This window comes from Macrosteles quadrilineatus, unplaced genomic scaffold, assembly GCF_028750875.1.
Source record: "Macrosteles quadrilineatus isolate MER2022 unplaced genomic scaffold, UCM_ALF_1.0 Scaffold_16__1_contigs__length_3527350, whole genome shotgun sequence".
NCBI lineage: Eukaryota > Metazoa > Arthropoda > Insecta > Hemiptera > Cicadellidae > Macrosteles > Macrosteles quadrilineatus.
In genome coordinates, this window is record NW_026542609.1 from 1,911,799 (window position 1) to 2,055,977 (window position 144,179).

The following is a 144,179-nucleotide window of genomic DNA, read 5'->3' on the forward strand; positions in this document are numbered from 1 at the left end:
GGTTGATAACACGTATAGTACCTTTGGAAAACATTATATGAAAGATTGGTTCAGCTAAAAGTGGTGTAAGTCATGTAGGAGGTTTTGTTTGCTCAAGATATAGCCTAGTCGAAATTGCAAATCATCTTCCTCTAGGACTTTCCGAAGCAGGCATAATAGTATTGATATGATATAGTAACTGGGTAGAGAATATCAATAAACATTCCACATCTGCAAATGCATGTTTAGTAATTCAAATATTTAACACTTTTAAGACAATTGACGATTATGCACTGTCACACTTCTTAGGTCGTGTAAGGAATAATTGCATTTAATTTATATTTAGACCTGTTTTACGAATGCTTTGGTTTTCACAATAAACCTTTATTTTTCAATATCATACAGCTATTCACTGAAACATATATGTTTTTTTTAAGTCAGAATATTCAATACTAAAAACAGGATTACTGTATACACAAATCAGATCAAACGTTAAAATACATTTTTTATAGTAACCAAAACAAAATGCATGGCAAGAAATAGTTTATTGATCAATATGAAGCAACTGTTTCATGAAGAATTGTCTCTAGCTTAATTTATTTGGTTTCAACTAACAGCTGTAGGAATGTTTTCATTTATTGCCTTCTCTGCACAAATGTAAACAATCTGCACAAATGTAAACAAAATAAATGTTGAATATTTAAGGTTTTCAGAATTTTTCACCGAAACAAATATTATACTTAAACATAATATATAAGGTACCAAATAGAAACTCTCCTGGTTATTTTGGTGGTGGAACCACACTGATCGGTAAAAGAATCACAGAGAAATTGGTGAACATACATAGAAAAAAAAAAACATCGCCACAAACAAATTGAGAACCTCCTCCTTTTGTTGGTAGTGGGGAAGTCGGTTAATAAAATGAATTGATGGGATATTGCTATAAAAAAACAACTTGAGCTTCAGTAATTATTTTTTTTAAGGAAAACCTGAAAATGTTAAAAATAAGTTTTTGCTACAGTACAATAAAGTGTAAGAGAGTTACCTATAAATTATTAAGGAGAAACATTTTGGATTGGTCCATTGGGTAAGTGTACATTGAGGTGAAAAAAACAAGACAATCATTCTTACAAAACATTGTAATTAAATTAACCCTGGTTTATAATATAACGTAACGTACAATATTCATCATCCTGGATGGGCTTTAATTCAAATTCATAAATTAAGAAGAAAACATGTTATTTAGGAAAACCAATGCCAAACCTGTGTTAAACTCTTTTGCAGGTTTAGCTTTTTTCAGATTCACAAAGAAAAAAATACTATACATATATCTTCTCGATGTTTAAATCTAATAGGAAAATCAGTTCTTATTCTAGCGATAACTACATCTATTTCATCTAGGTAACTATGTCCATTTATTTAAAGTATACGGCGTCAAATTTAAGTTCACAAAAAATAACTTCACTTTTTATAATCACAAGTGTAAAATGGATATCCATAAAATTCAGCTCACTATGGTTTAAAATGATATCACATTCATTTGTTCTAACTTAATATAGGCCTAAACAATTAATTCGTTGAAAGCATCCATGTTTTGCGTTTACTGACAATCGTGTCAGCAGCTTTGATATCCGAACTTGGATGAGGTTTTAATGTCTGGAATGAAAGTTACTTCTCAAGATTTTTTGAAGTAGCCGAGCAATACCTCTAACAACCCTCTAGTAGGTTCTTGTTAAATGTCCGCCGGACTTTCGGCAGATCCTCATACCACGTAAAACACCCAGTAGCCCAAATTGAACATGAGAAACGAGACGGGAAACACTACTCGGGAGTATTTATCGATGATGTTAACATCCTTAATCTTAGGCATGGAGGCCTTGATGACCGACGCTCCCCGTTTGAATGCGTGTAGGAGCCGGGGACGAGTGTTGGGGCGATGGCGGAGTCTCAAGCCGGGGCGTGCGGTGGGGAATGTGTAGCCAGACCTGGACATGCGGAAACTCGGGGGAAACTTAGCGGGGTCATCTAACACCATGCCAGACGATGTGGAGAACCTGAAAATGTGAAGAACAAATAAAAACCTACTTGAGACAAGAAGATATAACAATGTGTGATATTTAGAAATAATCTTAAAGGTAGGTTACATTTATCACCACATGAATCTAGTAGTATATTTCATCACCACATGTATTTCATTCACTTAAGTGAAACTGTTCGCCCCGATGTCAAATCATACAGTTGTTATCAGCAATCACAGAGGGAATACTGGCTATGATTATGATTGTACTCAGAAAGTATGTACAAGTTTTGGTATCTGACAGAATGACATAAAACATGTGAGCATGACTAAAAATGTGCACTTTTTTGTTTTCACCTAAACCACTCAAAATACAAAGACTTTTCCCAACCAAGATCACATAACAAGATCTAATTTGCCCCTTGTATTAGATATTTTTTTCAACATTAGCTATGGAATTACCTTGCACTATTGTGGCGATTACGAATCGACGGTATTGGTGACAATCGGATGTCTTGTAGTTCTATTATTTCGTCTCCTGTACTACCTCCAGCGTAGCCATCACTGACTGTACTGCCTACTGCTTTGGTACCTAGTGTAGAAGAAAGTATTTGCATGTGAATTCATTGTTTTATATGAAAAACAATTCTAGTGAGAATATTTTAATGATTGTGGTACATTGTTTGTGTTGAGAAACAGTCCATGCATGACTTAGTAGTGAAATTGAATACAATAATACCAACTATGATTAAAAAATAAGTTTAAGGGTGAATAGTTTTAATCACTTCTGTAAGAAAAAAAGTTATACAGGTTAGGTATCAAGAAGGACACCCATTTCTTAGTTTTGTCATCAGGGATAAATCTTTGAGTAAATGTCTATACTACAGAATGGATGATTGAAGCTATCCTCTATTAGGACACATTGTAGCCAATGTTGAAGATAAGAAAAATACCCCCCTGGTGCAGCAAACCTGCATACTAAGCAAATTCCCATTTACGTGGTTGGATTTTTGTAAAACATTACAATATTAAAATTAATTGTCAGATTTATTTTCTATTTAAATAACATAAATTTTAATAATTACTTACGTTTGCTGCTATAAGGAAGGTAATAAAGTGTATTTTATACCAAAATGTTTATAGCTTAGTATAGAAAATTTTGCCAAACTTGATCAAATTATATCTTTTAACAAGCAAACTACGAGAGTTTATCTATGCTCCATAAGCATCACATGAAAATTTTAAATAAAAATTTTTTTAGAAGTTTTTCTTTAACTATTTGGCGTACAACAACGATTTAAAAACTAGATTATTTGTTTTTAAGCTTTTACAGAATTGTGTGGAAAGAAATACCAAAATAATATGTTTTCAAGGTTAAAAATGAAATAAACAAATTTTACCCTATAAAACACCCTATAAAACCATGTTCCCATGGTCTGATCATGCTAGTTCGCAAAATATTTTGAATAAACTTTGATTCCCAATTTGTCCCAAATTGCATCAAAATCGGATAATTTTTACTCGAGTTACCTGGGATAGACGGTTTTCTTGTCGTCTCCTCGGCTTCTTTCGTTTTCTTGGACTTCTTCTTCGCCCGAGCGCCCCAGTAAGTATAATTGACAGCTGCGTACTCGAGCAGAGCAGCAAACACAAACACAAAGCACATGACCAAGTAGATGTCAATTGCCTTGACGTAGGATATTCTGGGCAGTGAGCTTCGCACTCCCGTGCTTATAGTTGTCATGGTCAACACTGTGGTTATTCCTGAAACAAAAGAAAATAGGAAATTAAACAAGGGAAATATAATATCAAACTGAGGGAGGAATAGAAAAAAGTGAAGGGAGACATAATGTCAAAACAAAGGAGAAATCCTGTTAAATTAAGGGATAAATAAACACAAACCAAGGAAGAGATTAAAACTATCTCAGGGAGAGATCATATAAATCCAAGGGAGATATTTAAACAAGCCCAGAGAGACATAAAAATGAACTAAGATGAATCTGAATATTTACAGGAGAGGCTTTCTCTTCAGGACGAGGTTTCCACCACAGAACACATCATGGTGGGGGCTAAAACAAACCTAAGGAGAGATATGTTAAACTAAGGTACAGTTTAAAATAAACAAACCAGGAGAGAAATATTAAAAGTGTGCTTTTAAACAGCAACTTGTATACTTCATGCAAATGCAAAACACCAAAGAATTTAAGTTTAAGTTTTGTTGGAAGCTGGAACAACTAGGCCTAATTGAAAGTAAGCATAGAGCATTAACATGTTATTAATTTTATTCTTGGGAAATACATATTTTTGAAAAAAATACTTCAAGTGCAGGGTTCTATGTATTTTGACAAATCTTCCTTTGGTCTCTGAGTCAATGATTTACATACCTAGATATTGTAAAAATCGCTTTCCCACTTTGGTTGTGGGTCGCCAAGTAATTATCAAGAGTATTCAACACAAACCTACCCAGAGCCACTCGAGCGCTCGTGGCTTCATGGTTGATCCAGAAAGAAACCCAACTGAGCATCACGATCAATATGGAAGGCAGGTAAGTTTGGAACACGAAGTAGCCGATGTTCCTCTTGAGCTTGAAGCTGAGACTGAGTCGCTGGTAGGCGCCGGTGGCCAGCTTCTCAATGCGGTCGTTGGTGCCGTAGCCGATGATTGTAAACTGTGGTAGTTCCGCTTCCTCGACCCCTCTGACAGGAGTGGTTCTCCAATACATCACGACGTCTGTCACTGTGTACCCGTCTGTGAAGAATGGGAAATGTTATTGAGTTTCTGTTTGTTGTTTGTCAAGGTTGAAAGCAAAGACCACTGGAATTGGAGCGGGAATTCACAAAAGTTGACAGGGCCATGGGAAAATTTTTAAGTTGGGTTGGCAAGCAAGTTTTGTTCCAGGGGTTAGAGGAAAGCATAGTGAGTTTTAAATTTAGTCTTCATCAAGTAGAGTATGGAAATGTACCAAATTCAACCCACCTACTATTATGGTGACAGGGATGGATCAGAAATTTACGATATTAGTAAATTGTGATTTCTGTGTGTATCTATTTGTGAGGGGCAAATGCACAAACTACTAATCCAACTGGGCTGGAATCCTACAAATAGGAAGGCGGGGAGGATTAGGAAAACTAGAATTGTACATTGTTAATATACAGTGGTTTCTGTGTATCTGTTTGTCTAGTGGAAGCAAAAACTACTGAACTTAAGACAGTGACAACACACATTTGAGTTTGTATTTCACCCTTAATGAGTAAAGAACGTTGAGCTACTTGGGGATCTTTGTAAATTACTAAGATCAGCTGTTTATTAAGAGACGGAGCTACATTAATTACAAACGATTGAAAAGCTACCAGTGGCATTTTGTCAGGATGAAACCAATGACCGTCTGAAAACTGTTACAACTAAAATCTCTACTACTCACAACTCTCTATCTCCACAGTGCAGTTCTGAGAGTCCAGGGGGTAGTAGTGCAGGTCCATCATACAAGCCAGAGTAGTAGTGAACCGCATTCCATAGGTGATGCTGCCGTCTCCGTTGAGTCGGACTAATTTGTTACGTTCCGTTACGTCATGCAAGAAACTGTAAGTGAAGCTTGAATTATTGTCTGTATGATAAAAAATGTCTCCTGACCCTCCCTCTATACATGGGGACTGGCCAATGGTTTAAGGCCCGAGATATCCCAGGTAGATGGAGGGTGTGAATGATTATTAATGCAGAGAATATTGAGGGAAGGGTAAAAGACATATTGTTTAAGCGTGTTCAAAAGTTTGAGTATGTTGGTTGAATGCTAACAGTTTTATGTGGAACTTGTATTTTTTTGGGATGTGTTGTATGAGACTGTTTTAGCTCTTTTCAAAATAACAAAATAATAATGTTACTCTTTTCAAATTCATAGTGCCAAATGCCACTTAGAGTGAGTATATTAGTTTACAAAGGTTATTCAGTCATCCCTTTCCTATGAGCCAACAATAATGACAAAAGCTATGCTCTTTTTGCTTATGCTTCAAAAAATTGTTGGTTGTAAATAGTAAAAATTTATGAACAGCCAATAATATTTTTCAGGCTGGTTCTATCAAAAGTATATTGTAATATAATAAGTTATTGAATTAAATTGGTATTTTTTTTGCATCCATAGATTACCACAGATAAAACATAGACTTAGCATCATTTTGGGCCAGTGTTGGAAACGATTTTCTGGTATGTGTCTTCAGATCTGAAGAATAGGTTTTGATGCATTTTATTTTTTTCCTAGTTACTTCAACGAAATAAAATAGGATCTTTTGAAAAAGAAACAACAAAAAAATAGTGCTTGTCCTCTTTCTGATATTATTATCATACTTAATGTAAAAAAAATAAAATACAGGAAACCTTCAATAGCTCGACTCTCGATAGTTCGACACTCCTTGTAGTTCGACACGGGCTGAGCTATTTTGTCAAGTGATATTTAATGGTTACTAAGTAAGCTGACTTGAACATTAATTTTTCATTTATTGTTGACTAAAGACTAATGAACAGTGAAATTGTTAAGCTTTATTTTAGTATTTAATAAATTTGGGTGATTTCTATTTAGGACTAAATTAGAGTTTTTACTTTCCTGTATATTAAACTCCATTTACTCCCTATAGTTCGACACCCCTTAAGTCCACAAATTATCAAACTATAGAGGTTCTACTGTACATTTAGTTATCATCAGCCCACACAAACTTACCAATGAAAGAAACAAAATTTAACTTTAGATTTTGCAATAGGCTGCCAAGAATACTTTTGCAATATCAAAAATACATGGTACATCTTTTGTTTCTAAACGAAGAACAAAATACCCCCGCCGCAGCAAACCAAATTTCCATTCGCCTGAATTGATCTACAATCAAATCCATTTAAATAACATTAATACTTTAATACTTTCTTATCAAATGGCGACCATGCAAAGTAGGTAGGTATATTTTAAGCCAAGTGGTTAAACACTAGGTTTGCTGCTGCAGGGTGGGTTATAAAGTGTGTTTTTTAGTAAAATATTAAAAGCTTAGTATAAAATAAATAAATTTGCCAAGTTTGATCAAAATATATCCATAAACAAGCAAAAACTACAACTTTTTACAAAATTCTCCATAAGAATAACATGGGAATTTTAAATTTACAATTTTTTTGAATTTTCTCAGTAACCAATAACCGCACAAAAACACTTCAGTATACTAAAGTATTTGTATTTTTAAGCTCTTTAAAATGGTCTAGAGAGAAATTGGGAAATTTGGTGTTTTGATAGTCAGAAATGAGAAAACCCAATTGTTACCCATTCAAACCACCTGTAAAACCCCGTTCCCATCGTCCGATCATGCTGGTTCACAAACTCATTCAGGTTTATCCCACCTTCTACCTTCAAACCAAATCTCATCAAAATAGAACAAAAATTACTCAAGTTATCGCGTTTACAGACACACACACACATATACTGTAAACATTAAATGTTTGAATTGTGAGAGGAAGGTACATCTCAGCAAAGTTTGTCGGAGAAAGAAACAAAGCATGCGACAAGCTTATAACGTTTCGACAGGTAATGAGTATGAAGAGGAAGGTGAGTGTCAAAATCCACCTTTTATGTCAATGATATATTTTGCTCATTTTTTATAATTTATTTTTCTATATTGTTTTGGTGAAGTGGTAGAACATTATAGCTATGGTAGATGTGTAATACTATAGAATACTGTAAATTTAAAGAGGCAAATTTTATCAAATTGTGTCCTCCCTCATTGCAAACGCATAGCTTGAGTATAACTGCAATAAGCATTTTATACTTACCATGTATATGCCAACCCTGTACGAAAGACGGGTACTCTGCTAGTATATATATATATATATATATACAAATTTGAAAAGTGTTTTTGGCCTCTGGGGACATCAAAATAAAAAAGTAAATCCGTCCCGTCCCGGGCTTAAGTTTTACCATGAGACCTACGGTAATAGCTACTTCCCTTATAGGGAATTTCGCTAATTGTGTCAAAAACATAATTGTATAATTCCTTTACCTATTTTTGTCATTGGCAAAGAATGTGTCGGGGACCCAGATCTTCTCAGCAAAGTCCCCAGATAGAGTGAGAACTTCATCATTGTTGCTAAACGCAAGTCTTTCATCCTTCCAGTATTGGTTGAGGTACATTGTGATTGTATAGTCCTGTAAAATACATCAGTGAATATTAAAACATCTTTACTAGTGTGACACATTTTATTTCATTCACGGATTATAAAAACTATAGCCTGTACAATCGAAGCTGTCTCCTGACCCTTAGTGTACAAGGAATTGGCTCGGGCCTTAATTCAGAACAGAACTCTGCAAAACAACAGTATAGAGATTAAATAAATATAAGAGGTAAAAAATAAACTATATACTCTTTACTCTGTTTGTTTCTTAATCAAATTCGCTCTTGTTAATCAGAGTTTGGGTTTATTGCCCAGGCCAGTCCCAGGTAGCCGAAGGGTCAAGGGACGGTTTCGATCTTACAGACTATAATCGGTTGGTGTAACAGGTTGGATTTCGTATAAGGTTATAACCATTTTGAAATAACTTCCCGCGAATAAAGTAAACCATTTTCAAGAAGTGGATTTTCTTTATTATTTAGCTTATTTTTGTGAGCTAAATTACCTTCAGAACGTAAGCAGTCGTAAGCAATATCTCTGTAATACTCATTGAACAGATATTACTCTATAATATTCCTGTATAATTGGGCATTGTTTACAGTACCATTATAACAAGAAGACCATTGATGAGACTACTCACCATGTTGACTTCACTAATTGAATCAAAACTGGCGATGGTAAGGTCCATTCCCACGTAAAGAGGTTCCCCTATAACAAATACAACCACAAAAACATTACAAAATCGCATAGTTTGCGTTTTTCTGTACAGGCCGTCTATGGACCGTTCTAAAGCCGGCTCCAGACATGCGCCATTCGCAAAGCACCGAACAGCAACTCGCCGAATCGTGAGTAGTGTGGATAGGTGTTTGCCTATACTCTATTTGGCAAGCAGCAAGTGCTCGTGCTCGTGTTTTCCCGTTCATTGTCGATATTTTTGAACACATCAAATTGAACGAATATTTTTGCTATTCCCAAAAAGAACAGTTGCTCGGAAAACAACACATGTGTGTCGACGGGTAGACGTCTACTCGTTAATCGGCGAATAGCAAGTCAACTAGATACTTAAATACATACTTTAAATACTTTTTAATGAAATGGCGACCATACAAAGTAGGTATTTTAAGCCAAGTATGAATGGAGATGAGTGTAGGATGAGTGGCGCGATCTTGTTACAGTAGTAACTAAGGCCGACATATTCCTTAGACACAGCTGTTAATTAATAGCCCATACAGCTAATGGAAACTAAGGGACCTACGGTTTATAGTGGAATCCGAACCACATTTTGCCTTGGTATATACGAATTGGTCTAATTATTATCAGGATAGCACTGCGGATAGTTGTACACCGAACAACACATATTTCGTGCTTTGTGAATGGCGCATGTTTGGAGCCGGCTTAGGCTATCGGCGAAACGATTGATATCAGACACCATCGATACTATACTACTATCGATCACAAAACTATCGATTAAATAAATCAGCTTAACAAAAAACCAAACTCAATTGTAGCAATCGATAATGATGGAGTTGGATATCCAAGTTTTGCTTCCTATAGTCAACTCAAATAGAATAGGCGGTTGACCAGCTGGACTATTTTAAAACAATTATCTTCTTCCGCCTGTTCTAATTGAGCTGAGTATAAGCACAGACGATAGACCATTATTGGTTTTATAGTCTGTGGTATAACAAGATGGAGAGAGTACATTAACTTAAGATTGTATCTGCCTTTTTCGTACATTTCAAACTAATGTTCAAGTCGATAATCGATTTTGGATGGCTATAGAGGCTATTGTCCTTGACTAAATAGTAAATACTATCATGATACTATTGTCGGTACTTTCCTGTTAAAGGGAACATTCATTATAATCGATGATTTTTTCGATATATCGATATTTTTGTTTACCGATCCATTACATATTGACAACTGATATTGTTTAGGCTAAAATAGTCTATTATATGGATTAGCTAACCTAACATAACCAACCAAACTTGCTGTACTATTTAAAAATTCCTTTTGATAACAGAAAAGGCAAGTTAAACATGGAATATGTTACACAGCAAGTTTGGTTAGTTATGTTAGGTTATTTTTTTTAGAACAGTTTCATTTCATTATTGTTTGTTGATACTGAACAATATTTATCGTAGTTGTCAGCTGATACGTTTCAATTTGTTAATATCGATATATCGAGAAAAAAAATCATCGATAATAATGAATGTTCCCTTTAACAGGAAAGTACCCTATTGTCCAACAAATATCATTTTCCCGTTGGTCTGGCTAAACATTAAAATCAAAATCATATGACTGTCAAACAAAAACATCGTACATGTAAAGTAAATAAAGCATACAGTTAGTAGTAGTATTAGTATTCTAGGGTATACTAATTTGCTTTCTAGAGTAATTTGCATTATGGACGAAGGAAAGTTAGATTTGAAGGAAATGTCAGTTTTTGACAAGAAAGAATATTCCGGCGAAGATCTTGATCGGCTTGATGGTCTACTCAAAGCAAGAAAACCAAGATCCAGCAACGTATCTGAGGATTCCGTTAGGCTTTCGCAAGGTGATGTCTTCCCGGACCGAGGAACGCTGTCGACGGCAGTTTTGGGGAAAAAGAAAGTTCGCTGGGCAGATCTAGAAGATTGCCTAAGGAAGATGAGCTTTGTCAGCATCCGACAACCTACCTGGACCAAAACAGACTCTGGATTCGAAGGTAGCCCCATGGACTGCAATATAGCAGTTGAATAAGCCATTATAAATGTCACATTAAACCATGTTTCTAGTCAATGATAAACAACAAAGATTAAAAGATTATGTTTCCCAAATTATCTCGATGAAATAAATTTTCTGTTGAATATCCTTGAATTTGTTGATCATTTGAATGACGAACATGGTTTAGTTCAGTGGTAAATTATTAGTTGCGTCGTTGCGTGGCACAATTTGCGGTATAAAATTGTTCATAGGCCTACAAAGTTATACACTCATGGGTTGGTATTTTCTAATACTTAATATCCCTATATCCACAACTTCGTATGTCTGTAAACATTGCATAACAAAAAAGATTTCCAAGAGGTTAATCAAAGGCTGATAAAAAAGTATTTTTTCATCGAAACACAGAGTGACAGTAGTCAATTTTTTAAGAGCGAGATTAGTCTATTAACATTATTGAAATGAAATTGTACCAATGCATTGAATGAATGACGCACATGTCTCCACTTTTGGCGTCACACTTCTCAACTAGAACGTAGGCCTACATTTAGTTTCGAACAATTAAGCCCTGCCCGATCCAGACGCCCCTAAATAAATAATTGAATCTTTTAGAAACAACGTTCAAACTAGGCTGTGCATATTTAATTTCATATTCAGAGGAAGTTCCATATCTTGGCATGAAGCCCAATAGGTCTAGTCGTTTCCGTTTTCTTTCCGATTCTGTTCTTAATCTGCAGCAGAGTATTTTTAATTTAACTGAAACACTATGGATAGAGGCTAGAGCATTTTGCAAGATGGTTGTTATTAACTTCATGATTTTAATTATTAATGTATACTAATAATGCATCTGGAGAGAATGTGGTAACGACTGGTATACGTTTTTTAATCGTGGATACGTTTTTTCCAATAATAATTTAAACAAATATTTGAGTGCTAAGTTCATAAATTGCAAAAAAATAAAAAAAACATGCACACGGCTCATTAATTCCTTTGGTTTTACTGCAACAATTAAAATTCATAATCTTAACTTCTTAAATTATGTATTGATGATGTTTTGTTATCTCGATTTATCCATTATAAATCTAGTTAAATACTGATGTTTAAATTACTTATTTTACTATTGTTAAAGTTGAGGAGCATTTAATGCATGTTATTTATAGTTATTCATTTAAGGCAATTGTTTCAAGTTTTTATTAAAGCAAGGTAACTTTTTAGGCTTATTTATATAAAACTTGTCTTTGAAAGGTAGAGTATAAGTAGAAACATAGACAAACAGAATAAATATTTATTCTATTTGTCTATGGTGGAAACAACAGTGAAAGCAGATTATAACTGGAAATAAGGAAAGCCGTGGATGACTGACCAAGGTTAAAGTAGATTATTATCAAAAACCAATGCTCTCTATGAGCTGCAGACAAGCAAAATTTTCCTGTCTTTTGCAGCAAGTTAATACCTAATACAATTTTGTAAGATTTTGTGATTTTTTAAATAAAGATGATTAGGCCTAATAAGAACTGAACTTAATTCAACTGGTGTAGCACTGGCACGACAAATCCACTACAAAATCTTGACGGTGTAATTTTGTTAGGTTGGTACCAACTAGGAGAATCAGCTCATTGGCTTGTGGCTTTATTTATTTACAATCACACAACCCCCTAGTTCAAATCCCCCCCCCCCTTCGGGCTCAAGGCAGTAGTGTCGTGGGTTCGGATCCTGGTCACTGCCACACACTTTTATCACTACAGTTCACCTTTGTACTGTACCGGCTCACCCCTTGCTTTGCTGAATACATTCCACGCACAGATCTGTGGTCTATGTGGGCAAATGCAAGGTTAAAAGAGGCCGCCAACCTCTTTTCTATAAAAAAATATACACAATGCAATCAATGAATACAAATGGGGTTGTATTCATTGAATGTATAATAATTTATTTATAATCATTGATTATTTATTTTTTTCTATCGTTTAGGTGGAGTAGTAGAAAATTATGTCTATGGTAGACGTGTTAAAATATATCATATACCGTAAATTTAAAGAATCTAATTTTATCAAACGGTGTCCTCCCCCATTGCAAACGCAAAGCTTGAGTATAACTGCAATAAGCATTTTATACTTATATGCCAACCCCGTACGAAGGATGGGTACTCTGCTAGTATAGAAAATGGATGATTTTTATTACAAAATTTATTCAAAATAATATTAACAGTTCTTCTTGAAGACATAAAAGATTGTTGTGCTAGAAACAGGAGATGGCGATGAGATTGCATTTATCTGGAAAGACAAGACGTTGAAAGTAATTGAATGTTTTAGTCCTAAACACTCTCTTGTGTGAACAATTCACATTAAACTTTCAGCCGAGGCAGAACCCTAATTGGGTGGAATGGATCGCTTTGTAAGCGTTTGAATTTAATATGAAATGAAACCTGTTTGACGCTGAATATATTTGTAATTGGAGGAGTTTAGTGTTTTAGTTGTATTGTTTACCGTTATAACAGAGCGGCAGCTTAGTTTTTATTCAACCCCAGAAAATAATCAATACTAATGGGATATCCAAAATAGGTTGAAATGAAAAGGATAAGAATTAATCAGAAATCATGGGTAAAAAGAGGCCACAAACCTTGACAAGTCTTAAAAAATTTGTATGTAGGCTAATAAACAAAAAGTGGCTAGTCGGCCAAAGAAGTATTAAATTAAATGCGTGCCAGTAAAGGGAGGATGATAAACGACCACGAATTTTAGAACAGATAATGGTAAGGATCATAAAACATACATTACTGACCCAAATTAAGGAACGCGGCAGCGTTCCGCCCCGCCAAGTCCCCCAGCGGTACACAGCTGCTGCAGTTATATACTATGAACCATATCTGGTTTGGATTTCGACAGTTCCATTTAAATATCAATACAAACACATTTTACTTTCGAGCCAATGGCGTAATTTGTTTATTAGTAGATTCTGTTCTAGTATCATAGCAGCATTTTTACAAGGCCGCGGTGAGACACAATTGGCAACGTCGCACTCCCGGCCTATAGAAACAGCTGTTGCACTAATTCATAATAAGGTGTCTGCGCAATGTTTGCACGTTTGTTATACTGTTCATGGTTTTTACCATGGCAACTACTGCATTTATTTAATAAATTTAGTTAATTATGCACCGACATTAAAAGGAAGTCGTACTGACCAAAGTAACATTGTTACTTCAATCGAGTATAAAGATAACATCTATAATAATTCTTTGACGACTTGACAAATATATTTACCTCCGAAGTTTGGCCTGAGTCTTATGTCGTATCCGTCCAGAAGGCGGGAAATTGTCTGGGTTACGTTGGCTAACCGGTCCAGGGTGCTCTTGGTCGTTCTGAAAAAAATTATCCTTTGTATAATGAATTATAAATAACAAATAATAAGAACTACATTTCCCCTCTAAGAAGTACTGAATTCAATACTCCATCTGTTCATCTGTTCTGAAAATGATGTTTTATGGTTTCATACCACGAATGTGACTCCAACGCTGGTCTCTTTTGTTTGAAATTTGATCTGTAAAATAGGAACAAGTATAGTGTCTATACTGTTAGTCCTCAAATTTCATATCCAAACAATTAGTTTTACATTATAGGCCTACGCAATACGCATATCTGAGCTGTGTATTAGATTGATCATTTAAAAAATTCGTTACTTAAATTTAAATGTATTTCATTTTTATTATAATTACATGCTAACGAATTTCAAACATACTGAACAGTCTTCAATATTTAAGGCGTTAACTCAAACAGTGAAAAAGATCAATCTAATCGTCCCTGTTGAAAATGGCAAGTACGAATTACTCTACATTTTCATAATGTCATTTTTCCACACTGTGCATTCAATTCAATCAATTTTCCTAGTTATGAATAAAGAGACGATGTATAACGGAGGCTGGTGTTAGGATATTCCTGTAGTGATGAGGCAGCGTTTAGTGAATTGCTGCTTGAGTTAAGAGGACCATCACTGCTCATTCAACTTGTCCTCATCCTGTACACCACACCCTCGTGTACACCATGTACAACTTTACACCTTCAACTGCTCATATCGTTATAGGCCTACACACCACCTCGTGTACAAATTTACACCTTCAACTGCTCATATCGTTATAGGCCTACACACCACCTCGTGTACAAATTTACACCTTCAACTGCTCATATCGTTATAGGCCTACACACCACCTCGTGTACAAATTTATACCTTCAACTGCTCATATCGTTATAGGCCTACACACCACCTCGTGTACAAATTTATACCTTCAACTGCTCATATCGTTATAGGCCTACACACCACCTCGTGTACAAATTTATACCTTCAACTGCTCATATCGTTATAGGCCTACACACCACCTCGTGTACAAATTTACACCTTCAACTGCTCATATCGTTATAGGCCTACACACCACCTCGTGTACAAATTTATACCTTCAACTGCTCATATCGTTATAGGCCTACACACCACCTCGTGTACAAATTTATACCTTCAACTGCTCATATCGTTATAGGCCTACACACCACCTCGTGTACAAATTTATACCTTCAACTGCTCATATCGTTATAGGCCTACACACCACCTCGTGTACAAATTTATACCTTCAACTGCTCATATCGTTATAGGCCTACACACCACCTCGTGTACAAATTTATACCTTCAACTGCTCATATCGTTATAGGCCTACACACCCCCTCGTGTACAACTTTATACCTTCAACTGCTCACATCGTTATACACCCCCTCATGTACAACTTTATACCTTCAAATGCTCACATCGTTATAGGCCTACACACCACCTCGTGTACAAATTTATACCTTCAACTGCTCACATCGTTATAGGCCTACACACCCCTTCGTGTACAACTTTATACATTCAACTGCTCACATCGTTATACACCCCCTCATGTACAACTTTATAGCTTCAACTGCTCACATCATTACACTACACGCTCGTGTATAACAAGAACAACTTTACACTTTCACCTGCACACATCGTTATAGGCCTACACACCCCCTCGTGTACAACTTTATACCTTCAACCGCTCACATCGTTATACACTATACTCTCGAGTACACCATGTACAACTTTACACCTTCAACCGATAACATATTTATACAGTACAACACACTATCGTGTACAACATGTACAACTTAACATTTTCAACTGATCACACCGTTATACACTAAACTCTTGTGTACACCATGTGCATCTTTACACCTTTCGACTGCTAACATTGTCATACACTAGAATGCTGTGTACAAAATATACAACTTTACACCTTCAACTGATAACATTGTTATACACTAGAATGCTGTGTACAAAACATACAACTTTATTGCTTCGACTGATAACATCGTTATACACTATACTCTCGTGTACACCATGTACAACTTTACACCTTTGACTGCTAACATCGTCATACACTAGAATGTTGTGTACAAAACATACAACTTTACACCTTCGACTGATAACATCTTTATACACTATACACTCGTGTACACCATGTACAACTTTACACATTCGACTGCTAACATCGTCATACACTAGAATGTTGTGTTTAAAACATACAACTTTATACCTTCGACTGATAACATCGTTATACACTATACTCTCGTGTACACCATGTACAACTTTACACCTTTGACTGATAACATCGTTATACACTATACTCTCGTGTACACCATGTACAACTTTACACCTTTGACTGATAACATCGTTATACACTATACTCTCGTGTACACCATGTACAACTTTACACCTTTGACCGCTAACATCGTCATACACTAGAATGTTGTGTACAAAACATACAACTTTACACCTTCGACTGATAACATCGTTATACACTATACTCTCGTGTACACCATGTACAACCTTACACCTTTGACTGATAACATCGTTATACACTATACTCTCGTGTACACCATGTACAACTTTACTCCTTCGACTGATAACACCGTTTTACCCTACACTCTCGTGTACACCATGTACAACTTCACACCTTCGGGATAATTAATGTAATTATATTCCGGACGTACAACGCTCTGATTACTGATTATAGAGTGAGTGATTCGACTGAAAAGCCGCTGATTGCCAAAGAGCCTTGTTAGAGAAACTTCGTCACAACTCGTAATGTGTTGAGGTATAGACATTTTGTAAAGCTACAACAGCTATCCTGCTTTATCTGTAAATGTAAAATTTTGTATGGCTATTTGTAAGCGATACTCCTTAAAAAAAAATTAATCAGGAAGTATCCATTGTAAACGTTAAGACTGGAGAAACTCAATTAATAGTATACTTCGTACCTAGCACCGAAAATGAGGTTTTGCTGGCTCTAGATCATAAGTTCGAGACATTATACGTAATTGAGAAAATGTGTACTCTAATAGTCAACACAAATAAAACTTTAAGGTTACAGTATGTGAAGAATTAAAGAAATAATAATAAATAGTTGCTAGGCAGCGCAATAAAACAAGTCTATTAATATTGCAATGCACTGCTTTTGTATTTTGTACAGGGGTGGCAAATAAGTATAAAGTGCGTATTGCAGTTATACCATATAATAGTCAAAGGTTATACTAAAGCTTTGATTTTGTAATGGGAATGAAGTAAACAATTTGGTAAAATTTATTTTGTTTCTTTAAATTTACGGTATGCTATAATATAACACATCTATCATAGCGGTAATGTTCTACCACTGCACCTAAATCATAGAAAAAATAAATTATCAAATATTCGCACAATATCACTAATTACTCATTAAAAACATAAACATATCTGTAAACAATCCTACTTTGGCAGTTCTCATTGAGTATCACAGCTTTTTGTTGCTGCTTAGTTCAAATTAGATGTTGTCATCAATGCAAAATACCCCCACCGCAGCAAACACGCAGACTAAGCGAATTTCCATTTTCCTTGCTGGATTTCCACTAAAATATTCCCTGAAAATTGTCAGATTTATTTCCTATTTAGGTTTGCTGCTACAGGGAAGGAAGAAGCCCTAAAGGATTTTTGAGATAAGAATAGGTCTATATGTTAATCGGGAATGTGAGCTATCATTATATCAAATTTCAGTCCAATCCGTCCAGTGGTTATTGCGTGATTGAACTTCAAGCAAGCAAACAAACAAACACACAAACTTTCAAATTTGTAATATTACTATGATTATGTTTTAAGTAAATGGTGAGTGAAGTAAGTGATAAGTCGGTGGCTCAGTCGGTAGCGTCACGGACTTCGGACCCAATGCAGTGATGTCGTGGGTTCGGATCCTGGTCACTGCTACAAGCATTTTTATCAGTTCACCTTTGTACTGTACCGGCTCACCCCTTGCTTTGCTGGATACATTTCACGTACAGATCTGTAGTCCATGTGGGCAAATGCAATGTGAAAAGAGACCGCCAACCTCAAAAAAAGAAAACGCAAACAGCTGATTTTTTTTGCTCTAACAAGTAAAAACCTGCTCGGTCTCCAAATGACGATGACAGCTGGCATGGATAGCATTACGTAGCTGTCAGCCTCAAAATGTTAACGTTTGTAAAACAGCTAAAAACATCATGGTGTGGCGAAAATCAAATTTATGTTCTTTAACTACGAACACTTTATGGTGCAAATTTTAAACTAAATCACAGCTGAATATGCGTTTAGTATAGATTGTAGTGGATTATCTGGATAGCTTTGTTTACTGAACAACAGCACCTGTTTCTTTTTAGCAAGGATAATTTATTCAAGGTCAAAATGATCAAATACGGTCAGTTTTGAGCTACCAAAAAGCTACCGACTCTCAGGATCGAACCGGGGACCTTCCGTTAAGGCGATCACTGCCTCTCAGGTAAGCTACCCAGCTAATATCAGTTAGTTATGGTAAGGAAGTTGGGTATATTGATTTAAAATTCCAGCTGCCACTGATTAAAATAAAATTGGTCTTTAAAATAAAATATCGTGACTTAAGAACCAGTTAATCTTCCAATACAGCTGACTTTTTTGTAGTCTTGAGCCAGTTATGAAACATTATGTGTAACAAATCACTATATATTTCACCAAACATTACTAACCGAGGTGGTTATGGATTAGGTGGTGTGACCGTGAGGCTAATACGTTGGCAAACAGCCAGGGATTAAATATCTGGAGTATACATCTGAAACACCCTTGCCTCGATTCCAGTGCGAGGTTTGGTTAACTCTTTTTACGTGTATATTGTATAAAGCGAGCACTCAACTAACTGTTTTTAGTCATAGTTTAGCACTATCAAACCAATTGTTTTGACTACAAATACAATTTGACACAAAAATAATACTTTAAGGACAGATAGTACTATTTTCCCATTGGCTAACGTAATTGGAATTTTGGGAGGACTAATTAAGTAAAACCTTTTCATGACGTAAAGATTTTGAACACTATTGCAAAATGTTGGAGTTTCGGTGTCAACTTTACTCTATCCAACTAAATGACTATTGATGTAATCAACTAAGTTATACTCTATGACGACACAAAAGAAGCTCTTGAAACAACTTATACATTTTGGTTAAGTTTACAAGTTTACAGAGGTAGCTCGTACATTTTAATCAATGCATTTACAGAAATATACTTGTAAGGTGGACTATTCCGCATAATTAGGCAAAAAATATGAAAATGATCGAAGTTGTGGGTTTAGGATGAAATGTTTATCTAGCTTAGGGGCGGATTTGAATCTTCTTTTGTGCTGTTGCCAATATTGTCGAGGGTACAATGTTAGGTTCCCATCTCGACAGAGGGTTTGCAAATTGTACAATACTGCTAAAACGCAATTCAATATATACAACACTTCAACATATTTAGAGAATTTCCCATGTTTAGACACATGTTTAGAGAATAAGCTCTTAACCATAGGTCTCATGGTAAGACCTAGACCCGGGACCGATTTACTTTTTCGTTTTGAGGTCCCCGGAGCCCAAAAACATCCTCCATTTAAATTCATATATATATATATATATATATATACTGTATACAGGGTATCTGGTCATCAGTGTTACAAAATGTTTATGGTGTAAGTAAACGTAGGTTTACACGTTTGTACCAAATTTCATCAAAATCGGATGATTTTTGCTCGAGTTATCGCGCTAACGGACACATATATAAATATATATATAGGTATATATATATATGAATTTGAACGGATGGTGTTTTTGGTCTCTAGGGACCTCAAAACGAAAAAGTAAATCGGTCCCGGGTCCAGGTCTTACCATGAGTACTACGGTAATAGTTTACTTTCCTATAGGGGAAATTCGCTAAAATGTAAAAATACTCCATGTTTTGGAGTCTTCAAACAACTAAAGCGTACATAAGCAGATCTAAAACTAAATAGTGAAGCGTATGGTTGAAAAGCTTATAAAATGGCACAGTTTTTAACATATTTTGCTACCTTCTTGTATACAGGGTGTAGAATAATGTAATAGACTAATGTTTTTTTTTAATTTTATCATTGAGCTTAATTTTAATCATTGGAACTATTTACAATGGAGTTTTTAGTATTGATCATTAATAATTTTACGTTATTCTTATTCTAAATTTAATGTAGAACACGAAAATTACATAATCTACTCAAATCCATTAGCCCCCAGAGGCCACAAACACCGCCCTTTCAAATGCATATGTATATAAGCAATATAGTGTAATATATTTTCATGGTACTGTAAATAATATTTGTAAAAACAAAAACTATGCTAAGTTTTTTTATTTTCTCCCCTCATACATTTAGCCTACCCCAGTAGGCCATGGCGAAAGGAGGCATATATCCGAGAAAGTAAGCCTATTGTTTTCGTCAAAATTTTTCAGTTTGAGTTTTAAGTGGATATATTCCTTTTGAGTCCCCCTGAAAAAAGTGGTTTTTGAAGTGATGTCTTTCCGTGTGTGTGTCTGTCTCTCTGTATGTATGTATGGATGTGTACAGAGCTACAGTCCACACTTTTTTCCAATTGTGATGTAATGTTGTATGTAGTTAATCCATAGTATCTCAGGTGTCGTTTCAATTTCTTTTTAAATTTTGGTGATTTCTCCTATAAACACATAAAATTACGGAAAAGTCAATCTTTCTCAAAAAGGCCCGAACGATTTTGTTTAAAATTTAGTATGTTATAGCCCTTAAATTCCGATTATGCTCGGTGTTACTTCTATTAATACAAAAATTACGATAAAAATGTTATTACAACTTATGCTATTTTCCTGTTAAAACCCACTTAAATCAACGGGAAAATGGAATTTTGAAAGAAAGCCGGGTTTCATCACAATTAGTATGCTATGGTCTTTATAAATTTAAATAGAATAGTGCAATCCCTCATTTATGTTAATATTTAGGTTCAAAAGTAATTTTTTGTGATTTTCCTTACTAAATATCTAAGTTACTCCCACGAATGATACCGGTAGTTACAAACTAATAGGAGAAAGTATGTGTCAGATTGCTGATACCGTTTATTTATAATTTTTATTGATGTATGAAATGAAATTGCTCAAAGTCGACAAAACTTTGCCTGTATTAATGGAAAGTATAAAATCGTAAAACAATAGCACCGCCAGTTTTCCACGTCTGGGCTTATCTGTCTATAGGAACTTGTAAGTGCTCTGGGGGAAGTGCATGCTGTTTGGGGGATTAAAGCGCCGCCACTAGCACTTTACTATTGATTGGCTGAAATGACAGCTCTCTAGCTTCCGCTTGGTTAAAGTGCTTATTACTTCTCCGCCTTTACTGGGTTATAATTTATTTTTAACTGTATTTCACTTTTACTTTTAGAGTTAGACATCATGTTTTGAAATATTTTGAACCCTTCACTATGTGGGGTTTCCCCTAACAAACCTATTATATAGTTTTTTTCAAGGCCAGCATGGAACTTTTTTGGGAAACATACTAGGTATCATGAACTTAAAAGTGTATACACCGTTTCCCAAAAAGAATGGATACAATCTACAGAATGTATCTATATACGCGTTACCAAGGACCAAGGGTCGTAGAAAAATAGGTAGTTTTAAAGCTGGTGTTTTAAGTTTTTTTAGTACCATTCAAGAGTAATCAGCTGTTTCATTGTTGTTAGTGTACAGTAAGAGATCAATATTTTAATCTTAAGTTAAAATAAATAATGGGAAGTTGGATCAGTGACAACTCTCGGTGCCATGATAGAAAACGAGAACTGTATTGTGAACAAGAACTATTACATGCTGTTACCTAACAATACAAAGAGTTAAGTACAATAGGCAATGCACAGAGTACAAGACAGTGATACATAGATGACATCACACGTATGCAAAACAACATTGGTAAAAAGGTAGCCTAATATATTTTGTTGTCCTACAGTTAGCCCGTTTGAATTTTCAAAACATAAAGCTGCAACATGGAAGTGCAGTTGAAATCGCAGTGTATTGAATGGTTTACAGAGACGAGATTACAGATCTACAAAAACCAAACTACAGGTGCTGTTTTTGTCTGGGGTCTGTGAAAGATCAAGTTTATCTATCGCTCGCCGATCTCAAACAAAGATGAACTTTGGAAAATATCTAATGAAATGCGCCACAATGTGTGGTCAGAGCTGGAACACCAACTTTACTTTCGTCGAGCAAATAATGGAGGACATGTAGATTTTAGTAGATGAAACCATAGTAGCAAAAGACTTAAAAATATAAGGAAAAATTGCATATCAAAATTAAATGTTTATCTTGAAATAGTTATTTGTGTAACTAATGGGCAAAGTGGCACAAGGCAGTTTGCACTCGCGTTACATATTTTTCCTACAAGTTTGTAGGAAATAGTAGACTAATTTTGGTACTTACGTACTATACGGAGGCCACTTATTTTACAGCGCGCTGCGGCGGTTAGGTTAGGTTGGGTTATCATAAGTTTTTATGACTCATCTCGTATAGTTCGATTCATAACGAAACTAAGAAAGTTCTACAAACATATTTATGATAACCCAACTTAACCCAACCGCCGCAGCGCGCTGTAAAATAAGTGGCCTCCGTATAATACGTAAGTACCCTATTGTTTCCTTAAAATTATTAGTATACTAATAATTAGTCTTTCAAACTCTGTACAACACGTTTTTAGGTTAGGTTAAATACAAACATTGAACGTACATTGAAACATTGGGAAACACTACACCAGCTGATCGTACACGTAATATCTTTAAGTGGTGCCAACGGATATTTATAGGCATGCATTGTGGATGCGATACTCCCTGGTGTGGATTAACGTTAGCACGGGTGAGTACTACGACTATCCGCAGTACTATCCTGATAATTAGACCAATTCGTAATTACCAAGGCAAAAATGTGGTTCGGATTCCACTATAAACTGTAGGTCCCTTAGTTGCCATTAGCTGTATGGGCTATTAATTAACAGCTGTGTCTAAGGAATGTCGGCCTTAGTCACTAACAAGACTACAAGATCGCGCCACCCATCCTACACTCATCTCCACTCATACTTTGCTTAAAATACCTACTTTGTATGGTCACCATTTCATAGAACAGTATTATTTTCAAGCGTACACGTATTACGTGCCAAATAAAAACACGCTGTTTTGTATTGTTTGGTTGAAATACTGGTGTGCGGAAAAAAAACTGTGTTGCAAAAGTAAAGAGTGTGCGGCAAAAGTAAGTAGATGCAGCAGTTAGCAACTTTCTGTGCTATAATCAGTGCAAGGAAGGCCACATTGTCAGGTGACTAGGAAAAAATAATTTGTTTATGCCAGTTTACCTTTGATCCATTCTTTTTGGGACACCAGGTATACCAAAGTACATTTTGTTGGTTTTTTAGTATTGCGTTCAGGATTTATATACTTTCCAGTTGACAATTTTTCAGTAATATTTTAAAGCAGTAAAGTAATATTGAAAAATAATGAATATTTATTTTGTTAAAAGGACATTTCAACATTAAGGAAGATACTTAGATAAATAAGTTTTACTTTTAAAAGGTATCCGTTCCAACAAAAAGAACGTTATAAACTATATAGTTTTCCATTGGAACTTTTACAAAAATAAGATTTATCATATGAGTTTGAACTATTTTTGATAGATTTTGTAATTTTAAAATTTATTTACTTATTAGCAGGTTGAGTGGAATTTAACACAGCTTGTTTACACCATCAAGATGTTGTACAACTTTTGAATTAATTTGGTTGTACTTATCACTAATGCGATGGCAGACATTGAGTGTTTGAGAAAATGACCATGCTTCACCAGGAACACAACCATCCGTGCTGGATGAATATCTTCGAAGGTTGAAATTGATTCTGAAAACCAGTCTTGTTGGTAACAAATAATCGTAATATGTGTTCAAATGTGATCGAAATGTGCCAGAGAATAATGGTTTAATCGTGAGACCATTGTCTGCAATTATTTCACATATCCTTATAAATTAATTCAACATTGAATAAACGCTGCATTTCATAGCGATGTCCGCGCCACAGGATAAAAGGTGCTATTAAGTGTTGGTATTTGTCTGCTAAGTTCAAACGTAACCTTAGTGGGATGCCCGTTATTGTGAGTAAATTTGTACATTTATTCTATGATTGAATTTTCATTGTTTGCCTTTTAAACCCCTATTTTACATTTTCATTGTGTAGAAATGAAATAAGTATGCATTGATAAAAAATAAAGTATTTTTCACGGGTTACATATTTTAACTCACGAATTTTAAAATTGCCAAATTAAACAGTTTTTCCATTAAACGAAACATAAAATGTGTTAAAACACGGGTTACCAGTGCTGAAAATAAAACATGCGAAACGAAATACAGCAACCCCGAATTTAAGGTAGATTCTTTCTCATTTTATGGAAAACACGGGAGAACTTATTTTAGAAGATATTTTAATGGGAAGAGTACTTTCATCTTCTTGTATTATGTTTTCTGTCCTCAAAGTACTTTTCCATCGTGTACTACAGTAATTTTCTTTCTAAGTCCGGACTCTCACTTATTGTTTGTTTAATTTGATTTTTGCCTGTTTTGTATTCAGTGGTTTAAGTTTTTAATTTTTTTTTAAATCTTCAAATAATATTTTTAACTTACTAAATAGATGAAATTGTTGACTTTACAGCAAAACATTTGTGTAAACAATTTCTGAACAATATTATGAGGTATGTAAAATTATTATAGTCAGAAAATCGTTGGTCACAACATCGTCTGCTACAACATTAATGCAAATTAAGCAGCAGTTAGTAAAATATGGCAAAATGTGAGGATAACATATGATCGACGACATTGTCTGCAGTAGGACGCTATTGTGCTATTGTGCCCCACAATGGGCATCATTTATGCTGTCGGGATCTTATCCTCGGGTTGGCCTAAATCGCTACATCACCCAATCACCGATTTCCGCCATCAAAATCACCCTTCAATGGACAACACTAGGGGTTGGAGAAAACTAGTCTTAGCGAATTTCCCATATAGGGAATAAGGTATTATCGTAGGTCTCATGGTACGACCTGGACCCGGGACCAATTAACTGTTTCGTCTTTATGTCCCCAGAGGTCATGAACATCATCCATTCACATTCATACATATATGTCCGTTTAACACAACAACTCGAGCAAAAATGGTCCGATTTCGATGAAATTTGGTACGAACGTGTAAACCTACAATTATTCGAACGAGTGTGAACCAGAATGACCGGACCATGGAAACGAGGTTTTATGGGGGATCTATGGGGTAAAAATTGGGGTTTCTCGTTTTTTACCCTCAAAACTTCCCAAATTTCACAATTTTCCAACTAGACGATTTTGAAGAATTTAGAAAAACTAATTATTTAGTGTATTGAAGTGTTTTGTATGGTTACTGGTAATTTTAAAATGCCCATGTTATTTTTATGAAGAATAAGTAAACTGTTGTAGTTTGCAGTGTTGGGAAGTAGCGCGCTACAAGTAGCGCCGCTACAGTAGCGCACTACTTTTTTTGTAGCGTTAGCTGTAGCTACGCTACTTTTAAGATTTTGTAGCTTTAGCTGTAGCTAGCTACATTTTTAAAGTAGTTGTAGCGGAATTTTAGCTACTTTTCTCGCTACATTAACATTGTTTGAGGTAGTGATTTTTATCATAACCTCAACCTTACGTGAAACCTTTCAAACTGAGATTTTCAAAAAAATTAGGCTGGCTTCATACAGCTGGTTGCAGCCGTTTCATTCCCTATACAAACAACGTTGTGTGAACATGGAGGCCATTAAATGAGTGTTATCCACATATTTGCCTCTCATTTCCTTAATTTACTACTCTATGATTACTGTCAGATAAAATAAAATCGCTAGATGCAGACGACTTTTAAACGTTACCGGTGACTAAAGAAGCTATTGAATGCTTGCAAGTGATCGTCAGGGAAATTAGTAATCAATTTAGTTTCTTTATTATATCAATAGTGTTTCAACTTGGGTTTTAATGGAAACCAACACTAACACTAAACCTTAAAATAATGAGAAATCTGGTCTATCAACCTTTGCTTCAGCTGTTGATTGTGGTTCATCACCACAAGCCCTTCCTTGGTTAGATTACAAAGATTTTTCAGAGGTTTACTAAATTAACAAAGAGGAAGTTTCCTGATGTGATTTAAGATATGCCTGGACTAATTGATAATTGTAACGAAAAAATCTCCATATAACGTGAAACTTACATTGAACAAGTAGCATAGTTTGCTCCTGCTAACAGCTCTTGTATAGGACTATTCCTAGGCTATGCTATGGTTTAAGACAAATACCAAGTTCCAAGTTCAGTTATTAGGAATATATCTGTTTAGTCCTTGCAAGAACAAGCCTACCATAGCCAACTTGTTACATAGCCAAGTAGGCCTACATGTTATTTTTACTTTACAAATTTCAACATGTTTAAATTAAAAGCCGATTTCAGGATAAGTTGCTGAATGCTGTTTTCTATACCAACTAGGTTGAAGCACAATTTTCCCTATGCATAATGACAATAAAGGACGATTTCTTGACATTGAAAAGTGTTATTCATAGAACAAGTAACTTATCACTATGGTTAAAAGTTATAGCAATGTCGTTTTTAACATTAAAAGTAAAGAAAGGCAATAAACTCCAATTTCAGTAGGCTAGGCTCTGTAACAAACAAGTATTTTTAAATAATCGTTTTACAGTTTTATTGGTCTTAATTTTTTATATAAGACATCTATAAATCTTACTAATATTATAAATGTGAAAGTTTGTGTGTGTGTTTGTTTGTTTGTTTGTTTGTGTGTTTGAAGGTCAATCACGCATAAACCACTGGATGGATTGGGCTGAAATTTGGCATGATGGTAGCTCACATTCTTGATTAACATATAGGCATATTCTTATCTCAAAAAATCCCTCCGGGCTCCGCCCAGTGGCTCTGTAGTTCCCCATGTTAACCTTATGAGTTTTCTTATTTAAAGGGAATTAAAGAATTTAGTCAGCTGTTTCAACTAAAAAAGTGGGTGTTATAATATACAAAAGAATTAAAAAGTTATAAGATTTACCAACAGGGTGCAGCACTATATTTTTTTCCATTTATGTGAACAGCTAATTTGAACTAAGCAGCAACAAACAACTGTGATACGCAATGCGAACTGTCAAAGTAGGATTGTTTACAGTTATGTTTATATTTTTAAGTCATGACTAATTTGTGATTTTTTGCAAATTTTTAATAATTTATTTTTCTTAATTGGTTAGGTAAGAGGTAGAACATTATGGCCATGGTAGATGTGTAATACCATAGTATACCGTCAATTTAAAGAACCAAATTTTATCAAACTTTTTCCTCCCCCAATGCAAACGCAAAGCTTGAGTATAACTGCAATAAGCAATTTAAACTTATATGCCAACCCCGTACGAAGGACGGGTACTCTGCTAGTGAATCTATATTAAAGAAATAAAATGAGCTTTTAAAATATAGTTTGGTTGTATGTCCTTTGAACTTAATGAAATTTACATATAAGATGCTTAAAAATAATGCAATATTTAAACTAGTTTGCTTGTTTATGGATATATTTTGATCAAAATTGGCAAATCTATTTATTTTATGGTTGACAAAGTTATTAATGAACACACTTTATTAATTTACTATAAACACACTTTATTACCCTCCATGTAGCTGCAATAAACCTAGATACTCGTTAAACCTAATGTTATTGAAATAGATTTAATTGAAAATCTAATCGAGCAAATGGAAATTCCCTTTGTGTGCAGGTTTGCTTTGGGTTGTATTTCCCATACAATTTAAATAAAAAAAGGTCGTATTGTTGAACGTAACCGTTCATATTACATTCTATGGTCTGAATGGAAAACTAAGAAACTTAGTCCACCAATCAACATTGTCTATTCAATTAAAATCGTTTGAGATTTAGATTGTCCTAACAAAAGGTTAATTCACATTTATGTAAATCAGATTTTTAATTTTTATGTTATCTAAATATAAGGTTCTTTGTACGGTTGAAGGAAAAAATTTGTCTTCCTATAGATTATTTACGATTCACTTTACTTTTAACTTGCCCTGTTAATCAACATGCCTGAAAGGATAACAACATAGCCCTTCTCCATCCGATAACAGTCTAAAACGTTTTGTAACGTTTACTGGATATTTCATATTGTAACTTATTCCGAAATTACAAGAAATTATGATAAGAATCCCGGAAGAATCAGCATAAGCATAGATGGGTAAGGAACTACAACACCTTTCCTAAACCAAATTAAGTTAAGGATAAGATGCAGGCAAATATATTAATATTATCTAAACAGATATCATTATTGAATTTAGACGATAAAATTAAATTCAAGAGATTGCTTTAGTGTTAAACTTACTCGGGAGAGGCAGAAGTGTGTGTGAGGGTGACTACAAGGAACTCCAGAAGGGTGAGGACAGCAGCGGGCCGCATACTGAGGTACCTGACACTGGGAGGTTCACATGGCGGCGTCACAGCCATCCGTGCTGTCCGCAACCATCATCTGTCCTGTAACAGGTACAACAAACTGTTACTTTACATCACCACGTTGTGTATATGTAGTAGCCGCACATTGAGGTACCTGACACTGGGAGGTTCACATGGCGGCGTCACAGCCATCCGTGCTGTCCGCAACCATCATCTGTCCTGTAACAGGTACAACAAACTGTTACTTTCCATCACCATGTTGTGTATATGTAGTAGCCGCACATTGAGGTACCTGACACTGGGAGGTTCACATGGCGGCGTCACAGCCATCCGTGCTGTCCGCAACCATCATCTGTCCTGTAACAGGTACAACAAACTGTTACTTTCCATCACCATGTTGTGTATATGTAGTAGCCGCATATTGAAGTACCTGACACTGGGTGGTTCACATGGCGGCGTCACAGCCATCCGTGCTGTCCGCAACCATCATCTGTCCTGTAACAGGTACAACAAACTGTTACTTTACACCACCATGTTGTGCATATGTAGTCACCGCATACTGAGGTACCTGACACTGGGAGGTTCACATGGCGGCATCACAGCCATCCGTGCTGTCCGCAACCATCATCTGTCCTGTAACAGGTACAACAAACTGTTACTTTACATCACCATGTTGTGCATATGTAGTCACCGCATACTGAGGTACCTGACACTGGGAGGTTCACATGGCGGCGTCACAGCCATCCGTGTTGTCCGCAACCATCATCTGTCCTGTAACAGGTACAACAAACTGTTACTTTACATCACCACGTTGTGTATATGTAGTAGCCGCATACTGAGGTACCTGACACTGGGCGGTTCACATGGCGGCGTCACAGCCATCCGTGCTGTCCGCAACCATCATCTGTCCTGTAACAGGTACAACAAACTGTTACTTTACATCACCACGTTGTGTATATGTAGTAGCCGCATACTGAGGTACCTGACACTGGGAGGTTCACATGGCGGCGTCACAGCCATCCGTGCTGTCCGCAACCATCATCTGTCCTGTAACAGGTACAACAAACTGTTACTTTACATCACCACGTTGTGTATATGTAGTAGCCGCATACTGAGGACTGAGGTACCTGACACTGGGCGGTTCACATGGCGGCGTCACAGCCATCCGTGCTGTCCGCAACCATCATCTGTCCTGTAACAGGTACAACAAACTGTTACTTTACATGACCACGATGTGTATATGTAGTAGCCGCATACTGAGGTACCTGACACTGGGCGGTTCACATGGCGGCGTCACAGCCATCCGTGCTGTCCGCAACCATCATCTGTCCTGTAACAGGTACAACAAACTGTTACTTTACATCACCACGTTGTGTATATGTAGTAGCCGCATACTGAGGTACCTGACACTGGGAGGTTCACATGGCGGCGTCACAGCCATCCGTGCTGTCCGCAACCATCATCTGTCCTGTAACAGGTACAACAAACTGTTACTTTACATCACCATGTTGTGTATATGTAGTAGCGGCATACTGAGGTACCTGACACTGGGCGGTTCACATGGCGGCGTCACAGCCATCCGTGCTGTCCGCAACCATCATCTGTCCTGTAACAGGTACAACAAACTGTTACTTTACATCACCACGTTGTGTATATGTAGTAGCCGCATACTGAGGTACCTGACACTGGGCGGTTCACATGGCGGCGTCACAGCCATCCGTGCTGTCCGCAACCATCATCTGTCCTGTAACAGGTACAACAAACTGTTACTTTACATCACCACGTTGTGTATATGTAGTAGCCGCATACTGAGGTACCTGACACTGGGAGGTTCACATGGCGGCGTCACAGCCATCCGTGCTGTCCGCAACCATCATCTGTCCTGTAACAGGTACAACAAACTGTTACTTTACATCACCACGTTGTGTATATGTAGTAGCCGCATACTGAGGACTGAGGTACCTGACACTGGGCGGTTCACATGGCGGCGTCACAGCCATCCGTGCTGTCCGCAACCATCATCTGTCCTGTAACAGGTACAACAAACTGTTACTTTACATCACCAAGTTGTGCATATGTAGTAGCCGCATACTGAGGTACCTGACACTGGGAGGTTCACATGGCGGCTTCACAGCCATCCGTGCTGTCCGCAACCATCATCTGTCCTGTAACAGGCACAACAAACTGTTACTTTCCATGACCATGTTGTGCATATGTAGTCACCGCATACTGAGGTACCTGACACTGGGAGGTTCACATGGCGGCGTCACAGCCATCCGTGCTGTCCGCAACCATCATCTGTCCTGTAACAGGTACAACAAACTGTTACTTTACATCACCATGTTGTGCATATGTAGTCACCGCATACTGAGGTACCTGACACTGGGAGGTTCACATGGCGGCATCACAGCCATCCGTGCTGTCCGCAACCATCATCTGTCCTGTAACAGGTACAACAAACTGTTACTTTACATGACCATGTTGTGCATATGTAGTCACCGCATACTGAGGTACCTGACACTGGGAGGTTCACATGGCGGCGTCACAGCCATCCCTGCTGTCCGCAACCATCATCTGTCCTGTAACAGGTACAACAAACTGTTACTTTACATCACCACGTTGTGTATATGTAGTAGCCGCATACTGAGGACTGAGGTACCTGACACTGGGCGGTTCACATGGCGGCGTCACAGCCATCCGTGCTGTCCGCAACCATCATCTGTCCTGTAACAGGTACAACAAACTGTTACTTTACATCACCATGTTGTGCATATGTAGTCACCGCATACTGAGGTACCTGACACTGGGAGGTTCACATGGCGGCGTCACAGCCATCCGTGCTGTCCGCAACCATCATCTGTCCTGTAACAGGTACAACAAACTGATACTTTACATCACCATGTTGTGTATATGTAGTAGCGGCATACTGAGGTACCTGACACTGGGCGGTTCACATGGCGGCGTCACAGCCATCCGTGCTGTCCGCAACCATCATCTGTCCTGTAACAGGTACAACAAACTGTTACTTTACATCACCACGTTGTGTATATGTAGTAGCCGCATACTGAGGTACCTGACACTGGGCGGTTCACATGGCGGCGTCACAGCCATCCGTGCTGTCCGCAACCATCATCTGTCCTGTAACAGGTACAACAAACTGTTACTTTACATCACCACGTTGTGTATATGTAGTAGCCGCATACTGAGGTACCTGACACTGGGAGGTTCACATGGCGGCGTCACAGCCATCCGTGCTGTCCGCAACCATCATCTGTCCTGTAACAGGTACAACAAACTGTTACTTTACATCACCACGTTGTGTATATGTAGTAGCCGCATACTGAGGACTGAGGTACCTGACACTGGGCGGTTCACATGGCGGCGTCACAGCCATCCGTGCTGTCCGCAACCATCATCTGTCCTGTAACAGGTACAACAAACTGTTACTTTACATGACCACGATGTGTATATGTAGTAGCCGCATACTGAGGTACCTGACACTGGGCGGTTCACATGGCGGCGTCACAGCCATCCGTGCTGTCCGCAACCATCATCTGTCCTGTAACAGGTACAACAAACTGTTACTTTACATCACCACGTTGTGTATATGTAGTAGCCGCATACTGAGGTACCTGACACTGGGAGGTTCACATGGCGGCGTCACAGCCATCCGTGCTGTCCGCAACCATCATCTGTCCTGTAACAGGTACAACAAACTGTTACTTTACATCACCATGTTGTGTATATGTAGTAGCGGCATACTGAGGTACCTGACACTGGGCGGTTCACATGGCGGCGTCACAGCCATCCGTGCTGTCCGCAACCATCATCTGTCCTGTAACAGGTACAACAAACTGTTACTTTACATCACCACGTTGTGTATATGTAGTAGCCGCATACTGAGGTACCTGACACTGGGCGGTTCACATGGCGGCGTCACAGCCATCCGTGCTGTCCGCAACCATCATCTGTCCTGTAACAGGTACAACAAACTGTTACTTTACATCACCACGTTGTGTATATGTAGTAGCCGCATACTGAGGTACCTGACACTGGGAGGTTCACATGGCGGCGTCACAGCCATCCGTGCTGTCCGCAACCATCATCTGTCCTGTAACAGGTACAACAAACTGTTACTTTACATCACCACGTTGTGTATATGTAGTAGCCGCATACTGAGGACTGAGGTACCTGACACTGGGCGGTTCACATGGCGGCGTCACAGCCATCCGTGCTGTCCGCAACCATCATCTGTCCTGTAACAGGTACAACAAACTGTTACTTTACATCACCAAGTTGTGCATATGTAGTAGCCGCATACTGAGGTACCTGACACTGGGAGGTTCACATGGCGGCTTCACAGCCATCCGTGCTGTCCGCAACCATCATCTGTCCTGTAACAGGCACAACAAACTGTTACTTTCCATGACCATGTTGTGCATATGTAGTCACCGCATACTGAGGTACCTGACACTGGGAGGTTCACATGGCGGCATCACAGCCATCCGTGCTGTCCGCAACCATCATCTGTCCTGTAACAGGTACAACAAACTGTTACTTTACATGACCATGTTGTGCATATGTAGTCACCGCATACTGAGGTACCTGACACTGGGAGGTTCACATGGCGGCGTCACAGCCATCCGTGCTGTCCGCAACCATCATCTGTCCTGTAACAGGTACAACAAACTGTTACTTTACATCACCACGTTGTGTATATGTAGTAGCCGCATACTGAGGACTGAGGTACCTGACACTGGGCGGTTCACATGGCGGCGTCACAGCCATCCGTGCTGTCCGCAACCATCATCTGTCCTGTAACAGGTACAACAAACTGTTACTTTACATCACCATGTTGTGCATATGTAGTCACCGCATACTGAGGTACCTGACACTGGGAGGTTCACATGGCGGCTTCACAGCCATCCGTGCTGTCCGCAACCATCATCTGTCCTGTAACAGGTACAACAAACTGTTACTTTCCATGACCATGTTGTGCATATGTAGTCACCGCATACTGAGGTACCTGACACTGGGAGGTTCACATGGCGGCGTCACAGCCATCCGTGCTGTCCGCAACCATCATCTGTCCTGTAACAGGTACAACAAACTGTTACTTTACATGACCACGATGTGAATATGTAGTAGCCGCATACTGAGGTACCTGACACTGGGAGGTTCACATGGCGGCGTCACAGCCATCCGTGCTGTCCGCAACCATCATCTGTATGTAACAGGTACAACAAACTGTTACTATACATCAACACGTTGTGTATATGTAGTAGCCGCACACTGAGGTACCTGACACTGGGAGGTTCACATGGCGGCTTCACAGCCATCCGTGCTGTCCGCAACCATCATATGTCCTGTAACAGGTACAACAAACTGTTACTTGACATGACCACGATGTGTATATGTAGTAGCCACATACTGAGGTACCTGACACTGGGAGGTTCACATGGCGGCTTCACAGCCATCCGTGCTGTCCGCAACCATCTGTCCTGTAACAGGTACAACAAACTGTTACTTTACATCACCATGTTGTGCATATGTAGTCATCGCATACTGAGGTACCTGACACTGGGAGGTTCACGTGGCGGCGTCACAGCCATCCGTGCTGTCCGCAACCATCATCTGTCTGTAACAGGTACAACAAACTGTTACTATACATCAACACGTTGTGTATATGAAGTAGCCGCACACTGAGGTACCTGACACTGGGAGGTTCACATGGCGGCGTCACAGCCATCCGTGCTGTCCGCAACCATCATCTGTCCTGTAACAGGTACAACAAACTGTTACTTTACATCACCACGTTGTGTATATGTAGTAGCCGCATACTGAGGACTGAGGTACCTGACACTGGGCGGTTCACATGGCGGCGTCACAGCCATCCGTGCTGTCCGCAACCATCATCTGTCCTGTAACAGGTACAACAAACTGTTACTTTACATCACCAAGTTGTGCATATGTAGTAGCCGCATACTGAGGTACCTGACACTGGGAGGTTCACATGGCGGCTTCACAGCCATCCGTGCTGTCCGCAACCATCATCTGTCCTGTAACAGGCACAACAAACTGTTACTTTCCATGACCATGTTGTGCATATGTAGTCACCGCATACTGAGGTACCTGACACTGGGAGGTTCACATGGCGGCGTCACAGCCATCCGTGCTGTCCGCAACCATCATCTGTCCTGTAACAGGTACAACAAACTGTTACTTTACATCACCATGTTGTGCATATGTAGTCACCGCATACTGAGGTACCTGACACTGGGAGGTTCACATGGCGGCATCACAGCCATCCGTGCTGTCCGCAACCATCATCTGTCCTGTAACAGGTACAACAAACTGTTACTTTACATGACCATGTTGTGCATATGTAGTCACCGCATACTGAGGTACCTGACACTGGGAGGTTCACATGGCGGCGTCACAGCCATCCGTGCTGTCCGCAACCATCATCTGTCCTGTAACAGGTACAACAAACTGTTACTTTACATCACCACGTTGTGTATATGTAGTAGCCGCATACTGAGGACTGAGGTACCTGACACTGGGCGGTTCACATGGCGGCGTCACAGCCATCCGTGCTGTCCGCAACCATCATCTGTCCTGTAACAGGTACAACAAACTGTTACTTTACATCACCATGTTGTGCATATGTAGTCACCGCATACTGAGGTACCTGACACTGGGAGGTTCACATGGCGGCTTCACAGCCATCCGTGCTGTCCGCAACCATCATCTGTCCTGTAACAGGTACAACAAACTGTTACTTTCCATGACCATGTTGTGCATATGTAGTCACCGCATACTGAGGTACCTGACACTGGGAGGTTCACATGGCGGCGTCACAGCCATCCGTGCTGTCCGCAACCATCATCTGTCCTGTAACAGGTACAACAAACTGTTACTTTACATGACCACGATGTGAATATGTAGTAGCCGCATACTGAGGTACCTGACACTGGGAGGTTCACATGGCGGCGTCACAGCCATCCGTGCTGTCCGCAACCATCATCTGTATGTAACAGGTACAACAAACTGTTACTATACATCAACACGTTGTGTATATGTAGTAGCCGCACACTGAGGTACCTGACACTGGGAGGTTCACATGGCGGCTTCACAGCCATCCGTGCTGTCCGCAACCATCATATGTCCTGTAACAGGTACAACAAACTGTTACTTGACATGACCACGATGTGTATATGTAGTAGCCACATACTGAGGTACCTGACACTGGGAGGTTCACATGGCGGCTTCACAGCCATCCGTGCTGTCCGCAACCATCATCTGTCCTGTAACAGGTACAACAAACTGTTACTTTACATCACCATGTTGTGCATATGTAGTCATCGCATACTGAGGTACCTGACACTGGGAGGTTCACGTGGCGGCGTCACAGCCATCCGTGGTGTCCGCAACCATCATCTGTCTGTAACAGGTACAACAAACTGTTACTATACATCAACACGTTGTGTATATGTAGTAGCCGCACACTGAGGTACCTGACACTGGGAGGTTCACATGGCGGCGTCACAGCCATCCGTGCTGTCCGCAACCATCATCTGTCTGTAACAGGTACAACAAACTGTTACTATACATCAACACGCTGTGTATATGTAGTAGCCGCACACTGAAGTACCTGACACTGGGAGGTTCACATGGCGGCGTCACAGCCATCCGTGCTGTCCGCAACCATCATCTGTATGTAACAGGTACAACAAACTGTTACTATACATCAACACGTTGTGTATATGTAGTAACCGCACACTGAGGTACCTGACACTGGGAGGTTCACATGGTGGTGTCACAGCCATCCGTGCTGTCCGCAACCATCATCTGTCTGTAACAGGTACAACAAACTGTTACCTTACATCGCCACGTTGTGCATTTTTTGTAGCCACATACTGAGAGACCATGTTGTGAGAGTAGTCTATGTTTTTTTTAGCCTATGATGTCAGGATGTCAACAATTAGATAATAGAACTTATTGTTTGTTGCATCTTTAAATCGTAGTTATTGACTTTTGCGAATACACTTTTGCTACGAGACATTCCATGTCCTTCGCTTATTAGTTAAATTTAAAAAGAAAAGAAAATTTCGTTGGCTGGAAAAAAAGAAACCAAATGTAGGCACTCAAATGTAGTGGAATCAAGTAGGTGAAATAGTATAATCTGTTCAGAATATATGAAAATTGTATACGTTTGCCAGAGGAATATATTATACAGTACTAGAATATATCACAGTATTACGTCCGGATACACTGTAACAATACATTCGTATATCGCCTCTTAATGGAATGGATACCTCTCGACTTGATAATAAAAATAACCTTTATCGTAGTATAACGAGCATACAAAGTATTAAACATAGAAGTTATGTTTTAATACCAAGATAAGTTTATCTATCAATAACGCGAAGAAGTAAACTCAAAAAGAAATCCAACACTACATTTAACTAAAAATATGTCAAGGAACCTTGATAATTTCACTTTCACAGTACAAAATTAAAGTAGTGTCAAAGTTTATATAAAATGGTTTTATAATGTATATGAAGATAGCTTAAGACGAAAGGCCTTCATTAGTGAAGATGTCAGGAAGCAACGTCTCTTAAGAGCAATAGTAACTTTCAGCAATCTCCTATAAATTACTTTATGGGGGAAAACTTTACAACAATCGTCGTTAGTTTTGATACAATAAAGTTTAAGCTGTTCAAGTTACCTTGTTCAGGCTTAATATTTATAAACGTATGTATTCATAGAAAAGTCGAAATTGCAAAACATCGTAGCTGCCAAATAATAAAATTGTATTGGGATAATACACTAATAGTCCAGTCAATAAAGGGGTTATAGAGGAAATGGAGGGGAATTTTTTTGCGGGAACGTGTTTGGGGTCGTTAGAAGATAAAAATACTAAAAGTGCTGCCTGAGCGGTGGGAGGGGGGGGGGAAAGACCCTTTTTTTTAGGTTTTTACTTCTACACTGAAAACCGTGCATCATACGGAAAAATGTAAATTAAAAAAATAAAGATGATAAAATTCTATAATATTCGCTTAGTCTGCAGGTTTGCTGCGGTAGTGGTATTTTTATTCTGTTTAACTATTGTATTGTTAACCAATGGTTTAGCTGAAAAATAATATTGGTTGAATGGAATATTGGATACAGCTGGACTATGCGGGTGGGATGTACGCCATAAGCTGCACAATGTTTATCTTTGCACGTTTGTTGTTACAGTAGCCTACTGTTATCACCATGACCATGGGCTCGATGTGTCCACACACCAACGCTGCATCCCCGGCCTTTTATTAGAGGAGGCTATTGTGTCATAGCTTGAACACACTTCTTATAGAATTATCATTGTTATGGACTACTTGAAGAGAATTTAAATGTTAGTCCGTTCGGTTTATTATAGTAGGCTTTTTACTATTTACTATTATATTCATCCCGAAATAAGGGCAAAATACCACCGCTGCAGCAAACCTGCAGACTAAGTGAATTTCCATTTACTTGGCTGGATTTCTACTAATAGTCCAGGCAAATTATATCAAATAAAGGGAGTGCTCCCCAAAAAGTCGTCTAATGCTGGGAAGTGTTTAATTCCTTTTGGGGGTCCCAAATAAGAGTCCTGTGTGTTTGCGACGGATTCTGACGTCTGCTTAAGTTTTGGGAGTCGAAAAACTATGAACATTTTGCACTTTTCAGTTTTTCGCTTATAACTTCTAAATGACGAATCTTACGGAAAATGTTATTCGAAGGCTTCTTTTAATGCGTTGTATTCTGCGTCGATTGGTGTTAAATACGTCAAAATCGGCTGAGCCGTTCAGCCGCTGTAGCTTTTCAAAGTTGGAATATTTTCAGCAACGTGGCCAAAAAGTTGATTATTTGATCGGTTTCCGGCTTACAGCTCATACTTCAACTAATTGAAACAGCGATAAAATTACATTCCACAAGGAAAAGACCTCACCGCTGGTGTCCAAAAATACGGACAATCTTCAAACACATCTCTGGCAGAGCCGGACATGAGGCATCCCGGCGTCATTCCGGCCAATAGTCAAACGGAAGGTTGAGTCTGTAGGTATTTATACCCAGGTAACATCGTCGCTTTTGACGGGTCCGCAGTGGAAAGTTATAAGCTAGTAAACGTGTTTAAATGTTTGTTACGACAGGTGAATGTTGTATACTATTTTATGGTGGTTATAAAATGTTTACAGCGTTGTAAGAGCAAATTTAACAAATGGTATACAGTTGAGAGACACTTTATGATTTTGTGAATCATGGTGTGCTGCAAAAGATATTTAAATGGTTGTTTGGTTTCGTTGGTATTATCATCGATGTAGTAGTTTAACTCATTACACTCTATGAGTTACCTGGAAGAGACAAAATGCAGGATAAAAAAGGCTGAAAAATAATACGTGTCAAAATTGTTTGTCAAAACTTTGATTGGAAATCCTTTATCTGCATTATACATTAAAAACGGATAGTTTGGCACATAATTAATAAGTACAAATTCAAATTGTTATATGTTATATAATTAAATGTTATATAATAGCCTCAACGACAAATTATTGTAAGAACAACAAAAATAAAATAATTCCATAGTTATCTGTGTAACTAGTGGGCTAAGTGCACACGAGTGAAATGTTTACGCACGAGCCATAGGCGAGTGTTGAAAGTGTCTCGGGTGCAGCAAAGGCAGTTTGCACTCGCGTTCCACATTTATTTTTCCTGCAGTTACTATAAAACATATAAATAATTAGTTAAAAAAAAACTGTACAACACGTTTTTAGGTTAGGTTAAATCCAAACATCGAACAAAATGGCAATCGCTGCACCAACTGACCGTAGTCAACCTATTTCCAAGAGTACACGGATTGCGTGCATAAAAACACGCTGATTGTGTTTTTTGGTTGGAATACTGGTGTGCGACAAAGGAAGTAAATGCAGCAGTTAGCAGCTTTCTGTACCAGCTTATTGCTTTTGTATCAGTGCAAGGTAGCACTTGGTCGGGTGACTATAGGAAAAATAAATTATTCAGTTTGATTATAACGTATAGAATTATCAAAATCCGTATTGTATCATCGACTTTATAGTAAATTTAACTTACTCATGTAATAAAACATAATTCAAAGAGATATGTTTTATTTCTAAAACAATGTCCTTTAACTTAAGTATTTCATGTTTGTGAATAAAAAACAGGAGAAAGCACCTTCAATGTATAATTAAAACAATATTTAGCACTAAAAAACTAATCAAAATCTGCCATTATAATTTTATAATTTCCCTAATATACAAAAAACAGCTACAGTGTAAAGATAATTAGGTAACCTCCTTTTCATGATTCAGAAAACATGGCCATGGGGGAACATTCCAAACATCACTCTTGCTTATTAAATAATCTAATAAGACATCCTAAGTGTTGTCTGGTAAAGGAACTACACGATCTCGCTGTGTTGAGATAATAAGGCGCACAGCTGCAAAACAGGTACAGCCAAATCCTGCGGGTATTGCCTACCTCCAGGCGCAACGGCATCAGCTGTTTTGTTGATAAATCGTGCTTTCCCGCTAATTTACTAGATCGACGTACGGTGTGTCTTTTGTAAGAAAATATTCTTGTTGCTGGAAGTCAAGAATAATATCATTAAGAGTCGGCAGGACTGCAGGCCATCTTGGATTTTATGCCCATAACGGCAATGTTAATGGTTGAAGCATATTACGGCATTGTTTATTAAGATAAAAATTTACAAAATATGTAATTTTAAAGCTATTGAAACCGCGGATGTGATTTGCTAACTAATTTTTACCTTTATTGTTGTTATTCTGTCAAACTACATTAATATATTGACTTAAACTGTGATTTTTTTACCTCTTAAACAAAAGTTTTAAAAATCCGAAAAGCAATTCACACGGAAAATATATTTAAGAATCACATCAATAATTTTCTTCTCGGTAAGATAGCTTATGGTGCATGATAAATATGTTTCAACGTGAACGCATGTTTTTGCAGATCGGCATTCGGACAACCACTGAGCGTGGCATATGGCGATCAACAACAATGCAAAACTATTGACTCCAACTCTTAAGGTTTTGTGTAATATCGATATATTCATAATATCTGTTATGGAATAAATTCTTTACTGTTAAAAATTAAGTTATTTCTAATTCGAAAGAAATGTTGTGTCCAGGATTAACTATGTATGGTAAAGACAAATAGTGTGATTTTTTTAAAGGATTTGATGATTTTCTCATTAAACTTTATAAGACTAAAATTATTTTATAAGCTAAATAATGTAGGAGGAGTTTATATCACAAAAACCCACCGCATTTTAATTACATATACAAACTAAGTAATGTTCTATATGCGTTACATTTTCGCTCCGAAATGAAAGACAAATTTGCTGCATAACACAATTAACATAAAAAAGGTTAGATAAATTAAATTAGTCCCCCACTAATCCTAATGATTTACAAAATTATAAATGTGTATAGTACTCAAATGATGTTGCAAGATTTAGCAAAACCTTGACTTGGGATGATTATTGGATTTTTATTCAATTAAATATACATATTTAAAATCATATTAACAAAAAAATAGCTGTTTAACAACTAGCTTAAGAACACATCTATTTTACTTATTTAATACGCAAGCAGGATTTTTGTGACAATTACTCCTCCGAAACTACTGAACCGATTGACATGTTTTTGGAGTCATTGGAAAGAGCGTAACGTGAAGTTGTGCAGGAAACTTTCTTTTTAGGTAAATAATTAGAGAGTGAGGCCCTGGGGCCCTTTAAAGTTTCGTATTTCTCCATAAGATTAACATGGGAAACAAACATTGTTTTGAAACTCCAGCTGTTATCAGAAATTAAATATTACATTTGCTTTGACATTTAAATGTAAACAACCAGAACTGTCAAATGCCTGAAGAAGAACACATGTTGTTAATTGTAAACAGTCAATGTGTAAATTATCTATGTTGTATTAGTTTTGGATGTTGGTTTGTGTTGAATGATATAAGTTATTAATTATTGAATTTTTATTTTAAGGATTTGGCATATGAGTATGCCTTTGATAAATAGCTCCATTGCAGAGTTCTGCCAGTTTTTGCCTAACTCTGTTCTGTAGAGTTTAAAGTAGCCAACACCTTACACCTACAAATTGGCTAAATAAGTTAGGTACGGTACATTATAAAAGCTGACAGCCTTTTTACTTTGACTTAAATTGTAAGCTTACCTTTTCCCGTCCATGGACAGTTTGATAGTTAAACATTAACCCTTTAAACTGGAATAGGACTGTTATGTAAATTGTGAGTATTTTTATCAGTTAATAATCTTTTAGTTGACTCTTTTAAAATCATGGGAAATTATGACTGTTATTAGTTTTTAAACAAGTCATTTGTTTATTTGTAACTCCTCAACTCATGTACTTATTTGAAATTGCTCGATTTCGAGCAACATGTACACTAGTTTTAAAATATTGCAGGCAGTCTTGTCATAAATATATATCTTTAGCTTGTCGACGTCAGTTCATTTAGTAAAAATATCCTTTTAGGTGTTTGGACTGTTGGCACATTAATGGAATTTTCATTAAATAAGCTACTTTATTATGTAGCCCATGCTACGAAGAAACCATATACAATCCCACGATCACATTACTAAGTAGCCTGTTCAATTTACTCTAGTCTCCCAATTCTTGTCACTTCTCCAGTATTAGCTTTTACCAAGATGTCCAATGGCAAGGTTCCAAAACTCGCTTTACACCTAGCATCAACCCGAGATGACTTGTCGACCATTCTGTTCAGTAGTTGCTTGTTGTTTCTGTCAAAGTTCATTCATATTTTGGTAATAATACGATTCTGTCGTAAACCATTGACTATTGGATACTGAAGTATGCATCCCATCTATATGGACCAGCTATCACAAATCTTCTTTTTAACAACATAGTTGTGTGAGCTAGTCACAGAATGCGCGAATAGTGTCTAAAATCTATTTTCTACCCAATGTTTCGTTGCAGACATAATTAATAACAGTTGCTGTAGCTCACAATAAGTCTTTCAAATCTGTCAGAGGCTCACATTAACTATAATGATTTTAATAGAAAAACTGGTGACACCTTTAACATGGGAATAGAATGTCTAGTTGTATAAATAGTCAAAGGCCTAATTGAGTAGCTTAAGTGATTATCGCGAATATTAGAACAGGAACTGTATGAATCATAAACAAAACCAAATTACGTCACCGGAAGTAACTAAGGTTCTATTATCTATATATTAATTTGAAACTGTTTTTCTTTGTCACAGCTATTTTGAGAGAACGGCTGGGCGTAGAAACTCGGTAGAGGTGTCTAAAGAAAGGTCTTGGTCTGTAGACGAGCCATCAAAAGAGAAACATGGTGAATTCCCTTGGGGCTCTGCCCCCGTGGCCTTTAAATTCCCATCCCATGTTATTCTTATGGAGGAAAACGGGGTTTTTGTCACAGCTAATTTGAGAGAACGGCTGGGCGTAGAAACTTGGTAGGGGTCTCTAAAGACATCTAAAGGTTGGTAGGGGTCTTGGTCTGTAGATGAGCCATCAAAAGAGGAAAGAGGTAAATTCCCTTGGGGCTCTGCCCCAGAAGCCTTTAAAGTTGCCTCTTCAGATTTGTTTACGTTACGACCATATGCATAATTCCACACTACTTTTTAATGCAACAGCTGTTAATATTTAAATTGTGATTTATTGAATTTGTCAAAATGAAGTACAGTATTTGCAATGGATTTTTCTGATTTTAAAATTGATTTTCTTCTGCATCGTGTCATGTTTTGCAATATAATGTTCTATTACCAAATCAGTGAAAAATACTAATATCACAGTAACTTTTAAAATTATTTCTTATGGAGTTAACTTATATCTATTGTATGGGTTGGTTTCTGCCTGTTTTACCACTTCTTGGAGATTTTACGTAGGTGATATTCTTTGGCATATTGCATCTGTAGACGAAACTTGGGTTGGTGTAATTATTACAATGGAAAAGAGCGATAAATCCTGGACAGTTAGATATAGGCTAAAAATAAAACTGAATTAACACTGTGCTATATTTCTTGAGTAATCATTGAAATAACCGATTTGCAAACAATGGAAACATAGAAAAAGTCATAGAACACAACCAAGTAGAAGAAATAGAAATAATGTTTTTTTTTTACACTAAAAACACTAAAAAAACAAGATCGGCTTTTTGAAAAAAGATAAGATATTTACAAAAGATTTTGATTATATCTAACTGTTGTGTAGATCGTGAGTATTTCCATAATCTTTGAGTCACCTGTAATGCTTCGCAATTGCTCGAATTCGAGCAACAGGTACACTAGTTTTTATTATTATGAAACTATCAAAAATGTATAAACCAGATGTTATGATTATTAGTCTAAGATTTTGGCCAGTGACGACATTTGTTGATGTTTTTAATCCATATAGTTTCTGTTTTAATATTCGTGGTTGTTAAAGTGCTCACATACACAGCACCTCATCGGTTCAATCTTGGGAAAAGTCATTAGCTTTTTGATGGGACAAAACTGAACTCAGCTGTCCCTAATCATTGAGCTTGTACAGGATCTTGTTTAAGATACACTTGGTGCCAGTAAAATAAAACTCCACAGACAATACTCCATTCCAATCTTTCCCTATATTTGTAGCTTAAAATACCCACTTTATTGCGTCACTCGTTGATTGACAATTTGATATGGCCAATCACATATGTCTTTTAATACAAACGAATAAATTATCCCCTTTTCGTTGAACTCGTCAAACATAAAATCACGTGAATTCATACGTTAGTGTACATCACGAATAAGCTCCACTGTCGAAGCCTATTGCTACGAATGTTGAAGCATACCACAGACCTGCATGATGAATTCTAACCAATGTTTGTCGTTGTTGTGAATATCAACTATACCAACGACATACTAGGAAATAGGAGCTTGTCAATGTTACGAATAGTATGAATGTTATCTTCCTAAACTCACAGAAATATGTTGTAATTGTGAATGTTATATTCATTTAATGAGGTTAAGAAAAATATTACTACAGGTTGATTTATGCGGTTTTCTTTTACAATATCTGTTACAACAACTAGAGTTTTGTAAATTCATGGTTTTTGGAAACACCCTGAACTCTGGTCTTGTTGCTACCTAGTGCATTAAATATTTGAATTTCGATTTAACATTGTGTTTCTAGTTATAAACATGCTACACTATATAGTGTTGAGATATTTAATGAGATGTTTGAATGCACAAGACTGCATTTAGTAGACACCCTACAAGTTGTGAACGTTTTCCACGAGCTTTTGCATTAATGGATGGACAATTGCATGTTATCTTTACGTCATTTACATCTTCCTTGGTAAAACTGTGTCATGAAATAATATTTTGTATCTTGAATCTATGAAAAAATGTGAAATAGGAAATGCAAAGCTAGTATACAAAAGAGTGATGAAGATTAATCGAGTCTGTGAGTTGTGTTAAGGCTTATACTTAGGTAACATAAATTGAATTAATAGGACGGATTGTAAATAAAAAAAATAAATGACTCAGTAGAGTGGACAATAAAACACAAATTTATAATTACAATGATTTTATGTATTCGCTAAACATTTTTGAATTGAAAAAAATTTGATATGATTGATTTTGGTTAGGGTAAACATCACACTTTAAAATATTTTCGTGAACGGTTTGGTGCAACAGTCTAACAACTACAAAATATCATACAACATCGAATGATATATTTGATGATTTGGGACTAAAACATAATTCGGTAATATAGGATTCGGTGCTGTGACACCTCAAAATTTATATGTATTAGACTTTTTGGCACCGTTGTAAAGGTTGTAATAAGAAACTGTGATGAATTGCGCCTCAACATGAATCTCATGAACGCCTCAACTCGTAAATATCAATTAAAACGTTTGAAAAGCGTATGCACTGCGTAGGGAGCCTACCAGTAGACCGACAAGATACTTGGTCGTCTGGCCACTAGACCGTCTTTTTTAATTAAATAGATAAATACTGAAAACCAGTACGTCGACAAGTTATTTCATCGTCATTCCAGTTGACCGGCCTGTAAAACTAAATAATTATATACGAGAAACCAACTTGTCGTCAATCGACCCGACCGACTTACCACTTGCTCGTCTTTTAGGTGGGGATAGGGGGCAGAGTGGGAGGAGCTAACCGGGGATTACCCAGGAGTTTGAGGCGCTTCTCGTGGTTGAACCACGTCGCTCGAGGCTAGAAGCCAGTCTTGCCAACTGAAAGTAGCCTAGCTCCGTCGAACACTACACACTCGGCGTTAGTTGACGTTGGCGCGCAATTCTAATGGATAGTTTCGTCATTTCTATAGCAACCGTGAAGTGACCTCGTTCTCGCGCATTCCTCTGCCTTTGTATTATTTAATCTGCTTTGAAAGATAAGACTCGCTTATGTGCATTGACTATTGAATCAAATAACAATATCATTAGGGGGTTTTGATCGTTTGTTTGGATAAAACTACGTACCGTATATTGTAGAATTACATGTGTAGTGTGGTAATATGGTGTATATATATATATATATCTATATAATTAATACGCTACATGAAACTTTGTCGGTTGAACTCCTCCGCCATTTCTTAACCGATTTTATCCATTGACATCTCATTGGAAAGAGCGTATCGCGTAGATTTGCCAACTGGCGTTACATTTTTTACAAAGTCCCTTGGGTTCTGCCCCAGTGGCTTTGAAAGTTCCCATGTTATCCTTATGAAGAACATAATTGTTTACATTTTGATCAGCTGTATAATTTAATTGCTGTTATTTATTTTTCGATTCAATGAAACGCATTGAGTAAATTTATTTACTATTTGAGTTTGTGTAAACATAACCCCCAAAACGAAAACGGACCGTGTTAGTATGGTTGTATCTTGAATTTATATATTTATCGTTGCTTTGTGTCGCTATGACGGATCGTGTTAGCATGATTGTAACTTAAATTTGTGCATTTATCGTTGTTTTGTGTAGCTATAATTTGTTTATTTGTTGTTTTTTTCTTTTAAATGCCTCCGACGCGACAACAACGAAACATATAAAGGAGGCGTACACGTCAGCACCTGACCCTGGACAATCTCAACTATTAGGTTACGAATGCGAGCTAACACTATCCCTAAAAGACTTTTCGTTCTCAATTTGACCCTCTATCAATGACATGTGTTGCCTGTACAGCGAGGCATTTTGAGAAGGAGAAAACCAGCCGGAATGCTTTAGGTTTATCAATAACGAAGATCAGGGATTTAGGTAATCAGGGTCTGAGTTACACAATGGTAATATTTGAATTGACTCTTTTTAAACTCTTTTTAAACTTTGAGTTAAACTTTTTTAAATATGACTGTTATTGGTTTTGAAATAACCCCTGTAATACTTTACAATTGCTTGAATTTGAGCAACATGTACACTAGTATATATATAGGACCTGTGTATAATTTTGGGTAACATGGAGGTCAATTTACCTTGTGTAGGCCTATATCAAAAAAGTTTAATATCTTAAATTAATCCAAACGATTCATAGTAGCCAACAGGCACAAAGTATTGTAATTATGCAAGATGTTGTAAATTTCAAACATGTGTAACAGTTAAGTTTACTGCAACAGTAGTTCGTCAGGATTGCCTATTTAAGTAAGTTGTTATTAGGTGTATAAGTCGTTCATCAAGCGTCATGACAAACGAAATCTGTTATAGAAGTGAAAAAATACAGTTAATCAAATGGTGCTGTATATAAAATATCTGCAAATAAAATTAGAGTTTTGTCTGTACACTGTTCAGAATGACATATTTTCTGTTATTTTTGCGTTTATACATTAAAAAACTTTTAATGTTTTTTCTCAATTTCTGTCTGTCTGTCCGTCACGGCCCAGAAGATATTTTACGTAGTGTTTGCATGTAAATATGAACAAGAGGTCTTCTCCTGAAATACGAATACGAAATGCGATAGGCATTTAAATAGTCTTTTTGTATTCACTGAATTGGCGAGAGTGTATTTAGCCAAATATGCATCGCTACATATGAAATAACCTGCCACCTCGAGTAAGCTCTCCTGGTACTTGTGTTGTAATCAAACATTGTCACATTTTTACACTACTACAACAGAAACAAATTACCTTAAACTTGTCAGATAATGAACATCAACATCAAGTGAAGACAATATTTTGACACTTGAGATGATATATCAATCACTAAACAAACATTCTCCCTTCCTACCCATCAGTGCTTGGTGTGTTTATAATGGACGTCACTGCCCTTCCACAGACAGGACCACTGCATTCCAAAGCAGCTGACTGGACTTTCTCTTTCCTCACCCCTGCATTGTTTGTATATAAGGGCGCTGACCTCTCACGGCCGCACGCAACCCTCACTGATCACTTGAAATAAATAACCCGTATTTGATATGCTTCCCAGGCCTTACTCAATTGTCCGAAACCATTATTATTTTGACGTTGGTTTTTTTGATGGTACTACCGAAGAGCGAGAACCAATTTTAGAAACAACTACATCACTATTTACAATTTAATTATCGTTGTTGTCCCATCTTATTTTTTAGTCATGTTACATTTAATGTATGTCATATCGTACTGTACAAGTTTTGCAATCTGTCTGGATTCCGAAATGTTAGTTCAAGCTACAAAAGTTTTAACACATTTGAGTGAACATTTTTTAACAAACCGTCATGAAATACTTACGCTTTACATTGTTTACGTTGCGATACTTATTTTACCTGTACTCCAATTTGGTTTAATAATATTAAATGTCATAATTAAATTCTGTACTTTTGTGTAAACTGTGTATCTCTGTTGTGAACGCATTAGGGTGCATATTATTAGTGGATCGCGAAGAAGACAAGAGCATCTTTGTAAATGAAAATGTCAACCGAAATTAAGTTTGCAATGGTGAACTAATTTATCCAGTCTGTGTGAAGTAGTTTTCAAATTTACCTTAAGACTATGCGTCGTAGATCTATATATTTTTTTAGTTTAATCATTAGATATAAATAAAATATAGACTAACATGATTTATATCCAGGTATCATTAACATGCTAAGCATTTGTTTTGGTTTGAAACCGTCAGATATTGTATTTACGAAGTTGTATGTGTATTATTATAATTATTTTGCCTGCATATCTAAAAAATGCACACTAAATATGCAAACCAACTGCTTTTCTAATTACAAGAAGGTTTTAACTGACTACAAGATTCCCGTCCGTAGAACCATTAACAACGGACACGCAGCTATTATAGTATGTATACATTTGAACTGATAGTTGTTTTACCTAGAGGAACATCCAAATGAAAAAGTGTATCGCTCCCGGGTCTAGGTTTCACTGTTCCAACTACAATAACTATTATAGTTAATTTCCTATAGGGAAATTTGCTAATATGAGTTGATTCAACACAACGCTATTTAATGCATCAAATGTAAAATACATGATATTGGGAAGTTTTGTATTATGATCGTGTCATTAATAGTTTATACTTAACAGATAATGGGAAGGTAGATGGAAAATAAAACCGCATGATTGGTAAAAAGATAGCATATGCTGAATATTTTTCATTTAATTATGTTATAAATATAAATAATGTAAACAAAGTAATAAAACTATTTTTCTCCAGTAGGTTTATCAAAATGTATGTTTACAATTTACAGAGAATGTATGTAAATGTAGGTACGGAATTCAAATTTGTACCAAATTGAATTGTAATCGGAAAATATTTATTAGAGTTATCGTGCTATCGAACGCATATAAATATATATGAATTTTGATGGATGGTGTTATTGGTCTCCTGGGGCATCAAAAAGATAAACTAAATTGTCCCGCGCCCTGATGTGACTAAGATACCGTCATTATTGGCTTATTCCCCCAATATAGATAAATAACTGAAAATAAATTAATAACTCATATTGCACAGATTGTATCAGATACCGTGATTTCACCAATAGTATGTGTAAAGCAATTAAAAGAAAACAAACTATGGTAAAAAGATTTGTATACATATTAAACTTCAGATTATAATTAACTAATATTTTGATTTCCAATAAGGTGAAAATGAAGTGCAATGTAAGAAACCCCAACAAATTACAAACATTAACATTAAAACAGAAGAATTATAAATATTTGTAAATCAACGTATTGTTTGTATTTATTTTATTATAATGAAAATCTATATTTTTTTTAATTAAAAAACTCATTGCGACCGTATTCCAAAGAGCATAGAGAATATATGTGTAACATTAACTTATAGCATACAAACTCATAAAAACCAACATTGATTTGTAAAACTTAAGCACGGTGAACGTAATACCTACGGAAGTAAAATTAATTAAGGACAGTTGTAAGCAGCAAAAGGTTATAAAACCAATACAGCGATAATAAATATACAATTTTAAAGTGGCAAAGTACATTGTTTCATATTGAAAGTGTACAATTAACAATTAACAATAAACAATAAACAATTACAATAAACAGCAAAAGAATATAAAACTCATACAGTGATAATAAATATACGATATTAAAGTAGTAAAGTACATTGTTTCATCTTGAAAATGTACAATTAACAATTAAAAATTAATAATTACAGTAACAATTAACAATTAACAATTAACAATTAACAAGAGAAAAAGATTGATCGAGATAGACGAGATAGTATTAACAAAAATAAAATAGTATCACAGTTTCCATAGTCCGATCATGCTGGAATGCAAACTCGTCTGAATAAATGTAGGTTTACATTAAATGTTGTCAAGATCGGATGGTTTAAATTTTAGGTACAGAATATTGATATTTAATATGAATTGTACACATTATAAAATTATGTATAAGAATTCGAACGAATTGTGTTTTTGGCCTCTGGAGACCTCAAAATAAATGAGTAAATCAGTCCCCGGTCCAGGTCTTACCTAATAGTTTATCATATTATATTATATGAGAAAATTACTAAAAAAGAAATATTTTAACCAAGGAAATAACTTTGTAAAAAACATAACAATTCCAAACCTGATGCAAATATATCCAAATTCAGTAAACCACAAAATCTGACTTATTTTGTAATCTAAAAAAAATTACAAGGGACTGTTGTTATTAAGATGACAGTTACCATACCCTAAAAAACTGATCTGCCATTAGGTTGCACAAAGGGCACCTTTGCAGCTCTTGGTGTCTAGGAAGTTCCTCGGCACATATTTGGCACATACAAAAGTGTCCACATGGTATCGCAATGTGTGTGGCTGGCTGTGCCAAGCACACAATTCACATTCTGGGGCGGCTGCTTCAGGTGCAGGTTGGTCCTGCGCACCTCTACCTCGTCTACCTCTCGGTGCTCGCGGCCTTCTCTCTCTTGCACCTCGGCCAGGAGGTCGCCCACGTCGCCCTCGCCGTGGAGCTCTGAAGACTCCTGGTGGCTGCAGAGGAATTAGGGGCATTATCTCTTCCTCCTCTTCTTCGGCGTCTTCATTAGCAGGAGCAGCATTTATGATTTCTCTCTGAAGGAGAACTTCTGCCTCAGGTTCGTCAGCCAAATCACCATCCAGATCACCCTCGTCGAAAGCAACCAGTTCCTCATGCCGGAGGTCCTCTTGTACATTTTGCTGAGGGTGAGCAAGCACATTTATGAGGTTATCAACTCTGTGTGCGAGCCTCCTCAGAAAATGTACAATAGTGATCTCTCTGTGAATGAGCATTCTGATTGCATCGCGAATTGCTGGCGAGTTTAATCTGTCTGGTTGAATTCTTTGGCCGCGAATAATGATTTCAAATGCTTACATTTCTTAATAACGCTGCCATTGATTTTTATCGTATTAGCTTATCTAATGGCATAGTAAACACAAACCAAGGCTTCACCTGCGGTGAAGCTGCCATAAATATTTTACAGTACATAAGAAATAAACAGAGTATTACAATCATGACAATAATCATCCGTAGTGGCTTAGCCAAATTGACAAAAGTAAGATATTATCATCATTGTGTCAGGCACAGTTTAAATAGACACAGTTTAAATTTCGATCATAGTTAGTTGTAATAAACGTTATGAATCGGCATATTTTGGGGTAGGAGTTAAGAATTTTATATTTGAATTTCAACGCAAAAAATCTTTTAAAATCAATATTTGATTTTCTCCGTAATTTTCTCTCTACAGCTTAAACCATACATTTTCGAAACTTTGAAAATACCAAAATCGTATTCCTCACCTACTAAAACATACATTTCGACATACGGATCAATATATTTGTACAATCCGTTCCTTAATAAAAACCTATATATTTTCATATTCGTCGCGCGAAATATAAGAATTTGTATCGACCTTATGGCTATATTATCGATCATAGTTGTAATAAACATTATGAATCGGTATATTTTGGGGTAGGAGTTAAGAATTTTATATTTGAATTTCAACACAAAAAATCTTTTAAAATCAATATTTGATTTTCTCCGTAATTTTCTCTCTACAGCTTAAACCATACATTTTCGAAAGTTTAAAAATACCATAATCGGATTCCTCACCTATTAAAACATACATTTTGACATACGGATCAATATATTTGTACAATCCGTTCCTTAATAAAAACCTATATATTGTCATAATCGTCGCGCGAAATATAAGAATTTGTATCGACCTTATGGCTACATTTTCGATCATAGTTGTAATAAAAATTATGAATCGGCATATTTTGGGGTAGGAGTTAAGAATTTTATATTTGAATTTCAACACAAAAAAATCTTTTAAAATCAATATTTGATTTTCTCCGTAATTTTCTCTCTACAGCTTAAACCATACATTTTCGAAACTTTGAAAATACCAAAATCGTATTCCTCACCTACTAAAACATACATTTCGACATACGGATCAATATATTTGTACAATCCGTTCCTTAATAAAAACCTATATATTTTCATATTCGTCGCGCGAAATATAAGAATTTGTATCGACCTTATGGCTACATTATCGATCATAGTTGTAATAAACATTATGAATCGGTATATTTTGGGGTAGGAGTTAAGAATTTTATTTTAGAATTTCAACACAAAAAATCGTTTAAATTATATATTTGATTTTCACCGTAATTTTATCTCTACAGCCTAAACCATACATTTTCGAAAGTTTAAAAATACCATAATCGGATTCCTCACCTATTAAAACATACATTTTGACATACGGATCATGGTATGTCCGATTCGTGGTTTAATTCGATTCGTTACAAATTATTCAATTAAAATGCAATCAAAAACTACTTTCGGCCAGATATTTGGTTGGAATGTGGAATATTTTAGCTATTGTATAAAATTATAGCTTAACTAGTGTACATGTTGCTCGAAATCGAGCAATTGCAAAGAAGTACAGGAGTTACATATAAACAAATGACTTGTTAAAAAACTAATAACAGTCATAATTTCCGATGATTTTAAAAGAGTCAACTAAAAGATTATTAACTAATGGAAATACTCACAATTTACATAACAGTCCTATTCCAGTTTAAAGGGTTATTTTTTAACTATCAAACTGCCCATGGACGGGAAATGGTAAGCTTACAATTTAAGTCAAAATAAAAAGTCTGCCAGCTTTTATAATGTACTGTACCTAAGTTATTTAGCCAATTTGTAGACAATAAGGTGTAGGCTACAAACTCTACAGAACTCTCATGCTTCCATGGGGAGCAATTAATTATTAATATTTAATTCCTGATAACAGCTGGAGTTTCAAAACAATTTCCCGTGTTAATCTTATGGAGAAATACGAAACTTTAAAGGGTCCCAGGGCCTCACTCTCTAATTATTTACCTAAAAAGAAAGTTTCCTGCGCAACTTCACGTTACGCTCTTTCCAATGACACCAAAAACATGTCAATCGGTTCAGTAGTTTCGGAGGAGTAATTGTCACAAAAATCCTGCTTGCGTATTCAATAAGTATAGATGTGACTGTGGACCCAATTTTGTACTAAACACACGCTGTTGTTTGATCTCGGGTAGCCGACCCAGTGTTAGCATCAAGAGGCCAAAACTAGGAACGTAGCGCCAGCCACGTCCCTTTCACTTTCAGCAATTTTACAACCCTCGCCAACCCTACACATCCAAAGACAGAGAGAGAGAGGGAGAGAGACAGTAAAACAGCTGTCGAAGTCGATCGGGTCGACCTAGCCTCGGTCGTCAACTCGCTTTCTTTTTCTTCGCCTACAAGCGTTTGAATAGGGTCGCGGGAAAACTACATGTGTGATGCGGCACGCGTAAAAAGGCCTTCGGGTAGTTCTAGAGCGCCGCCAGAATTGGGTCGCTGGAGTCGCGTTTTAGTTGCCACTTTACTATTGAAGACTCTTAAGTGGCAAAAGAGTTTATGACGAAATATACCCCCACCGCAACAAACCTGCAGACTAAGCAAATTTCTATTTGCCTGATTGGATTTACACTAAAATGACTTTTTGAAAATATCACAGTTATTCCATATTTAAATAGAATAAGTTTAACAAGTACTTAGGTTTGCTGCAACAGGGAGGGTAAAAGTGTGTTTTTTGTAAAATAATAACATTTTATAAATAAATAAATTATTTTTTTATAATTTAATGCAAATATTTTCATAAACAAGAAAACTACTACAGTTTACTTATTCCCTGGTGTGAGTGAGGGTATACATTCAACTCTAGAAAATACGCTGGTCAACGAACGACAAAGAGCCGCCGATGTCTAGAGTTTCCTTGGATGGGTGGCCGACCGACCGGTGGTCATAGGGTGACGACACAAAGGGGGTGGTAGGCGGGTATCCGTGTCGGCCAGTGAGTCAGTGTTACCGGTGTTACTTCAAAGATGAATTATTGCCCTCGGGGAATCTCGAGGTAGGCGCGGCGCCGCCAGCTCGACACTTGTTTCGGTCACTGGTCTTGGTTGATTGTTTCGTTTTCGTTTTACTATCTTTTGATACTTTTACATAAACGATATAGCCATGATATATTACTAATGAAAATTCAATAAGTACATTGCATACTATAAAAAAAAAAAAACTTACATATAGGATAGTTCATGTAAACAGTTGTTACTTAAATCGTTTGGAACTCTGGCCACGTCTATATTCTTCATTAGAGTGAACTTAACTGCAGGCTATTCAATAGACTGTAAAAAAAAAACTGTGAATGATTTTTTACTTGGTTTTTTTTTATAATTTATACCCCTACCTTGTAGCCAATTAGGTAGTATACTTTAATTTAGGATGAATCTAATTTAAGCTGGTAGTAGAAGTGAGATAAATTAAAAGACAAAGTAGGCCAAAGATGCATTTATTTTATGGATGTCAAATTTCTCAAAATACACTTTCCAAATGAAATTAAATATCCAGTTGTTACTTCCAAAAATTATACTAAATAATAAAATAGTGGAAAGATCTTACTTTAAACAGAGACACTGGTTTAATGGTCAGAACAGGCACTAGCAGATACCATGCAAACTAGAAGTGGTGCAAAAAGCTACTGGACCAATCATAAGAAGGCGAACAAGAAGTGGTAGTACCAAGAAGTGGTTGATTTCTGTCTGAAAACATCACACAAACCCAATAAAAACTATTCTCTATAAATTCTAATAATTAAAAGTAGATTTAAGATCTTTACAACTTCTTGTGAAAATGTGCTTCTCCTAGAACAAAACTCAACAGGTCTGTATAAACTTTACTTGTTTTCTTTTCTTGTGAAATGCATTAAATTGATTTGAAAACTATTCATTCCTTTTCATCTTTTTCCCAAAAGTGATTTCTACAAAGCTATATACAATAAATCAGCTAAAATCTTATTACTAAACAATATTAAAACTACTTACAATTTTCTACAGCAACCACAACTTAGATGACCATATTTCCAGTGAACTTAACTGACAAAACTTGAAATGGGTTATCACTAACCACTACCAACCCTACAAAACTAAAACTTCTAAACTGCTGGTCACTCTTTCTTAATCTTTCTAGCCAATGATTAAATAATATTGATTTTGTTTTGTTATTTCAAATAAAAACTAACTACCATCGGTACAGAATTTCCCCTCCTTAACTTGAAATTACATAAACAAAATTATACACTCTTTCTCAAAATTAATATTTACATTTCCTTTTAAAACAATAACTCTACAAAAGAACATAAACAAACCTTTCAAAACAAATCATAAAACCCTATCTCCGTTTGACATTTCGACTAGCGCTACCTATCAACAAATTCTACAACCACTACTCCTAGTTCGAATAGCCTCCACATGTTTACAGCACCTTACAGAACCTTCTACTCAAAACAACAACTTCTATTTACACAATTTTTCATTTTGAACCATTTCATTTTCCTATGACAATTCAAATATTATCAATATTATTTACAAAATTTTATACCTTAAAATAAAACCTTTCTTTAAAACCCCCAATTACTTAAGCGATCTTAAACAAGCCTATTTAAATCTCTTTTGAACTCTTCACATCCGCTCACAGTTCACTGACCCCTCCCAACATCAACTCCAGACAGGACAAATAAACTTTCACTTCTCCAGTTTAGTTTAGTTATGTCGTTTGCGTGTGCTGTGTTTTTCTTTAGATTTCCCTTAATTTATTTATCCCAGTGTGTTATATTCCCTGTTTTTATGTTCCCTCGTGTGTTTCGTGTGAAGTGTTTTGTGTTCTGTGTTATTTTCCCTGTTTACAAGTGCAAATTTAATCAAAATGTTATTGTGCGTCCTTTAGTAAAATCCCACTCATACACTACGTTCAGACTCCATTTTAGATTCATACAGATTCATACTACCTTTTGCTGCCACAAATACTCACACATTCACCAATACATACACAATTATACACTCTCTTACTAAAAACACTTTAAAACTTTGAAAAATTCTTAAGAACCTAAAACAACTCCCACAGTACTAATTTACAAAATTTCAAATTCCCTCTTAGCTTGCTAAAATCCCTTAACTAATTAATATTACAACTAAACAAATCTAACTTCTACTTTACAGACATTTCATAAAGACCAATTTAGCTTCAGTCTTCCGTAATCTTCCATTTAATTCCATTTTTCACATTTCCTCTTCCATCAATACATTGGTTACTTTTGGTCCTCTTCACTACTTAACTCTTCTTTAAATCAATTATATGAATTTTCTTCACGTCTTCTAACTTGCTAGGATTTTGTACTAGTACTGTTGAATCACTCAGAAAATAGCGTATTACGTAAGGTCCAACGTATCTAGGTGCTAACTTCTTGCTGAATTTATTCGCTGCATTACTTAAATAATGTGTCTTGATGTACACTTCCATATTCAACTTAAATGGATGGTTTCTCCGAGGATAGCTATATCTCTCCCTTCTTTGATTTCTGGCAATGCTTCTTCTGACGTTATTTATGGCTTTCTCCAAATTTTCCCTCCTTTGATCAGGAGTTAACTTCTCCGAAATAATGTCATTAACATTCCATAAGTTTGTCAGTGCATTGTTACAAGGATGGGCAAACATTAAACCAAAAGCAGTCGATTTAGTCGAACTATTTACAGCAGTATTCAAACTTGTGGCAATCAGTCCCAGATCTGAATCCCATTTATCATGTTGATTACCATAAAAACTCCGTAAAGCATTATTAGTCTCCCTCAAATATCGTTCCGACAAATTTCCGTTTGCTCTGTACGCAGCTAGCTTTCTGTGTTCCACATAGTTATTGAACATGAATTTCTTAAATTCCTTGGATGTAAAATAACTCGCATTATCAGACACAAGTATTCGGGGTACTGAGAAACTATCAAAAATTATCTTCAATTTTTCTATGATGAATTTTGTCTTGCAATCCTTCAGAGGGTACAACCATACAAAACGGGTAAATGCATCAACCACAATTAAAATGTACTGATTGAGTTTATTTGATCGGGGAAATGGTCCAGCTAGGTCAATAAACACTGTGTTTAGAGCTTGAGTTACAGGAACAGATATCAGTCGACCTTCAAACTTACGTTGTTCCGACTTAGACATCAGACAGATCTTACATTCACGGACTTTACCTTTTACGAATTCATTTAATTCAGGATGGTGAAAACTTTCATTTACTTTACTTTGAGTCCTAAAAATTCCCATATGACCACCAATTAATGAGTTGTGATAGAATGCGAATATTACACTAAACAGTTTCTTGGGCAAATAAATCTTCTTTTTAAACAATAAAACTTCATTTTTCAGGGTATAATTTTCATTATTGGTCTTATTCTTGATGCTTTCAATGATTTTCTTACACTCTTCATCGCTCTCTTGATGTACTTTAATGTCCTTAAGATCCAATGGTATTTCATTTAACACATTACAAAAATAGACTTCATTGTTGATATTGCTTAACAGATTAGTTTCGTGAATTTCCGTCTCACTCTCTTTCTCTCCACTAAACATACGTGATAACGCATCAGCTATTATATTCTCCGAACCTTTTACATGTTCAACTGTGAATGGAAGACTAAACAACCTTTCAAACCATCTAGACAATCTTCCACGGCTTTTTCGAGATTTGAGCATGAAACTAAGACCTTGACAATCAGTAACTAATTTAAAACTTCTTACTTCCAAGAATTGATGCCATTTCTCTACACACAATATTACACTATAAGCTTCCTTTTCGTAAGTGCTATAACGCATCTCAGTAGGTGTGAATTTCTTCGAATAGTAAGCAATAGGCATTAAATTCCCCTCCTCATTTCTTTGCAATAAAACACCAGCAGCTGCTAGGTCGCTTGCGTCGGTATGCAACTCGAATTCTTTAGAAAAAATCGGCCATTTGTAGTATAGGCGGATTTGCTATCTTACTCTTTAAGGTTTCAAATGCATTTTGACACTCCTCATTCCACTTAAATTTTACACCTTTCTTTTTCAGCGCAAACAGAGGTAAACATATTTCAGCATATTTAGGAATATATCTAGACCAATAACCACACATTCCTATAAACTGTCGCACTTGCCTCACAGTTTTTGGAGCAGGAAATTTCATTAATGAGTTAGTTCGCTCGGGATCTATTGTGATGCTATCTTGTTTAATAATATGTCCTAAAAAACTTATTTCCTTACAAAAGAATTTGACTTTTTGTGGATTTACTGTAAGTCCGTGTTTTGCTAATCTCTTAATCACTTCAGTAACGTGCTCAATATGGTTTCTCTTATCAGGGCTATATACAACTATATCGTCACAAAAGTTAATCATATACTGAAATTTGATGTCATTAAATATTTTGTCCAAATAATGTGATAGTACGCTACTGCCTATTTTCAATCCAAATGGAATTCTCTTCATACGGAATTTACCAAAAATTGTACTAAAAGATGTTAAATCTCTGGATTCTAAAGCTATGGGACATTGTAAAAATGCTTTGTTTAAATCTATGACTGTAAAATATCTAGCTCCTTTTAGATGCTGATACATATTCTGCATATCTCCTAGCGGGTAATCTACATTGATTAACTTCTTATTGAGTTCAGAGTAGTTAATTACAAGTCTGTCATCTTGAGTCAAAAATGCAGGGGCGCTATACGGACTAGTGGAAACTTCCGCGACATCTTGTTTTATCCAGTCATCAATTATAGCTTTCATCTTCTCTACTTTGGGTGGACTTAAAAAATAAGGGCGTATACTAACAGGTTTATCATCCGTCACTTTAAGCTCAATTTCCAAATCAAGTGCTGATCCTATCTTATCCGTAAAAACAGTAGGAAAATTCTTAATTAACTTCTCAGCTTCTTCACACATTTCAACATCTCCTACTTTAATACTACTTAAGCTTAATTCACTCAGGTTTGTACTTGGAATTAACTTAATTTCATCTTCAGGTTTAAATGTAAAATAACCCATTTGTCGATCCATATTTAGGTTTAACTTGCTTGCACACATAAAAGGGTATCCTAAAATCATGTCAAAATATTTTAACTCAACCACTAAAAATGTTTGTTTCCAGGTAAATGATTTTATCTTAATCAAAGTTTCACATTGCTTATTTATGTTCAAAGGTTCATTGTTTGCAGCAACTATGGTTCCCTGCCAAGTATTTTCACTCATAATTAATTTATTTCCCAATAATCTGTTGTATAAATCCAAGCTTATAAAGTTTTGACTAGCTCCAGTGTCTAACAAAGCTCCCACACTTAATTTGTTTCCTAAATCCACAGAAATACAGGGTAAATGTGTTACAGTTTTAGCTTTTACTTTCTTTAATCCAGGTGAATTTATTTTATTAAAATCCTTAACAACTCTTCTCAGTTCAGACTTAAAATTGGGACTATGAGAACTATATACAGGTTTATTATTTCCGAATTCTTTCTTGCCGTCCGGAAAAACAGATTTGTAGTCTAGGCTACGTGTTTTTCCTGGCTTAACTAGTTTTTTGGATCTGGTCTGTAACAATTACGAGCAATATGACCTACTCTTTGACATTTGAAACAAACAGGCCTCTCATTGTTACGATTTGAGTAGTGACTTTTAGGTCGTTGAACTCCTGGGTTAGGTTTATCCATCCTAGGCTTATCATCAGTTGATAGATAAGGCTTGCTAACACTACTATTACTAACTGGAAAACCTTGATTTCTGAGGTAATCATTGTATGTTACATTATTTAAACTTATACAAAGATGATCTAAGTCTAAAAATGTTTCAGGGTTCTTCTCAAATATTAGTTTGTTGCGCAAATCAGGATGTATTCCATTCTTAATAAAACTAACAAGTTGACTCTCAGTTAAATCACACTTTAATACCTGGTGGTTTATTTTTATTTCATGCACATATATAGACAAAGGTTCAAGGTGTTTTTGAGGTCGAAAAATTAAATCTTGTTTCAGCTTTTCCCTTAAGGTGATTGGCAAAAATGTAGTGATTATATTAGCATGCAACAAATCAATTGATTTTGATTCCCTTTTGAATTCTAATATTTTATTCACTAATGGTGCTGTAGAATAAATTGGTAGAATCTCATACAAATCTTGCTCAGATAAAGAAGTTTCATTACGGACAGTAACTAGGTTTCTCAAAAACTGCAACAATGTGTTTGTTTCTAAACCATTACACACAGGAAATTTTTTTAAATAAATTTCCAATGGGTTTGACAACTTTGTAAAAAGGCTACTAGGACTTAGGCTACTATTTACAACTGTACATGAGTTTGGTTGATTATTTATGACTTGACCCGGCACATTTTGTTGAAAACAATCAATCTCTACTCTTTGAGGTGTAGATGAAGTGAAGTTTTCAGTTGGTGGAACTACTGATTTAGACTGATTTAATTTTTCCCCAATTATTTCATTCTCAACTATAGAGTTATTCAGCTCCTCTTCAAAATCCCCCATCTCCTGGTCCGAGAAGGTATGCATTGTTTTAAATTGCTCAAAACTATTTAAGATTTGCTGATTTAATTTGTCTAAACTAACTTTCTTATCTGGATCCAGCTTACATTGTAATAGATTAGTAGTCCGGTTTTGTACATGCACTAGTTTAGCCTTGATTTTAGCTATTTTGAGTTTAGTCACATTTTCCCTACACTGTTCAATTAGAGAATCAATTTGTTCACACTTTTCCCCAATTATAGTTATTTCCCCAGATAAAGTGTATGAACCTTTTAAATTTGTTAAATCGGTATTCTGGTTAATACAAGATCTTAAAGTTTTTCTTAAAGAGTCTACATCACTATCACTCGTTTCTTCCCCTCTTATTCTTATCTCGTACAGAAGTTCTTCTTTGTATACCCCTACCTTGTAGCCAATTAGGTAGTATACTTTAATTTAGGATGAATCTAATTTAAGCTGGTAGTAGAAGTGAGATAAATTAAAAGACAAAGTAGGCCAAAGATGCATTTATTTTATGGATGTCAAATTTCTCAAAATACACTTTCCAAATGAAATTAAATATCCAGTTGTTACTTCCAAAAATTATACTAAATAATAAAATAGTGGAAAGATCTTACTTTAAACAGAGACACTGGTTTAATGGTCAGAACAGGCACTAGCAGATACCATGCAAACTAGAAGTGGTGCAAAAAGCTACTGGACCAATCATAAGAAGGCGAACAAGAAGTGGTAGTACCAAGAAGTGGTTGATTTCTGTCTGAAAACATCACACAAACCCAATAAAAACTATTCTCTATAAATTCTAATAATTAAAAGTAGATTTAAGATCTTTACAACTTCTTGTGAAAATGTGCTTCTCCTAGAACAAAACTCAACAGGTCTGTATAAACTTTACTTGTTTTCTTTTCTTGTGAAATGCATTAAATTGATTTGAAAACTATTCATTCCTTTTCATCTTTTTCCCAAAAGTGATTTCTACAAAGCTATATACAATAAATCAGCTAAAATCTTATTACTAAACAATATTAAAACTACTTACAATTTTCTACAGCAACCACAACTTAGATGACCATATTTCCAGTGAACTTAACTGACAAAACTTGAAATGGGTTATCACTAACCACTACCAACCCTACAAAACTAAAACTTCTAAACTGCTGGTCACTCTTTCTTAATCTTTCTAGCCAATGATTAAATAATATTGATTTTGTTTTGTTATTTCAAATAAAAACTAACTACCATCGGTACAAATTATAGCAAAAGCTACCAATCTTTGTCATCCGCGTCATAATTCTTGAGCTAACTACTTATGCAGTGATATACCTTACACGTCACAAAACTGGATTAATCCTAGATCCAGTACCTCTGCTCCAACTAGTATTATAACATTGCCGTCCAGGAATCTTTGAACATATAGTTTGACAATAATTGCATGGATAGTACAGCCGTTTCATTTTTTATTTATTTTATTTATTTTACATTCCAACGGACAGCTCCATTTTGATATTTCGTACAAATCAATGCAATACAAACAAGACTTTCTTAAAGCTAGTTATAAATAATGTTGAGTGAAAAACAAAAGAAATTAGAATGAATTGATAACAACAACAAGAGAGACGGCAACAAGATGGCAAAAAGACAGCGGTTGCAACAAAACAAGTGAAAATAAACAAAACAGTTACAACAAAACAAATCAGTAAAAGCGTTCAACAACAAGTAACGTATGAGTTCAGTAAGCGTTTCAACAAGGATTTATTTACTATATGTTCTTAAAACTGAAATTAATTAGAAATACTATTAAAATAAATTAAATTAATTAATTTGATGTGAATTTAGCTTTAGTTAACAACACTCATACAAGTTCATAAACATAAACCAAATAATTTTTTTTTTACTAGAAACGATTTGCAGGGTCGTCCAGATGAACTTGGAAATAGTACCATAGGTAAAAGGAGTAGACATACTCTGTCATACATACATGACTATACTCCTTTTATCTATGATAGTTCATTAGAAAATCTGAATATAAACTTCTCCCCGGTAACACAGGCAATGGGAATTCCTTCTAGACAAGGTTTTCAATAGGCCTACAACAAAATCATAAAACAAAAGATGTTTCTCAGGCTAAGTAGCACACTGTGCACTTCAGCAAATAAATAGTTTACCGAGATAACTATTGCTTACCAAGACAACAGTGTCATTTAAGGAGAAATAGTACAAACTAATGTCACCAAAAGTCTAAATTCATTCTTTATTTTATTTTTTTTAAGAGAGGGAAAAATAGACAACAAAGCTTTAAATAACCGGTATTATCAATTTGTATTTATCTCTCAATTGAATAAATGTAACGGTAGTTACCTCACCACTGTTAACAATAGTAGATATAAAACCAGAATATGACCCCACTTTCGGCGTTTTCGGACTCAGGACTTTTAAATTTTTTGGCGAAAAAACACCCCAAATAGGTATAATATGATGGTTTTACCCCATTTTTGGCGTTTTAGAGGCTATATGGGGGCACTTTTTTGGTAAAAAAATGTTATTAATACTGAAAAACATGTCTGGAAATGAAGAGCTTTTTTTGACCACTTTTTTTAAAGACCCGGCTCTCGGCACGCGAACTCGGGCGCACTCCCGACCTATAGGCATACTTCTGATCCCCAGCGATGACAAACTAAAAGTCTTATGAAAAAATGTTTGAAACAAAAATTGAGGAATATCTAGTCATCTATACTTTTCCCACTGGCAGTTTTTCTCTGACCGAAAAATAAAAAAAATCCTCGCTTACTCACTTTTTCATGTTTACTCAAAGTAACCTTTTTATATTTTCCATAATTAATAATTATACACTAGCACAAATTAAATTATATTTATATTGTATTAAACAGTAGTTCATGTAGAATTTTAATATATAAATTTCATGTTATAAATATTTTTATTAGAAGCTAGACAAACATGTAAGTGATAGGAGGCGCATCACTTTGAACATCGTCATGCCTTCGACAGTGCCGTGCTGGCAACACCTGGAGTTTGAAACCATTGCTATTGCTGAAATTATATTATAACACATTTACATACAAAAGAAACTGGTAAATGGTTTTAATTGTTTAAACTTTTTATGCTGTATTATTATGTAGAAGGTCATGTAGTATGTAGGCTGGAATTTTAGCTGTTTTGTTGTATATCAAGCCTTTTTGAGATATAAATAAACAATAAAGCAGACCTTTATTTACTAATGCTGATATTATATTACAATGCATTGGCATACAAATGAAAACGGTTTGATTTATTTGTACTCATATAAAATAATATAATTCTTTTGAGTTATAGGGACGTCTGGTGATAAAATCACAAATTTAGAACATTTATAATGGACTTTTAAAATAATGGAATTAAGTATAGACTTATAACATTTTCATGATAACTGTTTGATTTATTTGTACTCATTTAAAATAATGTTAAAATAGTATTTGATTTTTATTGTTTTTTATCAAAAGTTGAAACCAATGTAGTGTGCCTAAATGTTTATTTACTGTTTTTTCTGTATCTCAAGCCAATAGATAGAATAGGACAAAGAGGTGTTTTTGGTGTTTTACCTATGAGAATAACATGGGGAGATTTTAAGCCACTTTTTAAAAATTGTGCTTACTCTCTATACATTTCTATGCAAATGTCCATCTCCAAAAATATTTCCAATCCCCATTAATGTCTGTATCATGTGAGATTTGCACCAGTTGGTTTGAAATATTTATAAATATAACGTGTTGCTGGAATCGCCTTAAATGGCAAGAAACATGTAGTCTTGGGACCTCTGGTAAAATATTGGAGTTTTCCTAGTATGGACTAAATATTTTTGAAAATTGAAAAAAATATGTTTTTTACTCAACTATTTTAGTGTCTTGAAACATGTATTACCGAGGAATCAGGCAAATATTTCGTGCCGAAATTATATTTTACCTTACGTGAGAACTTGGAATCATTATTTAAACTCAGTCCTACTCCACAGTATTATTGCAGGCTTGCTTCTCGTCCCAAGTGGTGAATTGTGTACAGTTTATGTGTGGTGCAAAGACTAGTTTCTCTTTTTAGTTGTGACCAGCTCATTTCTAAGATGCTTAATGGTATGTATCCACTTTGCCTCTGAACATAAGTAAATTGTAATCTTCAGTTTAGGACTTAAAGTTAATGTCGGATGCGATGCCTCTTTAATCGGAAGTTTGGGTTGTGATGAGCTCAACCCCTATCACCAATATCAGCATAGATCCATTGAACTATTATGTGTTATTGTACTTTGTGCTGATTAATATGTGTTTGGTAAATTAGCATGGCACAACACACAATCCCACATCTTGCTAATCGTAGTTGGTAGTTTAACTTAGCAACGATAATAACAAATTATTATGTCATTGCATTATTATGTCATGTCGGGGGTCTATTTGGTGGTCAAAGTAGAAGTAGGGAGCATTGACTTTCTACAATCATGATGAGATATCCAGCCAGAGCCTCAGACTGTAATAAAAAAATAGATGAAAATGCAAACTCTAAAGGCCCTGACCATGTTGTATACTTCCAGGCTGGAACAACCTTTACGTGGAATATTGTATATAAATTGTTTGTATACATAAGACTCTTGTAGTGAATGTACTCTTTGATGAAAATACAAAATAAAGATGAAAACTACTTTATGCAAAGAAGAGAACGTAATTGTGAAGGGTAGCTACAAACAATTGCATTTTAGTGAGCAATGAAAGTTGCTATAATTATTGGGATTGTTTTGGGTAAGTTTATAGATATGCATTGTGTTTACAGGAATTAATCACAGTGGGGATGCCATTTACATCGAGACATATCGATTTAGTTAAAGTGATAAAACGAAGACCATGATAGTGGTGGATAAAGATTTTATTTGTTGAGCAATCGATATGAGAAGGAGTTTCTTGTTAAACAATAACCTGGAAAACCAATACAACATAATGCACTGTCATCCCTCATTGGTATTGTAACTTACAAGCTCTGTTGTTCTTTACTCATTTTCAAAAACATATAAATTATAAAATAAGCCATTTTGTTGTTTATTTTACTGTTATGTATTGTAAGTGTATATATTGAAATAAATGGTTAAATAAATGTAAGTTGAAAAATGAGCCTTTTTTTGTCACTAGTTTATTTACATTGATTTGAATCACATTTTTGAACTAACAGATGATTAAATTATTAATTGCATAACATTTGAAACATAGAGATACAACATTTACATTATTAACTGGAAACTATAGATCTATATTATTGTATGAACATAATTTCTGTATTTCATATATGTAAAAGCAATGAGACCATGCTAAATTACAGGATTCAATAACAAAGGAAGCTGATATTGTGCTATATACCTGAGGGTGTAAATATAGAGGTGGGCATTTCCATAGAGACTTAATGACGAATTAGAATGTGAAAGTTCTATGGTAGAAATATCAAGTATGCAAGAGTGATCATCAGAGGTAACATGGTCATCAGGCAATTCATAGAGAGGGGTCAGTCAGGTTGAACTAGTATATTGCAGTGATTCATCCAATATAGAAACAATAGTTACAAATAACCAGAACCAATTACTGAATATTGTAGTTACCAGTTTTCCTATCCTACTGTTAAAATATGAACCTCATTTTAATATGAGTTGGTGAGTTCATGCCCGGTAACATGAATGTAATAATGTTTCTAAATGTATTTATCTTATTTTATGGTAGATTTCACTATGTGTGCTTACTCTATGGTAAAATTCTTTGAGATCATTTAATATTTAACACACTTATATTAGTGAATAAATCATCAAAGTGTGATATAAATATGCTGGGTGAAACGTATTAAAACTTGCTTCCAGTTTATCTATTAAAGGATTGTCAAACGTCTCGGTTTTGCTAACTATGACCTGGTGTCCCGAAAAGGGCTCTTAAGACCATAAGATGACAATACATAAAGTTTGGACTATTGACTGTGATGTGAATTTATGCATACTTTGTCATAAAAATTTTACACTATAGTATTTTTACGAGTTCTGACTGTGACTGTGATGTGAATTTGTGTGTATTTCATTACATAAATTTCACACTTTTTTCACTCATTTCACACCACTATTATGATGTGTTGTGCCTGCATGAGTGTGTTGAGCCATGAATATCATAGACTACCAAGCTATAAGGACGTATGCTAGAACTGATCTAACCTCTGCCAAACCCTGAATACGAGCCTGGATGCACAGACTTTGGACCAAGGATCAATAATTGTAAATAGACAAACCTGTGTGATAGGATATAGAACACTGAAAAATACAAATGTTAGAAACTTTAGTCTTTTACTTATTTACCCTTACCACCCTCTGTTTTGGAGGAAACTGCCTTACAACCAACATTATGAAGATTGCATTAATACTCATGATCTTGGTCATTATAAAATTTATCAAACATAAATCCGTATTTGCCATTATTCATAAACCTTTCCTTGTCTATTATGAAAAAGCTATCCAACACTGGTGGTAAAGACTTTTATATTGATGAAATGAAAAGTCATTATTAATATGATTGTTAAATATAAGGTTTAAAATTTATATTGCCTTGTTTGGATAATATTAGAAAATGTACGTTATCGCATAAATGTTTGCGTACTTTCTAAGTAAAAGCAGTTAATATTTTTATGTTGACCCATTGAGAGAAATTGTATACTATTTGTACTATAAAAAGTCTATTCATGCATATCAGTACAGTAAAAGTTCTGTTACAATCCAGTCATAGGTCAGTCTCAATTGCATCCATAGTTTCTCAGTCAACCTGTCAGTCATTTGGTTACAGTCTGTTTTCTAACTCTTCATTAACCAATATTACATAACATTTTTTATTTAAAACACAATATTCTATAAAATTTTCATTGGCCAGTTGTTGTTGATTGTTATAAACAGTACTTGATATACAAACACATACGTTGTCATCAGTCAGGCGTCCAAACAATTAAAAAATATCGTTGAGAAGAAATTGGTTGTTGTATTTAACAACATAAAGGTCGATTCACAAACGGTATGTAATAGTTTAATCACGTCACAGTGTATACAACAACTGACTGTGACTGTGATGTGAATTTGATTAGTTGTGTGAAATGTGTGAAAATAGTGTGAAATTTTTGAAATTGCTTCCAGTTTATATGTTGTCATTAAGCAAGCGTTTAAAAATCCAACAATATCGTTGAGAAGAAACCAGCTGTTGTATTTGACGACATAAAAATCAATTCACACATAACACGTCACAGTTCAATCACATCAGTTACGACACAGTGTATACACCAACTGACTGTGACTGTGATGTGAATTTGTGTGTACTTCGTCACACAAATTTTACACAAATTTCACACATTTTTCACACATTTCACACAACTATCATGATATTTGTGTGAAATGTGTGAAAAATGTGTGAAATTTGTGTAAAATTTGTGTGACGAAGTACACACAAATTCACATCACAGTCACAGTCAGTTGGTGTATACACTGTGTCGTAACTGATGTGATTGAACTGTGACGTGTTATGTGTGAATTGATTTTTATGTCGTCAAATACAACAGCTGGTTTCTTCTCAACGATATTGTTGGATTTTTAAACGCTTGCTTAATGACAACATATAAACTGGAAGCAATTTCAAAAATTTCACACTATTTTCACACATTTCACACAACTAATCAAATTCACATCACAGTCACAGTCAGTTGTTGTATACACTGTGACGTGATTAAACTATTACATACCGTTTGTGAATCGACCTTTATGTTGTTAAATACAACAACCAATTTCTTCTCAACGATATTTTTTAATTGTTTGGACGCCTGACTGATGACAACGTATGTGTTTGTATATCAAGTACTGTTTATAACAATCAACAACAACTGGCCAATGAAAATTTTATAGAATATTGTGTTTTAAATAAAAAATGTTATGTAATATTGGTTAATGAAGAGTTAGAAAACAGACTGTAACCAAATGACTGACAGGTTGACTGAGAAACTATGGATGCAATTGAGACTGACCTATGACTGGATTGTAACAGAACTTTTACTGTACTGATATGCATGAATAGACTTTTTATAGTACAAATAGTATACAATTTCTCTCAATGGGTCAACATAAAAATATTAACTGCTTTTACTTAGAAAGTACGCAAACATTTATGCGATAACGTACATTTTCTAATATTATCCAAACAAGGCAATATAAATTTTAAACCTTATATTTAACAATCATATTAATAATGACTTTTCATTTCATCAATATAAAAGTCTTTACCACCAGTGTTGGATAGCTTTTTCATAATAGACAAGGAAAGGTTTATGAATAATGGCAAATACGGATTTATGTTTGATAAATTTTATAATGACCAAGATCATGAGTATTAATGCAATCTTCATAATGTTGGTTGTAAGGCAGTTTCCTCCAAAACAGAGGGTGGTAAGGGTAAATAAGTAAAAGACTAAAGTTTCTAACATTTGTATTTTTCAGTGTTCTATATCCTATCACACAGGTTTGTCTATTTACAATTATTGATCCTTGGTCCAAAGTCTGTGCATCCAGGCTCGTATTCAGGGTTTGGCAGAGGTTAGATCAGTTCTAGCATACGTCCTTATAGCTTGGTAGTCTATGATATTCATGGCTCAACACACTCATGCAGGCACAACACATCATAATAGTGGTGTGAAATGAGTGAAAAAAGTGTGAAATTTATGTAATGAAATACACACAAATTCACATCACAGTCACAGTCAGAACTCGTAAAAATACTATAGTGTAAAATTTTTATGACAAAGTATGCATAAATTCACATCACAGTCAATAGTCCAAACTTTATGTATTGTCATCTTATGGTCTTAAGAGCCCTTTTCGGGACACCAGGTCATAGTTAGCAAAACCGAGACGTTTGACAATCCTTTAATAGATAAACTGGAAGCAAGTTTTAATACGTTTCACCCAGCATATTTATATCACACTTTGATGATTTATTCACTAATATAAGTGTGTTAAATATTAAATGATCTCAAAGAATTTTACCATAGAGTAAGCACACATAGTGAAATCTACCATAAAATAAGATAAATACATTTAGAAACATTATTACATTCATGTTACCGGGCATGAACTCACCAACTCATATTAAAATGAGGTTCATATTTTAACAGTAGGATAGGAAAACTGGTAACTACAATATTCAGTAATTGGTTCTGGTTATTTGTAACTATTGTTTCTATATTGGATGAATCACTGCAATATACTAGTTCAACCTGACTGACCCCTCTCTATGAATTGCCTGATGACCATGTTACCTCTGATGATCACTCTTGCATACTTGATATTTCTACCATAGAACTTTCACATTCTAATTCGTCATTAAGTCTCTATGGAAATGCCCACCTCTATATTTACACCCTCAGGTATATAGCACAATATCAGCTTCCTTTGTTATTGAATCCTGTAATTTAGCATGGTCTCATTGCTTTTACATATATGAAATACAGAAATTATGTTCATACAATAATATAGATCTATAGTTTCCAGTTAATAATGTAAATGTTGTATCTCTATGTTTCAAATGTTATGCAATTAATAATTTAATCATCTGTTAGTTCAAAAATGTGATTCAAATCAATGTAAATAAACTAGTGACAAAAAAAGGCTCATTTTTCAACTTACATTTATTTAACCATTTATTTCAATATATACACTTACAATACATAACAGTAAAATAAACAACAAAATGGCTTATTTTATAATTTATATGTTTTTGAAAATGAGTAAAGAACAACAGAGCTTGTAAGTTACAATACCAATGAGGGATGACAGTGCATTATGTTGTATTGGTTTTCCAGGTTATTGTTTAACAAGAAACTCCTTCTCATATCGATTGCTCAACAAATAAAATCTTTATCCACCACTATCATGGTCTTCGTTTTATCACTTTAACTAAATCGATATGTCTCGATGTAAATGGCATCCCCACTGTGATTAATTCCTGTAAACACAATGCATATCTATAAACTTACCCAAAACAATCCCAATAATTATAGCAACTTTCATTGCTCACTAAAATGCAATTGTTTGTAGCTACCCTTCACAATTACGTTCTCTTCTTTGCATAAAGTAGTTTTCATCTTTATTTTGTATTTTCATCAAAGAGTACATTCACTACAAGAGTCTTATGTATACAAACAATTTATATACAATATTCCACGTAAAGGTTGTTCCAGCCTGGAAGTATACAACATGGTCAGGGCCTTTAGAGTTTGCATTTTCATCTATTTTTTTATTACAGTCTGAGGCTCTGGCTGGATATCTCATCATGATTGTAGAAAGTCAATGCTCCCTACTTCTACTTTGACCACCAAATAGACCCCCGACATGACATAATAATGCAATGACATAATAATTTGTTATTATCGTTGCTAAGTTAAACTACCAACTACGATTAGCAAGATGTGGGATTGTGTGTTGTGCCATGCTAATTTACCAAACACATATTAATCAGCACAAAGTACAATAACACATAATAGTTCAATGGATCTATGCTGATATTGGTGATAGGGGTTGAGCTCATCACAACCCAAACTTCCGATTAAAGAGGCATCGCATCCGACATTAACTTTAAGTCCTAAACTGAAGATTACAATTTACTTATGTTCAGAGGCAAAGTGGATACATACCATTAAGCATCTTAGAAATGAGCTGGTCACAACTAAAAAGAGAAACTAGTCTTTGCACCACACATAAACTGTACACAATTCACCACTTGGGACGAGAAGCAAGCCTGCAATAATACTGTGGAGTAGGACTGAGTTTAAATAATGATTCCAAGTTCTCACGTAAGGTAAAATATAATTTCGGCACGAAATATTTGCCTGATTCCTCGGTAATACATGTTTCAAGACACTAAAATAGTTGAGTAAAAAACATATTTTTTTCAATTTTCAAAAATATTTAGTCCATACTAGGAAAACTCCAATATTTTACCAGAGGTCCCAAGACTACATGTTTCTTGCCATTTAAGGCGATTCCAGCAACACGTTATATTTATAAATATTTCAAACCAACTGGTGCAAATCTCACATGATACAGACATTAATGGGGATTGGAAATATTTTTGGAGATGGACATTTGCATAGAAATGTATAGAGAGTAAGCACAATTTTTAAAAAGTGGCTTAAAATCTCCCCATGTTATTCTCATAGGTAAAACACCAAAAACACCTCTTTGTCCTATTCTATCTATTGGCTTGAGATACAGAAAAAACAGTAAATAAACATTTAGGCACACTACATTGGTTTCAACTTTTGATAAAAAACAATAAAAATCAAATACTATTTTAACATTATTTTAAATGAGTACAAATAAATCAAACAGTTATCATGAAAATGTTATAAGTCTATACTTAATTCCATTATTTTAAAAGTCCATTATAAATGTTCTAAATTTGTGATTTTATCACCAGACGTCCCTATAACTCAAAAGAATTATATTATTTTATATGAGTACAAATAAATCAAACCGTTTTCATTTGTATGCCAATGCATTGTAATATAATATCAGCATTAGTAAATAAAGGTCTGCTTTATTGTTTATTTATATCTCAAAAAGGCTTGATATACAACAAAACAGCTAAAATTCCAGCCTACATACTACATGACCTTCTACATAATAATACAGCATAAAAAGTTTAAACAATTAAAACCATTTACCAGTTTCTTTTGTATGTAAATGTGTTATAATATAATTTCAGCAATAGCAATGGTTTCAAACTCCAGGTGTTGCCAGCACGGCACTGTCGAAGGCATGACGATGTTCAAAGTGATGCGCCTCCTATCACTTACATGTTTGTCTAGCTTCTAATAAAAATATTTATAACATGAAATTTATATATTAAAATTCTACATGAACTACTGTTTAATACAATATAAATATAATTTAATTTGTGCTAGTGTATAATTATTAATTATGGAAAATATAAAAAGGTTACTTTGAGTAAACATGAAAAAGTGAGTAAGCGAGGATTTTTTTTATTTTTCGGTCAGAGAAAAACTGCCAGTGGGAAAAGTATAGATGACTAGATATTCCTCAATTTTTGTTTCAAACATTTTTTCATAAGACTTTTAGTTTGTCATCGCTGGGGATCAGAAGTATGCCTATAGGTCGGGAGTGCGCCCGAGTTCGCGTGCCGAGAGCCGGGTCTTTAAAAAAAGTGGTCAAAAAAAGCTCTTCATTTCCAGACATGTTTTTCAGTATTAATAACATTTTTTTACCAAAAAAGTGCCCCCATATAGCCTCTAAAACGCCAAAAATGGGGTAAAACCATCATATTATACCTATTTGGGGTGTTTTTTCGCCAAAAAATTTAAAAGTCCTGAGTCCGAAAACGCCGAAAGTGGGGTCATATTCTGGTTTTATATCTACTAACAATATTTGACCCTCCTATTACATAAATATGTTAGTTAATTTAATATTCAAACTCGTGTACATGTTGCTCGAATTCGAGCAATTTCAAAGTATTACAGAATTTATTTCAAAACGAAAAAAAGTAATAATCAATGAGTTTAAAAGAGTCAACTCAAAGATCACCAGTGTGTAACTGCTGGAGATACTCACGATGTATATACAGTAATCAACATTTCCTGTAAATATTTTATCATATTTCATAAATTGGTATTGCTTTTTAATGTTTCTACAAATGTTTCCTGACTTATAGCTGCATAAGGTTGTCCATGTTTATCTTATTTATTGATAAACCTATGTATGGCACCACCCTTGTCGCCAGCAGTAAGTTTACAAATTTCAGTAATTTTTTAATAAAGATAAACACTTTTTTGATCATATTAAGGACTTCCTGTTGTCTGTAACAATTTTATTTGTTCAATCGGCGTATTTTTATTTATTTAGCTAAATAAAACATTTATTTCATTGAAGTAAACTAATATAGGCCTATTTATATTCACTGTACTGTGTATAACAAAATATCGATTGAGAAACAAACAATTACACGTAATAAGAACCTCGCTAGTCCACTGCATTGTGATAGCTGAAAATCGTCGGAATGAAAACCGCCGCTACAAGATACAGAAGTTGGTACGCCTGCAGTGCCCTCCACAGCTGCGCGCGCCGCTGGCACTGCCGCTCAACACATCCCCACCTAAAAGACGAGCAAGTGGTAAGTCGGTCGGGAGGATTGACGACAAGTTGGTTTCTCGTATATAATAATTTAGATTTACAGGCCGGTCAACTGGACTGACGATGAAATAACTTGTCGACGTACTGGTTTTCAGTATTTATCTATTTAATTAAAAAAGACGGTCTAGTGGCAAGACGACCAAGTATCTTGTCGGTCAACTGGTGGCCCCCCCACTGGGTACTCATAGTTTATTATTTACTACGACTACGACCTCGTGGCAGCAATGAATCATGTTCCAACCTGTCACAGCTCCCCTGCCCTTCCACACGTAAGTTCAAATTGAGATTGTGAAGAAATTAACAGACTTTGAGGTAAAACAGGTTATGGATTATAACAAATTACACCTTTTTGGTAAAGTAAATACGGAACGAACAACTTTCTTATAGTCAATCAAACGTTTCTGCCTGCAAGCCTGTATGAACACAGTTAAAAGGAGGTAAATGAAACAGTTAATCAAAAGGCTTTGCGTTGCAAAGTTAAAAGCGGCATTTTAGGTCTTTAAGTGCAATAATGAGCTTAAGAGATTTAATGTCTTTGTCTTGACCAAGGGTGGATGAGAAATTGTATGAACCGTATGTTTTACTTTTACTCGCCTTCGCATTAGTTAGGTCTTGTTCACGGTTTCGCTTCATTCAACGCAATCTTTCTGCTTGTCAAGAAAAAGGTTGCCAAGTTTTAGACACAGTCAAATATTGAATAGTAGATTGTATCTTTTGAATCCCGACAGTGTTTAAGGACCACAAAATAAGAATCTTATTTGAGCATAGATTTTTTGTTAGTGTTGAAAATTCTTACACAATATGAAGAGAATAATTAATTTATTAATGTTGAATTTTAAAGTGAAACCAATTATATCATGCAATCGACTTAAGAAAAGTTTAGTTCTAATAGATTATGTTGTCTCAAAAAAACGTTTATCTTTCTTTTTGAAGTGATGAAATGTGATTGTGTTTAATCGGGTTGTGTTTTATCGTGTGCATTCCTATATAATTCATATATTCATATATATTCCTAAATATCTATAGTTAACTGTACATAATAAGTAAATGTTTCTCTTAAGAAAGTCCTCCATGGTTTCACAACCTCATTAAAACATCCAATCATTAAAAAAACTTGGAAGAATGTATACACAAAGCTGTATTTTCAACGTTTTACGAGAATGCGAAGTAAAGTTTTACATGGGCGAAGTATGTCTATAGTTTTATTGTTGCACTCTAAAGAGATTTATTATACTAAAATATTTAAAATAGAAAACTCTTTTACATCTAGAAAATGTTCTGAAAATAAATAACAATTTATGTTAACAATGTCTGGTTATAAATGAATTCCACCATAAAGAGCTTCCATAGCTATGCAACCACACCGCCTCGAGCAAGCTCCCAGATGACAGGATTTCATTTATCTCTCGTTTCTTTCCTTACAATAAATACCCTACTGTGTTTTAAAGAAAAAAAATATGTATCTACAGCAAGTACTGTTTTGGTAATTATGACACACTATTTCTTATTGGCTTAAAGAAAAATTATATTTAGCTTGACTGTGATTTAAGTAATTTTAAAAATAGTTTATTTAGTTTTTTGTTTATTAATATTCATTATGAAATCTCCTGGGCTACGTAGATATGACTTTTCAGGCTATGGTCAGTAGTCCAAATTATGTCAACATTTCAAAAAGTATATGTTTAGTTGCAATGCAACATCATCAGAGGCAACACATCAAAACATTAAAATTGAACAATAAATAGTAGATACGTTACACAAACGACATTTAAACACATGAAACGACACGAAACTTTTCATGTAGACACTTCGTTTGCTAACAGTTAGAGTTCAACGACTTAAACTTGATTGAAACACATTTTTTATTCAATACCTCCTAAAATATTGAATAAAAAATAGTATTACTTAATGACTAAATATTAATTTCTATATGCTGTTGATATTTGCACCGCACTATTCGACATTGCAAGCACTAAGACATAACGCAGCACTAAAGATGTGCTCAACCTGTCTAGCTAATGGTGTTAGATCCATTAGTCTGTCTCCGGCTTATTGTGCATATTGCTAAGACTTCCATCACCGATATACAGAAATCCTAGTACAATACGGACCTTGAATTAATTTTGCTATTTTGTAAACAATAGTTAGCTGGGAATAATCTATTTAGGTAAGATTGAATTTGATCTAGGCGTCTCGACAGGTTGCGTATTTTTAGACGAAGATTACTGAAGGATTAGGCAAATTGATGGACGGATAGCTTTGTTGTGCTAAGATCTACTGTTTTTAAGCAATCAATCATTGAGCTGTCAATAGTAATATAAATAAGATATGGAAGCATATGAGATAATTAACATTTATATTTTTAGTATGTCATAAAATCGTTAATCAAGATGGGGTCGCATATGAGTATGGTCGCCGTTTCAGAATAAAGTACTTAAGTATTAATCTTAACAAATTATTAGTGAAAGATCAGTATTAAATGAAGTAACGGGCCTTGTGTAGTTTTGTTACTGACCTAAGATAACTATTCATAGGCCTATAGTCAATGCTTTTATCCACTTTAATTATTAGTTAAACAGGTTATAAGTATTTGAACAATATCAGTTCAAGAAATGTTTATGCTGGATCAGCTTAAGTATATAAACACGAAATCAAACTACTGATCTTGCGTGTTCAATAACCAAATTGAATACTGTATGTTAGTTTACAATTCGTGCTCACAGCTTATTTTTACAGGAAGTAGCCCTAATATTTGTAAAAATAAATGTCAAAAACATTAATATACTAGCACTTAAATTATATCAAGATGTACAAACAAAATGCAATTCAAATCATTAGGTTTACAACTATCATATATTTCCTAACACAATCATCTTATATATGCAGCTGTTATTTCTTAGTTAAAAAAAAGTCATACAAGCTCAAATCTAAACAATAGGGTAGTCCTATTTACAATATTATTTTTCAAAGATTACTCAAAGTTTATTATTCTACTCTAACCACTTATGTTTCCTTCGTACGTTGTTATGAAAAAAAAAACACCCATATTAATTTGGTACATATATATTTTTTTCAGAAAAAAAAAAAAACAATATTAGAACCATTATTAAATATGAAGGGTAAAATGGCATTCAATTCACAACTAAGTGAACAGTTACATAAATGAAGTGTGCGTGCGTGTGAAGGCTGTGAAAGAACACTGTTACAAATGTGGGGCAACCCGCCTCGACGTGGGGAAGGACTTACCTAGAGGCCACTGGGACACTGGATCGATCCACAACCGATGGCCATTTCACCACTTGACCACGAGATTCGCTCACTCGCAAGAGTTTTGGTTGCTAAACTGTTACTAAATCACGAAAACGATAAGTCACTGTTTATTTACAAGGTCCGTAGCAAAACCGCAGGTAAGAGGATGTATTGCGCGAAAAGACGTTCTCGCATTGAACTAGAGATGGAGGCTAGAGCGCGTGCGCGCGTGTTCGGATGCTGCGGCTGGAGCGCCACCTGTGCCCCCTCCCACCGCGGCTATTGATGCGGAAATTTCAATCATCCCTAACTTCACCTATTAGCGGAAATAAATTAATCCCCGATAAAACCTTTAATGGGTTTTTACACGGGTTAGGAAGGTATTATGTGTTAGGAAGCATAATCAAAGTATTATAGAAATTAAACTTGATTCCGGTAGAAAGTAGTTTAATTTTATAAAAGTTATCGATATAAATAATCCAACATTATTATTTCAAGTAAAAAATAAGAAAAAATTCTATTTACATATATTCATGCAAATTAAACAGGACATTTTAATAAACTGCCAAAGTATAAAGCATGATTACTTCTCAGAAACTGTGATTTCATTGAAGACAAAACCTTATCACATTGAATATTTGATACTTGTAAAACCAAAGGTAGACTGTAAGTTGGTTCATTGATTTTAACACAACGCAAAGCACATTAATTTGTATTGAATTGTTATTTATTGCTGAACAACAGTGAATGATTCTCTCTGAAGCAAGATCAGCTGTTCTAAGATCAGCTGTCACTGATTGTTGTGTTTAATTAATGATTCATGAAACGCGTATCTACTACGCCTTCGAATTATTAGAGTAACTATATTTGAATTTCCATTGTATTTCAACAATACAGAGTTGTCATTAATAAGTCCTATTTCAACATTGAACAATTATAAAATGTTATATTTTTTTCTTTCGAGATATAAAATCTAAAACTGACTTTGGGAATGGTTCCTTGATCATATATTTCTTCAAATTGAATGTCCAAAGTGTAAAATAGTGTTTTTCGTAACTATTTCCACTTTAATATCTTTTCAGATAATAAAAAAAAACTCATGCAACTTGAAAAAATATAACAAAACTACAACATTCATCGTGCAATTGAAAAGATCTTCATGGGGATAAATCAAAAGACCCTAACAAAACTTTAGACCCAGAGAAACACAACAATACCTTTAACTGATACAATATGGATCACAGTTGGCAAAGGATTGGAAGTCTTCAAGGTCTATTAGCCTTGGCAGTTAACTCATTAAACAAAACCCTTGACAAAAGACGGCAGCATTCATTGTTGCTACACACACTAACGATTCGTGTCGAAGTGTATTTTTGTTCATTCATTCTGTTGGTCTCTATTAGATTGTCATTCACAACTTGTATATTTTGAAACTACAAAAAATCAAACGCAAATGATATCTATATGATAGCTTCTGTTGTGGAACATGTTGGAATTCACATACATTTTCTCATTTTTTTGCGTTGTGGTAGATAAGTCTATGTAGTGATTACTGTTAAAAGTGCAACATTTTAACAGCACCAATGCACTTTTTCACTTTTAACAGTAATCAATCACTACATAGACTTATCTACCACAACACAAAAAATGTGAAAATGTATGTGAATTCCAACATGTTCCACAACAGAAACTATCATATAGATATCATTTGCGTTTGATTTTTTGTAGTTTAGAAATAAAAAAGTTGTGAATGACCATCTAATCAAAAATACACATCGACACGAATCGTTAGTGTGTGTAGCAACAATGAATGCTGCCGTCTTTTGTCAAGGGTTATGTTTAATGAGTTAACTATTACACTTTTTTGTTTTACATAGCTTTGAAAAATCTAAAAAAAAGGAAAATGGCAATAACAAAATATTACATACATGAGTTAAGGAGGAAAGTAATGTAGACGGTTTAAACAAAAAACTGTTTCACAGACTGATTAGTTTAAATGTATTTTTTAAATTAAATGTCCCACCCATTAATAAAGGATGCATTGCACGACGTCCAAGTGCCCTGACGTTCAATGACATAAGTCAGTAACATAACGTCCAAAATATAATTCTTGACCTGTCTCACGACGTCCAAATCTTTTCATGTCCAAAATAACAGTAACTCCAATAAACAGTCTTTCTAAAAGCGCTGGACTTAATGACATCGGTCGTTGCGAAACAGCGCACTTACTCATAAAAAGTAGCAGTTGTACCTCGTACAAAGCCTAACCTAATCCAACCTAACCTAACCTTACCTAACCAAACCAAACCTAACCTAACCTAATCCAGCTAACCGTCTAGCAGCTCTGGACACGGTTAAGTGCGCTGGCGCACCTCTAAAGCTTGTAGAAAGACTATGTTTCTTGCAGTTACTGTACTTTTGGACATGATGAGATTTGGAATAGTTTATATTGGACGTCGTGTGACAGATCAAAAGCTATATTTTGGACGTCGTGACACTGACCCATCGCATTGGACGTCGTTAGATTTGAAGACGTGGCGTGGACGTTAAACACTCCCTTCATGAAGACATCATTGTTGTCATATCATATACAAAAATATATTTCCTACATTACTGTTCACTTTATTGGGACAGCGAGATACGATATTATACATTGTGTGAGGATAAACGAAGCAAAATCTGCAAGTTGTCCCACACAAACGCTAACAACATAGAAATGATTACTTTTTCTTTCAGAGCCAAGCCATCTCTCTATTGTAACACAACAACTAATCATAAAGATAATATTACTTCAAGATGAATTTGCCGCCTCGCCAATGTGGCGGGGTTTGCTCTATTGTTTATCATCTTGGCCATGTAACTCGGAGAGATGGGCCATCAGAGCCATCCACCGAGAGACTGGCTGTAGTAACAAATGAGCCATCAGAGAACACCTGTTCACAGTTGGCACGCTGCGGACGCCCGGTTCACAAGTATACCCAGATATATCACAGCCTACACCGTCCACCGACTGAAAAAGATTTTAGATAAAGTGTAAATACTGAAAAACTCAAATATCGAATTTAACTTGATTCAAAGTCTCAGAGATTTTTTTACATTAGTAAAAACAGAATCTCGACTTAATTTCGAACTTAAAAAATGATCTCGAGCCAGGAAAACGTTATTTTCGGCCCTAGGAACTAAATATACTACTAACCCTATAAAATGTGTTTTTCTAAAGATACACAATAACTTACTGGATACTTGTTTTACGAATGTGTCTTGGAACAAGGGCTGTGCCAGTACACTTCTGGTATGGTCAGTGATATGATTAATTATGGCATTAAAACTAGAGCTAGTTACTTCGTCCGAACGTGTCCATTGTGCTAAACTACCCTCTATTGACGATACGAAATATTGATACGAATTGTCCATTCGTTGTTTTAAGGAGGTTTTGATCCTACCTTTGAGCTCTTTACTGTCCTAAGGGTGGTTATTTGGGATTTTCCTGCTTGGATTGTGTGGTAATTTATGCTATGCTTAAGGTGCTTTCTCACCTGAAATGTGATCAGATTTCGGATTCCAAAAAAATTGTGAAATTTTGTTTTTACTAGGTACTCATGATGGAAAACAATTCTTTCAAATAAACTTACAGTTATTTTCTGGTGATGGTTATTTTATATTATTTTTTAGAGACGTGTTATTTGAAACAACGTGAGAACTTCGTCGTTCACCAAAGATGATATTGTAAACAAATACCTTTTGTTGTTTCATAAATGTCTGGTTATATACTTTTGACGAGAAAAATCGTTAAAAGACAATGCTAAGACTAGGAATCCCCCCAAATACTTTGATCTATTCATTATTTTATCTACACCAGTCAGTAACCCATTCTTAAAGTATCTTTGTTAGAAATGTATACTGAATGTACAAAAATTAAAAATCCTGTTTCAATTTTTACCGCAGTTACCGAAGAAAAAAGTAACTCATTGACATTTTAAATATTAAAATAAATATTATATTCCACAACATATTCTAATAAAATCCTTCTTATTCAGTTTGTTTTAAGCATATTGAGTGCTTTTATATGAAACTTTTTAGACAAAGTGTTTGAAATGCCAACAAAGTTGAACAAGAGAAGTAAACTTTAAACGTAAAGTAGGTGTTGGGCTCATCAGAGTTGACTCAGACTTTTCAAACACTACTCCAGAGTCCTATCTTGAACTTTTCTGTGTTTTACTCACTGAAAAAAAATATTCAGGTCTAAAGTTACTCCGTTTTAGACATAATGCTTCTTTAATAATCCTAGAATATGTATACAGTGTATATACTCACTAAATAGGGAAACTGTCTCGACTATCGATAACTATTTGATTTAGAAGATTACATAACTATTCTTATAACCAATGGTTAACTGAAAACATTAATCTGCAACTGGCCTTAAAATGACAACTAGTTGAAATTTTAGAATTAAACTAAAGTAAACCAGTAATCAAGATTTAATAAATGCCATGAAACCTTTGTACCTAAGTGTAATTTTCCTAGCCTTCTTTTCTTTTATTTCCCACGGAAACTCAATTTTCTCAATCGTTTGATTGTAGGTAACAAATGTTTGCAAACTGATATAGTTCTATAACCATATTATATTGGTAACGAACATGAATATAACGACTACCCATCCTACTAGAAGAATCAACAAAACATAATAGCAATCAGCAACAATTACATTTGAAAAAAACCTAACAAATAGTATAACACAATTAACATGCAAAAAACGGATTTAAAATTATTACCAATCGACCAAAATTATGAAGTATAAAATTCGACAAAATTTATTTTGCCTTTTTTGGGCCAGAATTAAATAAAACTGATTTTGACTGAAACAACGATAGAATGGACTGCACCACAGGTTTAATTTTTATCACAACCTTCATACTATGGTCATGGCCAAATAAAATAATGAAATGAGTAAATGAGCTAAGATTAAAAAACAAGAGAACAGTACGATTTACAGCAGGATAATTTACAAAAGCAAGACTATCTAATTTTAAGCGTACTTACGTTTATTCTCGGTGAGAAATGTGTCGACTTTGTCTCTGGTTGTCTGAGTTTCGTGTTTCAAGGGCTTTGAAGAATGTAAGACTGAGTGAACATTGACTTTGGATGCTGCAAGTAGAATTCTCATCCTGTTGTAGAATTTGAAACAAGTTAAGATTTTATCCTTACGCTTAAGTTGCTTATTGTTGAATTGATGTTTCCTCTAATGGTCAATATTACAGTTTATATCCTGGTTGGTTAAAGTGCCAGATGTTAGGCAGTGCATTACAAACCTATTTGGTTTTGTTCTCGCAATATTTTAAAAGTTGGTGTAGCAAAAATCATATATTGGAGATTTGGTGCATGTAAAATTATATTTGGCTTAAACAAACATTAAAACTATTTACAAAAGGTTGATAACAATACAAAAGATTATGGTTTTATTTATGAGGAATACATTTTGTTATCAGTTAAAAACTAAATATTAATGAAATAAAGAAAATAGTGACAATGAAAAAATACTAGCATGTAAGATATACTAATCCACTAGTATTCATTTTGTGTATTGCCCTCCTCCGGATTGCTTCACAAAAGATATACATGAGGTTAAATTACCCTTTTTGTCCAAGTAATCCTGAAGTATTCTTTATGGCGACCGGTTTTGACGATCATATGGTGTCGTTGTCAAGCCGGACGAGTACATTTTAAGTCCTCAGGATTACTTGTATGGAAAGGTGATATCAATCCATAATATTATAACAATGTAGAATAGAATTGAATCTCTTACTAAGTAGCTGCTCGTTTACACTAGCAAAATGGAAAACATGTCGGAAGTCGTTCTGAGAGGGCATGTTTACATAAAAAGCAGTATCGTTTCCTAACTTAGTTTCCTTAACTATTGGTACAATGAGACGAAAACTATAGTTCATCACACCGACAAAAATGCCTTTTCACCCCACTACGATGTTTTTAGCTGTTTGACATGCGTTAATTGGTGACTGAAAGTTACCTTCATCCATGCCAGCTGTCATCGTCATTTGGGGACCGAGTAGGTTTTTACATCTCTAGGGCCGCAAAATCAGCTGCCCGCTTACTATCTTAAAACATGAATACACAATCAGTATCCATGGCATTGCATATGATTTTTATATTATGAGGTTTTATTGCCACCGCCACCTAGCAACTATATATTATTATTTTTTCTGATTCCTCAAATTATTTCTTCACTTAACCTTAAAGTTGTAGTTGTGTATAACAGTTGTGTATATCAGTGTGCATTATTATTCGGGTGAATAGTGGTAATAGGATATAGTGTGGTGAAAAATAGCGTTCATACCACGGACCGAAATGGTTTTGCAGCTCTCGATCTTGAGCCGGCAAAACCTAATTTTTGGCCCAAGGTACGAAATATACTATTTCAACCCTCGCTCATTTTCCTTCAAACTGCAGCTCGAGTAAAACAATCACTTTCCGCCCGAGTGATGAAATAGGCCATTTTGATGGATATGATAACCAGGCATATTAATAAAAACGCTTAAGTAACAGCTGATAATAGTCAGTAACAAAGCTATAGTATACTCTATTCTACACTCACCTTTTATCATTGGGTTTAAATACGCTCTGTTAACATATGTTTTGTTTACATTTTATTTACAAAATGTGTTCAAATTATTATTTTGTTTACTTGTTGAATTGTTTTATGTTTACTTACAGATTGCGATTTAATAAAAACATACCTTCTATTTTCTTATACAAAATGTGAACTTTTATTAGTAAAATTAGTGGAATCAACACACTCAATTACTTCTCTACGTTAATCGGTTGTGATAATAATTATAATAGCCATCTTGTTGAACTAAAACTCTAATATTTTTAGTAGACTTAATCAAAACGTTTAGCACGCCTAATAACAAAATTTTCAAGATTCTACATCTCTAGACTAAATTAGTCTAGACATTCTACATGAAGCAGGTGATCAGAACCTCATGTTTACATAATATTCAACCACATCTGCCTTGGATGCAAATATGTTTTGAAGCAGCCTGAGACGCTCTCTAATTCCGCTACGATTATAATCAGCTGGCAAAGCCGCAAAGATGACGTCATGATTCAGTTAGAATGCTGGAACCGCGATGGTCGACAGCGCTGGTCGCCGCTCTACCATGTGAGTAAGAAGTACAGTTATGGACGATAGAGGACTGATTGAGGGAGTTATAATGATAAAACGAGTTTAAAAGTGATTACTGTATTACATAACGTTTAGGGTACTGCATTTCAAAGTGTTTTATACATAGTATACTATATCGTGTTTACTTTTTAAAAGAAAACATAGATTTTACATTTCCATATTTCGTTAATTCTTACTGTTGATAAATGTGGAATTCTCATTTCAATGGCAAGGCTCTATACAGTTTCAAAATTAAATACCTCACCTGCAGCAAACCTGCAAAGTGAATTTTAATTTGCCTGATTGGATTTGAACTCAAATGTAACTTGAACATGTCATATTTGTCGCTGTTTAAATAACAGTGCATCTAATGATCACCTAGGTTTGCTGATACAGGGAAGGAAACAATTGTTTTTTGTTAAACGTAATAGTATAGTATCAGAGAATAAATTTGCGATATTTGATCAAAATATTATTATAAACAAGCCAATTACAACAGTTTACTTTTTCTCCATTAGAATAACATGGGATCTTAAAATGCACAATTTCATTTTATTTTCTCCTCGACCTTTAATTCTACAATAACGCTTCGATATACAAAATCATTTATTCTCTTAAGTTCTATGGTTTTAATGAAAGTGTATCCAGCCATACACGTTCATGCCAAATTTAATCAAAATGAGGTTATAACGATATATTATACCGTAATCATGTAAAAATTGTAACCTACCCGGCTACCAATTCTTCAACAAAAAAAAACTTAAATCATTAAAGAAAACAACAAATAAAATTTCCATTTAAAGTCAAATTATTACTGTAACACTTAAATTGCAAAATAGTAGCTTTGGGAACGCAAAGGATCAATAAACACAAACATATCGATAAACTATAAATTCAGTTTAAAACTATTTGAATTGGAATGTTAAGATCTCGCAATAATATTACAAATGTTATGTGTTGGCTTAAAAGAGGTCGAATAGTAGGGAGAAGCTATAAGATGTCGAGGTAAAATAAGAACATCATATATTTTTATTGTAACTATAAAACAAAACATCTTGATCGTGTCGTATTTTAAGCGTCACATATTTCCTTACATGTTTAGATATTTAATGGAGTTTTCAAATTGATATCGATGTATTGATGTATATTGATATATACTGATGTTTCTATGGATAAATATGTAGGAGGTTTGATACATTCTGAAAACTAACACGGGGGTTTCTGTTTCTGAGTTTTAATGATGTGAAAATTCCTTAAAAGTAATAAATATCTGACTATATTAGTAATACCACAAATATTTTATTTAAGTTTTTGACTTATTTAATTAAATGTTTTCAGCGTTGAATCTTGTATTCTTTTGTCACAAGAATGAAATATATATATGAAAGAACGAGGTGTTAGCCCGTCCTACGTACGGGAATTCAGAAGTCAGTTAAAACCGTGTACAATTCAGATCGGCTAGTTTACACATATAGACAAAGTTTCTTGCAGTTTTAATGTGAAAAATCATCTTGTAAACAAATGTTGTGTGACCAAATCTGTTTTTATTCCATCATGATAGGCCTATACGATATGCATTTTAAATCCGATAATTTTACAATAAAACAGCAATTCTGCAATTTTTACGACGTGAATAGTGTTGAAGTGAGATTTGCAGCCGATTCGTACAGACGCACATTGATTATAAGTAGCCTACGGTCGTGCCACCTTAGCATATACCTGCCTCTTCCATAATTATTATCACCAAAATACAACTACTATACACAATTTCCAGTAGGTCTGAATAGAAAAGACCTTAAATAAAACGACAGTATCCAATAAAATTCACAGTACACATAATTTAACTTTGATGTCCTAACATCAAAACTAATCGACACTTTATATCAATTTCATTGCATTAATTGCTTAATAAATAAATGTAAACAAATAAAAGTAAAAACAATAACAGTTTGTTTTGAAACAGCTTTTTAGTTCAAATAACATTCATTTTAAAAAAGAACTGGTCACATGTAGCAGGAATATAAAAAGTAAACACGCTAGTAAAGCTAATGACGTAATTGTCAATGTTTATTATCCATACCGTTATCAGTTCTATCATTGATAATTACTCACCCTCGCCTCATTGAATAAATACATCGTACATCTCCCATATTAGTTAATTTAAACTACAATATATTCATAGTTGAAATAAAAGTTATATTTTCACGTTCGGGGGCGCTGATATAGGCGCCCCTAAACGTAGCCACAACTGAACACGATTTCATAAAAGGATGGTTTGTCTAATTGCAGTATCCTAGGTCAATGTTGACGTTGTGTTCAATCTATGTCATCCATCTGTTTATCTTTGTATAAAACCCGGCTGAGGTTGTGGTGGTAATTTAAAATCGTGATTCCTGACTATTCTTGATCTTCTTTTTATGACATCAATATTTCCGGGCCTAATCCAAACAAAGTTAAAGCAGACAAACGTTAATTGTAAACAAAAAGCTACCATTAAGAATTAAAACATGTAAACATTGTTATTTTTCCAATCTTTCCTTGAAAAGTGGAGCAGTAAAATAATTTGCATTTATCCTTTTTTATTAAGACTCGTGTACAGAGCCTCAATTTGTACTGTGGTTTAATTAATTTTGGTTAAAACTGTGGTTTCTGTGGTCTAACTATTTCTACTAATCTTACTTATTTCCTATAATCAATGACAAAATAAGAGTAAATAAAATAACCTCATAGTTCCATAGTTTTTATTTAACCAGCTGCTAGTTAAAACAAATTATATTGCTCTAAAACGAATCGAAGATTACAAAGATTGCTTTAAAAATAATTTGAACATCCTAGTATTTTACTATGTATATTAATCTTAATTTTTATTTAATTAATCTGTCATCCTCTTACAGAAGAATTGAACGTATCAATGATTAGCATTACACATAGTATAAATAAGTCAACCCTAAATATGTCTTTACATTTTTATCCAAATGCTGAATTTCTGACACAAAAGCTGAATGTTTACAGCTGTTATGTTAAGAAAATTATTTTATGCGAAAAGCTAGTTTAGAATCTTAGCGTCGGCTGCTAGACTTTTTAAAAATTAAAACTTAATTTCTAAAAAACTAAAACCCTAAACTAAAATTATGGCTTCGACATTCCCTAGTTCTTAAAATTATCTTTCTTTCAACACAAAAATCATGAAAATCCGTCGAGTGGTTGATTCAGAATCGTGAAATAAAAAAACACTGTTTCGTTTTAATATTATATAGAAGATGTTTTTTATTTCTGAAAATTACAGTAACAACAATAAATAACACAGTTTTCAATACTCCAGCATCAACGTAAAGTATATACATTATAAGTACAAAGGGGTTTACATACATAACTTTTTAGTAATTATAGATAAAAATATACAGGTTATGCAAATCAATATTAAATAAACTTATATTAAAAACAATAATTTTAACTATAAGCATTAATGGTAATTAAGGAATCATTTTCACAAATTGAAAGTGATACTATACGCTAATTATCACAAGTAAACTAATCTTCTTTACTGTATACAAATTTTAAGTACATATGGTTACGAAAAATTTTGATTCATTACTAAATTTAATTACATGCGTGTAAATGATTGTCTAAACGTTTCTGAGTCGATATAGTGCTCGCCTTGCAATCAGAGGGTTGCCAGTTCAATCTTAAAAAGTCAGAAGATTTTTGATGGTTCTAAACTAAAACACGATGTCCTTGATTTTCTATAGCTTTCCCCTACTAAAATGTACTCAACTATTTAGACGCCATACAGAAATAATTTGTTTTCCTGTAAATGGTGAATCTGTTTACAAATTATGTTTACAACTAAATAGTGGGAATTTAATTGAATACTATAGCGTTCCTGTTGCTCGAATTTGAGCGATTGCGAAATATTACAGTCATTATTTTTAAACGAAAAATAGTCATAATTTCTGATGACTTTAAAAGAGCTGACTCAAAAATTATGGAAATAGTCACCATGTACATAACAGTTCGATATAATAAACATTTCTTGTAAATATCAATCATTTTTCAAAAGCTGATCTTGTTTTTTGTGTTTTCTACAAATGTCTCCCACTCATAGCCACATAAGGTTGTCCATAATAACGATTATAAAAAAAAAATAAAAAAAAACATTATTTCTATTTCTTTTAGTTGGTGGTGTTCCATGACTTTCCTATGTTTCTACGGTTTGCAAATTGGCTCTTTCAATGATTGATCAAGAAATGCAACAAAGTGTTAATTCAATTTTATTTTTATTATAGCAAATTGTCCAGGCTTTCTCGCTTTTTCACTGGAATATTTACGCCAACCCAAATTCAAATAGTAAAAATTTCATTTCAACCATTTCAGTAAATGTTAAAACATGTTTCCTTAAATTGCAACTAAAATATTAACAGCAATTAAGTTATCCAGTTGATCATAATGTAAACAAATATGTTCTTCATAAGGATAACATGGTAACTTAAAAAGCCACTAGGGCATAGCCCAAGGGACTTGATTAAAAATGTAAGGCCAGTTTGCAAATCTACACACCTAGGTGAACATTTTGGTATTTAATATGTGGGGTTAAATCTTAAAACAAAAAAACCTTATTGTTTACGAAGTTTCATGTAGCTTATTAATAACATAGATAGATACATGTTATATAGTAGATGCTCCTACTGAGCCATTAACCACCTCCCCTTGTGTAGGGTTGTGGCTGTGCTTCCTATCTACGTATCCTGGACCAGTGGAAGGATTCGGGACAGACTTCAGCGCCAATGTCTCTCGCACCCTGGACAACCTCCTGGCTGGCGGCAGATACGACAAGAGGATCCGGCCTAACATGGGAGGTAGGGAAACTACAGTCTGTATGCTGGAACCTGTCTCCTGGCCACCCGTCCACCTGGGAGTTGGCCAATGGTTTCAGGTATGGGATAGTCCCAGGTAGACGGATGGTCAGGACTCAGGAGACAGGTTCTGTCATACAGACTATGCTAGTAGTGAATTCAACAAATAGTCTGTACGATGGAATGTGTTTCCTGACCCTCCATCTGGGGACTGGCCAATGGTTTTAAGAACCAGGTTTTTTAGTGGGACAGTCCCAGGTAGATGTAGGAGTCAGGTTTCATCATACAAACTATAGTATACGTACAATATACTATACAGTATACTATAGTAGTAGATATGCAAGGGTATTGTAAATTTATTTTTTTTAATCCGTTTATAGACAACGCCATTTCGGCATAATATAATATTTTAGCATGGTTGAAGATTTTAAGTAAATTTTAACTCCTCAACCTATTGAGACTGCTAGATTTGTTTGTATAGTTTTCGCAATGAGCAGCAACTATTTTCTATGTATTACGATTTCCACCTTAATACAAATGCACAAATATTTAATTCTTGATTTGATTTCGCACTGATTAGGTTAACCTGTCGTTTGTCTTTTTTGTTAAGGATATGAAGATTTAACACCTCACCCTAGAATAAAAATGATCCCTTTGTAAAACAATTGTCGAGTATCACAAGCCAATTTGTGTAACAGGCTACAATTATTTTCATTTTAATAAAATCATTCCAATTCAAAATTCACATAACATAATAGTAGTTTTTAAATTCATAAAACTTATTTTATTTACATAAGATTTTAAATGTATTGTAGTGTAAACGTGGTATGTATTCGTAATTAAGTGATAAATAATTATACTAATACTCCAAGGCCAGGCAAATAACTCAGCTGAACCAAATAAAGCTTCTTTATTTATATTAGGAGTTGTCAGTATAAACTTGTCATCAGATGGATGACGCATGTGACGTCTTATACTGATGATAATGTTTACAGGGCCACCAATAGTGGTGTCTTTTACATGCAAGTAAGAGCTTCTAGCCGATATCTGAGACCCGTGAGTTCTATATGACTTTGTCATCTGATAGATAATGTATGTGATGAATGATGATTATGACTGATGATAATGTTTGCAGGGCCACCAATAGTGGTGTCTTTTACATGCAAGTAAGAGCTTCTAGCCGATATCTGAGACCCGTGAGTTCTATATGACTTTGTCATCTGATAGATAATGTATGTGATGAATTATGATTATGACTGATGATAATGTTTGCAGGGCCACCAATAGTGGTGTCAGTTAACATGCACATAAAGAGCTTCGGGCCGATATCTGAGACTGCTCAGGTAAATCTGCATAGTTTGTAAGTAAAAAAGACCTCCAATTAAAAAAACTTGTTTTGGGAATTCTAGTCGGTTTATTAATGCAATACTAACGTATTTATGTACTTCAAAGCATTTATCTTTCCCAAAATAGATGTTAAAATCACGGTTACACCTTTCTCATTCATTTATGCTATTTTGTTTAACTAAAATCAACTTTCAGACGAAAATGGTTTATATTTCGTGGCATATTTTTAATAAGAAAATTATGATAACCAAGAACTTAGTGGGTTTTGAATTTGAAAAATCATGTTTCGTATAGGGAGATGAAAGTAATCCAGCATTTTTACAGATGCTGTAATATTTTTTAGAGCAAGACTTGGTCACCAAGTACTTGTTTTAACAATTATCTAGGTAACCTTACAAATTTTATGACATTATTTTGAATATAAAATGTTTTCTCGTCTTCATTCACCGACCGTTATTTTTACCTCTTGCCTAACCATTCCTCCCTGAATAAACTCTCCAGTTTTTGCCGCCATTTGTTGTGAACAGCTGGTCCATTCGAGTGACAAACGGGCCGTCGTCGTCGCGGGATTATGAGCTGTGAGGTTATATCGAATGTTACGTATGAGTTACGCCTCAACTACACGTGTTTGTTTAGTCTGAAGTTATTGACCGTTCATCGTTGAAACGCGTATAACTTTTGTTTTTATGAATGAACATATTTACGGCGTACTGTATCGTTGTTTCAGACAGTAGATGTTGAGTAACATGTATTTGCAACACACGTTAGGGAATATAAAAACAATATAAAACACACAGAGTCGTAAATAGTTAAATTCAAACGTGTTTGGTAATTTCAATTTCCCTCCCTATTAATATTATATGCAATATGCTCCCACCGCTTACCTATTATAAGGGTTGTTGACAAGCTAAAGGAGGAAGTATGTGTAAATTTGCTGATACTGTTTATTGTTATTTTCTTCACTACTGGATCGGTTCTCTGCTAGATAACTGTAATTTTGCATCTAAACATAGCTTCACGACACAATAGATCAAACATACTTCATTAAGAGTACCCGTAAAGGGAGTATGCATCCTTTATGACGACACTTTCCAACCCAGGAACCAACAAGTGTATCTTGTGAGAACAAACGATGGAAGTCTACGTCTACGTCCTTCATTATCTACTACTTACAAACTGGGACGGGTGGCGTCGTCCTGTAATCCAGCTACTAGGAGGCTACGAATTGTGGATATTTATAGGCATGCATAGTGGATGCGATACTCCCTGGTGTGGATTAACGTCCGCACGAGTGAGTACTACGACTATCCGCAGTGCTATCCAGAAAATTAGACCAATTCGTATATACCAAGGCAAAAATGTGTTTCGGACTCCACTATAAACTGTAGGTCCCTTAGTTGCCTTTAGCTGTACGGGCTATTTAACATCTGTGTCTAAGAAATGTCGGTCTTAGTCACTAACAAGACTACAAGATCGCGCCACTCATCCTACACTCATCTCCATTCATACTTGACTTAAAATACCTACTTTGTATGGTCGCCATTTCATTGTAAAGTATTAAAGTATTCTATCAATAGTCAAAGATTGTGCAAAGTGTCTGTAAGTTCTAACACCCTCTACGCTCCCCAGTCGTACACTATGGATGTCTACTTCCGCCAGACCTGGTACGACTCGCGGCTCCAGTACAGTTTGCCGGGACTCCACGAGTTCTCAATGTCCTGGCTGTTCTTGGATAAGGTTTGGAAGCCTGACACGTACTTCATGAATGGCAAGACGTCTCATCTGCATCGCATCACCTCGCCAAACAAGTTCCTCAGACTCAGACAGGATGGCTACATAGTGTACTCTATGAGGTAAAGCACTGGATGTTAGAATTGCGAGACGTTATCCGCCATTTGTACTAGGGGATAGAATACATTTATTATCGTCCCACCAACAAAACTAAAAAAAAGTCATCCTAATACGCTAGGTTCTAGCCCGCAACTGTTTTACACATTACTTCAGACATAGAGATCAAATCCATTAGTCATTGGTGGGATTTGAACCCGAGACGTCGAACTCCGATGCCCCGCGCTCTACCACTAGACCAGCTCGCTCCCCTCAGGATAGAGTTCATTGTACTTAGTAAATTTTAACTGGGGATTGTGGGGTTGTACAGCCATAAGCCAATGAGATGATTACCCTCAATTATTGGTACCAACCTAACAAAATTATAGCGTGTTTATTTTATAACAGAGTTGCCGTGTCAGTGCTACGTCTAATTGTATATTTAGGTCGATGAGGGTTATAAGATCCTGTACAGTAACATTATTTAGAATAGCTATCAAATAGACATATTTGCTTTGTGAAATCGTTGGGAGCGACTGTAGAGTGGTTACGGCCCCGGCCTTCTGTCTATGATGATTAGGTTTAAAGCCTGTCAATTACAAATGGGTTTGCTATGTTCATCCATGTAGGTTATGTGGCATTGGACGCGTTCTGGGAACATGTATTGATGCAACCAGGGCCGGGGATAGTAGCTGAGGATGCACCGGTGCAGATGATCCGGTGACTTACCATCACATCTTTTTATGGTCGAAGATGAAGAGATGGACGAAGATGTGGACGTACCTTGTACGAATTGATTCTCAAATTGTAAAGGAAACTTATTATCTGTCCTTGGATTGTACTTGATTGCTTAAAAATTGTGCTACAAAGTAAGTGTAGAACGTACTGTAAGTTTAATCAATCAATGGTCTGGTAAAAATCCCTTTTAATACAGTATACAACTATATCAAGTATATAGTAAATAACTCAATAAAGGTTCGATAAAGTCCATTTGACAAATAAACCTTTACACAGTCTATTGATTATTGATGTATTATCTGGTAAGCTAGTGCTCACTTAAGCTAATTCTGAGACATTTTAACGCACTTCATTTAAATTCTCAGCCAATTTAAGGCGGAAGAACTGACAATTTAAGTTGGTAAGAAAGGGTAAAGGATGTTCCATTAAAAATTAGAATGTGCCAAAATAACCAGTACTAAATTTGTCATATTATTCTTTATCAATACTGTTTTACCTCATTCCAACTTCACCCACAGGTAGTTTGTTTGGCCTCTGTTTAAAACTCCTTTTCGAAACGGTTTTATTTAGTAATAATCTTATTATATTATTTTACATAGTAAGCTAAATATGATGGAAATGTGTTTTAAACTTTTTATTTTTTTTCTACGCCAGTGGCATTTCACAAGAGAGTTACGAGAGAATAAATGTTTAGTATTTGTAAATGTTATTCAACAGATTATGGAGCTATGATACTTTTAAGTGGTCGATTTTTTATCGAATTTAGCTATAATCGTTTCCAAATGTACACCGGATTATACCAATCCTAAATTATTTGATGATAACCATTTCAAAACACGTTGCATTCAGCCACTTCGTTAATCTAACATGTCACAAAGACAAATTTACAAATAAAAACCCCCTTTGAACAGAAAACGTTTAGAATGCACACTATAGTGATGCAGCCTCAACATTCAACTAATGTTAATGAGAAAACAATTTAAAACCAACATAATTGCTGTTTAAATGTATACATGAAAATCAAAAGCTTGATTAGGACCAACAGCAAATGATCACTAATTTCATGATTACATTATTCAGACTGACTATATCAGCACGCTGCAAGATGCATCTAAGGAAGTTTCCCATGGATACACAACGATGCCCTCTGCTTATAGGAAGTTGTGAGTATTCATGTTAAAATTGTACTATGCTTTCGGCTCAAATTTTGATTCTTGAGAGACGTAGTAGACAATTAAATACTGTAACAGTAAAGCTGTTTACACTCTGTTCAATATGAAATCAATTCAATTGTTGTAAAAAAAAAAAAAAAAAAAAAAAGTAATTGCTTTATCTCTAAGACCTGTAATACTTTCTCTTTGTAGGTTGATACAAAAATCATGTAACAATATTGTATACAAAAGATTATCAATTCAACACTTCATAGGTCATCTCAGAATAGTGTTAGAAAATATTTTCCAATCAAATAATTCAATTTTTAAAGTCTATGTGGGTTGTTTAAAGATATAAGTGAACAGACGACCAATAATTGTAATATAAAGGTTAACACGAAGAAACAACCTACTACGGTAACTGACTATCGAACAGAAACTCAAACTATGTTTTTTGCCGATAATCTCTTGTCATGATGCTAATGGACTCCGATTCAGCCATGGAGTATATTAAGTATGGAGAATATATATGGAGTAGCGATGAAAAAAAAACAATAGTATTACTTGATCACATTCTTTGAGCAACTGTAATCAAATCAATCCACAGACGGTTACAGCTCCAACGAAGTGATGTACGAATGGTTGGATCTGACTGTAGAGCCTGGACTGGAGTTGTCTCAATACGACTTGGCCAACATTACAGTCGTGCCTCACAGCAAGTTCATCAGGAACGTAGGTCAGTGTTGTAGTAGATTAGATTATACAGTATAAGGATGAACATCTAAGATTCATGAGTGAAATGTTAAATTGATAAGATGATAGCTTTATTACTGGCTAAAATCATCTGGTTCTATAGCCAAAACTATTTATCTGAAGTCCAATGCCCAAGGACAGCTGGGTACAATAAATGCACTATAACAAAAATCGATCATCAGCCTTTTAAGGGACACTGAATTAAGAACCAGCATCCTTGCTGATCGAAGGGCATAGCCTAAAGAGAAATTTGATTACTTCATTAGCTTCACAATCACAGCACATTTCTTGTCGAGGTTAATGCTGTACTTACTTACTACTGAGGCCTCGTAGATTAGCCTCCTTCACTCTGCTCTATCCTCCTCCATCCGGATTTAAAATTCGCACTGGATCACATCCTTCTTGACTTTGTCATACCATGTTAATTTATGATTGCCTAACGGACATCTTCCTGTAGGTACGGTCTCACAAACCTCCTTCACTTTTGTATTGTAAACAGAATTTAATGCTTAGGCCTATCTATTGTAGAAAATCTAACCTGTAGTTTTTCTTAACAATGGGATTTTCTTTTATCCTACCTTCAAATCCTTTTTCTTAACGATGGGATTTTCTTTTATCCTACCTTCACATCCTAGGATGCTAGGCTCCAGCCCGGGACCGTGACCGTTTTACACTTTACTCAGTCAAAGCCTTATCACTAAAAGGGTCACAACATCACATGGGGTAGATTATATTAGATTTTGTGACGCCTCCACATTAGGGTGCATAAGGTGAAGAAGAGTGAATTATTAGCTAGATTCGTGCGTAAAGAAATTTTTCACCCATCCCACACCTTTAACATAATTGATACACCCGATTTCATAATCAAAATAGTCATAGTCAAATACACCAGAAGGTTTTTTTTGTCAAATGACGATATTTATGCTTCAGGAGAGTTCTCCATGATCAAGGCAAACTTCCTACTCCGCCGTAGCATCGGCTACTATGTCCTCCAGATGTACGTCCCTTGTTGTCTCATCGTCTGCTGCTCCTTCGTCTCTTTCTGGATTAACCCGGATGATGTTCCCGGTAGAGTCACGTTAGGTAGGAAAACCTCTCATTAGTTTCCTTAATTACTATTAATTCTATATTGGTCATAAATAATACCACTGTCAATGCTGCTACCAGTTTTGCATATAAAAACGTATTTGAACCGAACCAAAGACAAAGTGTGCTGACGTAAAACAGATTCTACTGGGTTGCACACAAATTTTTCGATGGGGCCAAAAATTATATACAACAATTGATAAACTATAGAATCTTCTAGAGAGAAAAGAGGAATTTTGACAGTAGCAGACCGAGTTGGGGAAAAACCTCCACAACTGTTCTCATAGAATGTATACTCGTTGTCTATGTTAACAGTGTCAGCGAACTGTATTTGAAGTCTCGGAGACGCTGCACTTCTACATCATCAGATCAGATCCAGTAGAAACCCCACTACACAAGCTTATCCATAACCTGTTTTGACCACTAACTTTGAAACCTTGAATGTTAAAGAGTACTTTGTTTAGTACTTTCACTACTGCATCTTTACCTAATGGATATCTGCAACATTTCAAAACAGGACAAATACAGCTCAACGTGACGGTCCAACACAGAAGGCAACAAAAATACATCCAGTAGCAAACCCTAACACATGTATGCAAAAAATCATCTTAGAATAAACATATGGTCTATGGATGGACAATTTCACTGATATCCAAAAACAATGGTAGTCTGTATGATGGAACCCTGACCCTTCGTCTACCTGGGACTGGTCCGAGCCTTACACCATGGTCCCCAGTCCCATGTAGATGGTTGGCCAAGAGACAGGTTCCATCATACAGAGTATACTAGCTCCAATATATTTTTCTCCAGCGGCCACAACAGTCTTGTCAATCACAACGTTGGGGTTCGTGGGTCGTGCCGCACTGCCAAAGGTGAACTACGCCACAGCTCTGGATTGGTTCGTCATTCTCTGCTTCGCCACCGTGTTCGCCGTCCTGGTGGAGTACGCGGTCATCAACTTCATAGACAAGGTGCGCGTCGACATCCAGCGACTGCTGGAGGATCGCAAGAAGCTAAAGGAGCTGAAGGAGGCTCTCAAGGTGCATATTATGTGTAGCAAATGTAGAATAAGTTTGAATTAATATGAAAGCGACTAAATATGGACATTGAGGTCAACAAACAAAGTTATGATCAACTTTAGTTAGTTTAGTATTGAACGTTTTTACCCCAGGAAGCTAGGCTTAAGTCCGGGATGGGTTTTCACATTACTTCAGACTAGAACTCGAGTTTGCGGCATTATCACTTAAAAAAGCCATTGATGATTTGGGGGGATTTTAACCCAGGACCTCAGGGGCCGAAGTCCCACCCTCTATTAGTCCAGCTCACTTCCCAGTACCACTATTGAATGCTTGTGGCTATAATTTCCCAGAGAGAATTGTTGATATACTAAATAATTTTAATTGGGTTTAGCATATCTCATCTTGGTAAACATTTGATGCGACTCAACTAATTTGTTTTCTTTCACCTTGTGAACTTTCTTTCGGATACTTTTGTATCATATATTGCCAAAAAATATGTAAATATTTGCCGAATATGTAAGCTTCATCGTATTATTTTGAGCTAATAATCCAGATTTTGATGAATCGTGACTATCGCACTGTCTCATGATAGCAATACCTCTGGATTACCAATGCGACTACGGTAACAATTTTCCAATTTTTTATACCACACAGATCAGTAGTCTATGGTTATAGACAGTTAAGTTTTAAGACAGAACAAGAGATATTTAAATAATTGTCATAATTCAACTAACTACTTATTCTAGGAAGAATCAGGCGCTGAAGAAAGCGAAGGAGAAATCCTCGACAAAGACCTGGAAGAGGAAACTAAGCTTCCAGAGATCGCAGTACCCAAGATTCTGATGACCTACGAGATGGAGGACTCCGACGTTGGCGACGCGGGAGGAAGTAGTGACGAAGACCTGGACTCCCTGAAGGTGGAGCATCTTGCAGTCCCTATCCAGGAGGCAAAGCTGAAGGTGACCAGAAGCTTCTCTGTGCCGACCATCACCAAAGGAGAGTACAGGTTCGACCAACCACGCCTTGTGCAGGACACTCACATAGACATCTTACTGGACCAGAACCAATCACCACAGGCTGCAAGGTACGACGTTAACAGTGCGATGATTCAGATTTAGCCATCAGGTTAATCCATTTGGGTACCATACAAAATGATTGGTGATATGTTACTCCTCGAAGAAATGCTGGTAACGTACTCAAAATAATGCTAGGACATGACTAAAGTAATGCTTAGTATTTCACTAAGCTCCATCCCAACGGCTCAATGATTGAATCAAGATACTTAGTTGATTATCTTGTGTGATGTAGTGGTTTTTGATTAGTCTGTTTGGGGGGATTCCAGGACCAAATGTTAAAATACTTTTACGATCCATTGATTCCAGAGTAACCTTTCAGAGTATACGATAAGACATTGGTACGACTTATGCCATTCATACCCAACAACCCCCACTGGTGGGGATGACACCTGTCGTTCTGGTGCCAACATAGTAGTTTTGTAAACTATTTCAAGACTGTAATTTATCAATGGTTGAACTTAATTTGCATAATTTCAGGAAATACATTTATAATCATTTTACACTTGATACTACCAGCACTGATTTCATACAACTAAACGGATCGGTCAAAACATCTCCAATAAATTCGTGCTTTGAGGTAAAAAATATTCGATCTACTTCTCCCACCAACGACTTGAGCTGGCCTCTCCTTGACGTCACTATGCAGAGCAGTTTGACGGTAGAGCACCTTAAAAATAGATAACCTTGACGCCAGAGCACCTTGATGCCATAGCATTTTTTTATCACACCTCCAGAATAGTTTGAGCACAGTCCTTTGCTTCCAGGATCACCCTTCGCAGCACGTTGCTGATCCCTGTCAACCTCTGGCGTAACTTGAGGATCCTCCCGACGGAGGAGGAAGTCGCTGCTACGACAGAACCTCCTGACAAGTTCTCCAAGATTGACATATACTCCAGGATGCTGTTTCCTCTCATGTACACCCTCCTGTTGTCCGGATACGTTGTCGTCTACACGTACTATGTGGTCGACGACAAGGAACGATACCTTCACGACACCTACAAGTGAAAATCTCTGAGAAGCAATTACAGAGTGTACAAGAAATGTAAATAAATTATATACAAAAAGTATGCAAAGAAGGTAGTTAACGTGTAGTTATGATAACACTAACAAAGGGATTGACTTTTGGCTGTTTCATCAAAATCTAGTAAGTGGTATTATAGTGTGTATAATGGGACCTGACTTTTGACAGATTAATATGTTTTAGGTAAATATTATGTAAGTTATACATGTACAGTCATTCAAACATAAATCATTCAATTTACTAAAGTTTTCAATAGATTATTGGTTGGTCTCTTCAGTTTAATAACACATTACTTTTTCAAGTAACAAACACTAGTTTACTGAACGTTGAAAGGTACGCATATGAACAAATCGCTTGCAGCACCATTAAAAGTTGCAATTGAATCATGCTGTGAAAGGACATCCCCTATAGTCCACACAAATATTACATTTATGACACTTCATATTGGTTTATAAAATTGTTTACCTGAAATAGAACGGCAAATACAGAGAATCACAAGTTATTATTCATTTCTATAAGGTAAGTGTATCAAACACATATCTGCATTATATGATGAATCTAGACTAAAACCTAGGGAGACTTGTTGACGTGAAGTTTTCTGATTTATGTTTGTCATTCTGTTTGTTAACTTTTCGGGAAGTTTGACAGTAACAGGTATTCTGCAGAATTATACAGTCAAGAGCTTAAAAATACTCCTTAAAAAAAACATAACTTCGAATACTACATGTCATATTGTAAGAAGAAAACAAAAGTATGTGCAGTAGAGTCAAAAACTTGGCTTATTTCAAGAGTCTTTTAAACAAGTTTTCCACATGAACCTGTGCCAAAAGTTTGATATGTATTTTGAAATTAAAAATATTATATCTTGCACGTTTATAGAAATAAACTGTATCATAAACCTGACAAACCTATTCTTCTTTGCCATAAACCCAGTCCAATATTATCTGCCATTTTGGAAAAAGCTACGTTTTAACAATGGTTTTAATCACACTTACAAATAACAAATAAATATATCTAACAATTGTTATATCGCCCGCCATATTTTAATTAATCGAGTGTTTTGCGATGTATTATTGTTAACAGGTAATATTTATGAGCCGTTAGTTTGACATTGTTGTAGATGGGTTGTTATTTTACGAGTTGTTTATGCCATTGTTATTTTTCACGTTTTTTTATGAAGGAAATGTCGAACCCCTGGTCTTATAAGTAAGATAGTAATCTTACTTCAACCTTTTGTCAGAAAGCATCAACCTCAATTACACATGGCATCTGGATCTGGTAACGATCTCGCTTAGAGTCAAACCAGTGATCTTCAGATTTGAAGGCGAGCTCTACAACCACTATACTCGGCTGATGTAGTTTTACACCTGACATTCACAAGTAAAGGCTTAACCAAGTTACAAAAGCACGATAATCTATGTTATTTTTATAAACCTGGCGTTGGTATATTTACTGTAGGGTTGGCATGACTGATATTCTTATCGATAGAACGTCAACCAATGCTCCAGGGTTAACGCTTGTCATTTATACGCCTTGGGTAACACAGAATGTAACGTCATTTACAGGGTGGGGTGAAAGTTTCATCTGCATTAAGTTATCTTATGTTGTAGAAAAAGCAAATAATCAGTTATTAATATGACAAAATATTAAGTAGTTATTTTGGTGGATTTAAATTAACGTGAGTGTGAATATAACTATTATACAAACCTATTTAGATTAATTAAGTAATAAGTGATATATATATAAACACCCTCGCCGCAGCAAAAGTGCACACTAAGCGAATTTCCATTTGTCTGCTTTGATTTTCACAAATCTATTTAACTAGCATTATGTTAAACGAGAAGCTAGGTTTGCAGCTACAAGGAGTGTAAAAGTGTGTTTTTAGTAAAATATTAATAGATTAGTATTAAATAAGTAAATTTGCCAATTTTTTTCAAAATATATGCATAAACAAGCAAACTAAAACAGTTTATTATCCTCCATAAGAATAAAATGGGCATTTTTTAATTTACCATTTTTTTTTAGTTTTTTCCGTAACCAACAACAGCACTAAAACACTTTGACAAACCAATTTTTTTACAGTGCTTTATATTTTAGCCTTATATGCATTAGTGGAATGCTAATTTTAACTTACTTTTCGTCCATTCGACAACGTAACTGCTAATAAAAATTAGATTTCCTTTGACAACATAAAAAATTGTTACAAAATAGTTATATTTAATAAACAATAAAATATCAAAGAAAAACAAATATTACAAAAACTATTAAATTTATAATTTTCCCTCCTCAAAGCTTACAGTATATAAAGACAACCCTGTAACATCAATGTTAAATTTTACAAACTTAAGGTAATACTATAATCTTCAAAATATTATATTTCTTATTTTATATTTATTTTATAACCATTTTGAAGAACGCAGTAGGTTTTATAAGAACCGATACTCGAGTTTAGCTCTATGGCCCATCAAACATTTAATGCCACATAAACAATCTATCAGGATATAGTGTCTATCTAACCGCACTTAATATTTAATAGCCAAGGACAGTCCGTTGTCAAAAGAATACTGCTCGCATCTTACAACTTTTCAGTCTAAAATATCAAACGATTATAGATATTTTCTTAAGAAAATGCATTTGTGTATATATTAATGTTAATTCTTTGAAATTTTTTTAAGTATCCGTTTCAGTTCAGTTATTAGCATAATTGAAAAGTTTCACATAACAGCATTGTTTTCTTTCATAACAGCATAGTTTTACTTATAAAAACACGGTTAAAGGAACTATGAGGTTCAAGGATTGAGAGAGAAGAAGTAAAATTTTAATGATTCGAACTTCAACTAATCAGCTGTTTGCCAATTCAATAATTAATTGTTGATGATTGGTACAACTAGTATTGGTACAATGAGTCGTTGCATCACTGTTAGTGGCAATGCGAGGTTATAAACGAAAACATAACCTCTCTTAGAACTGACTAGTGATTATTAGGAATTAAAAAAACTCGCCAAGACTCGTACCTTAAATTTCTACTCGTGTCGTTAACAATATCTTTACACGATCGTTGTGTAAACTACTATTTTTAGTTACTACTTATAGACAATTATATTAAAACTAGTGTCCCTGTTGCTCGAAATCGAGCAATTGCTAAGTATTACAGGCGTTATTTTAAACGAATAACAGTCATAATATTTTATGACTTTAAAAAAGATTCGACTCAAAGATAATGGAATACTCAAGATGTACTTAACAGATCGATATAATCAACATTTCTTGTAAATATCTTATAATTTTTCAAAAGCTGATCTGGTTTTTTAGTGTTTTCTACAAATAGCCTTTTTTTTAACAGAGGGCCAGGCTTACAAGTTACCATGGGATTGCATCGCAGCTAGAACAGCTTATTGTGCACCCTCGTTCACAGGTCCTCATTCTCCGTCAAATCCCAGGTCCTTGGTGAACCGTGAGAGCCTCTTGACTATGGTGACCTGTTCTTCCCTTTGATCTCCCATCAATAGGCCAAGGGATCTCATACGCAGACCTTGTAGGGCTGGGCACCTAAATATACCTTCACAGCTTTCACAAGGTCTCTGGCTGGGGCAAGCCGTAGCGAGATTTCCCTGAGAGGACTCAGCTCCTGAACTTGCTTGACCAGCCAATCCTTTGTGGCTGCGTCAGCACAGCCTCCACCTTCTTCCTGGAGGCTTCATTAGAGTCAGCTTTGGGGGTACCACCCTTGCCCTGCTTTTTCCCAGCATCCTAGTTCCCGGAGGAACTGGCTTTGCAGGCAGCAGAGTTAGGGTGCTTGGCAGCCCACACCAGCCTCCTCTCACTTCTGGATAGCACCTTTTCGCCTTTGGCTAAAGCATCCGCTATCCTCCGTCTTTGCAACTCACCCCTGGAAAGTCGTTTTTCGTACGAGGGATCTCATACGCAGACCTTGTAGGGCTGGGCACACAAATATACCTTCACAGCTTTCACAAGGTCTCTGGCTGGGGCAAGCCGTAGCGAGATTTCCCTGAAAGGTTTCAGCTCCTGAACTTGCTTGACCAGCCAATCCTTTGTGGCTGCGTCAGCACAGCCTCCACCTTTCTTCCTGGAGACTTCATTAGAGTCAGCTTTGGGGATACCACCCTTGCTCTGCTTTTTCCCAGCATCCTAGTTCCCGGAGGAACTGGCTTTGCAGGCAGCAGAGTTAGGGTGCTTGGCAGCCCACACCAGCCTCCTCTCACTTCTGGATAGCACCTTTTCGCCTTTGGCTAAAGCATCCGCTATCCTCCATCTTTGCAACTCGCCCCTGGAAAGTCGTTTTTCGTTCCTTTCCGGTTTCTGCGAGCTTGTCGTCATCGTCACATTTCAGTAGACTTTCCTCCTCCATTTGGGTCAGACTGTCTACATTGTTCTCACGAATACCGGGTATTTAAGTCCACCTCCCCAGTGACCCGATTAGAGAGGTAAGGGGTGTGTACGACTGGGTTACCCCTGGTTCCCAGAAGGCTCCGTTAAGACACTAAATATTAGGCCCCCAGTGCCACAAGACTCTTGGCACGGATCGCATTACACCTTAGTCTAGGGCCCCCCTCACTTGGTTCTGTAGGTGGACCAACACCCAGTGGCAGAAGGTAGCTCTCCGCAGCTAACAAGTGAGAGTTGGGGTTTAGGTTGTGGCCAATCTGCCGAACCAACCCCGCATGCGAGGTTTGGCCGGAACGGCACGAAATTTTCTCCCACTCACTAAAACCCCCATACCTTCCTACAAATAGCCTTGCTCATAGCCGCTTTAGGTTGTCCATAATAACGATTATAAATATAAAAAAAAACACATCATTTCTATTTCTTCTCCTTGGTGGTGTTCTATGACTTTCTTATGTTTCCATAGTTTGCAAATCGGCTCTTTCAGTGATTACTAAGAAATGCAGCATAGTGTTTATTCAGTTTTCTTTTTATTATATAAATTTATCCAGGCTCTCTCGTTTTTTTTTTCATTGCAATATTTACGCCAACCCAAATTCAAATAGTAACTATTTCATTTCAACCAAGTAAGTAAATTATTGTAGCTAACTAACTGTTAAATTAGCAAATTGATTGACTGTTTACAATTACCATATGTTCTTATTCTCACTTTTAATTTCTGACAACAGCTGGAGTTTCAAACCAGTTTTTGTTTCCCATGTTAATCTTATGGAGAAATGTAAACTTTCAAAGGGCCCCAGTGCCTAAACCCTCTAATTATTTCCAAAAAAGAAAGTTTCCTGCACAACTTCACGTTAAGCTCTTTTCAATGACACCAAGAACATGTAAATCGGTTCAGTAGTTTCGGAGGAGTAATTGTCACAAAAAACCTGCTTGAGTATTAAATAAGTACTAGTGTACATGTTGCTCGAATTATCAATCAATTATCAATTATCAATTAGCAATTAGTTAAGATGGAGACGCCACTATGTGCGTATTTTAACCCAAATATGAGTGAAGGATGAGTGTAGGATGAGTAGCGCGATCTTGTAGTCTTGTTAGTGACTAAGGCCGACATGTTCCTTAGACACAGCTGTTAATTAATAGCCCATACAGCTAATGGCAACTAAGGGACCTACAGTTTATAGTGGAATCCGAACCACATATTTCCTTGTAATTTACGAATTGGTCTAATTATCAGGATAGTACTGCGGATAGTCGTAGTACTCACTAGTGCGGACGTTAATCCACACCAGGGAGCATCGCATCCACAGTGCATCCCTATAAATATCCACAATTCGTGACCTCCTAGTAGCTGGATTACAGGACGACGCCACCCGTCCCAGTCTTATTTATAAATAAGTAAATAAATACACAGTCCACAAAACATTTATACGTTAACGAATTCGAGCAATTGTAAAGTATTACAGGATTTGCAAACCAATAACAATCATACTTGGTTATCAACATTTCAACAAAAACACACCTACCTTCCCTGTAGCAGCAAACCTAAGTACGCATATTAAAATTAACTTAATGTTATTTAAATAGGAAAAAATGACCATTTTAAGGGAATAATTAATCTTTGTAATAATTAAGCCAGGTAAATGGAAATTCGATAAGTCTGAAGGTTTGCTGCGGATACACAATTTTAATAACAGTAAAGATTGAAGAATCTGAATTTTTACTTATATCCATGAATTTATCTAACAATTATTTCCTGTAAAATATTATTACAGCAGTTCAAAAATATTGAAACTAACTCGATCAACAAAATGATGTTGAAAGAATTCCATACTAATGACATTAACATATAGTTTGACAGTTCCATTTAATCAATGTTAAATGTTTACATTCGGGCATAGACAAAAATGATTCGGGCGAGTGACATATTTGATTCATGTTTATGATCCCTACCGTTCCTGTTCTAATAATCATGCAGTATTTAATATGTTTGTACCAGCTGTGTGGAATTGTGAAATCAAAATTAATTTGACAGTTAGTTCTGCTTGTTTACATTTTTAAATTTTGTGGGTTGTTCTTTGTTACCATGGATACCATCAATAAATATTTCACTCTTAATTTCTGACAACAGCTGGAGTTCCATAACAAATTTTGCTTTCCATGTTAATCTTATGGATAAATACGAAACTTTAAAGGGCCCCAGGGGCTCACTCTCTAATTATTTCCTTAAAAAGAAAGTTTCCTGCACAACTTCACGTTACGCTCTTTCCAATGACACCAAAAACATGTCAATTGGTTCAGTAGTTTCGGAGGAGTAATTGTCACAAAAAACCTGCTTGCGTATTAAATAAGTATAGATGTGATTTATATTGTATAAATTGAAGTCAAACTTTTTCACATAAAGGTTTTAGTATCTTCCTACTGTAATTTTTGATTACTTTTTGTTCTGCAATAGAAGTTTTATAATGAAATCCGTTCTTTAAGATTTTTTTATAATTCAATCTAACTATATCTATAAAAGAGGAACTATGTATGTATATACGTTATGGACTCCGAAACCACTCTACAGATTGTAATGCAACTTTCAGGCTTTATTTAGCATTAATCAAGGATGGTTTGTGTGAAGTTTGGTGCAGATCCGTCAAAAGGGCTCCGCCCCATTGGCTCTGGAGTTTTCCATGTTAACCTTATGAGTACTTATATTTAAATGGAATTAAAGAATCTTAACAGCTGGTTCGACTAAACAATTTGATTATGTGATGTTCAATAGCATTAAAAAGTTAATAGGTTTACCACAGGGGGGCACCATTATTGTTTTTTTTTTTATGACAACAGCTAATTTGCAACCAAAAGGTGAGTGAGCGTAGCGAACGAACTTCAACCTGGAGGCGAGTTAGCGTAGCAAACGAACTAACCTGAAGGCAAGTGAGCGCAGCGATCGAGCTCCAACCTAAAGGGAAGTAAGCGCAGCAAACGAACTTCAACCGGGACGTGATTGAGCGATACGAACGAGCTCATCTTGAAAATGAATGAGCATTTGACATATACAGGACGACGTCTGTCGGGCCAGCTAGTTTGTTATAATGGTTTACGCAACGATCGCGTAAAGTTAGTGTTCAATCTCCTAACCAACTGTATTTAAAAAGTAACACATGGTTGTGTTTATAACTATTTAAAATATTTATTTGTCAAAACAAAAACAAAAACAGTAGGTCAATGTATGTTTACAGTTTTACAAGCAAGAGATGTTATTCTTTTCAAGTTGAATAAAGTTTCATTTTATGTGACACTGCATTTTCATACAAAACAATGTTGAATACACCAACATTGTACATTTTGGCCCTTCACCCCGCGGTAAAACCACAACCTTGAGGTAAATTAAAAGTAATTCAGATCATTTTCACCTTGTTTGGTTAAAATATCAATCTCGTTTCGTTGGTGAGATTATTAAAAACATGTGCTAACATAAGCTTTTAGTTAGAGCTATATTTTTTTAGCAAAACAAGTTAAAACAGTTGCAAGCTAGCCTCCACAGCAGTGTGCGTAAGGTTTGCTTTAAATTCTAATAATTCATCAAGTGTTATCAATATTGTATCTTTTTATACTAAACCTTATATGATTCGTGAGTATTGATTATGTATATGTGTCGATACGATATTTATTTGTAACAAGATTATTTCAGATGGTATCAATGTTTATTTAATAGTCTTAAAAAAGGTTTCAAGGACATTTTTCCAGATAAAAAAATTATATAATTCGAACGATGAGTCATACAAAGAACCTTTGTCCTTTACGATTATTGGACGATAATATTCAATCTAAACACAAAATTTACAGCTACCTTGGATTGGTATGATAGATTTGGCTTTAAACACATTGAACAAGATTAATTACTGTAAATATCCATCAAGACCATTTATGGCAGGACAAATAAACTCTAATCTGAAATGGCGACCATGCGAAATTAGGTATTTTTAGCCAAATATGAATGGAGATGAGTGTAGGATGAGTGGCGTGATCTTGTATTCTTGTTAGTGACTAAGGCCGACATGAACCTTATACACAGCTGTTAATTAATAGCCCATTCAGCCATGATTCGCAACTAAGGGACCTACAGTGTTTAGTGGAATCTGAACCACATTTTTTTGCCTTATAAATTAACGAATTGGTCTAATTATCAGGATAGTACTGCGGATAGTCGTAGTCCTCACTAGTGCGGACGTTAATGAACACCAGGGATTATCGCATCCACAGTGCATGCCTATAAATATCCACAATCCGTGATCACTTATAGTCATATAGTAGTTTGATTACAGGACGAAGAAACCGTCCCAGTCATACTATGACTATACAACAACTAGTAGTGTAAACTACAATTAGTCCAAGGTAAAAATAATCAATGTCATTGGAAACACACACGTTGGAGCGCCTAAACAAATACTCACCGTATGGACTGTGAGCACAACAACAACAACAACGAAAAACTGGTGAGTCATGCGCTGTTTATTCAATCCGACATAACTTCTTATGTACAAGTCTTGTGACGCGGTATTGTTAATTATCGCACATGATCTACTATAAAAAACAAGATGGGAGTAGAAGACTCAGTTATAATAGAATTAGTTAATCGTATTTTGAAATACTAAAAATAAACAAATTAACCCGTGTCGATAATAGCTAAATTGAAATGTTATTGAATGAGTGAAACATGAATTTTAGTCATACTGCTTCAAAAACAGCAGATTTTTTAATACGTGCGTTGCGAGTCTAAAGTAGCTCTTTTACTCCATAGGGAGTAAAAAGCTTTCTCAGTTCCTACGGGATAAAATTCAGTTGTAAACTATTTGAAAACTTCGATTTGTTGAAAATTGAAACAGTTGACAAAACAATAACAAATCTTTGTTTGCTTAAGTCGGAAAAATCCAAAAAAGATAGTTAACATTAATACATTTCGCATAGTAAACATACTTTTTTCTTGGTAAACAATGTAATGATGAATTTCGCACGTGATTAACATACAGTATAACGAAATCAGGTAAATTCACAGTTACTGTAGCGAATTTTCACTCTCAGTTAATTCCCAGTTAAACTAGAGTTCATTAGAGTTCGTGACACAAACAGTTACTTATTTTTTATTTATTCTCCCAACAAATGCATTTACAAAATTGAGGGCGTAACAATGAAATATATTATTCAGTTGTATACAGGTTAATTATTCAGTTGTACGTTAACTTCAATCCTTACATTGGTTCACGTTTTACTTTCTACTCCGAAACACGCATCTGTTCACAGACGCGTACACTCACTATTGTGCAGCCCTGGGCTCAAATCGATGTAGTCAATCAGGGCTCAGTCAACCGGTCTTCATCCCTTAACAATCTTCCCCGACCCCCTCCGTTTAACATAATCTCCTGCCCTGTAAACCCTGCGTTAAGCTTAATAGAGGTCTTTAAAACGGCCCTTTAAAGCTAGATACGCATCCTAGGACGCTAGGTTCTGGACTGGAACTGCTTTACATTATTCCAGGCTAGTCCTAGAGGGTCGTGGCATAATTTGATCCATTGGTGATTGGCGGGATTTGAACCCTGGACATCGAGCTCCAAAGCCCCGAGCTCTGCCACTAACTCCAGCTCACTTCCCAACAAAACGGGTTTAATCAAGTATCAATCGCCGATTAAGACTGGTCAATTTAACAAATTAATACAAGAACAACAACTGTTTAACATTGTGCCGGGACAATAGGAAATTATATCGAAACAGTGTCATCAATGATTACATTATGTAATAGTAAAATTTTCAGCTGTCAAAATTTCAAATTATACTTTCTCACTCGAAAAAGGTAGCATACGGACACTCAAGTTTTGTGCACAGCTCCAAAAATCTACACTTTTTTTATAATTTGTGTTGATTTTGGAATTAGATTATTTAGCATTTAGAAATGAGTCTATGTTGACGATCCTGATAGCAAACTCGTATATAGAGTGCTCGCACAACAATCAAAAGGTCGCCGGTTCGATCCTGAGAGAGGTCGGTGGCATTTTGATGGTTTGAAACTGGACCCAGGTGTCTCTGATCAAAGGATCTTGACTGATGAAACAGCTGATCGTAGTCAGTAACAAAGCCACACAGATCATCAAACCCTATTCTACACTCATATTTTGGCTAAAATACGCACCTAGGTGGCGTGCCCATCTCAACAAATTGATTAGTTGATTGATTGATAATATTAATTTGGATTAAGCTCGCTTGTTAACAGTTCAATAAGGGTGGAATTACAAAATTCTATTTTGAAATGTAGCTACACTCCAAAAAACATTTACAATTCAAAATGAATCCAAGAGATAATAAACTCAACCATATAAGATATTGAGTCTATACCGTTAGTAGATATAATATAGCAATATGACCCCACTTTCGGCGTTTTAGAGGCACTTTTAGGGCACTTTTTATAGGGGAAAAATGAGGAAAAAATGGAAGAGCTTTTTTTGGCCACTTTTTTTAAAGACCCAGCTCTCGACCTATACACCCCTATATAAATTTTCTACTTTTTTTAATACTGAAAAACACGTCTGGAAATGGTGAGCTTTTATTGGCCACTTTTTTAAAGACCAGCTATATTTAGATCTCGTCCAATACAAGCCCATACAAATGTTCAAACTCCATTAAAATTTCAAATCCACATCCATTCCCATGTATATGCGAGGTTTGTGCGTGAACTCGGGCACGCTTATGGCTATGCGTAAACTATGCCCGACTCAAATGAATGACTGTGAGTGTAACCTAATGACCCCAATCAAAACCAATTGTCAACATTCTCTGTCTGTCTGGCGCCAGTCTGTCTGGGGCAGGTTTAGACAATTACCAAATATGTTTGATTGATTGACCTCAATTATTCAATTGTTCAATTTCAGTTTGTTCAATTTCCATTGTTCTAAATTAATTTAGACAATTTTGTGGTATATAAGGGGGGCATTCTATGGAATCATCACTCACTCTTCCACCTGGATCTTCTTGTTTTGGTAAGTCTTTGACATCTAAGCTAGACTATTGTAATATGTTGTCGCGTGTCGGGTCATGGGATCAATTGGTGACGTAATTGATGCTTGTACTCGTACTCTGTATTTCTTTTAACTTAGGAGTGTAGCTAATTTCCCGAGTCCATTTTTAAAAACTTAGCTGAATTGAGTCACTAAGGAACTTGTAAAAAATGTATATAAGTCTATTTTTAAACACTTAGAGTATTTTGAACAGTCACCAAGGAACTTAAAATGTATATAAATCTATTTTTAAACACTTAGAGTATTTTGAACAGTCACTAAGGAACTTAAAATGTATATAAGTCTATTTTTAAAAACTTAGCCAAATTCACTCATGAGGGGGACTTTGAGTCAAAAGTTTGCACAAGTTATTATTTCAAAACTTAGCCAAACTTCACTCACCGGGGGACTTTGATTCAAAATGTGTACAAGTTATTATTTAAAAACTTAGCCGAATTATACTCACTATATAATTTTGTCAAGTCCCTTTTAACATAGGTAACATAGTCTTCTCTATAACTAACACTCACTCTGTATATATGTAGACTCAGCAATCTGAATTGCTAAAAAGTATTTTTATTTAAGATTTTGGATTTAGTTTTGATTTAGAAAATTACAATTGCTAAATCTTATTGTATGAAATTGTTTTGAATATTAAAATTTAAAATTCTGATTTAAATTATTATTTCCCATTAATTGAAATTGTCTAAAATGTAATTTCCACCAATTGTTTTTTTAGTTACATGTCAACTGTGTGCTGCTTCTCTATCCAAAAAAGTAACTTATTTTGTTATTACTATTTTTAAGCGAGTCAAAAATATATACTAGTTATTATTTAAAAACTTAGCCAAATTCACTCACCGGGGGACTTTGAGTCAATAGTGTGCACAAGTTATTATTTAAAAACTTAGCCAAATTCACTCACGGGGGGACTTTGAGTCAATAGTGTGCACAAGTTATTATTTAAAAACTTAGCCAAATTCACTCACGGGGGGACTTCAAATCAAAAGTGTGTACATGTTATTTTTTTAAACTTAGCCAAATTTACTCACCGGGGGACTTTGAGTCAAAAGTGTGCACAAGTTATTATTTAAAAACTTAGCCGAATTATACTCACTATATAATTTTGTCAAGTCCATTTTAACATAGATAACACTCACTCTGTATATATGTAGACTCAGCAATCTGAATTGCTAAAAAGTATTTTTATTTAAGATTTTGGATTTAGTTTTGATTTAGAAAATTACAATTGCCAAATCTTATTGTATGAAATTGTTTTGAATATTAAAATATAAAATTCTGATTCAAATTATTATTTCTCATTAATTGAAATTGTCAAAATGTAATTTCTACTATATAGAAGATGCCAACCTATTTTTTAATTACATATATAAAAATGAAGACTACATGTCAACATTGTTTTGCATCGCTCTCCAAAAAAAGCAACCTTATTCGCCACTACAAGGTAATACATAAAATGAAGGTGAAACTGTGCAAAGTTTGTGATATAATCTGTGATAGTAACATGGCTCTAAAATCTCATATATTACAAAGTCACAAGACTTGTAATTTCTGTAAAAGAAATGTTGTTGGTCATTTTAAAAGACACGTAAATTCTTGTAACAAATGTCCATATACAATGATTAAATTTGTCGGTGAATCGATTAAAACTGAACTTAAAAGTACTCTTCAGTCTTGTCCTCTACCGATAAAATGGACTTTAGTAAGGAGAATTAAATTTATAAAATATACAATAGATCAAAATGGAAAATTAGTTAATGAGAAAGAATGTATTGCAGATTTCAGAAGCCTTACTATATTAACCATTGAGAAGAGAGATTTAAAGCCTCAAATTGAAAATGCTCTTTTAAAGATTGACGCTTCCATACACAAATATCAAGCCGAGGGTAGTGGATGGATATATGACCACACTAAATATTGGCAGTTGCACGTTTACAAGTATAAGCCCCTAACTCCAAAGTCATATATTCCCACACCAAAAAGTATTCAATTGACAAAAGCAGTTTTAAATATAAAGAATGTTGATAATAAATGCTTCCTTTGGTCAATTTTAGCAGCTTTATATCCAAGGAATGCTAAACATGCTAATAGAGTCTCTAACTATGCACCCTACGTAGGTAAGTTGAACATGACAAATATAAAATATCCCGTAAAAATATCTGACATAGATCAATTTGAAAGAAAGAATAATATAAGTGTTAATGTATTTGGAGTTGAAGACCAAAAATTTATATATCCATTAAGAAGAACCAAACTAAATAGTATTACTCATATAGATCTATTATTATTACAACAAGGTCGTAAATCACATTACTGTTTAATTCGTGATTTTAATAGGTTAATGCTACGATCTACAAAATATGACCATAAGAAGTATTTTTGCAAGTTTTGTTTACAACATTTTTACACTAAAGATAAATTAGAACATCATATAACATATTGTAAGAACTTTGATGCCCAACGAGTGGAAATGTCTAAACAAGATACATTACAATTTAAAAATTATAAATATCAACTTAAAGCCCCATTTGTGATTTATGCAGATTTTGAATGTTTTATAAACTCCAATATACATATTCCATCGGGATTTGCATTTGTCGTAGTAAAAGATTCTAAGATTATTTCTGAAGAGTTATATAGTGGTGCAAATGTTATGGATGTGTTTTTCGAAAGATTATTTGAGACTTATGATTTTATTAAAAGTCAAATGGCGATATATATTCCCCTTGTAATGACTCCTGAGCAAGAGGCATCTTTCCAAAACTCAACGCATTGTCATATTTGTGAAAAGCCCCTATATTTTGATAGGGTGAGAGATCATTGTCATTCATCTGGCCAATACCGTGGAGCTTCCCACAATGATTGTAATTTAAACTATAAAGTAACAAATAAAATCCCAGTATTCTTCCATAACTTGAAAAATTATGATGGGCATTTAATAATGCAACACTTGGGAAAATATAATCGTAAAATAGATTGTATAGCCAAGGATATGGAAAAATATATATCATTCTCTGTTGATGATTTAGTATTTTTAGATTCATACAACTTTCTGTCCCTTCCATTATATAAATTGGCTTCCAATTTGAACACATTTAGATTCATACAAAATCCACTACTACAACGTAAAGGTGTATTTCCCTATGAATATATGACGGGACCAGATAAGTTCGCAGAGTCTCTACCCCCAATTGAAACATTTTACAGTTCTATAACTAAAGAACATATCTCTCCCATTGAATATGAACATGCTAAAAATGTATGGTCCCATTTTAATATAAATAATTTACAAGAATATCATGATTTATATCTTAAAACAGATGTATTGCTACTGGCTGATGTCTTTGAGACATTTAGAGACCTGTGTTTAAAAGATTATAAACTTGACCCCGTACATATGTATTCACTTCCAGGACTAACATGGGAAGCCTGTCTTAGAATGACTGGTATAAAATTACAATTATTTCAAGATATTGACATGCATTTGTTCATAGAAAGTGCAATCAGAGGAGGAGTCAGTATGATTTCTACACGTTACGCTAAAGCCAATAATAGATATATGGGCGAACATTATGATCCCAATCAAGAAAGTGTGTATTTAATATATTTAGATTGTAACTCGCTATACTCCACAGCTATGTGTGAGACACTACCCGTGGATGGATTTTGTTGGACGAATGAGATAGACTACAAATACAATCAAAATGATGAGTTTGGATACATTTTAGAAGTTGATTTAAAATATGATAAAAGCTTACATGATTTACATAATGACTATCCATTAGCACCTGAGAAAATGAATGGCAAATTAATACCTAATTTAAATGACAAAACTAAATATATTTTACATTATAAAGCATTACAAAAATATGAAGAATTGGGTTTGATTGTTACAAAATACCATAGAATTTTAAAATTTAGACAGTCTAAATGGCTTGCGCCCTATATTAATTTTAATATTGAAAAACGCAAATGTGCTAAAACTGATTTCGAAAAAGACTTTTACAAATTGTTGAATAATAGTCTCTTTGGTCGAACAATTATGAATCAACGAAGGTTTCGTGATATATATCTCAAGGATGAGTCACTATTAACAAAATATGTCAATAATCCAAGGTTTGATTGTAGCAAAAAGTTTGATAACGATTTACATGCTATACATTTAAATAAATTAGTTGTAAAGTTTAATAAGCCGATATATTTGGGAATGACCATTTTGGATATCAGTAAAGTAATAATGTATGATTTTCACTATAATTATATGTCAAAATTTAAGAACAAAAGATTTCTAATGACAGATACAGATTCTTTAATGTATTCTATAGTTACAGAGGACTTTTACAAGGAAATAGAATGTGACTTGCACTATTTTGATACCTCTGGATATAGTAAAGACCATTTCTTATACTCTGATAAAAATAAAAAAGTCACTGGCAAGTTTAAAGACGAATTAGATGGTCATATTATGTATGAATATTGTGGTTTAAGACCAAAGTTATATTCTTATATTCCTCTAAAATGGTTATATGAAGAAGACAAACAAGCTTTAGAGGTAAAGAAAGCTAAAGGAGCTGATGGTGCTACAGTTAAACATCTCCTTAGACATCAACATTATTTGAACTGTCTTGCCACTGGGCAAGATTACTATGAGAATGTGACAAGAATTAAATCTACAAATCATCATCTTCAAACCTTAACTATGAATAAGAAAGTACTATCGTTTGACGATGACAAGAGGTTTATTCTGGAAGATGGTATCAATACTCTTGCACTTGGTCATTATAAAATTGATCAAACATAAATCTATATTTGCCATTATTCTTTAACCTTTCTTTGTCTATTACAAAAAAGCCATATTTAGTTTTATCCCAACATTGATGACAGAGATTTCTAAATTGGTTAAATGAAAAATCATTACCAACATGATTGTTATATACATGTTTTAAATTCAAATCATCTTGTTTAAATAATATTAGGAAATTTACATTATCACGTAAATGTTTGTGTACTTTGCTGTAAGATTGACACAAGTAAAAACAGTTAATATTTTTATGTCGACCCATTGAAAAAAATTGTGTAATATTTTGACTATTTATGTCATCAAATACAACAACTGACTGTGATTCGACATCATTTGGTGTGATTTCACAGTCAGTAAACGTGTGTAATTTCACTTCGTCACACAAACTAAATATTTCAATTATTTTTTTATATTTTTCTTGTTCTAAAGATTTAGATATTAAATATAAGTTTGTAAATTTTAATCCTTCCTTTCTTACAATTAAATTGTAAATTACAACCGTCTTCCCACTTCCACTTGGACCACAAATAACACATCGAATATTGGTAGGAAAAAGACCCAACTTCTTTGGTATATTTTCCTTAGTATGTACTATTTTAAATTTGTGTTTTTGTTGAATAAAAGACATTTTTTATATAATAAAAATGGTAAAAAATAATAAGAAAACATGTAAAAAGGGCAAAGGTTTATTCCTAAAGCCTTATAGGGGTCGAGGGTTATTGAATACTCTTATAAATAACCTTCCATTTCCACTTCACATACCATCATATCGGTACTGTGGACCTGGAACGAATATACGTGAGAATTTAGCTAAAAATGTACCTCCAAAAAATAAACTAGACTCTTATTGTAAAGAGCATGACATATTCTACATGAATAATCCCGATACCACTGCTCGGAACAAAGCAGACATGAGATTAGCAGACTTAGCTTGGACTAGAGTAACGGCCAAGGATGCAAATCTTGCTGAAAGAGCAGCTGCTTATGCCGTGACAAATTTGATGAAGGCAAAAGCAAAGATGGGAATGGGATTAAAATTTAATAAAAAATATGGACAACTACCAGCTGTTAGAGGCCGCAAAAGACGTGCCTCACTTCAGGGGGGTGTACCTAAAAAACGAGCTAAAAAATCTAACACCAAGAGTAAAAGAGTGCGGAATAGTTAATTTAGACAGTTCATCTGGCACACATTGGACAGCTTATCGTAAAAATAAAGATATTGTAATTTATTTTGACCCATTTGGAATCCAACCTCCAAAAGAAGTAATTAAATATTTTGAGGGACATAAAATATTCTATACTACTGAACAAATACAAGATTTAAATAGTTCTATTTGTGGAATTTTATGTTTATCATTCATAAAAAAATTTTGTTTATAAAAATGGATTCATTTACTATAACATTTTCGGGTACAGAGTCAGAGCTAAAGTCAGTGTTCTTTCCTCCCATAGAATTAAATGATGATTATGTAATTGGATTGGTAGATTTTCAAAGTTATAATTCTATATTTAATGTTAAAAAACCACTTAATACTTTAACATATTACAAAGTAGAGAAGAAAACATTACCAAAGGGAGAGATCTTAGTTGATGATTTAAACCGGTTATTAGATGGTAAACTTAAAGTTATAATAGATAAAAATGGAGAAGCATTAATTAATACTAAATCCAAACTTATATTTAAAGGGCTTATTCCAAAATTAAATCAACTTAAAGGCAACAAATTAACCATTAGAGAAGGTGATGATGTTTTCTATTATGACCACAATGCTCCAGTTACAATAGAAATTTCTGAAGGTACATATGAGGTGGTTGAGCTTGCAAAGGAAATACAAAAACAAATCCCAGACTTTTTCCTTACAGCTAATAATCAAACTATGAAAGTGACATTACATTCTAGCCATGTATTTGATTTTACAAAGCCTTGTTTAGGTTCTGTTTTATTGGGATTTAAAGGAGTTTCTACTCCTGGTGTTCCGTTTGAATCTACAAATAAAATAAACATTAATAATGTAAATGTGATTAGAGTAAAATGTAATATTGCAAACGGGTCCTATTTAAATGGAAACAAATCACACACCATACATAGCTTTTATCCAGAAGCTCCTCCTGGCTACAAAATTATTGAAGTTCCAAGAAATATTATATATTTTCCTGTAAATAAGAGAAGTTTAGATGTTGTCAGTATTACATTTGCCGATCAGCATGACAAGGCAATTGACTTTAATGGAGAAGAAACTACAATTACTTGTCATATAAAAAAGATATGAGAATTTATAAGAATTTACCTATAAGTGTACAAAATGCTAGGTTCCTAAAGTCAATAGGACTAAAGTTAAAATTTTCTATTAATAAAAATGGAAGATTTTCTAGATGTTACAGGGAAATCCCAATTCGACGATAGTGTGGTTAAAATTACAAATCACTCCTATGTTCCCCACAACACTTTGGCAATAAATAATTCTGATGAAATTCGAATATGTATTAATAATCAAGATTTGCTAACTCTCCCATGTAGGAGTTATCTGTATATTAAGGGAGAAATTGAAAATCATGATAAAGGTCATTTTATAAATAATGCATTTGCATTCTTATTTGATGAAATTAGATATGAAGTTGCAGGTAAAGAAATAGACATTGTAAGAAATCCAGGAATTTCTAGTCTTATGAAAATATTGAGCTCTTACAATAAAACAACTAAATTGACAAATGTAGCATTTGATTCTGACACGAATTTAAAAGAGTTCCATAAAGGTGGCAAGTTTAGTACATGTTTACCATTAGAGCTGTTAATGGGTGTATTTGAGGATTTTAATAAGGTATTAGTAAATGTCAAACAAGAATTGGTGTTGAAAAGATCCAAAAATGATTTGAATTGTATATTAACAACCACTAGTGCTCCAGCCAGTGGTACTGCTGATATGATTCCTAAAATTACACTTAACTCAATTCAATGGGTGATGCCACATGTGATACCATCAGATGGGGAGAAGTTACAATTACAAAAGATGTTATTACAAAATAAAAATTTACAAATTGCATTTAGAAGTTTAGAGCTGCATGAACTTCCATCATATCCCAATACTACAAGACATACATGGTCAGTAAAGACATCTTCAAGTTTGGAGAAGCCTAGGTATATTATATTTGGTTTCCAAACAGCTAGGGATAATAGTGCACGAAAAAGAACTGATGAATTTGATCACTGTAAATTAAAAAATCTCAAAGTATTTCTAAACTCTGAATATTATCCTTATAGTGATTTAAATCTCGACTTTGAAAATGGAGATGTCTCTAAAGCTTATGAGATGTTTATGAGGTTTAGAGAGACTTACTATAATACTATCCCAGATCCTATGATTAGTAGGGCTGAGTTTATGAAGAAATATCCACTAATTGTAATAGACTGTTCTAGACAGAACGAAACAGTGAAGGAAGGAATTGTTGATATTAAATTAGAGATTGAAACTGCAGAAAATGTGCCAGCAAATACATCTGCATATTGTTTGATAATACATGATAAAGTGTTTGAGTACAATCCTTTGTCAAATGAGATAAATAAAATGTAAATAAAAGATGAAAAACATTCAACAAGAATTGGTTGACTCTGCAAATAAAATACGAGAGAAATATAGAGCTTTAAAACGTGGCAAGTTTCTAGAGGCTGAAGAGAGGTTCCAAACATTCCAACCTTTAATAGAGCCATTACAAGAATTAAAAAAAATCGCCAAAACAGAGAGGCCTCGAATGGAGATTCTCCCAATGACTCCATCTAGAATACCAGTGATACCAAGATTACAACCATTACAACAATCTACTCCACAGAAATTAGATTTTGGTCTTTTAGCATCAGACTATTTAGGAAATTACCTCAGTAAAAGTAGTATGACAGACACTACATATGGTATTAGACGAGAAGCAAATAAATTTTTTATTGGAAATAAGGAAGTTGATATTGCCAATGATGATGTTACAATTGCAAATAAAACCTACAAGGGGACAAAAGGTTTGTGGCAATTGCTAACTTTAAAAGAACCTGAGGATTATACTCCGGCTGATTTGCAAAATTATAAAGAAATTTTGGAAGCTACAAATGGACATTTAAAGAGTTACAAAGATGGTGCACCAATTTCAAGTAATAGACATACTAAATATCTTAATATAATTAAACCTCTTTTTAAATCTGTTGGTGAAGGTTTGAGACAAGTGACTGGTAATAAAATAGACTATATTTATTGGGATGATCCTAATGAGCTTGTAGATAGGTTAAGACTTCTTTGGCTAAGTCGCCAAGCCGGTAACTCAGGAGTGGATAATGAAATAGATTCCATTATTGAGGAATTGAGAGAAAGTGGAATTATTTATTAAATAAAAATATGTTTATAGATAAATTTTATCGTTTATATAATCCATATAATAAGCCTGCAGAACCCAGGGCTAGTAGTGAACCTACTTTCAATTTAAAAGACGATAGTTGGAATTGTTTAAACCGTAAAATTGGTAATGTTAAAGATGGAGAGTTTGTAGATGATGTATCAACTTTGGGACAGACATTAACTAGAAAAGGTGATGTCTTCTTACAAGGTAAAACTAAATATGAGTTTTTAGAATCTAAGAATAAAAATTGGAATGCTAAAAAACAGAAAATTACTAATGTGGAAAAGGGTGAAAGTTTAGATGATGTACCCACTTTACAACAGACTTTAATACGAACAGATGGTAAATTTGTACAAGACAATAATAATTATGAATTTTTAGAATCAGAGAATGGTGTCTGGAATGCTAAGAAACGGAAAATTACTAATGTAGAAAAGGGTCAAAGTTTAAATGATGTGCCCACTTTACAACAGACTTTAATACGAAAAGAAGATGGTAAATTTATACAAGATGATAATAATTATGAATTTTTAGAATCAGAGAATGGTGTTTGGAATGCTAAGAAACAGAAAATTAGTAATTTGATGGAAGGTACAGATAGTAAAGATGCTGTGAATGTTTCACAAGTTCCAAAAATGGAAGCAGGCTATTGGAATTTTAATAATAAAAGGTTAGTACGTGTTAAACCTGCCATTGATGACACTGACTGTGTTATAAAAGAACAGACTATAACTTATAATAAAAAACTATATTGTTTTGATGCCAGAAATCTATTTATAAGAAATCTACCAGAAGGGGAACATTCGGATGACATTTGTCTAATGTCACAAGCTATGCGTTATGATGGATCGAAATTTGTGTGTGGAGAAAAAAATTTTAATTTGATGGAATATAATCCTGATTTATTAGTTGCTGACCCCACATCTTTGAGTGGATTTAAGTATATAGATAATAGACCATATATACCAGAAAACTATGTATTTAAAAGAATGGAAGATAATTTATTGATTGGGGCTAATGGTGATGTATTTAGAGTTACAGGAAAGGATGATGTTATAAAAAATGAATGAAATTGCATACGAACTTCATAAGCCTGCAAGAAAGAATTTCATTAGAAGGTCTTTTAAAGTATTGGGTATAAACGAAACCATACAAATAGATTTAATTGATATGCAAAACTATGCTAGAGAAAATTCTGGCAATAAATATATTTTAACTTTAATAGATACATTTTCTAAAAAAGCTTATGCTGCTCCACTAAAGAATAAGACAGGGTTAGTGGTTACAGAAGCCATTAAAACCATTCTACCAAAGGGGGTTAAAAACATTCAATCTGACAATGGAAAAGAATTTTTTAATCAATATTTTAGCAAACTAATGAAAAAATTAAATATTAATCACTATCACACTTTTTCTACAACTAAGGCTGCAATTGTGGAGAGGTTTCAGAGAACTTTAAAGAATTGGTTATATAGGGAATTCAGTGCTCAGGGGAGTTATAAATGGTTGGATTTACTTCCAAAGTTAATTCGAAAATATAATAATAAAGTGCATAGATCTATAGGAATGAAGCCTAACCAAGTAAATGTTAAGAATAGTAAATATGTGCATGAGAGGTTGACTTCTAAATTAGTACAAGTTAAAAAGCCAAGATATAAGGTAGGTGATAGCGTAAGGATTTCCAAGTATAAACATGTTTTTAGTAAAGGTTATACTCCAAATTGGACAGGGGAACTATTTACAATAGCAGAAGTTAAGAATACAAAGCCCGTGACTTATATCTTGAAAGATGAAAATGGCAATATAATCAGGGGAGGCTTCTATACAGAGGAGTTGTTAAAGACCAAGTATAAGGACATGTATTTGGTAGAGAAGGTAATTAGGAGAAAGGGTAATTCATTGTATGTCAAATGGCTTGGGTTCCCAAGTAGCCAGAACTCATGGATTTCCACTAAGGATGTCCAAGAGAGCACGTCATAAGCTGGGAGCATGCCCGAGTTCACGCACAAACCTCGCATATACTTGTGAATGGATGTGGATTTGAAATTTTAATGGAGTTTAAACATTTGTATAGGCTTGTATTGGACGAGATCTAAATATAGCCGGTCTTTAAAAAGTGGCCAATAAAAGCTCACCATTTCCAGATGTAATTTTTAGTATTAAAAAAAGTAGAAAATTTATATAGGGGTGTATAGGTCGAGAGCTGGGTCTTTAAAAAAAGTGGCCAAAAAAGCTCTTCCATTTTTTCCTCATTTTTCCCCTATAAAAAGTGCCCTAAAAGTGCCTCTAAAACGCCGAAAGTGGGGTCATATTGCTATATTATATCTACTACCGTTTAAGCTACCACCCTCCCTCTAATTATTTTAACCCCCATAAACCTGTATTAGGCTCTAAACAATCTTCGGAAATTTCCTTGAATTGGGGCAATGGTTTTAGTGAAGAAATCTAAATGCAAACAGGTACAATTTAAGTTCAGTAATTGAATCAATAATAATTCAAATTAAAATTAAAATCTGAGCCACGTTTACAGTTAAATTTAACAAGCAATAATATTTATGATATTATAATTAAAAAATGTTAAAATACCGTACGAATTTAAATAATTTGCAATACTGAGCTTTCTTTCTCGTGCAATTACAATTAGTCGGACTAGGATATGATGTACCTGGTTTATTTAAGGGTTCTATTAAAAATAAAGAAAACCCAAATTTAATCTGGATAGCATGACATTTTATATTAAACTTTGAAAGTTTAAATAAAACACGATATGTTTTCAGTAACTTTTCCTAATTTTATCTTATTATAAAAATAATATCATTCATTGTTAAACTATTTAGGTAATGAGAAAAAAACCTACGCAACTAATTATAATTGTCTGTTTATGAAGGTTTTAGTGGATAAACACATTTTAGAACATAAAAAATACATTATTAGAGATTCAAGTCAGGATTGTAAAAATCAACATTTAAATACAAGGATAAATATTTGATAGTAAAGTGTTCTTTTCCCGTAGAAAACTAGATAGGCAAACTACTGTAGCACTATGTACAAAGATAAATAATGAAATACTGTTTATCTTTGCATCGGAAATTTGCGAAATCCTACTTCCGTAGGTTCAGGACAGCTTTGAAAGTACGATCAGTAAACGACTTTATCCACTGCAGATGGTTCGTTAGCTTTGCCTTTATCTTTGCCTTTAGGTTTGTACTGAGAAAGAATGTTATTGTATCCGGCAAAGCAGTAGGCAATGTAAATAGTAAATTTCTATACCACTCACAAGTAATATGCTATTTTAATATAACAAAAACTTCTCTTATGGAGGTTGGGGTTATTAAATCACATTTAAATTGGGGTTTATCCCATTTGGATCTAGAATGAATGTATGTTACAATTCTGCCAATGTTGTTTATATACTGTACTAGAATAATACCGATACCCAATCTATATATCAATAGGCAAGCATGTTTCTTTAAAACATTTTTTCTCAGTTTGTGTGCATTGCAGGGAAAATCTACGCATACTCTTAGAAAGATATTTGCCTGTTGTAGATGTGCAGAATCCCTTTATAAATCAAAATATACTCAATAATAAGCACAACAAATCAATTTAAAATTTCGACAAAATTTACATGGGCCTTATTGGTTGCCATGATGGTGACGAAATAACAACGAAATATTAACAGAAAATCAAAACAAATGGAAAAAATTTCAATCACATGTTTTATTTACAGCGTGGAGTGAAAATAGAGAAGTATGTGGTCGAGTCTTCGACCACGGGACGACCTTCCACCATGGGGACGACCTCTGGTTTAAATGAAAGCTAGCAATAAACAACAATCAACTTTTAAACTAACGGACGACAAAAACAGCAGACATAACAAAACCAGTATACAGACTACTTTAAAATCAAGTCTTCTTTCAAAAACAAGATAAATAATAAAATTAATTATTTAAAATAGCTTTTAATATTTTTCAGATGCCAACTGGCATTGGTTGGTATGAAACAAAACATAAAGGATTGACTTGTAAACATGTTGTTAAAATCTGAGCCACATTTACGGTATGCTAATTTTAAATTCTACAAAATGTGCCAATCTCATCGTTTTGAGCAATACAAGTATGTTCCAACTGTTTCACTGTATGATTCAGACATGTTCACACTCCCATGTGGTCTAGTGGCTAGGATATCTGGCTTTCACCCAGAAGGCCCGGGTTCGATTCCCGGCATGGGAAACACTTTTTGCCCTGGTTAAATTTAACAATCAATAATTCTGTAGATTTAATTAAATATTTTATAATTTTTATCAATGTTTAAAGATTTTATTTTACAAATCTTTTACCAAAGTTTTGCAAAGTACTAGCATAGATGAAGTAATATAATTATATTACATTACTTACTCTATTAAACTACTTCATCCATGGTACTAGTTATATAACAAATACTTAAGGTTGCACTTGGAAACAATCTGGTTTCTATAGATTATAGTTATTTAAAAATCTAAAACTTATCACGAATAATTATTAAAACTAGTTTAACGTATGCTATTTCATACTGACCTTATATAAGTCTCTATTAAATTCAGACTGTCAGTGTTATTTACTTTTCCATTTGTAGTCTTACTGTCGTGTAACAATTACCTAATATTTTCGTATTAATTGTTTTAATATAAGACGTTACTATCTAAATTTGGAAACACGTTTTTTGATAGTTTTCATTTTGCATGTTTACAAAAGTTACCACGAGAAACTTATATAAAATTGTAAATACTCAATGAATGATATAAATACCCTAAACGAAGTGAAAGTTTACATTTAATGTTTAACTTTTAATCAACTAAAAGTATTTCTTATACACTAAATTATCACTAAGCACATTGCAAACCAAATACCAAGTCGTTGTTGTGTGTCATTGTTAAGTCAATGTTACTAAAGAGCAACTTAGAAGGCAATACTCGAAGCACTAAAGACATTATGAAAACCAATACTCGTTCGGTAGTTTTCACAAAATCATTCCGTAGAATTAAAGATTTAGAACCCCCAATAAAACAAGAGGGTTTGAGTTGTCTATAATATTAAAACGAAACATTGTTTTTTTTATTTCACGATTCTGAATCAACCACTCGACGGATTTTCAAGATTTTTGTGTTGAAAGAAAGATAATTTTGAGAACTAGGGAATGTCGAAGCCATAATTTTAGTTTAGGGTCCCAGTTTTTTAGAAATTAAGTTTTAATTTTGAAAAAGTCTAGCAGCCAACGCTAAGATTCTAACTAGCTTTTGGCATAAAATAATTTGCTTAACATAACAGCTGTAAACATTCAGCTTTTGTGTCACAAATTCAGCATTTGGATAAAATGTAAAGACATACTTAGGGTTGACTTATTTATACTATGTGTAATGCTAATCATTGATACGTTCAATTCTTCTGTAAGAGGATGACAGATTAATTTAATTTACATAGTAAAATATTAGGATGCTCAAATTATTTTTGAAAGCAATCATTGTAATCTTCGATTTGTTTTAGAGCAATATAATTTGTTTTAATTAACAGCTGGTTAGTTATAAAAATGCCCTATAGAACTATGAGGTTATTTACTCTGATTTTATCAATGATTATAGGAAATAAGTAAGATTACTAGACCACCGAGATAAGTAACACCATCGATGTGTACAAGTCGAGGCTCTGTACATGAGTTAAATAAAAAAGATATGCAAATTATTTTACTGCTAAACTTTTTTGGAAAGGGTAGGAAAATCACAAATTTTACATGTTTTAATTCATCTTGGCAGCTTTTTGTTTACAATTAATGTTTTTGAATGCTTGAACTTTGTTTGGATTAGGCCCGGAAATATTGATGTCATAAAGATGGAGATCAAGAATCCTCAGGAATACGATTTTAAATTACCGCCACAACCTCAGACGGGTGTTATCCAAAGATAAACAGATGAATGACATAGATTGAACACAACGTCATCATTGACCTAGGATACTGAAATTAGACTAGACTAACCATCCTTTTATGAAATCTAAAAAAAGTTGTTTGGCGTGTGTTAAGTTGTGGTTACGTTTGGAGGTGCTGAATATTTTATAGTTTAAATAAATGAATATGGGGAATTACGATGTACATTGATTCAATGAGGTTGGTTTAATTATCAAGGATATTGGAACTGATAACGAAATGGATAAAAACATAGACAATTAATTACGTCACTAGCTTTACTAGCGTTTTTACTTTTGAAATTCCTTCAACATGTGACCAGTTCTTTTGTTCAAATGAATACTAGAGGACCCATGCTGCTCCGCAGCGTTAAAATAATTATTTTATTATATCCGAGAAATAATCAAATTTATAATTTTTGATTGATTGATAAATACAGTATCTTGAGCTTAACTGATTCAAACGATCAATAGCTCAAATTAAATCCTATAATTTACTGATTATTTTGTGTCTAAAACACATAGAAAAACATGAACAATACTGGAGCTATTGATTTTAACCATATTAAAACATTATTAAAAATAATTTTTATATTGGTTATTCACCTTACGTTTGCTTGAAACTCGTCCGATTTGAATAACTAATAGCTTAAATGAAAGCCAGTATTTAACTGAAGGTTCTTAGACTAAAATATATAGAATTATAATTTTATAACTGGTAAAGGTACATCTTAAATTGAAGTAAGAATTATAAAATAAATCAAATTATGTGTTCTGGTCGTGTAATACTGTAGGTAAATATTTGTAGATGATTGATGGCAAATTTGTGCGTGCATACCTTCAATTCGAGACCTGACCTCAATCATGAAAATCGGTTGAGTAGAAGAGCCAAACGAACTCGGCAAAGAAAAACCAAATTTAACTTCCATAAGAAATACATGGGGAGCAAATTTCATTTGCATATACACCGAGTGGGATTATAGATAAATTTATGCCGATGCTTAATGGCAAATCTGTGCATGCATACCTTCAATTTGAGACCTCAATCATGAAAATCGGTCGGGTAGAAGAGCCCAACGAACTCGGCAAAGAAAAGCCAAATTTAACTCCCATAAGAAATACATGGGGAGCAAATTTCGTTTACGTATAAGCCGAGTGGGATTATAGATAAATATATGCCGATGCTTGATGGCAAATCTGTGCGTGCATACCTTCAATTTGAGACCTCAATCATGAAAATCGGTCGGGTAGAAGAGCCCAACGAACTCGGCAAAGAAAAGCCAAATTTAACTCCCATAAGAAATACATGGGGAGCAAATTTCGTTTACGTATAAGCCGAGTGGGGTTATAGATAAATATATGCCGATGCTTGATGGCAAATCTGTGCGTGCATACCTTCAATTTGAGACCTCAATCATGAAAATCGGTCGGGTAGAAGAGCCCAACGAACTCGGCAAAGAAAAGCCAAATTTAACTCCCTTAAGAAATACATGGGGAGCAAATTTCGTTTACGTATAAGCCGAGTAATACTATAGATAATTATATGACGATGCTTGATGGCAAATCTGTGCGTGCATACCTTCAATTTGAGACCTCAATCATGAAAATCGGTCGGGTAGAAGAGCCCAACGAACTCGGCAAAGAAAAGCCAAATTTAACTCCCATAAGAAATACATGGGGAGCAAATTTCGTTTACGTATAAGCCGAGTGGGGTTATAGATAAATATATGCCGATGCTTGATGGCAAATCTGTGCGTGCATACCTTCAATTTGAGACCTCAATCATGAAAATCGGTCGGGTAGAAGAGCCCAACGAACTCGGCAAAGAAAAGCCAAATTTAACTCCCATAAGAAATACATGGGGAGCAAATTTCGTTTACGTATAAACCGAGTAATACTATAGATAATTATATGACGATGCTTGATGGCAAATCTGTGCGTGCATACCTTCAATTTGAGACCTCAATCATGAAAATCGGTCGGGTAGAAGAGCCAAACGAACTCGGAAAAGAAAAACCAAATCTTTTTAATATATAAGATTATTTTTGACTCAGCTGTTTACAAAACAAACTAATATGTTGTTGTGTTTACTTTTCTTTGTTTACACTTATTTATTTAGCAATTGATGCAGTGAAATTGACATAAAAGATGTGTGTGGACGATTCGTTTAATGATGTCAGGACACCAACGTTATAATTATGGGTACTGTTAATTTTTAATGGATGTTTTCGTTTTATTTTAGGGATTTTCAATTCAGACCTACTGGAAATTGTGTATAGTATGAGTAATTGTATTGTGGTGATATTGATTATGGAAGAGGTAGGTATGCGATGGAAGGTGATATCATTGACTAGGCCTATACACTTCTCAATTGATAATTACTCTTTCTACTGTAGGCTGCAATAAAATTTGTCATTATACGTGTAAACAAGCTGTTCTGAATTATAGGCCTACACCGTTTTAAATTACTACTCCAGTACGTAGGACGGGCTAACACCTCGTTACTTTTTATTTACAAAATCTTACCTTTAAAAACCACATAAACAATAAAATGTCTCCCACACTGTTAAATGTAAACGCCAGAGTTTGTTAAAGTAGTATTGGGTGTTCTGAAAATAATTTAACAAACTTCTTACGAAGTTAGAGAAGGTTATTATCCTCAATAAGTTAAACCTTTTGTGAATAAATAACCGTATTTTAATTCCCACTTGGATTTTTTAGTTTAATAATTTACGTACCTGGTATTTAGTACTGCAAAAAATTTGAGCTAACTTGTTACTGAGTCAATCGGTCTATCTTTACGGGGATATTGTAATCAGTTGAAACCTTCTTATATTCAGAGCAGCAGTTGGTTTGCATATTACTACCTCCTCAACCTCATCATTGTTTACTTAATCCCGGTTGACATTTGTATTAACAAAGGTGCTCCTGTCTTTTCCGCGAAACACTGAGAAATAAGGTAATGATGCGTTACCAACAGACATACACACAAAAATACTGAATTGGATTAGGACACTTGCTACGCTTTAACTAGAGCAAAATACATTTAAAATTTCTATTTGAAATGTTAGTGTCTTCAAATTTTTTCATAATCGTGCAGTAATAATGCCGTCCGTAATAACAATTTTTTTAGTTCGAAGATGACCCAAAATGGTGTAGAAATGACTGCATACTATATGAAATTAAGTACTAAAGACAATTTAGATCGGTAATTTACAATACACAGGCCACGAACTATTAATAGGCTACGTAAACAACGTAAAGCGTAAACATGATGGCTTGCTAAAAAATGTTCACTCAAATGTGTGAACAATCATTTTCATAGTATAAATTAACATTTTTGGAATCCATACAGAAAACTCAAAGCTTATACAGAAAGGCATCGATTAAATGTATTATAACTGTAAGGAATACGGCGCAACACCAATGTAACTAAGTTGTAAATACAGTAGTGATGTGTTGGTACGTCAAAAATGATTCTTGCTACCACCGGTTCTAAGGAAAAGTACCAGAACCAAAAACCAACATTTACAGTTAAAAACTATAGTATACTTCTGAATAATTAAATGCGTTAATCATGTCACAAAGTATCCCCCCTCCCTTGGTTTTTGGACTTTCACTCAAAACGTTATAGGAAATGAAAGTTATTTCCCATTATTGCATTATTTGTAAACCACTTTTAATGTAAACGTATCGGTGATAGTTTGAAGAAACAACTTTTATCAAAACAACGGTTTGTTATTTAATATAATAGATGGCGCATTCTCTAAGCAATGATTGGTATATCACATTAGGAGGAAATATGACACAAATCGCATAATATTGGGGTTTTTAACGTTTGTAATTTAGTAGGTAGTCCTGGGAAAAGTACCAGTATCAAGAATCGTCATCGATATGTAGCTATGGATGATTGGGTACTAAATTAATTAATGTAATCATATAAGTGACTGCTAGAAAAAAAATATAATCGCTATCCAAACACCTTTTCGTTATTTCATAGGTGACGTAATGTGGTAAATATTGGAGAAAAAATTTAAAAAATCGCATAAAATTGGGGTTTTGAAGGTTCATTTTTTATTTCCAAAGTAGTTAGGCCATATTTTAATAGCCAAAAACACTCACCAATCCAGTGAATGCGGGAAATGATTTGATTCTTGATCGGTACTCTAGTTTTATTGAAGTATGCCGCGTAAATTGGCATTTTTGTGTTAAAGACTCAATGACAGGTGGACAGACAGACATACAGACAGAAATTGAGAAAAGACTCGTTTCATCTTTCTAAAGCTGGAGAATGGAGACACATAGAGGAATAGAAACCCAGTACATACAATACTATATCAACAATTCGCCACTCCCCAGGCAAACTGTGGGTCAGGAGACAGGTTCCATCATACAGAGTATAGGCATTGGGCCAGTTAAAAGACGTGTCTTAAATTGAGGGGTGATGTAAACTGTTTCCCATCGTCTACCTAGAACCTTGGCCTTTAAACCTTTGGGCAGTCCCAGCATGGACTGAACAGAGTATGTTTTATCTATGGTCCCAGGTAGACTGAAGGTAAGGAGACAGGCGCCATCATTCAGAGTATAGTATTGTGATTAGCCAGTTAAAGACATGTCTAATATTGAGTGATGATGGAAACTGTCTCATGACCATATTCCTATACCAGACCATACTGTCTGCCTGGGACTAGCCCTTAAACCATTGACCATTCCATGTAGCCTAAGGGTCAGGAGACAAGTTCCACCGTACAGAGTATAGTTTTGTGAATGGCCTTCAAACCATTGGCCAATCCCAAGTAGACGAAGGGTCAGGTGACAGGCTACATCATACATAGTATAGTTACATAGGACATATCTGTTGAGGAGTGAGCGTGCTCCAGACAATAGGGCAGATGTGATGAGTCAGTGAGTAGCGATGACGGAGGGATGATGAGGTGTGGGGGAGGGTAGAAGGGGGTGGCGTCGCTCTTCAGTCGCATCTCAGCGTCGCTACAGCACACATCTACGACGTCGACGTTGGGCGCTTCACATTACGTCGCTACGTACGTACACCACGTGCTACCCCCAACCCTGTAGAGCAATATGGCGTTATGTGCTTCGTAAAGGTCCATAAAGCTTTTAACTTGTGCAATAAATCATTATTTATTTCTATAATCAAAATTGAGACCTAATATTTACTTGACTTTTGTCATCAATTTACTACCACCCCTGTGAATTAAAAATCGTGTTGCCTTTTGTTAAAAAAAAAACACTTTAAAGTTAGTATAGTGTTTTTCTTTTACCACTGACGACATATTGAATATTATCAAAAGTAATAAAACATTATATATCTTTACTACATATAACAATGATCTTTATATTTCTAGATACACTCCCGCACATGTATAGGCTATGCAATAGGATGTTGAGTTTTGTGAAAATTAACAAGTTTGTATAGGTACAGTTTTATAAGTAATGGTTAGAGGTATTAAACATTCTTTTAAATATTTAAAATTGAGACAACCCCGTTATTTTTACGCATAAAATTGCTTATTAGTTTACTCCTATCCCAGTATATTCAATGGGGTTTTTTCGTATTTCATCAAAGTTAAAAATTATACAATGTTCAATTTCTAGTGACGTATATCAAGTATCATTCAAAATAATAATAATTTCGCCACGATTATAAATATTAAATAAAATACTGATGGCTTTGCTGATTGTTTTACTTCCACCCGCACGGGTCACCGTAGGGGTGTCTTCTAAAAGTGGGTGTAGGCACTTGACCGAGGCTGTATCTAAAAGTTTATAGTAGTTTACGCATCGTAAATATAGTGTTAACGGCACGAGTAGGAAATTTAAGGTGCGAGCCTTACACTATTTACGCGAGTTGCGTACACTACTTTACCTATGACAGTGTTTAAATTACTAAAAATCACTACTCATAACTTCTAAGAGAGGTTATGTTATGTTTCCGTTTATAACTTCTCATTACCACTGACAGTGATGCAACTAAACATTGTGTCAAACACTAATTGCACCACTCAACAATTAAATTGGCCTGAATAGCTGATTAGTTGAAGTTCGAATCATTACAATTTTATTTCTGCTCTCTCAATCCTTGAACCTCATTGGTCCGTTACCCGTGTTGTTTTGATTAAAACTATGCTGTTATGAATGTAAACAATGCTGTTATGGGATTTTTTTTTATTTTAAGAACTGAACCGAAACCACCACTTTAAAAAACGGTCGTAGGTAAAATGTTACAAAACATTAGAGAAATACAATAAATATTAATTAGTTAATAAAATAAAAGTGGCTTCTCCTTCTTATTTACTATAACTATAAGTTTTTATGATTGTAAGGGAGGGCATACAATTTAAATAGCTGTTTCCTTCTATTTTAAGCAATTAAGTTAGTCTATAATAAGACAATATGCTAAAATTAATACCTTCGAGAAGTTCTGGTGAAATCGAAGTGATGTAGTTTTGAGTACGATTCCTTAGGTAAAGCTGAAAAGGTTTCGATCTAAAGTTTTTTTTTTTTTTTTTGTAGTATTTAGAGTACAATATTACTTCTTAGTTTTTGATTTGCATTACAGCTATATCAGTATATTGCACATCATCTTATAAGTGCATACGATATGCTTTTAGGTATTTGTAAAAGTGTATGCAAAGTGTGTTTTGATTGCTGACTGGATGCATACAACAAAATATTAATAAAAGTAGTTAAACTGAGACAAAAATATTGTTTACTTTCAACTTTGAGTGTTCGTTTTTTGGAGGCCGGAGTTCGTGCACCAATGTTATGCATTTTTACTCAATTTAAAATAAATAGGCTAGATAAACTTCAAATGGGACATATATTTTTATCAATATCTTTTATATATTTCTTTTAAAGCGAATTGATTTCACCGATACACTACTACAGATTTCGATTATTTTATTCAGTAGACCAGGCTTCCTTATTATAAAATGCTAATTGCAGCTATTCCAGGTTATAACCTGGAATAGCTGCAATTAGCATTTTATAAGCTAATAGCCCTCTTTTCTCTGTATAATTGAAAAGCTTATAAGAAATTAATTCAAACAATTCACTTAAGGTTTCGCCTCACGGGCCTTATTCGCTCTTTAAGGCTATCTTGGTTAAACTTAATTTCAGAAAACATACACAATACAAATAAAATTTATTTTTATTTTGTAATTTCCAAGATTTTAGTAGCAAACTAATATCCTAATATACTACCTATAGAAATTTTGGTTGGTAATGATTATTCATTTACCTAAAACTCTTGGCCAGCCAGTTTGTTTCGTCAACATTTTTGTATAGGTTTTATTGACGCACAGCGATAAGATGCCCCATCAACATGGAATTATGCATGAATGTGATTATGTGATGCAGACATTGGAAATTGCCGAGATGCAGACATATGCTTATGCAATGAAACATTTGTTCACATAAGTTAGAAAAGTTCGTAAATGAATGTTTATACCACAGCGTAGAATGGTTAAGACTAGCCTACAGTTAGTCAAGTCCTTAAGGCCTGTTCACACCGGCGTAGCCCGACGTCTGCAGACGTATTCGGTGTATTAATACGTCGCCCGTGCACTGTTCACACCGCAGCTACGTCTGACGGCTACGTAGCCGGTGAGCCGGCTGTTGTTTGCTTATTTCATTATATTATTTTATATTTGGTAATTTTATTGTTTATTTTTATTAGCGTTTTATGGATTTCAGTTAAGATTGTCACGGTTCAATTGCTGCTTTTATAGTACCCTGAAAAGTCTGTTGATTAATGAGTTAATGTTGACAAAAATGTTTCATTCTAATTTTAGGCCGTATATAGTAGACTATAAGACTTGTGCTATATTATAATATAAAATAAATATTATCAGAAAACATGCAATAATTTTGCTGATCCACGGATTACATGATAAAATATTCTATGGTGTATTATAAGTAAGACGTAGGCCTATGTCTAAAAATAATTCATTAATGTTTCATCAATTATCAGCCCACAATATGAACCATAATAAACCATATTAATAGAGACGACTTTTTTGATAAGGAGATTTACAAGCAAAATGTTAGTGAACATTAGGTACCCGTATAATGAAGTATTATTATATTGATCATATAAAGTCTTCTTAAGGTTACGTTATAGGAGGTTATAGTGATTTAATCATTTTTTTAAGTGATTCTTAATTTTTGTGTTATAATCCAACATTTACCGCTTAATAAATTAATTATAAGGTGGAGGGAGGGTGGCGGTGACAGCCCGGTGTGCTAGTGCGCATGCGCGTATTCGGCTATGCGAGCTACGCGTAGCTAGCCGACGTAGCGGCAGCGCCGTAGCTTCCGTAGCTCACGTATTAATACGCCGGTGTGAACACTCTCTATGAATTACATTACGAGCTACGTCAGCTACGTATTCCGAAAAAGTATTAATACGTCTGGCTACGCCGGTGTGAACAGTCCTTTTGGTGATGGAGGGTAAAGTAAAACTAGGGACTCTAAATAAATTATTCTCAGTTTTCTCTTTCTGAAACGAAATGGGGTATGGATCGATATGGGGCATAATCGAATTACGTCACTGGCCCGAAACCTATACTAATAACATAAACATTTGGACTTTTTACAGTTCCATTTAAATATTTATACGTAGGTGTTTACTTTCGAATGAACTATCTCATTTGTTTATGTTTATGATCCATAGAGTTTCTGTTGGAAATCGTAAGGAATTTATTGTTGCAACGTTTGGACCATATCAGTGGGAAGACGGTTCGAAATATCGTAAAGAATCGTAAAGAAATACGGTTATTCATCGTAAAGAACAAATTACCATTTAAAATAATAGTTGTTAAGCACAGTAACGCGCGCCGGGTAACTGTTAGTATCACATATTTGAAGGAAATACCAAGTGTGGACTTGGTACCGATAACTGGTCAAGAGTCTTAACTCTTAAGAGATGTCTTAGGGTCCTTGGACCCTAGACGTTCTAACTCATAAAATAGTAAAAAAAACTACAAAGATAATTTTATAATCTCACAGTGCATTAAATATATAAATTACAATCACTTGGGTATATAAAATAATATTTTGGGATGGTAAATTCTCTCTCCACCGGCTGTTTGAAATTAACGTTGCTCTTATCCAGATCCAAAATGGCCGTTGACTTCCATGAACTCACTTTGGAAAACAATTCAAAACTAAAGAGAACATTTACTATCTCACAAAGCCCTAGATATTTAAACTACACATTTTCAACCTTTTGGTGTTTGAAAAAATCTGATTTTCCCTTAATGTAATTTTTTTTTTTAATCATCATTAAATCTAAAAATATCAAAATCTGAAAAAGAAACGCCTGGAGATAATATAGGTTTGTATTGTTTCCAAAACATTTCACTATAATCAGCCCACAGGTTTAGTATGTAATGTAAGGCTGTACACATCCACACATAAACACACATACATCACATAAAACCACTGTTTTGGGTTTAGAAGCCAGAATTGATATTCCAAAACTCTAAAAAAACTAGACGAAAACTTCTGTTTCTCCATATACTATGTATAGGGCTAGAAAGTAAAAAGGATCGTAAAAGGAGTTAAGTTGTTTCTAAACAAGTTACAGTATGTTCTGAGATTCTCACAAAATGGGATGTTAAACACTATTAATTACTGGGTTCAGAGTTTACTGATATTATTATAGGAAACGCTGGAGTTCATTTTATTGTAATGAATTATATTTTATGGTATTGATCAAATCGGGATATATTTAGTGATATGTAACTGAGTGACTGAGTGGTTACAATTGAACATATTATATTTCTTCTCTGTCTACATAAAACATCAAACTGTTTAAAAGTTCCTAGACAGACATATTTTGGTCGTAAACAAAACGGGGAACTTATATTTTAATCAATTTCAAAAGTTATACGACAACGTCTAGACAGGATGGTGTCAAATTGAGCTGGGAAAAAGTAGGTTAAAGGACTTAGAAAATCTAACTCCGTCTAATCTAGTAATGACATCCAGAATTCTATCGTGTCCAGGATAATATGTCTTGACCAATTCAATAACTAAAACAGTTTTAATAAGTCAATGGTTAACTATTGTATAAGGGGGCTTAAAAAATTATAAAAGTCCTGCGCCTAACCTATACTCTTATACGAACAAAGTTTGCTTGTATGTATGTATGTATGTATGCTTGCACAATGATCTCGAACACGGCTTCGACTATTTCCTTCAAAGGTTGTAAATAATTTATTTCTGACCTAAAATAAGTTAAATATAGTTAAAACAGAAAATCAAAAATATAATTATGTAAAAAAAAGGAAATTGAAAGTCACAATTTTTTAACATTGGTCTTATGGGTTGCTAAGTAACTATGTTGGTTGAACAAAATAATAAGGAAAAGGTAAACATAAACAAAAGACATGTAACATGTGTCTATAACAAAGCATCTACAGTATACTATCAAATTACATTATACAGTTCAAGGGGAAACAGCAGTTGTTACTATTGAGCAAAGATTACACTGAAAATTACTAGATATAGGGGTACAATGGAAGTCAACTATACCGAGCCATGGCTCGGTCCCCAGGCACTTGTTAGTTAAACAGTAACCCTGACGAATGTGTAAAATATATCACATTATTGTTCATGTAATGATTTAACTTTGAAATTAATAATTGACATAATTCGAATTTTGAACTTATTGGATAGTACTCCTTTAATGCATAAAATATTAATAAAGAAAATAAAATGTTAAAATTCTAAACGATTTCATCTATTGTCAAAGACCCATATTTTCATTACTATAATTATTCTAATATTGAAAAAAAAATTTTGCTTGATACTTACTCGATGGATACTTAGAATTGAAACGTTGAGGCATCTCGTTTAACGAACAATTGTGCCTAACTAAAGCTCTAAGTACTGTACTAGTTATATTAAATTTTTCTTCTTCGTTTAAAACCAATCATCAAAAATTTACTGTCAGACTGGCTGGGTAGCTAAGTGGTCCACCTAACAATGAAAACATTACCGGTGAATCCTGAGAAAAGCTAGTAGATTTCTGATGGTTCGAAACTGGACCCAGCTGTCCCTGATTATTGAGCTTTGAATAAATCATCCTTGCCAATGAAACAGCTTATCTTAGTCAGTAAAAAAACACGCAGATCAACTCACACCATTCTACACTCATCCTTCACTCATATTTTGGTTGAAATGCCGTCCCCCTCTCAATTGATGATTAGTAATAATAACATAGACTAACCAACACAAGGGGAGTATGTTTTATCTATGATAATAATAAATACAATCAAAATCAACGTTCGACAGACTGATTTAAATTCGTACCTCACGCACAGGCATTGCCTATGTGGGGGTCATCCATTTATTTTTTAGAATTAATTGTAACTTTTGCAAACTCATTTTTCATGGAATAAATTTTAGTTGATTTTATATTTCATTTAGATAAATGTTTAGTCTAGTACCAGACGAAAATAGTACAAACAAAAGCGTTGTAGTTTCTAAATCATGAACGTTCAATTCTCTCTTCCACACTCCATATCTGATGGAACAGAGCCAATGGATTGCTGAGCAACAGCAACACAACAATATTACCAGTCCATAATATACATCGATGGTCCATACACGCATCAGTATATGGGCCAGACTTTATCAGACTGTTTTATAATGAAGTATTTATTACATAAAACGGCCCAGTTCATGCCTATTTAAAATAACACAATTAATTGAATGAGCCAATATTAGTCTATTAGTTTGAGTCGGTTAAAACATAGATTAAGCATACTCCCCTAAGAGAATCTATGGTTAAAAGTTGGCGTTTTGACAGAGTTTTAAGAAATAAACAGTAATCATTTGATTTCATCAGCAAACTATCGGTGGCTCAACTTAACTACATCAATTTTAATTCTAAAACAGACGAAAGCCTTAACTTGCGGATGGAATGTCTAGTTCTATCAATCGTCAAAGGTAGCAGACAGTTTTCTCTGCAGCTAAAAAAATACCGCAGAGTATTTTAGCTATGAGCCAAGAACAAAAATGTAAAATAAACGGTATCAGCAATCTGACACACACTTTCTCTCATTAGCTTGTCAACAACCTTTAAAATGGGTAAGCTGTGGGATAACTATGATATTTTATAAGGAAAATCACAAAAGTTGCAATAACTTTTGAACCGTAAATGTTTCAGCCGGGGGTTGCACTATTTTGTTTAAAATTATAAGGACCATAACACATTATTTTAATAAAACCCCGCTGTTTTCCTACAATCAGTTTTTTTTGCGAATTTCCCTATAGGGAAGTAGCCATTACCGTAGGTGGCATGGTAAGACCTAGGCCCGGGACCGACTTACTTTTTCATTTTGATGTCCCCAGAGAGATATATAAATACGTCCGTGAACGTGATAACTTGAGTATTTTTTGTCCGATTTTGATGAAATTTGTTTTGAAGGTGTGAGGCGGGATAAACTTGAATGAGTTAGTGAACCAGCATGATCGGACCATGGAAACAGGGTTTTACGGGGTCTTTTATGATGTAAAAAATGGTTTTTCTCATTTTTTTTACCCTCAAAACACAAAATTTCCCAATTTTTCTCTAGACCTTTTTAAAGAGGTTAAAAAAGTAATTAATTTAGTATATCAAAGTGTTTTTGTACGGTTATTGGTAAAGGAGAAAATTCCAAAAATTGTAAATTAAAAATTCCCATGTTATTCTTATGGAGAATATTGTAATATGTAAGTTTGCTTGTTTATTGATACATTTGGATCAAACTTGTCCAATTTATTTATTTTATACTAAGCTATTAATATTTTACCAAACAACTCGCTTTATTAGTTTCCTTGTAGCAGCAAACCTAGGTACTCGTTAAACCTAATGTTATTTAAATAGATTCGATTGAAAATCAGTTCAGACAAATGGAAATTCGCTTAGTCGGCAGGTTTGCTGCGGCGGGGGTATTTTGTTATTTTATGAGGTTTTTTATAGGAAAATATCATAAGTTACAATAACTTTGGAGCCGTAATTATTACAAAAATGGGATTTGCACAATTTTGTTCAGAGCTTAATGGACAAACTAAATTTTTATCAAAATCGTTCGGGCCACTCGGGAAACTCGGAAATAAAAAAAAATAATAAAAAAAAAACAATACTTTTCCACATACTATGTAGAGGTGAAGAAAGTAATAAAAAGAGGGATTGTTGCGTTAACGACTGTTTGTAAAGTGTAATTATAACCCATTTGATTAAACAATTCAAATACCCATCCATAATGATTCTTATTTGTCGAAACAGATGGGTAGCTGAGCAGTTATCCGGGGGACAATCAAAAGTCACCGGTTCGATCCTGAGAAAATTCAGTAGCTTTGTGATGGCTAGAAGATAAGTTCTCGATCCTTCATCATAAAAAAAAATGGTTCAGGCTGAAGAAACTGCTGATGATAGTGAAAAGGCTACACAATTGATCTCACTCAATTGTACTCCAATCTTGCATTCATATTCAATTTCAAATACGTAGGTGCAATTTCTATTTTAAAATTAATTAGGGGACCATAGCAGAAATTGCTGCTTTTTAGTTGTGTATACAAATTGAAAAAAATACGCATTTTTACACATTTAGTCGCGGTCTTCCTTTTTACCTTTACATGATACCTTTATAAACACTGTATTACCATTCTGAGCTAAATAAAAACAGTAAAATCAATAAACATACAAAAACGCAATGTTCACATCAGCTTGTATATTTAAAACAGCTATTATAGAAACACAGTTTACAACTGACATATTTTCTTGAAGACCTTGTGGATAGACATGAGTTTTGTAGGGGGAAATATATGTTTAAACAATAATAAGTATATAATTTTAGAACAAGAAATACACCATTACAACACACGAAAAAAGAATTAAATCATACCCACACACCATAGACTAAAATTTTACACCAAGCAGTTTTTTTACCAAGTCTTACAAAGGAGCAAGTTATTTAAGAAAATTACCAAACGAATTAAAATATCAAACAAACAGTCCAAAATTTTAACCAAAACTAAAAACTTGCGTGGTTTGCAAAGTAATATATTCAATAGAAGAGTATATGAATAATTAACCATTATGTTAATTTAGATAGCTAAGCACACAGTTGACACTATTCAGATATACTAACATGTACTTGTGTACCTGTTGCTTGAATTCGATCAATTGCTAAGTATTACAGGCGTTATTTTAAAACGAATAACAGTCATAATTTCTGATGACAGTAAAGATTCGACTCAAAGATTAAGGAAATACTTAAGATGTACATAACAGATCGATATAATCAACATTCCTTGTAAATAATTTTTTTATATCTGTTTTTGTTTTTTAGTGTTTTTTACGAATAGCCTTACTCATAGCCGCATTAGGTTGTCCATAATAACGATTATGAATAAAAAATACCCCCGCCGCAGCAAACCTGCTGACTAAGCGAATTTCCATTTGTCTGAATTGATTTTCAGTTAAATATATTTTAATAACATTAGGTTTAACGAGTACCTAGGTTTGCTGCTACAAGGAAACTAATAAAGTGTGTTTTTGAGTAAAATATTGATAGCTTAGTACAAAATAAATAAATTTGCCAAGTTTGATCAAGATATATTCATAAACAAGCAAACTACAACATTTGACAATATTCTCCATAAGAATAACATGGGAATTTTAAATTTACAATTTTTTAAATTTTCTCCGTTACTAATAATTGAACAAAAATACTTTTATATACTAAATTATTTGTTTTTTTTAAGCTCTTTATAAAGGTCTAAAGAGAAATTGGGAAATGTTGTGTTTTTAGGGTCAAGAGTGAGAAAAACCAATTTTTACCCCATAAAACCCCCCGTAAAGCCCCGTTCCCATGGTCCGATCATGCTGGTTCGCGAACTCATTCAAGTTTATCCCGCTTTACACCTTTAAACCAAATTTCATCAAAATCGGACAAAAATTACTCAAGTTATCGCGTTCACGGACGTATATATATAGGAGGTCACGGATTGTGGATATTTATAGGTATGCACTACGGATGGGATACTCCCTGGTGTGGATTAACGTCCGCACTAGTGAGTATTACGACTATCCGCAGTACTATCCTGATAATTAGACCAATTCGTATATACCAAGGAAAAAAATGTGGTTCGGATTCCACTATAAACTGTAGGTCCCTTAGTTGCCATTAGCTGTTTGGGCTATTAATTAACAGCTGTGTCTAAGGAATGTCGGCCTTAGTCACTAACAAGACTACAAGATCGCGCCACTCATCCTACACTCATCTCCATTCATACTTGGCTTAAAATACCTACATTGTATGGTCGCCATTTCATAAGAAAGTATTAAAAGTACATATATAAAAATTTGAACGAATAGTGTTTTTGGCCTCTGGGGACATCAAAATGAAAAAGTAAATCGGTCCCGGGTCTAGGTCTTACTGTGCCACCTACGGTGGTAATAGCTACTTCCCTATAGGGAAATTCGCTAAAAAATCTTTATTTCTATTTCTTCTCCTTGGTGATGTTCCATGACTTTCCTATGTTTCCATGTTTGCAACTAGGCTCTTTCAATAATTATTAATACATTCAGCACAGTGTTAATCCAGTTTTCTTTTTAGTATATCAAATGATCCAGGCTCTCTCGCTTTTTTCCATTGTAATATTTACGCCGACCCGAATTCAAATAGTAAATATTTCATTTCAACCAAGTCAATAAATGTTTGAAGCAAACTGTAAAATTAACAAACTTATTGACTGTTTACAATTGACATATGTTCTTCTTCTCACTTTTAATTTCTGACTAAAGCTGGAGTTTCATAACAATGTTTGTTTCCCATGTTAATCTTATGGAGAAATACGAAACTTTAAAGGGCCCCAGGGCTTACTCTCTAATGATTTCACTAAAAAGAAAGTTTCCTGTACAACTTCACGTTATGGTCTTTCCAATGACACCAAAACGTATCAATCGGTATAGTAGTTTCGGAGGAGAAATTGTAAGGCAGAGCAGGGCTGATTTTTGACACTTTGATAGCTTTCCCACCATCCTTAAGATTTAAAATGAATCCTCAACAGCCATGCTACCTTTTTCCTAGCTCGAGATATTTCGTGGGGACCGATTCGCTTATATTGTAATGACAAGATATTTTACTGAACTAGATTCTGTTAGAAAAATAAATTGGTGTCTCTACACTTCGATGATATTCTTGTTTGCCAAACGATTCCATTCTTGTAAAAACATGATTGAGATAAGGCAATCGGGCAGTGATGGATTGTATAACTTTTCTATTTTGTGGATCTCAACAAGTTTCTTTTGACATTGTTCTTGATTTCACAGATTTTCTCTTATCTGAAGGAACCCTTAACAATTGACATACATCTCGTAACATAAACCAACTCTGAACAAGAATCAAGTTGTAAATGAAGTTCACGACAGTTTTACTGACTTTTTAATTTGAATTTTGTTGAGGATTTTTAACAACAGTACGCTAATCCCTGACGCTTTGAAAATTGTGAATATTCAAAGATTAGAACTCTTACACAAGACATATTTTTGCCAGAGGTATTTTTTTTCTTTTAGGTTTAAATAAAATGAAATAGATCTGCGGACCCTGTAAAGATCCCAACTCCAATTTACAAAATGGCTTGAAATGGTATAGTGGTATACTAAGGGCAACGATTTATTCTGGTCTGGAAATCTCTTTCTACTTTCAAGAGGTTTGGCGTAAGATAGTTACGAAATCGTTTGGCTACTTTCATAGTGATTTTAACTCAGATATTAAGCAGGCTTATTATATAAATACATCCAGCATAGTTTTTCACTATACAGTATTTCAAAATTAGATTTAGTATTGTATGGATTCAAGAGTGTTCGAAGAATTGTAAAAACACGATATTGTTTTGTCCCAGTGGATCCAGTGGAGTGACGAATAGTAACTAAAATATCATTTCCTTAAGGGCTCCACCATCTGCTAAATAACAGTTTTAAATGTGAATCGTATTTTAATAACAGCTGTTCTTACAGTTGAATGTTTAACCAAAATCTGATAGTAAGCATGAGACAAAACCGTTAATGAAAATGGATTTAAATCGTCTAAGCTACTTATAATGATAACTGTAACCTGATTAAAATAGGTAAATCACTCTATATGGGAAATCCACAATTAAAAAATAATTTACTGTAAATTAGTAGTTCTGCAAATCTAATAACGGTCTTAAGCAAACATAATATTTGAAAGGTAAACGGATATTGTATTATGCGTTTTGCTTCAGAAACTATTTTTTAACTCGGTTTTGAGCAATTTGCACATGAGTCCCCTCGTAGTAAAATATTTATAACAGTTTAATTAAGAAGAGTGTAAATTAGAAAACTAGCTTACTTGAGTATATATTGGTCATCCTGATATCAAGAGAAAATGCACACACAGCTTTATTCCCAGAAGATACATATTGGGAGTTACTAAACTCCATAATATCGATAAGAATTTCTTTTGACAAAAGGAAGCTTTCTCCCATACGAAGTCAGGCGGGTTTGTCGAGCACTTCTAAGAGGAGGATCTTGTGTTTATGCGAGCATCGTCATCAAGGGGAGGTGCTCAAAACAGTTTTCTTAGTCAAACTCAGTTATTAGATTCGGTCATTTAACTGCATTTGACGTACTCACCATTTACTTTCTCCCCCTATACATAGTACATTAAACATATGGAGAAAGTATTACTTTCGTCTAAACTTAATGCTCGAATTTCAGTTTTGGTTGGACATATCATTAGGGTCCTCTTGAACACATAACGTTGTTTTTAAAGTGGTGTGTGTATGTATGTGCAGCTACACTCTGTGGTCCGATTTTAAAGAACATTTTGTGTGTGCGTACTTATTTATGGTATCTTCTGCAGGTTTTAATTGTTTTTAAACGTTGGGTTTAAAGAATTTCCTATAAAAAACCCGATGGAAAAATCTATTGTGATCTTGTACAAAAACGGCTTGAATGGTTTTAATTAAAACTTTG

At 34.7% G+C, this 144,179-nt stretch overlaps 2 protein-coding genes and 1 non-coding gene across 3 annotated transcripts; 2 read left to right on the forward strand and 1 right to left on the reverse strand.

Moving 5' to 3' along the window:
• Positions 1–1,117: 1,117 nt before the first annotated feature.
• On the reverse strand, positions 1,118–77,771 carry LOC129005123 (gamma-aminobutyric acid receptor subunit beta-like). Its single transcript, XM_054433936.1, has 10 exons — positions 77,525–77,771; positions 28,618–28,766; positions 14,089–14,186; positions 8,769–8,836; positions 8,020–8,165; positions 5,418–5,575; positions 4,460–4,744; positions 3,527–3,760; positions 2,459–2,588; positions 1,118–2,033 (listed from the first exon to the last, which is right to left on the reverse strand). Exons 2-10 carry the CDS (start codon positions 28,737–28,739, stop codon positions 1,742–1,744), a joined length of 1,533 nt encoding a protein of 510 aa, XP_054289911.1. The 5' UTR covers positions 28,740–28,766; positions 77,525–77,771; the 3' UTR covers positions 1,118–1,741.
• Positions 77,772–84,676: 6,905 nt separating this feature from the next.
• LOC129005130 (gamma-aminobutyric acid receptor subunit alpha-2-like) lies at positions 84,677–99,898 on the forward strand. Its single transcript, XM_054433946.1, has 10 exons — positions 84,677–84,707; positions 89,426–89,566; positions 90,839–90,906; positions 92,540–92,763; positions 94,556–94,638; positions 95,234–95,362; positions 96,310–96,462; positions 97,276–97,505; positions 98,231–98,568; positions 99,325–99,898. The coding sequence occupies exons 2-10, from the start codon at positions 89,560–89,562 to the stop codon at positions 99,563–99,565; spliced, it is 1,473 nt and encodes a 490-aa protein (XP_054289921.1). The 5' UTR covers positions 84,677–84,707; positions 89,426–89,559; the 3' UTR covers positions 99,566–99,898.
• A 24,486-nt stretch (positions 99,899–124,384) lies between these two features.
• On the forward strand, positions 124,385–124,456 carry Trnae-uuc (transfer RNA glutamic acid (anticodon UUC)). The gene has a single exon. It is a non-coding gene; the product is annotated as a tRNA-Glu (tRNA).
• Positions 124,457–144,179: the final 19,723 nt, after the last annotated feature.

Excerpts from the sequence above, each read along its gene's own strand:
- LOC129005123 (XM_054433936.1), bottom strand. The coding sequence starts at position 28,739 with ATGGCTGTGACGCCGCCATGTGAACCTCCCAGTGTCAGGTACCTCAGT. Across the intron at positions 4,745-5,417 it reads CACTGTGGAGATAGAGAGTT|ACGGGTACACAGTGACAGAC; the intron begins GTGAGTAGTAGA and ends CATTCTTCACAG. Across the intron at positions 2,589-3,526 it reads AAGAAAACCGTCTATCCCAG|GTACCAAAGCAGTAGGCAGT; the intron begins GTAACTCGAGTA and ends CTTCTACACTAG.
- LOC129005130 (XM_054433946.1), top strand. Across the intron at positions 92,764-94,555 it reads TACATAGTGTACTCTATGAG|ACTGACTATATCAGCACGCT; the intron begins GTAAAGCACTGG and ends TACATTATTCAG. Across the intron at positions 98,569-99,324 it reads CAATCACCACAGGCTGCAAG|GATCACCCTTCGCAGCACGT; the intron begins GTACGACGTTAA and ends CTTTGCTTCCAG.